The sequence below is a fragment of the Oryctolagus cuniculus genome, chromosome 5, assembly GCF_051225735.1.
Source record: "Oryctolagus cuniculus isolate XC-2025 breed Fujian yellow rabbit chromosome 5, ASM5122573v1, whole genome shotgun sequence".
Lineage (NCBI taxonomy): Eukaryota > Metazoa > Chordata > Mammalia > Lagomorpha > Leporidae > Oryctolagus > Oryctolagus cuniculus.
Window position 1 is genome coordinate 102315680 of NC_142871.1, and position 112372 is coordinate 102428051.

Consider the following 112372-nt stretch of genomic DNA (forward strand, 5'->3'; position numbering starts at 1 on the left):
AAGATGTGGTAATGACATGCCTCCTGGTTCATGTCTGCATTTCTTCCCAGGAGAATTCAAAACCTCCAAAATAAGAGTAAATAATACAACAGGTTGCTCTTGCATCACAAGCTATTTAGAAAAGTATGCCTAGATTGCTGACTCAGACTAGGTGTGCACCCAACCATGGGCAAGGGCTGGTAGGCAGGCCTCTCCCAGCCTTTTTCCAATATATTAAATAACCCTGTAGCGTGAGCAGTGCTAGAGGCTTGCCATGGTGAACCTCCCACTGCTTCTGCTATGGGACCAGGCCTGCCTTACCAACCCTCTGTCTTCATGTCATTGACCCCTAGCTCCTTGTTTTGGTCAAAGGTATGCTTGGTGCTTACACTTTCTACAAATAGCTGTTTCCTGTTGGATCACTCATAGTGAAGTGGGCTTTCATGTTGCCCTCCATGATCTGGCCCAACTTCTGGCTAATCTCCTGCAGTTCCTCCACCTGGCCAGGACTGGCACTGTCGCCCAGGGTAAAAGGGTTCTTGGTTACCAGTTCCTGCACGTCTTTCTGGGGAGCATGTGCGTTTTCCACAAAGCTGTTCCCTGAAGGATCATCAATGATGAAAGTGGATGGGGAAGCCATCTGGATTTAGCTCCTTCTCTTTGACACTGAATTCATTGATTCTTTTGGCTATGGGCATTCATTTGCCCTTCGGGTGGGTTATTCCTGCTCCAGGCCAGAGATAGCTAGGTTGACCAATCCTTCACACCACCCAGTGTGGTGAGAATTCCCTTCTGGCTGAAGGCAGCAATTTCAAAACTTAGCTCAAGGATCCTTGTGATAGCAGGGTTCTTCTTCCCCACTTTTCTGCTCCTGTTCTCCAGAGACTTGAAGACCAAGGCATGAAGTACTCCCTGGTGCTGGATCCTGCCTGCCGACTGGATCTCCCTGCTGCTTCAGCCACAGAGCTCACAGGAAAAGGCGCGCACCGTGATTTCTCCTAAGGGGGGGTAGGGATCTTGGTAAGCAGGAGGTGTGCCATGCTGCTAGGCTAACAGTTCATGCATAGAAACTTCATCTCTGTGGGCTGCTGCTCCTTGTCCTCCCCGCTGTTGGGCAGGACAGGTGCCCTGTGGGGGTGGCAGAGTCTCAGTGCCCCGCAGGGATGAGGCCCCACAGCCCCGCTGCCTGACACCACCACCACTGCCCGGCTCCTCCAGGTACTGCTTTAAACTTCAGTGTAAATCTTGTAGTATACTTATAAGGGAATGCTTCTATTATTTTTATAGCCAGGAAACTGAGGCAGTGAGATGAATTGCCTTTCTATTTTCTTCTAGCTAGAAAGTGGCAGAGCTGAGATTTGAACCTGAGCAGTCTGGCTGCCGAGCCCATGCTCTTAACCTTGGGTTTGGTTCTGTTTCCTTTTGAGGCTCCGATTGGTGGTGGTTAGTGAGGACAGAGTAAATGGCTTACCTATGTGGGCAGTTAATTTTAAGTGTTCATTTAGTGTCTTTCTTCAATGGGCTTTTATGAACAATCAGAGTGCTTTGTATTTGTACATTTATTCTGAGAGCAACCCTGAAACAAAATCAATTATAATAATTTATACATACAGAAGAAGACCAAGATGGAATATTTGCATAAAATCGAAGTTTAATACTTGAAGACTGTAAATCAAATTCCAGTTTGTCTTTAGCATAGGTTTCAAATTTCGGGGTCACACTGCCATCTAGTGCAGAGCAAATGCATGCAGTATTCCATAGGATGCAACAAAAGTGTATATTTAAGGTTTCTGTCTTTAAAAAATTACTTTTGGAATCATCTTGATAAAGGTTTACATGCAATTCAGGAATATACTTTTATTAGTATTGTTTATTGTTAAGTTGATAGGAAGAAGGTTTTCTATATATTTTGCCAAGTACATTTCCTTAAGAGGTGTTCAATATGGAAATAAGCATAATTTTCTTCTCACAAGCCTGAATGTTCTTGGAAGGTCCCATGAGTTCAACTCAAAGTTACTTTGTACAAACTAAAAAAAAAATTTTTTCTATTCTACTTGAAAGGCAGTGTGAGAGAGTCCATTTGCTATTTCTCTGACTGCTGGTTCACTCCCCAGATCTTCACTACAGCCAAAGCTGAGCCAGACTGAAGGCAGGAGCCCAGAACTCGAATCCTGTTCTTCCACTTGGGTGTCAGGGACTCAAGTACTTGAATCATCACCTGCTTCCCTGGTTTTACTTAGCAGAAAACTGGACAAGGAGTGGAGTGGCTTGGCTTCACTCAAGGTGTCCCAAGCTGCAATTTAATTCCTGTGCTAAATATTAAATTCGGTCAGAAAATATGATATCCCTAAGGGTTACAAGTCAGCACCAGTTGTAACAGAGGAGAGGCAGCTTGAACACAGCTGAAAACATGATCTGCATGAGCAGCAGTTCCCAGCGGACCAGCAACCCCCATCACCTGGGAGCTTGTTAAAAATGCAAACATTTTGGACCCACCTTAAACTCCTGAATCGGAAACATTGAGGGGTAGAGGCAAGAGTCTGCTTTTAACAAGCCATCGGGTGATTCTGGTGTAGCTTTGGGAGCCACTGTTAGAAAAGAAGCATTGACAGTCGGCGGGGTAACCCGCTGATGGGCCAGCATGTGTGGTTTATTGGAAGGAGTTGAATGAGGTTTAAGAGGAATCAGCTGCTAGAAACTTGCAGCCCAGCAAGGCAGCAAATGTAGCAATAGCTCCTGGAAGCACGCATGCTTGGGGGGAAGGCGGGTTGATTTTTCTCTTTGGAGAAATGGAAATGCTCATATTTTAGAGAAAGCGTAAGTAATATGCCGAAAGGCTTGGGTGTGAGGTAGCTTATGTGAAGTCACGAGTTTTTGTATTAATGCTTCATAGAACACATTTATTTGTGAGTGGTTTCAGAGAAAATGGCTCTCACTATGGGGCTCCATTTGCCTGCCATGGGTGACTAGGCTACAATTACAAGTATCAAATCAAAAATAAGCAGATTTAAAAAATAGATCTTTGTGAAATTTCTTTACAATAAAACTGAACTTGGTGCAAAATTGTGGGAGTCCTAGTTTTAGCAACTGTCTGATTGTTAATCAGCCTCTCAGCCAGAGATTTTGATAAATTTCAGGCCCTAGCTGTGGCTAATTTGCAGCATCTCCACACATTTGATAAGCAACTCTAGGCATTTTGAGTCTTATTTTAAAGTAAAGATAGAATGCAGCTTAAAACTAGAGACTATTAGGAAGCTAGCATTTAAAATGCCTGTTCTTTTATTCTTATCTATAAAATAATTAAATACAAGGGTCATGACAGATTAAATTATCAGCTTATGGCTACCTAAAAGGAACATTTGAAAAATACGGTTGTGTTAAAACTAAGAAACTTGTTCTAGTATTTTATGAGTTTCATAGGGCATCCTAACTATTGTTCCCATACCGGGAAACAAGAGGGAAGATATCTCTTGGCATTTTTAGTGCTTACTTTATTATAATTCAATGTTTCTCAAATCATGGGTAGCAACCCATTAGCTGATCCTGAAGTCAGTTTACTGTTAGTTACCAACACTAAGAAATGAAATGGAATAAAGCAAATAGAGTGTATTCCCTTCATGTGGTTAAGTGTTTTCTGACAGTTTTGTTGCAATAAAGTGTATGTAAACATATTGGTCAAATCCATTCTATCGGCTGGTGCCGTGGCTCACTTGACTAATCTTCCACCTGCGGCGCTGGCACCCTGGGTTCCAGTCCCAGTTGGGGCACCAGGTACTAATCCGGGTTGCTCCTCTTCCAGTCCAGCTCTCTGCTGTGGCCCGGGAGGGCAGTGGAGGATGGCCCAAGTGCTTGGGGTCCCTGAACCCGCATGGGAGAGCGGGAGGAAGCATCTGGCTCCTAGCTTCGGATTGGCGCAGCGACCCCGTAGTGGCCATTAGGGGAGTGAACCAGCAGAAGGAAGACCTTTCTCTCTCTCTCTCACTGTCTATAACTCTATCTCTGTCTCTCTCTCTCACTGTTTAACTCTTCCTGGCATAAAATTAAAAAGACATCCATTCTATCTCCAAGAAACACCAGAACCATCTTTCTAAAGACACTCCTAAACAAGTCGGTTTTGGCTTCAAACTTTTCTCCAGGTTCCTATCACAGGCAGAATAAAGTCCTAATTTCTTCAGTGTTGTTTCAGATCCCCTACCCAGCAGCTCCTCATGGTACTCCTAATTGTCAGAAAGTGACATCTCCATCTGCTCTGTGCTCAAGCTCAAACCCATGCAGTTCTTGCAGGCTACTCCTTTCCCAATCCACCTTCAGTTCTTGCCTCTTACCTGATCTGTATTAAAATTCATGACTTCAGAGCAGCCTTTTCTAGCCCCTCAGTCTAGATCAGCCTCTAAATCCACTGCTAAAAGCCCTAAACAGCACTCTGGCCTCAGAATCAGCCCTTAAGGCATGCGGATCCGGCTGAAAAGCCCATAAGAGTATTTCAGGCATGGAAAGCCAAGACACTCTGGCAAAAAATAACCTAAATGAAAGATATCTGTGAGTGAGATCCCAGTGGAAAGAATGGGCCATCAAAGAAGGTACCTTTCTCTGAAGGGAGGAGAGAACTTTACTTTAATTATGGCTTTGTCTAAATAAGGTCAGAGTTTGAACTCAAGAGGCTTCCATAGCCTTGGCAGATCAGGACAAGAGCCTCAAGTGATTATTGACATCATAAATAAGAGTGTCAATTGTTAACAACAGGAGTCACTGTGCACCTGCTCCCCATGTAGGATCTCTGTCCTTAATGTGTTGTACTTTGTGAATTAACAGTATAACTAGTACTCAAACAGTACTTTATACTTTGTTTTTGTGTGGGTGCAATCTGTTGAAGTCTTAGTGTATACTAAGTTGATCTTCCGCATATAAAGATAATTAAAAATGAATCTTAATGAAGAATGGGATGGGAGAGGGAGTAGAAGATGGGATGGTTTGTGGGTGGGAGGGTGGTTATGCGGGGAAAACTGCTAATCCAAAAACTGTATTTTTGAAATTTATATTTAGTAAATAAAAGTTTTCTTTAAATCTGCTAGTACACATTGCCCCTTTTATATTTTTGACGGTCCAACTGGAGTTCTTTATTTTTGCAAATGTGCCTAGTATGTGTCTCATCAGCCTGTGTATGAGCTCCACTGGGGGTAGGGGGCAGAAACCGGGACCCAGTCATTGTCTGCAATATCACTGCGGTTCTGGGATGTGCTGAAATAGGCAACAGTAATTGTCAGCAGAGTTCTTGAACTAAACTTTGTTGTTTCCCTAATGGTTGCTTCTACCTTTTTGTCATGCTATCTGCCTTTTTATTCTCTGCCTAAAATAAATTGATCAAAAAATCTCTTCGGAAGATTTTTCATAAAGGGACTGAAATCTTAATGCCCTTGACCTAAGTTCATACCATAGCCTTTTTTTTAAAAGATTTTTTAGTGATTTGAAAGACAGTTATAGAGAGGTAGAGACAGCAAGGTCTTCCATCTGCTGGTTCACTCCCCAGATGGCCTCAATGGCCGGAGTTGTTCCGATCAGGAGCCAGGAGCAGCTTCTGGGTTTCCCACGAGAGTGCAGGGGCCCAAGGACTTGGGCCAGGCCATAGCAGAGAGCTGGATTGGAAGAGGAGCGGCTGGGACTAGAACCCGCGCCCATATGAAATTCTGGCGCTTCAGGCCAGGGCTTTAACTCGCTGTGCCACAGCGCTGGCCTCACCACAGCCTATTTATTCACAGTATTGTAGTAACTTCTATTGCCTGTTAGAATATGAACCTCCTCAGGGCAAGAATGTACTTATGCTTTTTGTCTCCTCAACTCCTAACACATACTAGGTATATATAGTTATCCATAAATGCTTGTTAAATGATTGAATAAACAAAAGAAAATAGATCAAGTAAGATGATTGTGATTAAATTGAGAGTAAATAACATTGTCAATTTATTGGAGCAGATAATTACAGTGCATGTATGATTTTTAGAACAGTGTGCATGTGGGGTGGGGATAAAAGTATAATTATTCAGTTTAAAATACTTCAATTTCTAAATGGATCATTTTGAATATCAAGCTGTCAGTGCATTTAGTTATAATGGATCATATTTCATTTCCAAGTGACTTCTTCAGAGGAGAATTTTCAGGAAAAGTAGAACAGTGTTAAAAGTGAATAAATGTAGATGCCAATGACTTTGGGGGGACCACATGACAGAATGGCATGGGGTTTGCATTTCTTTATGTGAGACATGAATGTATATATATCATGTTTCCCTCTGGATTCATAAATACATGATTTATTTTTTAATAAGTCTCCTCACTTTTTGTTACCTTAAATCACCAAACTGGAAGGAAGCCAAATGAATTAGAAACAAAGCTTCAAAAAATTCTTGGAAAATTCAACTGAGGGGTGTTTGTTTTGGCACAGCTTTTAAAACTCAATTTTTTTTTCATAATATACATTTTCCATGAACCATTTGAAGACTTCTTGTGTGCATGGATTCTGAAAATGTTTGTACCAAAATAAGCACTTTTTAATGCCATTTCTATGAATTTCTTGAAGTACTGTCATATTTTCCTATCTATCTTTTCATCTTTTATTAAAAGGCCCTTTCATCTATTAGCAGAACTTAGCTGTAGGGGGTTTTTAACCTGGGGAGAGGCAAATGCAGAGAAGAGGTCTCTGAATCACTTAACTGCCACTTTCTTATCAGAGTGTGATAGGAGAAGAAAATGTGGATCTAGGTTAGCTTATCTCACCTGATTTCAGAATGTCAGGAAGATTCTCTGTTGCACAATCTCTCCTCTGAGGTAAATAAACTTCTCCTTTCACATAAGCCCTGACTTAAACACAAAAACTAGGCTCTGACCATTTGTGTTCCTGTCATTGCATCAGGATGGATGTCCTAAGGATTGGAAGTCTATTAAAAACTTATTCATTTGCAAAGTAGAGTTAGAGAGAAAAGTGCTGGTTCACTCCCCAGATGATGGAAGAAGCCTGGAGCCTAGAGCTCCATTGGGTTTCCCACATGGGTGGTCGGGTCCCAGGTACTTGGGTCCATCTTGCTGTTTTCCCAGTATGTTATCAGGGAGCTGGATTGGAAGTTGAGCATCCAGGACTTGAACTGGTGCTCATATGGGATGCCAGCATTGTAGGTGGCCAGTTAAAGTGCTGTACTGCACTACTGGCCCCTTGAGTGGGAACCTTGGTAGAAGACGAATGACAGGGCTTTGTAGACAACCTCAAGCAGTATGAGGAAATGGGTGTTCCTCTGTGATGGGATGCTCTGTTCCTTGGCGACCAAGACAGACCAAGAGGTGGGCAGTGAGTAGAAAAAGATTGGGAAAGGGTGTGGATATCCATGTTTGTCTAGTTAAGGTCACCTGAATGAACTCTCCAGTGATCTAATGGAGGTGAAAGGGGATAGACTTATTTTCAAATGAAAAATAAGCAATGATGTTTGTTTATAATTCAATAAATCAAACTACAGAAATTTTAGGGAAACAAAGCTACCTCAAAAGTAGTCTGTGCTGGACACCACACTGAGATCAGTGAATCTTCTGTCCCGGAGAATCTGCTTTCTGGACAGACGCTGGTGTCCCTAAGATAGGGCCAGAAGGAGGCTATTCTAAGTGGGTGGCTGGTGGTGGTAGCTGTGGGGCTTCATGGGCCTTCTCCCAAGATGCCCAGGTTTTGGAGGGAGAGCGCTGGCACGTCTGACTGTTGTGCTCTCCAGTTCTGTGATTCTTGTGACTTGCTCTCAATTTGTATATGACGACAGTCTAAGAAGAAACAAGAACTAGGGGTCTTGCTATTATGTTTTATCAAGATCTTCAGACATTGAGAGAGCTTTTCAGTGTCTCGGTTTTTTAAATCTGGTGGATAAGGATAATTTTAGTCTTATGATGTTGCTGCAAGAATTAAATGTCACCAGGCATCAAGCATTTTCAACAGAGGGAGGTACATAATGAAATAGTAGCTAGGACAAAGACTGACAATGACAAATGACTGTTGGGTGTGAGACTGTTTAAGCCACCTGGTTTAATTCTCAAAACCATTGTTTTTTATGTAAGTACTTTGAACCTGTTTTACTCGAAGTCAACCGAGTTACCAAAGACATACAAGTAGCCAACTCCAGAGCAAATGGAGATTCAAACGTGGGATAGTTGGGCACCAAGGCTCCCCTGAGTTTGCCCACCTTTGAAGTCCCATGCGCATTTCTTAACTGGACTCTCTAAAAGCTTTGACTGTTGTATTCCTAGAGCGGTTCTGAAAGCTCCCACTATATTCCTATCGCAGCTTGCCTGGAGCTTTCTTGAGAATTTTCCCACATCCCGATTTTATTATTTTTTTTTTCTTTCAGCAAACGTTCCCCTGTCAATCCCTCCTTCAGTGTAACCTTGTTAGCTTTGAGGACACACCCCTGGCTAGGCCTGGCTTACAGAGCTGTGTCTCTCCGCCCCTTTCCTCTACTTTGGTTTAAAGTGTCACCAGATGCCTCTGGCACTCTCCCTTTGCATTTAGCCCTCTCAGGGGCAGGAGGAACGAAGGCTGGACCCAGAACTCGTAGTCCTAGGGTGATAGTGAAGGGGTCCTGGGGAGCAGTGACTCCCCTCCCACCCCATTTTCCACTGGCGCCTGAAGAAAACCAGCTGGGAAAATGAAGAACTGCTGGTAAGACCATGATGTTGGGAAGAGTGGTGGGGAGATAAGGCTGTGGTCTATCAGAACCAAAGTTCTGTGTTTTTTGCAGAGGTGAGGAGAGAAGTGACAAACGGTGAGAGCAGGGAAAGAAAGAGATGAGAGAGCAGGACAAGAGAGTATGTGTGAGAGACAGAAAAAGCAGTGATGGAGACAGCCATAGGAAGAGAAAGGCAGAAAATCTAAGATAAAACAGATAAGGAATTAAGTACAAAAACAATGAGGTAGGTAATGTGAAAGGGAAGTTGATAATCTATTAGATAACGGAAATGGGTAAATTCATTAAACATCTCAGGCTTCAAAGTCAAAATAAAGACGATATTGGGATTTGAACACCTAAATTAATAAGGTTTATCAGGCTTAAAAATATGAAGGCAGCTCCTATCTGAGGAACTCCTTTTTGAATCATGTTTGCTTCTGTCCTCTTCAGGAAAATTCCAGCTTTCTTCTTCATCTGCAGTTTCCTGGGACCCTGGGCATCTGCAGCAGTCAAGCGTCGCCCAAGTAAGAGCTATAATTTCTGGATTCTGAAATAATTCCTTGTTTCCAGAAATGACCAGATAGGGCTGTGGCTAAGTGAAGACTAAATGGGGTTCACTTTTCATTCCTGCCTTGAGCCGTGGGCATACCCCAGTGAATGGTTTTCTGAGGCCAATGTTGGCTATGGGAAGGAAGTCCTGGTTGTGATGACTGTTAGCAGAAAGACTGATCTGTTTGTTCCAGTGCTTAGCACAGTGGCTGGTTCCTATGGTGACTGGCTTCCTATAATGATTGATTCCTATAGTGATCCAAATGTTGGATGGATAGATGGATAGATGGACGGACTCCAAAAATCTGGAGTTAGGGGAGGTGAAGAGTATATATCACAATGACTAGGCCAAATCATGTAACTGGAAAATGCTTTTTCTGAAACTTAGGAAGTCTTTAACATTAGGTGAGTCTCAGAAAAGCACTGAGTTTGGACAGTTACAAGAAGCCTTCTTTGGTGGTGAAGAATGGTTTCTTCCCTACAAGCTGCCATGTATAAGGAGCTCCCAATCCTAGCAAAGATTTCTCATACTGAGGGTTTATTTCTTTTTATGATTATTTTCTTCTCATTACTCTTCTAAATTCTATGGTTCTAGCAGTAATCTAAATGGAACCTTTATTCTCTTAAAATGAATTAATAAACTTAAATGAATTCTTTCTATTTTAACTAGTGTTAGTTGAATCCAAAGATTTCCCCAGCCACCTCCTGTATTTGCAAATAGACCCAAGAACTTTACTCTCCAGAAGCCCCATTGAATTGGTTCAAAGTTGGCTCTGGACTTGTGGTGTTTGAGGAATATTTTCTCGCCCAAACCATGAGAAGTTTTCCAGACAGGCTTCTAACCCTGTGCCATTCAGGACATTGTACAATTCTGGTTCCAAAAGGAACAGATTCTTGATCTCTCAAGTGAGTATTTTCCCAGCACACAGTATAAAAGCAATTTTGTGCCTTGTATCTATTGCAGGATGATTTGAAGATGAAAGAAAGAAACATAATTTTAGAGGAACAGAATTAAATCCAAATATACTACTGATAAGCAGTCTGGTATAATCCCATATTGTAAATAGTTACTCAGTTGTTATTGGTATATCTTGCCATCTCTGTACTAGCATGAAGTAGGATGACATGCTATCTCTTTTGCAGGATTTCCTGTCAATTCAAATTCTAATGGTGGAAATGAACTCTGTCCAAAAGTCAGGATTGGTCAAGATGATTTACCTGGCAAGTAGCAAGTATCATATTGAAAATGCATGCTTTTTATAACCTGATGTATTTTTCACAACTTTCCCAAATAAAAGAATATAACCAATCTCATTTTCGGACTTTTCACTTGTATTCCCTTTCAATAGGGTTTGACCTGATTTCTCAGTTCCAGATAGATAAAGCAGCATCTCAAAGAGCTATCCAGAGAGTAGAGGGATCAACTACATTACAAGTGGCTTACAAGTTGGGAAGTAATGTAGACTTCAGGATTCCAACCAGGTAATATACTTCAAAAGCATTTTTTATAATGGATAATTATCCAGGATTAGGAAATTGTCTCATGCTCAGTGTTTCTTGGCTTGTGATTTTATTTAAAGATGAAGGAATTTATTCACTTACCTACTGCTCTTTATGTTTTCAACATGTAATTTACTTTCCATTGCAGTTTTTTTTTTTTTTAAAAAAACATTACTGAGACTATTATACATTGATTCAGGATATGTTCTTACTGCTTGCTTTCTGTTTTCCTATAATTTGTCTGGTTTTGACTGAAAGGACCCTCTGTGAAAAATACCAGAGGTTAAGCATAAATTTAACTAGGAGCCACAGAGTGGTTAAAAGACTCACAATGGTGCTGTTCAAGTACTCTGGTGCTGAAACAGAAATAGACATCCAGTGCTTGGCTCCTGGCAGACACAGAATAAAAGCAAAGCTAAAATTGTGATAACAGAAAAAAAATGAGTAATAATAATTACCCCAACCACTTTACTGTTCTCCTTCTTGGAAGCTAAGCCTTTAATTCCTTAGATTATTTACAACTGAGGTACATTATGTGTAAATATTAAGTCGTGCTATCATCATGAATGAGCTTCAGTGGTTTAGTATTTCTATCACCTTCATGCCTTATTTGTGTCTTCTGATTATTTCATTTTACCATACCAAAAAACAAACAGTTCAGCCTCCTTTGATAAACAAGAAAATTAGGACTAGGATAGAAATTAAGGTAAAAAAAGTAAAGAATAATTAATGTTCTCATAATCTCAATAAAAGAATATTATAGAAACCTAAACTTCCATAAAAGAATTTTAATCAAATTAGAATCTGCTATAATATAGTGCCATAGTGTAGACAGAAATAAATATTTTGAATGTACTATATATTAATACATTGTTTTTATGAGTTTACTAATATAAATCTCATTATTATAACCCTGTGATATAGGGAAATTATTAACCTTATTTTTGGGCAATAAATCAGACATATAAAATGCTTAATTTACTTGCATAAGATCACAGGGTTGGGATGTGAATTGAATTCCAGGTAGAATGGTCTCAGAAGTTGTGCTTCTAACAACTACTTGATACTGGGAATACTACTTGATTTCTGGGAAAACCATTAACATTTTGCAAGAATAAGGGCATGAAAATGGCTATAATGACTTTATTTCTTATTGTTTCTTATGTACAGAAGTTCTAGTTGTGCTTTTAAATAAGCTTTACAATTTTTGTTTTTTTACTTTAATAAAATTATTAAAATTAGAACCCCAGTGGTGATATAATTTTCTGATTGAGGGACCATCAGGACTGTCAATTTTAAGTTTACAGATTGACCAACTTAAGGCCTAACAATCTCATCTTTGGTTTTTCTCTAAGTATCTAGGGCTATCACTAAGTACTATGCAAAGGCAATAAAACTAATGTCTCATAGTCACTATATTTGACTACCTGGTCCCATGAAGATCAGAACTCAAGTTTTCTTGTCTAAATTTATCAAAAGATGAGGGAAGAAGAATAAAAGAATTAGGAAAAATGAGAAAGAAATAAAAAGAGGGGGAAGGAGAGGGCATTTGACCTAGCAGTTAAGGTGCTGGTTAAGACACCTATGTCCCACATGGGAGTTCCTGGATTTGATTCCCAGCCCTGGCTACTAGATTATTGCTAATGCATACCTGGGAAATGGCAGGTAATGGCTCAAGTGCCTGAGTCCCTGCCACACATGTGGAAGACTTGTTTTGAATTGCTGGCTCTTGACTTCAGCCCAGCCCAGTCATAGCTACTATAGGCGTTTGGGGAACGAATCAACAGATGGCAGATGCTTTGCCTTTCCCCATCTCTGTTTCTCAGCGTCTCTCTGTCTCTGTCTCTTTCTAATTATTTCAAGAGGTAGATAGGAGGAGAAGGAGGAGAGTTAGAAGGCTGAGATACATAAAATACCAAATGGATTGTAAAGTCTATTCTTGGGAAAGTTACTTAAGCCATCTTTGCTTCACTTCTCAGTTTAAGATTAGAGGTGATAGAAACAATGGAGTCACTGTTAATAAGTGAAGAGTATTCAAATGTAGTCTTGCATACAGTGGTGTTCAGTGATGACTACCTATGTTAGAGAGCACCAGATAGGAGCATGTACACGAACGAGTCTTTTTCCTTAGTGGATCCTTTACTTTCAGGGGTTGTCCAAGCAGAGAGTTAGGGATTGGAATTGTTCTCAGGCCATACATGGAGTAGACAACTGTCATTCTAAAAGACCTCCTAAGGCTCTAAGACAGTAGGAGAAAAAAAAAAACTAATAACAGGAGTCCCTCACGAGAAAGAAGACCCATGGTATAGGAAACCAATGTGATAGTCAAAATTTATTACTTACCTTTTCAATCTTTTTCTGATACCTTATTTTTTCATGTTGCTGCATTTTAGTACAAATTGAATCTATGAACAGATTCAATACAGTTCATAGATAGAATTCTAAGAATATAATGATATTCCCTTCCTGTCTCTGACATCTCATTCCTCTCCCTTTCTTTCAATTTTAATTTTTTTTAAAATTGAGTTTTTTGTTAGTTTGTTTTTACAGTTTTTTTTGTTTAGGCACAATGGTTTCACCTTCTTAGCCACTTAAAACATGTTAAGTTTGTTTGTCAAAAAAAGCCCCTAACTTTGTTTGTGTTAAGTTCATTAGGAAACCTTTCAAAGTCCAAGGACTTCTAAAGCTTTTATTCAAACCCTGTTGCTCTCCATTTTAGGTACTCTGTGCAGATTTTAATATAATGAAATAAATCATTCATAGATCCAACTTTTAAATCGTGTATGCTGTCAAGTTTACTTACAGTGTGCATAGCATATTTGCAAGAACAGAATTTCAAGTGTTCAAAACAGACCATGAGGCTGCCTGTACTATAAATTGGAGTTGTGAAAGTGTTACATGACTCTAGGGATACACAAATACATGTGTTTTATTAATGCAGACAACAAAATGAATTTTCTGCTTTTACATATTGACATGCTGTGCTAACCTAATTTGAAAGGTGAATATGATTATGATCATGTGTGTATAAACATATGTACACACATACTTGCAGAAATACTTGGAAAATTTTATGGGAAATGTCATTAAAGGTAAATTTATTTTGAAATTACATAAAATTTTAAAACCATGCAGAGTTTTTTCATAATATGCATTTTAATGCACTTTTTGAAGACCACTTTTGTACATGGATTTTCAAAATTTTTTTGCACTTAATCCAATTCTATAAATTTTTTAAGTATTCATATATTCAAAAGGTTCATGGAAAGTAAGTGTGTGTGTGTGTGTGTGTGTGTGTATAATCTTTATCTTTACGAAGAGATGGACAGATATTCTTGGCTTAACAATATGACTATAGACGAGATTCTTTTAGTAACCCCACATGCGTCACTGTCTTTAACTTTCATATTTTTAGTTTTTGGCATTACATACTGTAAATCAGAGGTAAATGGAGATATGTTCTATTTTTTTAAAGATTTTATTTATTTATTGGACAGGTAGAGTTACAGACAGTGAGACAGAGAAAGGTCTTCCTTCCATTGGTTCACTCCCCAAATGGCCGCTATGGCTGGTGCTGTGCTGATCAGGAGCCAGGTGCTGCTTCCTGGTCTCCCATGTGGGTGCAGGGGCCCACGCACTTGGGCCATCTTCTACTGCTATCTGAGGCCATAGCAGAGAGCTGGATTGGAAGAGGAGCAGCTGAGACTAGAACCAGCACCCATATGGGGTGCCGGCACCGCAGGCGGAGGATTAACCCAGTGCACCACGGCGCCGGCCCTGATATGATCTATTCTGCCTTCAACATATTGCCTCAATTCATTGAGTCAGTTGGACGAAGCATAGAGTGGGATGTATCTACATAGGTGTCACCTAAGCATGGTACTGGGACTTCTGTAATAAAGACAGAAAATAGATTTTTTTAAAGATTTGAGAGGCAGAGTTACAGATAGAGAGGCAGAGAAGTCCCCAAATGGCTGCAGTTGGTGGGGCTAAGCCGATCTGAATCCAGGAGCTTCTTTCAGGTCTCCTACATGAGTGAAGAGGCCCAAACACTTGGGCCATCTTCTCCTTTCCAAGGCCATTAGCAAGGGACTGGATTGGAAGTGGAGTAGCTGGGACTCAAACAGGAACCCATACTGGATGCTGGTGCTGCAGGTGGAGGTTTAACTTATTATGCCACAGTGTTGGCCCTGTTCTTTATTTTTATTTTTTTAATGGACTGAACAAATTCTATGATTTTATTCAGTATATCTGTAGATACACAGGTAAGAAACAGACATTTTTTAAGTCTAGAAAAATAATTCTTAAACTTCATATTTTACCTTCATCTTCCTTTCACAAAAACTTCATGCCTCAAAAACACTGATCATGAATAAAGGCAAATCCACATCATTATTTAAAAGAATGAACAAAAGAACCTATTTATAATTTAAATGGATACTTGCTGAATATTATCTTTGAGTAAAGCTTCAAAAACTTATCTCCTAGTTCCAAATTTTTTGAAGTCAGTTAAATGAGATGTATAAACTTTCTTAAGGCTTTACAATTATGCAATAGGCAGTATATTGTCAATAGGAAATCTTAGTTGTTTTTCCCTAGAGTTATGGAATGGCAATGATTTAGAAAAAGTCAAAGGAAATATGACAAAGCAATAGAAAAACAGAATATATATTAATAAGTACTTGGAGCTATGTGGCAGACAGTTATATTCTTGAAAACAGGACAGTAGGTGGTTCTTCAACTCTAAACAATATTTTTAAAAGTACATGTTTAAACTTCTGGCACATTTGACAGATATTAGTGAACTGAAAAATTTGCAGTAAGAATAATGCATATCATCAGTTATATGATCCAGTACCAAAAATACAAACCAAAATGTTCTATAATAGTGACAAAGTAGGACTTGGATGATCAGAGTACTGATAAAAGGTTTCACATTTTTGTTACCTTTACAAAATCAACAAAACAGTGAAATTTGTTGAAATGATTGACCCCAATTTATTGAAAGTCTATGAAAACAGTTGCAGAAAAATAAAACTTTATCAGTTTATAAAGTTTCAATAGCAAAGTAAAGATAGAATATCTTAGTAAATTGAGTAGTTGCATTCATTGCTACATATCCTTGGAACTCAACAGTTTTCTGGTGTGGGAAGTCTTGAACCCAACAATATATGTAACTGGCAAAAACATGTATGCCAATACAACATATTTGTATATTTTTTTAAAGAATTATTTATTTGAAAGGCAGAGGTACAGAGGGAGAAGGAGAGACAGAGATAGAAAGGGAAAGAGAAATCTTCCATCTGTTGGTTCACTACCCAAATAGCCACGACATTTGGGGCTGGGCCAGGCCAAAGCCAGGAGCCCAGACCTCCTTTCAAGTTACCCATGTCAGCGTAGAGGCCCAAGTACTTGAGGCCATATTCTGCTGCTTTTCCAGGTGTGTAACAGGGAGCGTAATTGGAAGTGGAGCTGCCAGATTTCAAATTGGTGTCCATATGGGATGCCAAAATTGCAGGTGGAGGCTTACCCTGCTATGCCACAACACCTACCCCATATTATTTTTAGTTTGTAACAAATTAAATCAACACAGTTTTAATTTAGATATTCTTCTTGCCTTTCTCTTAACTCATGAGAAAGGGGCTGCGGGACGAGTTTAACCTGGAGGAAGATTATTTGGGACTCCAACTGTCCTGGTCTATAACTGTTTTTAGGAAGATAAAATTTTACTATTTAGCAAGCACAATTCTTTTTTTTAACTTTTATTTAATGAATATAAATTTCCAAAGTATAGCTTATGGATTACAATGGCTTCCCCCCCATAACTTCCCTCCCACCTGCAGCCCTTCCCTTTCCTGCTCCCTCTCCCCTTCAATTCACATCAAGATTCATTTTCATTTCTCTTTATATACAGAAGATCAGTTTAATATATATTAAGTAAAGATTTTAACAGTTTGCACCCACATAGAAACACAAAGTGAAAAATACTGTTTGAATACTAGTTATAGCATTAAATCAATGTACAGCACATTAAGGACAGAGATCCTACATGAGGAGTAAGTGCACAGTGACTCCTGTTGTTGACTTAACCAATTGACACTCTTGTTTATGACATCAGTAATCACCCTAGGCTCTTGTCATGAGTTGCCAAGGCTATGGAAGCCTTTTGAGTTCACTGACTCTGATCATATTTAGACAAGTCGTAATCAGAGTGGAAGTTCTCTCCTCCCTTCAGAGAAAGGTACCTCCTTCTTTGATGACCTGCAAACACAATTCTTGGCATTTAGTTTTCCTAGCCTCCTTGGTCAGGAATTTTTCTATACTTAGGAGGAAAAAGGGATAAGTAGAAAATCTTCAAGTCTTTGAAAGGTGGTGCTTACATTTAAAAGGCCTCAAATTAAAAAAAAAAAACTCAGTATTCAGCTTTTAGCAACTTACTGTCAACAGAAGATCCAGGTAGCTGGTACAGCTCCAGGTTAGGATTTACAGACAGGCGATGCCTTAGGAACACTACTTGGCCTAACACTACCATTTAAGGGAGGTAGAAATGATGCAGCCTTAGTTGGCAGATTGAAGAATAACTGAGTTGGAGTAGTGAAGTAAGAATTGATCACTTTTCCCTAGTTACAATCCAGTGACAAGCAAATGGATGCCATTTTAGCATCATGCCTTAACTCCCCAGAAAAGGCAAACATCTTCGGTCTGAATAAGTTTCTAAATAGTCAGCATAGCTAGTGATTCTCAAAGTATGTATGTGGGCCTGAGATATAGTCATAGAAGGAAATACCCCAGCAATCATGGGAGTAAGAAATATTCTATTAAAATTAAAAAGTAAAAATAGTTTCATAAACGAGTAGAGTTTATTTGGATTCCAGATGATCTCCTGTCTTCCTTGTGAATGAGATGCTGCCAAGGCCTTTGCAGGAATGTGTCTTTTGGCTGAGAGGGAATTGCTGAACAGTAGCTCTTTGGGGAGCATAAATAGTAACACTGATGGGATTATGCGGCCTTGGGAGTCTTCCTTACCTATGAGGGAGGAGTTTTAAAAATATGTATTTGAACACAGGGCATTAATGTACGTGAATGAACTATGAAGGTCTGTATGAAGTCATGAAAGAACAAACAGTACACAGTTTTTCACACTGTAGCCTCTCTGTAGGTCTGGAATCTAAAATAGCATGATGGGGAAAAGGGTAAGTAAATGTGCATGAATACAGAAAACAAGATTTCCATTCATTCTTTCTACCCAGGCATTTATATCCCAGCGGACTGCCTGAAGAATACTCCTTTCTAACTACTTTCCGGATGACTGGAAGCACACTTGAAAAGAACTGGAGCATTTGGCAGATTCAGGATTCCTCAGGGAAGGAGCAAGTTGGTGTGAAGATTAATGGCCAAACCAAATCGGTTGCATTTTCATACAAGGGACTGGATGGAAGCCTCCAAACTGCAGCTTTTTCAAATTTGCCCTCCTTGTTCGATTCTCAGTGGCATAAGATCATGATTGGCGTGGAAAGGAGTAGTGCTACTCTTTTTGTTGACTGTGTCAAAATTGAATCCTTACCCATTAAACCAAGAGGCCAAATTGATGTCGATGGCTTTGCTGTGCTGGGAAAACTTGCAGATAATCCTCAAGTTTCTGTTCCAGTAAGTATAAAACCACACATGATGGCATAGAACAAAACCAGATTCCTAAAAATCAAACATCTTTGATTACTAACAAGTTACTCATTTAAAAAATTTACTCACTATTCAAAATGATTTCAGTTCTATTTTGGACATGACGTGTACCAAATGGAATGTGAAATTAGAGGAAGGTAAGCAGATAGCCCCCAGTCTTGGAACTTAATGGGTATTTCTCATTTCCCCTTGTTATGCTTCTTAGATTCTAAATCCAGCACCCATTTGAGGCAACTTAAAAAGAAACCTATTCTGATGTGGCACATATCCTGTATGTGTAGGTAATCATAATAGTCCAAGGTTAAGAAGAGTGGTGGATTCTGTTAGTGAAGAACTCCATGCTTCTTGGAAGCATTGAACTTTGATGTGCAAGGATTTTCATTTGCAAAAGAGGAGGAGAAAGTGTATTCTAACCAAAGGAAAGATCATTAAGGGAAAAAGGATGGAATAAGTAGGCCACATTCAAAATTCCTGAGATGGGCTGATTTGGATGATTAATGTTTATGCAAATCTGACTGTGGAAGGGAGTGAGGGATACTAAGAGCATAGTGGTACTAGATGAGATTAGGAAGCCATATGATACCTGATCAATAAGAATGAAAATTGTATACGTAACATAGCGCTTATTTCTTTAAAAGTACATGACTCAGAGTAAAGGATTTTAAAGCTCTGTTCATGATTTTACTACAGGGATCCGTGGAAACAAAGGTAAGGAGTTATATTTAACACAATGATTTCCAACTTGTACCATACAGTTCATTCATTTTGATTTGATGCACTCTAAATAATCCTTTAAAAAGATTTATATATATATCAATATATAAATAACAGCAATTAAAAATATACAGTAGGGGACAAATGTTATTTTGGGAAAACCAAAGAACTTAAAGTTCAATAAGCAAGCCAGATGCCAACTATCTTCTCTCTCTCCTCTTGTTCTTTTTTTCTTTGTCATACTAGTATGGAGTTGTTAAATTCTAGTCACAGAATCCCTATCATGGAGTGTAGCCAAGGCAATACAATGACTTTGAATTCTTTCTGTGCTCTTCTCCAAATAAAAAGGTTATTGGGGATCTCAGTAATGGAATTGTTCAAATAACTTGTTTTCAAGGGAAGAATTGTGATTGGTGTGAAGGGTAGTGTGAAATTTCTATATTCTGTGATGGACAGGAAGCAATTTGTAACTGCTACGTTATTTTTCTGGCTTGTAGACTCTTGAGAAAGCATTTCTCCATCTAATAACTTATCACACCTCAAGTGGCTGGGTTAGAAAGCTGATGGGACTACTGTTGTGCCATCTTGAAATTTTGTACAGTAAGATCTTGGCAGTGACACTGGAGAAGTTTTCAGACAACACTGAAGTTCTGTAAACTTATGTCATTTCTGGTTCATGGGTGAATGGAAAGACACTAGGTTACCTCTTCAAATTGATCAATATCAGTAAAATATTTTAAAAATTATTGATTCATGGAACTTAAGACATTTAAAGTCTTTATGTTCTGGGTTCTGGGTGCTACTAAGTTGTCTGATTGCCAGAGTGGTGAACTAAAGTCTCAATATTGGTTCACTATATTATCATCTTACCAGTATTGTTATGGCTGATTATCGGTTTTCTGTAAGTCTAGTCTTACATCGTAATGGAAATAAGTTTGTACCAATGATCTTCTATTTTATTCTGCCATGTGCAGGAATACAACTAGAACCTGGAAGCTGGTTATCTTTTCTAAGTTGATAAACCATAGCCAATGTTAAGAGTATTTAAAATAGGCATGTACAGATTTGTTACACAGACTGAATTTTGACTCTTGAACCAAGAAACAGAGATACTTGAGCATAAAACTCTATTAAAGTTCCATATAACGTGATGGTGGTGGTAGTGACTATGATAACTAAATTAGATCAAGATCATAGACCAGGCCGGTGCCATGGTTCACTAGGCTAATCCTCTGCCTGTGGCACCAGCACCCCAGGTTCTAGTCCTGGTTGGGGCGATGGATTCTGTCCTGGTTGCTCCTCTTCCAGTCCAGCTCTCCATTGTGGCCTGGCAAGGCAGTGGAGGATGGTCCAAGTGATTGGGCCCTGCACCCGCATGGGAGACCAGGAGGAGGCACCTGGCTCCTGGTTTCGGATCGGTGCAGCCCACCGGCTGTAGCAGCCATTTGGGGGGTGAACCAATGGAAGGAAGACCTTTCTCTCTGTCTCTGTCTCTCACTGTCTAACTCTGCCTGTCCAAAAAAAAAAAAAAAAATCATAGACCAAAGACTATCTACATTCAAAGACTAGAAGTGAAAGTGACCACGTCAGACTCAAATTCTCTCCAAAATACATTTATCAATCTTCACCTTATTTCAAACAAAGAAGTAGAAAACTGTAAGAAGGGCCTATTTAGTTTTTTTTTTAAATCACCTTGATACCTTTAATATATCAATTTAAAGTTTTCAAAATTATTTCATTCCCATTAGCTTGTTTGATCCTTGCAAAACTTTTATTATATAGCAATTACAGATAGCATTGTCTCCATTTCTCAGCTCAAGAAGTGACCACGGCGAGTCTATTGGCCTGTAAGAAACAATGTTAGGCGTACGATTTCTACTCTATTTTCTGCTATGCTAACTAGCTTTCCTTTAAGGAAAAGAAAAATGAATGTCATTATGTATCTTTCCTTATAAGCATCTCAATATTCTTACTTTGTAAGGCATTTGGATTTGCTTAGATTTTTCAGGATCTGTTTTACAGTACAAATTAGTGTTATGAAAAATTGTCCAGTGTAAACTTAGTCTGTAATCCTACTTGTTTTTCATTTAGCATACTCTCATTGTGTGCCTGTATACTAGGTATACAAAGGCAGATAAATCTATGACTTGGTCTTCTGTCTACTGAAAATGAGGACTTCAGTAAACAGTCACAATATAGCATGATAAGGACCATAACTGAAAAATGCTGAGTGTCAGAGAGGTACCTAGAAAGGCTCCTTTCTCAGGGCAAGGCAGCATGGGAGTGGAGGTCAAGGATGTTTCATGTAGAAGGTGCTGTCTGAGAGGAATGCTGGGTAGGTGCAAGTTATCCAGAAGACAAGGCCTGGTGTTCCAGGCAGAGGTGTCTGCTTTGCAAATTCCCATGGGTGTGAGGGATCTTCAGAAAGTTCAGGGAAGATGCACATTATGAGAAAGCTGCATGGATTTGAAAATACTTTTGCACCAAAATTAACTTACCTTTTATTTTTACTTTCCATGAACTTTTTGAAGTCCCTGCAATCCAATTCTTTTCATGCTTTGTCTTTCCATGGTGCTCTACACTTTTCTCTTTTTAAATGACAATTTCTTTTTTGAAAACTCTTTAGTAGAGAGCGAGCGAGTGCCAGCCAAAGAGAGGCTGGTGCTGTGGTATAGTAGGCTAAGCCTCTGCCTGTGGCCCCCCGGCATCCCACATGGGCGCTGGTTCCTGTCCTGGCTGCTCCCCTTCTTATCCAGCTCTCTGCTATGATGCTATGGCCTGGGAAAGCAGCAGAAGATGGCCCAAGTGCTTGGGCTCCTTAACCTGTGTAGGAGACCTGGAAGAAGCTCCTGGCTTCTGATTGGCCCAGCTCCTGCCGTTGCAGCCATTTGGGAAGTGAACCAGTGGATGGAAGACCTTTCTTGTTGTCTCTCCCTCTCTCTGTAACCCTACCTCTCAAATCTTTTCTTTTTTAAAGATTTACTTATTTGAAAATTTGTTATGCAGAGAGAGAGAGAGAGAGAGAGAGAGAGAGAGGTCTTCCATGTGCTGATTCACTTCCCAGTTGGCCACAATGGCCAGAACTATGCTGGTCCAGAGCCAAGAGTGAGGAGCTTCCTCCAGGTCTCCCATGCAGGTGCAGGGGCCCAAGTGCTTGCTCCATCTTCTGCTTTCCCAGACCATAGCAGAGAGCTGGATCAGAAGAGGAGCAGCCAGGACTCGAACCAACGCCCATATGGGATGCCTGCACTGCAGGCAGCAGCTTTACTTGCTATACCACAGTGCCGTACCCTCAAATAAATCTTTAAAAAAAAAAAAGTGCAAAGACAGAACGCCCATTAGCTGATTCACTTCCTCAAATGCTCACTATGTTTGGTCAGGGCTGAAGCCAGGAGCCAGAAACTTGATTCAGGTCTGCCATGTGGATGACAGGGACCCACGTGTTTGAGTCATTACCTGCTATTTCCTAGGGTCTGCGTTGGTAGGAAGGTGGAATTGGAAGCTGGAGCCAGGAATTGAATCCAAGCAATGTTAATATGGAACATGGGCGACTTAACTGGCATTTTTACTGTAGGCTAATTGCTTGAACTCTTTCTCACTTTTCCAGACTAAAGGTAGTCAAATACACAAACAAGTCCATGAGTCCAAGTGTCCACACCTTGTGCCTAGGATCTAGTTTTGACTTTCATAGCCTATAATCTTGGTCACCTCACAAATTTGGCTGAAATCTGAAACTGTTGACAATTACTTAAAAGCAGTGATGATTTCCTGGCCCTAGAGGTCTTAGTGGAGAGTAGTGACATGCACATTCAGGTAGGTCACAGTTCTCTTAATTTGGAAACTGCAGTTTTTCACCTGTTACTGTGTAAGAAATGTCAATTAAAATGAAATTGCGGTGTGGGCATTTGGTGTGGAGGTTACATTGTCACTTGGGATGCCAGCATCCCATATCAAAGTCCCTGAGTTCAAATCCTGGCTCCATGTCTGACTCTGGCTTCTTGCTTTAAAAAAATAAAAACAAAAAAGCAAACAAAACAAACAACAAAAAACCACACTGGAAGGCAGGAGGTTCTGATTTTTTTTTTAAGATTTATTTATTTGAAAGTCAGAGTTACACAGAGAGAAGGAGAGGCAGACAGAGAGAGAGGTCTTCCATCTGATTGTTCACTCCCCAACTGGTTGCAATGGCCGAGCTGCGCCAATCCAAAGCCAGGAGCCAGGAGCTTCTTCCAGGTCTCCCACATGAGTGCAGGGGCCCAAGGACTTGGGCCATGTTCTACTGCTTTCCCAGGCCATAGCAGAGAGCTGCATTAGAAGTGGAGCAATGGGACTCGAACCAGTACCCATATGGGATGCTGGCACTGCAGGCAGCGGCTTTACCCACTACACCACAGCTCTGGCCCGCAGGTTCTGATTTAAATGCTTTGATCCCTGTCACACATATGGGAAACCTGGACTCAGTTCCTGACTTCTGGTTTCTGCCTGGTCCAGCCCTGGCTCTTGGGAGCATTTGGGGAGTGAATCAATGGGTGGACCATCTCTCTGTGTCTCTATCTCTCCCTCTCTATCTTTTAGATAAAACAAATACAAGTGAGAAAACATGAAAAATAGTACAAAGGTTAAGGAATAGTCTATTTGTCAATTTTTCTTTATGCAATTGTATTTATCCTAATCTTTCACATACTACATTAATTGAATATTTTTAAAAATAATTATTTTATTTTTTTGAAAGAGTTACAGAGAGAAGGAGAGGGGGAGGGGGGAAATGGGGAGAAGGTACAGAGGAGGAGGAGGGGAGGGGAGGAGGGGTGAGATCTTCCATCCACTTGTTCACTCCCCAGTTGGCTGCAATGGCTGGAGATGCACCGATCTGGAGCCAGGAACCAGGAGCTTCTTCCGGGTCTCCCACATGGGTGCAGGGACCCAAGGACTTAGGTCGTCATCTACTGCTTTCCCAGGCCATAGCAGAGAGCTGGATTGGAAGTGGAGCAGCCAGGTCTTGAACCGATGTCCATATGGGATGCTGGCGCTTTAGGCCAGGGCATTAACCCACTGAGCCACAGTGCTGGCCCCAAAATTGAATACATTTAAAAGGCTAACTCTTGGTGTTCTTCAGTAAATCATCAAAAGCAAAAGTACCTTCTGAAGGTGTAAAAAGGTAGCCCTAGGAACTGCATGATTTAAAAAAAAAGCAATTAAAAACAACATTTGATGGATCACTAATGCTAAAACACTTACTTATAGCATAGTTGTTTGACTTTCCCCTGTTTATCCAATTTTTTTGTCCCTCTCTTTTCTAAATTGAAAAAGGAAGCTAATTTCAAGAGGTTTTCATAAGGCTTGTGATATAGCTGCTTGTCGGACTGCAACTCAAAAAGCTCCTCATCATTCATGGTTATTTAGTGGGCTCAGAGCATTTTATATTTTTTCCCAATGTACTGCTGTAATACATTGTAAGTTTGATTTTTAAAGCAATAAATCCCAAATTTCCCATTCTTCTTTGTTCCTCTATTTTAGGATGGTGCCATTTATCCCACTGCAAAGCTTGGCTTGCTGGCAGCATACCATAAAAACATGTTATTTTATGACAGATTCTTTATTGTTTGTTGTCAGCATGATTGCCTAGGAGAGTTATTTGGTACAGCTCTATTAGAAAACAAAGTTAACCTTTCTCCCTTTTCAGGGATGTGCACTAGCAGTTTGAGCTTGGTTGAGGGGGTGGATAAAAGTTTATATTGCTTTGCAAATAAATAGTTCAACTCGTTTTCTCTTAACCTATGATATGTCAAGACCAACATGGAACACGACTAATCAGAGTTAATGCTTTCAGAGGTATATTTCAAACGGGCTCAGCTTATTTTCATTCGATTCAGAGAAAATGTGGAAACTGGCAAAATTGTTCATGGAAAAGTTAACTGTCCTTTACTCTAGAGAACGGAATCAAACTAGCCTCAAAGTGTTAAAACAATGAAAGTTCCATGAGTGATAATATAGGAAAAATAAGTTATGAGGTTGTGATACTATTATTCCAGATACTTGAGAAACATTATAGGAATGTTTTTAGTGATTTAAGAAATGTATTTCTACCATGCATGATAACTAATCTATTGTCTGCTAGGTTTAAAAGGTATAACTTTTACTAATGGTTTCCCCCCAAGGTATTAAACTAATACTAAGAAATTGTATAACCATAGAAAATACTTTATTTGAGAGGCATAGTTACAGGAAGAGAGAGAGTAAGTGAGCTAGAACTCACTCCCTTAATGCCTGCAACTGCTGGAGCTGGGGTGATCTGAAGCCAGGAGGCAGGAGCCTCCTCAGGGTTTTCCACATGGGTGCAGGTACCCAAGCACTTGGGACATCTTCCGCCGGTTTCCTAGGAGTGTTTGCAGGGAGCTGAATTGGAAGTGGAGCAGCCAGGACTTGAACTGGTGCCCATATGGGATGCTGGAGTTGCAGGTGATGGCTTTAACTGCTATGCCACACAAATATTTTTTTTAGAATTTATCTATTTGAAAGGCAGGGTGGGGTGACAAAGAGATAGATGATATATACTTAGGAATCTTCCGTTAACTTGTTCACTCCCTAAATGTCAGCAATGACTGGAGCCGCACCAGGATAAAGCTAGGAACCTGGGTTTCCTAGGTTGATGGCAGGCACCCAACACTTGAACTGTCACTGCTGCTTCTCTGGGCCAGAATTAACACAACTCTAGAGTCAGGAACCTGGACTTGAAAGCAGCTACTTCGATACATCCCAATGGGAGGTTTAACTGTTCGACCAAACGCCTACCCATAGAGGGATTATTTAAAATGGTGGAAAAATTAGAAGTTAATGCTTCAGTATAGCTTACATCCTGGATAGGAAAGTTAGACACAATGAATAATTAGATAAACGTATTCCTGGTGGTCATAAATGCTATAGGGGTGGGGGAATGAAGCTAGAAATTGGAGTGCCTGGAGACAGGGCCTCATTGAGAAGAAGAAAACATCTTAGTAAAAGCCTGAAGGAGTTGAGGGAATTTGTGGGTATCTGAGGGAGGAGGATTCCAGTGAGAGGGAACATTGATGAAAAGGGATTAATGTGGGTGTTGTCTGCTGTTTGAAGACTTCTGGGAAATCAGTGTGGCTGGAATGAGACTGAGAGAAGTAGACAATGAGGATAGAGATGGTGTGGGGAAATTGTACTAATGCTTTGGCTTTCTTTTAAAGTTCATTTATCACTATTAGACATCTAAGTAAAGATGCCGAGTAGAGAGCTATATGCTCTGGAGTCCAAGTGATGGTCCCAGCTGAGACTAGAATTCTGGAGGTTATCAATGCATTTCTGGTATGTAAGGACATGAAATCACCAAGAGATGAGTGTAATAGAAAAGTGCTAGTACTGAGTTCTGAAATAACCAACACATACGGGTTGCTGAGGTGAGAAAGTCTATCCAAAGAGAGGAAGTGGGTCAGGGGCTGGGATGCAGGAGAGGGCCAGAAAGTCAAGGGCACGCAGCATTTCAAAGAACATGGTCTCAGGAACAGATTCAAATACTGTGGAAAGATCAAATAAGATGAGGACAAAGAGCTGCCCATTGGATTTAAAAACCAATGAAGGTGACCTTGAGAAAAGACCCATGGGCATTTGGAGATTCAAAACTCAGTGGTAAAAGGTTTGAGAGAAAAAGGGGAGGAGAAGAATTGGAAACAATGAATACAGACCACTCTTAAGTTTTGCATAAAGGGGAACATAAAATAGCCGGGGAGCTGAAGGTTAATGTGAGGGAGAGGATTTTTTTTAAGGTCTTATTTATTTGAGGGGTAGAGTTAGAGGTCTTCCATATGCTGGTTCACTCTCCAAACGGCCACAATGGCCAGACCTGGGCTGATGCAGAGCCAGGAGCTTCTTCTGGGTCTCCTATGCAGGCGCAGGGGCCCAATCAATTGGGCCATCTTCTACTGCTATCCCAGGCCATAGCAGAGAGCTGGATCAGAAAAAGAGCAGCTGAGACATGAACCAGTGCTCAAATGGGATGCAGGCATCACAAGTGGTGGCTTAGCCTACTCTGCCACAGTGTGGACCCCAAGGATTTTTTTTTTAGTTGGCAGATAAGGCAGGAGGACTCGCTGTGGCTCAGAGGAAAACACTTCTTGGTGCTTTATCACAGTGGCCTCCTCTGCCTTAGAGGTCAGCCATATGTGCCCAAATGAATCTCCTTGAAATGCCCTTCAGAGTCTAAACTTTCCCCATCTCTTCCCATTGCAGAAAAATATTTGATGACAATCCAGTAATATCCCCTAAACAACATTCAACTTCCTTGGCTTAGGAATCCAAGGAGGAAAAAAAAAATGTGATGCCTGCTTTTGTTCCTGTGAGTCTGGTCTCTTCTCTGCATACCTCTTCCATTCTTGCTTTTTAATTTAAAGACTTATTAATTATTTGAAAGTCAAACTGCAGTGAGAGAAGGGGAGACAGATCTTCCACCTACTGGTTCACTACCCAGATGGCCACAATAGCCAGCACTGGGCCAGGCTGGAGTCAGGAGCTTCATCTGGATCTCCCACCTGGGTGGCAGGGACCTAAGTACTTGAGCCATCTTCTCCTGCTGTTCCCCGGTCATGGGAAAGGAGCTGGATTGGAAGTGGAGCATCCAGGACACAAAGATTGTGCCCAAATGGGATTCAGGTATTGCAGGTGACAGTTTTTATTTGCTACATCACATCACATCACCAGCTCCCTCATTCTTGTGTCTTACTGTCATCATCCGCAGTCCAAAACCCTAATCTTTATGCTCCCCTTCTCTGCCTATGGAAATATATTGTTCTTCAGGGCCCCACTCACCTCTTAAGTGTGATACAATTCCTTCACTGATGACTTTGCACAAAAATGTTTGTCATATCAACTGTGATAATATTGTCAAAAGTATATTTTTGTCTTACCATCTTGCTGTACGTGCTAGGCATTTTTGTGTCTTCCATAGGATCTACAACATGACTGTGTTATCTGAAGGCATGTTGAATAAGATGTGATTACATCTCAGATCTGCTAACCCTAGGTCCTTTGCACCATTCTGCCTCAGGCTTTGGTATGACCCAGAGGAGTACTTCCTACTCATGTTTATCTATTTCTAGCATTCTGTACCTGAATACCTTGTCCACACAGATAATTTGCTGATATTGAGGCAGCTCTGAGCCTACCTGTTCAGTAACCAGGAAGCATCATTTGGAGGAGGTCTTGCCTGATGGTAGAAACCAACATTTTGTCAAAAACTGAAAGGAAGAGATCTGAGCAAGTAGTTCTTTACATCTTTGTTGCTACTGAGTAAGATAATAACCTAATGACACATCTGTCCTGTTTAAAAAAGATAACCTTTGGAGAGCTGGGTTTTAGGTGTTTTATATTCATACAATTAATCATAATTCAGTTAGCAAAAATCAAGGCATGTGCCATTGCCCTTGATATTGAGCCAAGTTCCATAGCTTGTTACCAAGTTTCTCTTGGTTGTCTGGTTAGTTTTTTAGTTCTAATGGAGGGCTTAAATACTTCACTACTTGCATTCTTCTCAATTCTTAAAAATTGTTGATCTTTCTTGAAAACTTAGCAAAATAAATGAAAATCAATACCCCTATTAAAAGTGTATGGAGGAGGCTGGTGTTATGGTGTATTGTGTAAAAATACTGCCTGCGACATGGGCATCCCATATGGGTGTGGGTTTGTTTCCCGACAGCTCCACTTCCAGTCCAGCTTTCTGCTGATGTGCCTGGGAAAGCAGTAGAGCATGGCCCAAATACTTGGGCCCCAGCACTCCCATGGGAGACCCAGATGATGCCCCTGGCTTTGACCTGACCCAGCCCTGGCTGTTGTAGTCATTTGGGAAGTGAACCAGCCAGTGGACATTCTGTTTCTGTCTCTCCCTTTCTCTAACTCTGCCTTTCAAATCTTTTTTTTTTTAAACAAACAGATTTAAACTCAATTACTTGCTTAAATATGTAATTCAAGAGTGTAATTATACTGTAGTATTCAATAGAAAAAAATTGGATAATGACAAATCTGGGCAGATGGGAGGCATCTTACATCACTTAGTTTTCCTTGAGAAAATAGAGAAGTATTTAAGTCAAGAAGACTGGAGTTTTGCTAGTGCATTTTGTATTTTGCTTAGTATATTAAACTGATTTTTCTATTTGTATTTTCAGTTCTTACAAATGAGAAACTTCTGTAGGGAAGGGATATCCTTGGTTTAATTAGGATGTTTCTTTAGTCCTGCTTTATACTGGGAGTTCAGAAGTTTTAACTGGGGTAGGTGTTTTTGCTCAGTGGGTTAGTGGGTTGGTCACTGCTTGGGACAACTGCCTTCCATATCAGAATGCCTGGGACAGAGTCGCACCTCAGCCTGTAATCCAGCTTCTACTAATGTGCACCCTGGGAGGCAGCACATGGTGGACCAAGTAGGTGGCCCCCTGCCACCCACATGGGAGACCAGGATGGAGCTCCTGGTTCCTAGTTTTAGCCTGGCTCAGCTTTGGATATTTTGGATATTTGGGAGTGAACCTGCAGATGGAAGCTCATTTGCTTGCTCACTAGCACTCTCTCTCTCTCTGCCTTTTAAATAGATAATTAAGTTTAAAAATATTGACTGAAGGACTAAATTAAAATTGTTGCCTCATCTTTTGTCAATGAATATTCAAAGAGAAGCATGATTCTAGGTCTAAAAATGAGAAACATGTGGAAATCAGAATTTTAGATATATAATGAAAGTGACTTTTACCAAGGCACTCTGCCAATATTCCTTCAAAATAATTAGCAGGCAAATTGGATTTCATATTGCATGCCAAAAATGGTTGCTGTATAGATGATTATTAGTGCGTAGGTGGTGTTTATGTGGATGCACAGATGTGTTCAGAAACCCTTGATCTATGTGGCCCTGTGAACAACCCAGCCTGTATTCACAGCTGAATTACATTTCATTGCTCCATTATCCTGTGCCACAACTGCAGCTCTCCTTTTTGAACAGGTGTACCAATTTATCCAGAGAAAATTATCTTTTTGAGAAAACAGCTTAATGAATTATTTAACATTTGCAATCAGTAACCTCAATGAACTTTTTAAACAGAGGATATAGATTTCCTGGTTAGCCATGAAATTAAAATTTCACGAGGTGATTAAGGTATGAATTATTTTTGAAAATGAAGAGCTCAGAGATACAATGCCTTTCTAGTTTGAGTTACCAATCACAAAGGACTTAGTGAATAAAATTATGCGAGTGATTTTTTTTGTTTTGAGAAATGGGGAAGAGGAGAGAGATCATTTTTTTCATCTGGCAAAGTTCTTAACCAGTCACTGAATGAATAGAACTATGATTCTCTTTCCTGTGTGATACTTTGTTATACACATGAAAATAACTGCATATAGGCATAACTGTCAATTTTTAGAGGAATGCTAGTAATTTTCCTTCTGGATGTATTTCTATAACAAGCAGAAAAATGAGGAAAGGTCTGAATTCTTATGAAAGTTTCTGAGTTTAATGTGGATGTCTTCTAATAGATGTTGGAAATCTAAATCTTTCTTCTTTTTTATTCATCTTAAATACGAACACTATCACCAAATGTCTTGGTTACCTGTTTAGAAAACAAGGTTCATTGTGGAGACAGTAGTTATTCTTCAGGGAGACTGAATGGGGGTAGTAGTAAAAAACCCTTGATTTAATGTCAAGGAAGTTTGGACTGCCAGCTCCATCATTTTCTAGCTATGTGAACTGTGGCAAATAAACTAATCTCTCTGTCCCACTTTACCCATCTGGAAACTGCCTCAAATGCCAGGTATTTAATAGGAAGGAAAAGTTCATTCCATTCTAGCTTTCTTTTTCCTTTTCAGATTTTAACTGTAGTTTAGAACAAAACACAAACAAGATTCCTCTCAAGTAAAGAAGGTCACTTGATTTCCTTAACTCCAAGGTATCTGTAGTTGGGGAATAGTTCTTCTGCAGAGAGTTAGTATATTGCTGTTAAATAAGTCACACCATGGATGCACAGATGGGCAGAATTCTCGTGTAATTTACAGATAAGTTTCCACCTAAAATGAATCTTGATTTAGCTGCTCACTTTTCTTTTACCCCATTTAACTCATTAACCCAGATGGTCACATTATCAGTAGAAAAGGGATGGTAGGGTTGAGACAAGAATCATAGAGCATGAAGAAAACTTCAGGACAGTCAGAATCCTGTGGCGAGGGGTGCCTCTGCAGGGATATGAAAGCGTAACACTTTCATTACCTCTTTATAAAGTGGAAAGCTTCCTTTTACTTATCTTTCTCTTCCTTTATGGGTAGAAGGGAAGGACTTCACCTTTCACTGCCTCTAATTTTAGTCTTCCATCTGATCATTTCAACTTTGGGTATTTCTGCTGCAGTGGAAGAAATATATCTAACTTCATTCTAGGTCCAGCAGGTCTAGCATCCATTTGGCAGGTGTAGTGGAATGGAAATCACTATTGGATGAAAGAAAAGAGATAATGTTTGGACATGGGCCTTGGACAGTAACCAGGCATTGGCATGATGCCACTAGAGCTACTGACCAAGAGCAGGGATCCAATTTGAAATGCCTAGCAAGAAACCTCCCCACTTAAGAGGGGCCAGCATGACAGATGGCTGCAGGCTTCCTGTGGGATATGACTTTTTTTTTCCTTGTCACCTGAGGCTCTTTTCAGATTGAGACTTGGCAATGACTCCTTTTCTCTGTTTCTTTCCTGTTACCCTCCTCTTCCTTCCTTAACACTTGCTTAACATGTTAGAAGTTGTCAGGGCACTTTAGATTTAAAGTGTCTAGAAATTTGTATTTCTTCAACCAATGAGTAAGATTATGCAAAATCAATATATTTTAATAATTTTCTTCAAAATCTTAGATCTCTTTTTCACTCCCTTCACTTTCAGACTTCATCATTTTTTTCTTGAATTCTTTTTTTCCCTTTCTTTAAACAAATTTAAGGTATACAAATTTCATGTATGTCCTATAAATGGATTCAAGAACACAGTGATGCTTTCCACCCTACCCCCTCTCCTCCCTACACTCCCACCCTTCTTCCTCGTCCCTCTCCTGTTCCCATTCTTAACTTTTACAAAGGTCTCTTTTCAGTTAACTTTATACTTAAAAGATTAATCCTACACTAAGTAAAGAGTTCAACAAAAAGTGTGAAGAAAAAACACTGTTCCTCAACAGTCAGAACAAGTGCTATAAACAAACATTGAATCTCAAAATCTCAATTTCACTCCTATAGATTACCTTTTAGGTACTCTATTAGTTACCACAGGTCAGGGGAAACATATGGTATCTTTTTGAGACTGGCTTATCTCACTAAGTATAATGGTTTACAATTGCATCCATGTTGTTATCTGCAATCACTTTATGGAGTATGTCTTATATACAAATTTTCCTCCAGACCTGGATTTTCTTTTTTTTTAAAGTACTTATTTACTTATTTGAAAAGCAGAGATACGGGGTGGGAGGAAGAGGAAGAGGAAGAGGGAGATGGAGAGGGAGTGGGGGAAGGAGATACCTTCTATTCACTGCTTTGCTTTTCAAACCACTGCAATGGCTGGGGCTGGGTTAGGCTGAAGCCAGAAGCTTCATCCAGTTCTCCCATGTGGGTGCAGAGTCCCAAGGACTTGAGCCATGCTAGCTGCGTTCCCAGGTATATTAGCAGGGAGCTGGAACAGCCAAGACTGGAACTGGCACCCATGTGGAACACCAGCATTGCAGACAGAGGCTCAACCTTCTGTGCTGCAGAGATGGCACTTGGATTTTCTTTCTTTCTTGTCCTCCTGTCACCTCTTTGCTATCTCTGTCTCCACGTTCCTGTCTAAAATCTGAGAGCATGTATTTCTTGTGAAGTACAATAGGCCTGAGTTCCAATCCAGACTGACATGTCCTGGCTCGTGACTTACACAGTTCCTTTTGCTCTCCCAACCTCATTTTACTAGACTCTACCTCTTGAGTTTGTGATGGGAACAGAAATAAGCTAGTGATCTGATTCCTGGCGAGGGTCATGCTGGAGTAAATTGGAGATCAAGACAAATACATTCCATGATTGGAGAAACTTGGGAAGGCCTTCCAGTCTTAGAGCATTTGTATTCAAGGAGAACAAGAGTGGTAGTCCTGCTGAGTTTAACACATTTAAGTTAGGGTCCCGACACTTAATGATGAGACTACACTTGCACACATCTCTCTCTTAAAAAACGTGCTCTGTCTTCCAAAGCAATATTAATCGGCGGCTGCTTTTTTCCAGTTTGAACTTCAGTGGATGCTGATTCATTGTGACCCCCTGCGGCCCAGGAGAGAAACTTGCCATGAGCTGCCAGTGAGAATAACGGTGAGACTCTTGCCCACCTGCTAAAGCAGTTTCACCCCCGCTCACCAATCCCGCCCTCGCCTCCCCCCCTTACTTTCTTTAAAGAGTCTGTGCATGGACCAAACAACTACAAGTCTTGCTCAAAGCAGGGGTGGCTGTGTCAAAGCCCCCTGTAGTGTCTGGTGCTCCCAAACACTGCATGTTCACTGTCCAGAGGTGACAGGCCACCTGGGAGGCTCCGAGGTCAGCCACAGGCTGAGCTGGTGGCCTGCAGGGAGAGAGCCGCACACTCAGGTCTGGCTGTGTAGCCGCAGGGAAAGGGTTAAGGGGACTGTTGTCATTCTATCCGTCCTTGCTGCCCTGCTAGCTCTCCTCCAATCCCCAGGACCCTCTCCAGGGCCATTCATAAAGGGCTGGAACACACTGCCCCAGCATCTTTACAACCGCTACTCCTGGGGACGCATTATTTTCCGGGGGCAAAGCGCCACGGATGCGAGTGGCGGTCCGGGCTCGCAGGTTGCAGAGCCAGGTGGGGCAATAGCAGAGGGCTGCGAGCATGGCCTGGACGGCTCGCGGCCACGGGGCCCTCGGGCTGCAGCTGCTGCTCTCAGGGCTCTGCTTGTGCGCAGCGCAAGTAAGTTGTGTGCGAGGGTACAGGTGGGTGCCTTCTCACTCTATCCCCATCTTTTCTTCTCCAGCCCAGCCAGACCACTGAAGAGGTAAGCTAGGGGCGAGAAATGTTTGCATTTTTCAAGCGCACAACAGGAAAGTTGGGGGTGCTGTGATGGGGTTGCCTTGCTGGAGGCGTGGAGTGTCCCCAGGGCCCTTGCCCCCGGGCTCCCTTCTGCCTTGAGCGGCACCTGTGGTGAGCGCCCTCTGAGTCTAGTCGGGGGCCCCAGGTGACCTCTGGGTCCGGGAGAGAGCACCTTCACCTCCCTTCTCCCTCTTCCCGACCATCGCCTGCCAGGAGCCTCAACACTGTAGGGTCAGGCACCGAAGGTGAGCAGGTTTTAAGTTTTTGGTCTCCATTTCTCCTCCACCTCTTCGGGCCCCATTCTGGTAGTGATCAGGAGCAGGCCTTGCTTGGAGCAGATGGGGATTCAGCAAGCGCCCTTTCTCGCGCCTCCAGCCCCAGGTCCTGCTAGCGTGCAATGGCTCCGGAGTGGACGCAAGCGACCCTAGGTCCCATCGCCAGTACAACAGCTCCTCTAAGGCTCTGGCGTCTTTCCCCCTCCCGCGCCGGAGAGCCCCAGACGGGGGCAGACAAGCCCAACCCAGGTTTGAGGTTTCTCTACAAAGACCCTATTGTAAACCTGTCTGGTCACTGGAGTTCAGAAAAACACAGTTCTCCTTGATGAAAGAGGCTTTCTTCTTTAAAATTCAGAAGCAGGGGGAGAAATTTGCCCAAGCAATCCGTTCATCCTGTGTCAGATGCCAGGGTTCCCCCTCCCAGTGCCATCAAAACGGAGCTGTTTGCCAGCAATAAAAGGGGTCATACCTTAGGGTCAGTCTGAAATCTGGAGGCATTTGGAAGCCAGGCGAAGAGACCTTCTTTTGAGAAAGCGGCCCTGCAGGTACAATGGAAAGGAGATCAGCCTCTCTCTCTGGGTTTCACAAAGAGAGAGTGACAATGTCCTGCTGTCATCTGTCTGGCCTGGGGCTTCTCTTGGCAACTCTGTTCTAGCCCAGACCCCGACCTGCACTTACTGATTACATGGAAGTAGCTAACGGAATCCCTTCCAGGCCCACCCTCCTCTACAGCGCCCCCTCGGGTGGACGCACTGAGTGAGTCTAGGCGAGAACTCCACCGTTTACCTCCTTGGGAATGAGACAGAGACCGCACCGGCTTTGGCGTTTGAAACTCATTTATTTTATCCTATCTTTTAACTATTGGGTTTTAAAAACTCGACCTCCACAGAGAGGGGCTCCATCCCCGTGCTCCACTAACCCGTGTACTGTTTTTGACAGCGAGGTCCCCCAGGTGAGCAGGGGCCTCCTGGGCCTCCGGGGCCCCCTGGAGTTCCTGGCATCGATGGCATCGACGTAAGTTCCTGTTTCCAGGCCCTGGGTTCTGCATCCCAGCCCTTTCCAGCCCTTTGCCAGGAGGCTTCCTTGAGTCTTTAGAGGGTCAGGTGCCCTCCATTCTCCCGCACCCCTGCACGGGTTGGGGTGGCGTTGGATCCCAGGAGCCAGGGGATTTTCCAAGAGGGGAGGTAGTCGTGTTCCCGTTTTTCCCAATCCCAATCTGCCTTTCACCCCCTGTTGCACGTGTGGGGTTGTTCCAGTTTCTCCCCCTCACCACTGCCTTCTCTTCTCCCCTTCCAGGGTGACAGAGGTCCCAAGGGTCCCCCGGGCCCCCCGGTGAGTAGATTGGCACAGTCATGCCCCACTTCTTTCCTTTGCAGCCACCCGTGTCCTAAGGGTCTCAACTTTGCACCTTTTCCTCTCCTTGCTCAGGGTCCAGTTGGAGAACCAGGAAAGCCAGGAGCTCCAGGCAAGCCCGGCACGCCTGGTGCCGATGTGAGTAGGTGGGGAGGGCTGTGAAGAGCTGGCTGGCAGTGGGTGTGTGGGGTGTGGGGTGTGGGGTGTGTGTGTGAGAGAGAGAGAGAGAGAGAGATACCAAGCGACTGACTGACCTTGGCTGGGGAGTGTAGCTAGAGATGGAGACAGAAGCAGAGAGATAGTGACAGAGAGAGACAGAGACACAACAGCAGTACCAGCAGAGAGACAGAGACAGTGACAGAGCAAGCCAAGTACTCTGGCCCTGCCCTGAACTTGGCCTTGTGCCACTGTCTGGTCATGGAGCTAGCTGCTTCTGCAGAGGGGCGTGGGAAGGTGGAGGTGCCTCTTAGCTTCCATGGGATGGGGTGGGGTGGGGAAAGAGCATGCAGTGCTACCTTTCCTTGGAAACAGTGGGGAACTGGCTGCTGCCTTAACAGTGAGCGCCCTGCTGGCTCAGCCTGGATGTGGGCACAGCCTGCGGCTGTGGCTCCTAGCAGATGGTCTTCATCCTTGCCTGAACCTGAATGCAGACATAGGGACAGAGCCCTCCTAAATCCTGTGGAATATGAAAAAGAAAGATGTGCTTGGGGTATGTGTGTTGATGGGGGAGAGGTCTTGGAATGAATAGGGGTATGTAGGGATGGTGCAGGGACACCAGAATGCTCACCACACATCAAAGAGGAAATGCAAAATTAGCTTAGCAAAGTGGTTTTCTGGTTGGCATCCCTGATAGCGTTGAGCTGACCAGGATTGCTTGAACCCTAGGATTGGGACTTAGCAACCCTTCCATCTTAAAGTCCCTAGTTTGAACTTGGTCTGTATGTCAAATAGCAGTTCATTTAGCACCAGGGGACTGATACTTGGATAGTACAAACTGAAAACCAAAGTAATATTTGGATAATACAAATTGAAATGATACCTGTTGGCTAGCAACCTCTTCTTTGGAGCATCATGTCACACTGTCCTAAAAATATCTAAATAGAATAGCCTAGTACAAGTTGAATTTATTTCTATATTCTTTGGAAACTTCAGCCAGCCTTTGTTTTGGATGAAAAGAAAATTTCTGATTAAATTAAACATTTTTCTTTTTTCTGTTTGCCAATTGAAGCATAAACCCGCCTCTGAAGTTTGCTTTGGTATTGAACAGCAATATAATTGCAGAGAGATACTTTTTCTGTCTCTCAGATTAATAGTGTTTTTGTAGTTTGCCTAACAAATTCTTCTTTATACCATAATGTCATAAGGACAGTCCCTGGTTTTGCTCTGTAATTTCCCCACCTTGACAGAAATTTTGGGTAAACAAAGTACTTTGGAATATTTAGAAGTAAATCGTAAAAAACATTTTCAAGTAATTTTTTTCTTTGTCTATATTTGCAGTTGTTTAGTACAAAAACAAGCCAGGTTTCAAATATTACAAGTTGTGGAAGAGTAAGGCTTCGTAGATCATTCAACTTTGACACCAGAATGTTCTCGAGGGAAAATGGATGATGAGGGCTTGTGTCAGCCTCTAGGGTCAAAGAAGGAAAGCAAAAAAGAGAGGGAAGGAGAAAACAAGGACTCATGCATGTGCCAATATTTTAGACATTTCTTAGCTCTAAAGGAAAAAATATTTGCATTTGTGTAGAGCTTTTCATTCAAACACTGTCACGTTATTTCCTTTAACCCTAAAATAATGTGGAAAGTAAGTTGTCTAATATTTTCCATGGATAAGGGAAGCGAATAACTACGAGGACAAATGGTTTCTTCAGGGATGCAGAGTTATTTAGTGATTAAGATGACAAATCCATAATTTTTAAAATTTTAAATTTTTTTATACGCCTCAGGCTTGCCTTATACAGATGCAACATGATTTTTTTTAAAAAATATTTTTCTTTTAAAGATTTATTTATTTGAATGCAGCATTGAAGAGAAGGAGACATAGAGAGGTACTTCCTATCTGTTGACTTACTCCCTAAATGGCCATAATAGCCCAGGCTGGGCCGGGCCAAAGCCATGAGCTTCATCCTGGGTGCAGGGTCCAACAAGCACTTGTGCCATCCTCGCTCCCTTCCTAGGCTACCAACAGGGAGCTGGATCAGAAGTGGAGAAGCTGGGGTGCGAACTGGCACCTGTATGGGATGCCAGTGTCACAGGCAGTGGCCCAACCTGCTGTACCACAATGCTGGCCCCAGTAAGGTTCTTAATGAAGAACTGGGGGAGAATAGAGAGGAAAAGTGACGGTGGATTATTACTACCTAAGTTCCCAACCAAGAATGATATGAAGAATTAAATGGTTAATAAATTAATTTATAGTTAATATTTTATTATTTATAAAATTGCTGTATTTTATGTCATCAAACTTTTGGAGAGACTTTGGAATTGGAGTTTTGTTACTCCACTCTTAGGTTGATTTGACATTAAAAAAAAAAAAAAAACTTTCACCGTAAATTGAGAATGAACAGCTTTGAGAATAATGAAGCATAATGACTAGATCAGGGTTTTCTGTCTCTGGCCACTGGGGAGCTAAGTCAATAGGAAAACTTCTACAGTCCTTTCTTGGCAATGAATCTGAGTGTGGTGATAGGAACTTAAACCTTTGTCTTTACTTCTTGGTTTTATTTTAAAGCTAAATTTTTTATAATATTAACAAAATGGTTTAATTGAATGATACTCTCAAAGGAACAGTTTGAAGTTTCTTTTCCTGTGTTGAGTGGCTGGGTTAGCAGAACAGGTGAAAAAGTCATAGCAGCTGTGCTTGTCGACTCTTAGCTGCTGAACTGTTGGAATGCTGGCAGGAAATCGCCACTGAGGACGGATATTATCTGCCAAACAGTGGCATGAAGTTCACAGCCAGCTTCAGTATCACCCAGGATAGAACTTTGCATAAACGTTCATATGAAGGCAATTGTTTATACCACTAGTACTATTTTCTTCTAAGGCTTAGAGTTTTATTACGAATTGGGTTTTGAAAATTGTATAGATGTGATGTGTGTATATATATATATATATCTAGATATATATATATCTAGAGAGACTCATATATATTCCAAGTATCTCCTTTTTTTTTCTTGAAGATCGATTTATTTATTTGAAAGTCAGAGTTACACAGAGAAGGAGAGGCAGAGAGAGAGAGAGAAAAAAAAGAGAGAAAGAGAGAGAGACCACAGAGACAAGTCTTCCATCCTCTGGTTCACTTCCCAATTGGCCACAATGGCTAGAACTGTGCCGATCCGAAGCCAGGAGCTTCTTCCAGGTCTCCCGCGCAGGTGCAGGGGCCCAAGGACTTGGGCGATCTTCTACTGCTTTCCCAGGCCATAGCAGAGAGCTAGATTGGAAGTGGAGCAGCCGGGTTTCAAACCGGTGCCCATGTGGGATGCCAACTCTGCAGGTGGTGGCTTAACCTGCTACACAACAGCACTGGCCCCAGTATTTGCTTTCTTAGGTTGAATTTAATTCTTCTTTTCCCATATGAACATATGAAAATCAAGAAGTCAGACCTTGGTTAGAATCCTGCACCCAAAGGCCAGCTGTGTTATTATCAATAATATCAAGAGATACCTTTTTATTTTAATTTTTTAAAAATATTTTAGTTATAAGGCAGAGTTACAAAGTAAGAGAGGCAGAGAGAAAGAGATCTTCCATTCACTAGTTGACTCCCCAAATGGCTGCAATGGTCAGGGCTGGGCCAGGCTGAAGCCGGCAGCCTGGAGCTTCTTTTGGTTCTCCCTTATGGGTGCAGGGGGTGCAAGCAGTTGAGCCATCTTCCACTGCTTTCCCAGGTGCATTAGCTGGGAGCTGGATCTGAAGTAGGGAAGCTGGGTCTCAAACTGGCGCCTGTCTGGGATGATGGCATAGTAGGCAGAGGCTTAACCTGCTACACTACAGCACTGGCCCCTAGAGACATTCTTGTAGGTCATATTTGTTGTGACATGCTCAAAGAGCTTGTGGAACAGTATCTTATTCTTTCTTACAGTGTCCACTTGAAATAGGCAGAGGTGAATTAGGGTTAAGTATGGGAATTATAGTTAAACCATGACACTTTTTACAGGCAAGATATTACATGCACGATATCCTTTAAATGTATACAATTATGAACCCCAGAAGCTGTTTTATGAGTTGGATAGTGTGTCAAGAAATTATTCTGAAAGGTCAATTAAGGTACAAATGGTGAGGCATTAAAAGAAAGGTGAAAAGGCCAAGAAGTACAGTGCTGAGGTTAATATCGAATTGTTTTTTGTTTTGTAATACCCTTTTTGAATGGGGAACAGCATCTAGAACACTGCGTAGTTAAGCCACTTGCCTATGACTGCCCATTTACTAAGTGGCAGAGTCCGTAGTTGAGCCAAAAATAAAGAAAATGTGGAGTGATAGGTGTAATGTCCTTCCACCTAAAAGGCTAAGCTGAATAATTTGATACTCACGTGTTGAGTGTGTCTAAGATGCTAGGGGCCATGTGCAAGAACTCAGGGAGCTTACATTTTCCTATATAGCTATTTCACACTAGACTTTGTTGTAATACCTGACACCAGAATCCATGTTCAATTTTATGCAAAGAATTTCCCTGCGAGAGATGGAATTTATCTTTATCTTATGGCAGATACTTAAAAAAAGTGTCTCAAACAGGATGTGCAGCCGTTTACTGGGTTCTGCCTTACGGTATTGCAGCTGAAATTTGAGCATATATAGCAGATAGTATTCTCAAATCTTGCCAGTTATTCCAGGTACAAGATTGAAGAAGGTGAGATGGTCATGTGCATGAAAATTGACCAGGATTGGTTTTAGAGGGTATATGTGTTAAGTGGGAGTTAGGGATCCATTAGTTAAATATGCAATGAGTTTTGTAAAATTTATGTGCTATTTGTGCTTCCGGTGGTACTCAACAGCTAATCATGCTGGGGCTTGCTGTCGTCCTGCAGTTGGTCTAGGGCAACTGGAAATTCAAACAGACTGTCAAAAGTTCTTTTACGTGTGCTTAATGTTTTTCTTTAAGATTTATTTATTTGAAAGTCAGAGTTATAGAGAAGGAGAGGCACAGAGAGAGAGAGAGAGGTCTTCCATCCAGCAATTCACTCCCCAAATGACTGCAACGGCCGGAGCCATGCTGATCCGAAGCCAGGAGATTCTCTGGGTCTCCCACATGGGTACAGGGGCCCAAGGACTTGAGCCACCTTCCACTGCTTTCCCAGGCCATAGCAGAGAGCTGGATTGGAAATGGAGCAGCTGAGACTCAAACCAGCACCCATGTGGGATGCTGGCACCGCAGGCAGTGGCTTTACCTGCTATGCTGCAGTGCTGGCCCCAGCTTAATGCTTTTTTATTTTGGTAATTTTCCAGTGATTTAACATTTTTGAAATTTTTTTCTACTTCCTTTGATTGATTCTATAGAATCAAGCAAAGGAAGACCTTTCTCTCTGTCTCTCTCTCTCACTGTCCACTCTGCCTGTCAAAAAAAAAAAAAAAAGACTTCCACATTCTCAACAGATTATTCCCTTAATTAGTATTCACATCTTTTAAGAAATGTTGATAATTTTTATCAGATATTTATGCATACATGTGCATATATGTATATGCACAGACATAAACATAAACATTTATATTTGGGAAGATATAATTGCAAGATTATATTGAGAATGACGAGATTTGAAAGTGTCAGCAAATTTTTAAAATGAAAGTTCATGTTCGACTGTGGAAGTTCAGGTGTACATGTATGTAATATTGTCATGTATTAATATCTATATTGAGGATGATAACAAAATAAGTACTAGAAGAAACACAGGGGATGTTTAAAAGATTTATTTAGTAACTGCTTTAGTGTTAGGTATGATAATTTTAAATGCATTTCATAATTGGCTTAAATTGTTCATAACAAGAGGACACACATGAACATATAGACTTAAATATAAACATTTTTGCTAAGGAAGATAATGTAAAAACATGCATGCCTTCAAATATCTGAACTTTAAGAGTTGATATTGTTCCATAAGCAATTTGCATTGCTAGAAGATGACTAGAGGGCTTTTAGTGGTTATAAGGCAGTAATGAGATTATTTGTGTTTCATTCCTATCAAGGAAACATTATATTAATGATTAAGACATGATTGTATGTAGTTGGAGAGACACCTGGTATTTTTATTTCATAGTAAAATAAAGGAGGTACATAAACTTATGTAAATGGCAGAGTCAAGACTCACCAGACTTGACTGTCAGAACGCTATATTTGTTATATTGCATTTTTTCAAAGCAGTGACATTAAAACACCACAGTAAGCCATGCATTTAGTGGGCAGTTAGTAATACAAAATTTAGCAACAGAAAACAACTAGCAAGCAAATCTCATGCTAAACATTAGCTTCGAGTAAGACATAAGCATCCAGCAGTTAATAAATGAGATGAAAATTTTTCACCTAGTGGTTTGCCTAAAGATATTACTTCTAATATCACTATCTTTCTTTCTTAGGGTTTAACAGGACCTGATGGATCTCCTGGCTCTGTTGGACCAAGGGGACAAAAAGTAAGTTAGCTAACAGTATTAGCTGCTGATATTAATCAAATGCTGAAGTATAATTTTACTGTATTTGCAAATCAGCTGAGAAATTATTATACAGAAGCTGAAATACACTTGTTCAGGTAAAACTGTTTGAAAACACCAGGATAGAGTGGTTTAATGATCTCAGTGTTTGCATAGTTTGCATACTTGCATATTCATGCTACCAAAAGCCCAGTACGATAAAGCTATGTTTGTTTTTAGGGAGAACCTGGTGTGCCTGGATCTCGTGGATTTCCAGTAAGTAGTTGCGTAGCAAAAGAATTGAAAGTATCCTAATATTTTAGGTAGAATTCTGCCGTTGTGAAATTTTTAAAATGCAGTTCTCTGCATACCATACATGCCAAAGAGTTTGATTTATTTGGTATGGTAAACATTCCTGCTGTGAATAGAAAAATTTTAGAGAAACTTGAATGTTCAGTATAGAATACATGTCTACTTGCAGGTGTATTTGTCAGTAGGCAACTCTTCCTTTACCTCATTGATAGAAAACATATCTTGTACACAACAGCAGATCTAAGTATTCAATGTGTAACCCTTTCATCATATCATTTTCTTCACAGCTGGTTTTATCTTGAAATATCAACTAATCAGATATTATCACCTGCCTGATTCCCTGCTAATCTTTTATATTGCACAATCCAGCAGATTTATGTCTCCTGTATGTATGAGGACTATATTCTCATCAGCCCTTTCTATTTTGTTCTTCAATCTTGTTTTTTTTTTTTTTTTTTTTTTTTTTTTTTTTTTTTTTTTTTTTTTTAAGATTTATGTATTTGAAAAGCCGAGTTTACTGGGGAGGGTGAGGGAAGAATCTTCCATTTGTTGGTTTACTCCCCAAATGGTTGCAACCAGAGATAGGCTGATCTGAGGGTGGGAGCCAGGAGATTCATCAAGTACTTGGGCCATCTTCTGCTTTGCCAGGCACATTATAAAGGAGCTGATCAGAAGTGGAGTAGCTGGGACTAGAACCAGTGCCCGAAGGGGATCCTGACATCACAGGCAGTGGCTTTACGTGCTATGCCACAGTGCTGGCCCCATCTTTGGTTCTGTTTTGATCTTTTCTTAATCTGTATTTTTCTTCCTTTTTCCCCATTTCTACTATTTTCTTTGCTATAATTCAGCATCTGTCAACTTTTCCATTATAAACCCATTTTCAGAAGTGAATATTGGAGCTGGCGCTGTGGCGTAGCAGGTAAAGCTGCCGCCTGCAGTGCTGGTATCCCATATTTACGCCAGTTCAAGTTCCAGCTACTCAACTTCCAATCCAGCTCTGTGCTGTGGCCTGAGAAAGCAGTAGAATTTGGCCTGAGTCCTTGGGCCCCTCCAGTGGTGTGGGAAACATAGAAGCTCCTGGCTCCTGGCTTCAGATTGGCACAGCTCTGTCCGTTGTGGCCGTCTGGGGAGTGAACCAGTGGATGGAGACCTCTCTTTTTGCCTCTGCTTTCTGCCTCTCTGTAACTCTGCCTTTCAAATAAATAAATCTTAAAGTGAACAGACTTTGTCCCATGTTTTTTGAACTCGGATCTCAAAATCTTAGAAAGATTTCTTTTTAAATATTTAGGGACATTGGTCAAACATCTAGGTCTCTCATAATGAAGTAACTAATTGATTACTTTGGAATTTCCAAAGTAATCTTTCCTAAATTGATTTGTTATTAAAATGTTCAAATAGGAGAAATTTTTTCCAAAAATGCTTGTAAAAAGTCTCACTTATTATTAAAACATACTGCCTGTGTGAAGCTGTTGCTTGTTTGACTGCCTAAATAACTAGAAATAATAGTATAATTATGGGAGAATATGCATTGATTTTATTTGGGGTGCTTTATATAGGATTATTTTAGGAAAGCACGTCTGGAGTAAAAAGCTAACATAAATATGGCATCACAGGCAGCTGTGAACACAAGCTATCCAAGACTAAGCAGGAGAGAAAAGATGAAATCCCCAGGGGAAAAATTGAAGTTAGAAAGTAAAAAAGAATATGGAATTTCAGAAATATAAGTTTCAACAAGCATATTGGTTAGTTTATTATATGCTAGGCCCTGAGTTAGGAATTGGAGGAAGGTGAATAAGATACATTTCAAACCTTGATCGTATCGCTTTAGCACACTAAATTACATACAAAGTGTGAAGAGGGAGGTGGGAAGACTAGCTTTAAAACTGAATTCCGTGTATTCAATTAGAATCGCATTTTGGGTTACTTCAGGAGTGACACTATTTCATTGACAATGCCTCCTAGACTTAGTATCAGGAAACATAGGAAATTCTATTGTAAACTGTATAACTATATTGCCTTTGATAAAGATTTCATATGAAATACTTTATAAAATCTTGAAGTGGTCCAAATGTGATACACCTTTTTGTGAGCACCTTTTTGTAAGTTCTCCTGAGGACAGGCATGGATAGATTCTTTACTTTTGTTTTTATTAAAAGAGAAGTATTGGAACAATTATTTCTGGTTAACTCAGAGAGCGAAGAAATGTTTGAAGAGCTGAAACAAGTTTCTCCTTGCTTTAGAAACCCTCGTGTTTGCGTTTCTTTAGAATGAACATCATATGTTTGTTTATTGATAGTTTATGGCATGTGACTTATACCATAAAACCATAAACATTTTCATTTTAATCTTTTAGGGCCGTGGTATTCCTGGACCCCCTGTAAGTATGGCCTGTTTCACAAATCTTGACGATACTCCAAGCTAACACCTGCTCCAGTGGTGTTTCTCGTGCCTCTGCCTACCTGATCTTAGGTGGCTACCAATGCCAATGCTGCTATTCTGCTAAACGAAAGATTTTTTAATTTAGGAAACTTCTATCTCACTCCAAGTAATTAAAGTTAGGTCAAATGAGTTATTGTCTCATTGGGGAAAAAAAGCTAGCAGAGAAACAAATTTCTAAGTCTGGTAATTGATCATATTTGGCATTATTGATGTTATAAAATTATCCATAATTACAATATTGTTTTGGTTTACTGACTTCAGGGTCCTCCTGGGACAGCAGGACTCCCTGGAGAGCTTGGCCGAGTAGGACCCATTGTGAGTACCTCAGTGCATTTTAATAGACATTTGCTGATTTCATAGATGGTTTTATTAGGGAATAAAAATTATGCTATATGTTTCTCCCTAAAAATCCAAAAATGGTAGATGAAGTTCATTTCATAATATTGATGTGGACACTTTTGTAGACTGATTCTTTGAATTTATTTTTTTCTCTGAAGTTTTCGGCTCAACTTCTCTATCTAGCTTCCAGATTCCACATAATGGAATGCCACCTGTACTTAACAGACTGTGAACCAGGACTGGGGTCTAGTGGCTTTTGTATTGGACTCTGTACATGAAATTTTTAAAAAAATGAATAGCTTAGAATTATTACCATGTATATTTATGTTAACAGCATTAAATTATAATCAAACCAACAGCACTTGGACATTAAAGGGCTGAACTTCATAGAACAAATAGCTGATAAAAAGTGCATGTGTTGGTAATTCAGGAAATATTTTAAAAAGGTTGAAGGAGTGATGTTATATTAAGGCAGATATCTGTAAACTCATTAAGGGAAAGAACCACGTGTTAGTTCTTCTCCACATGTGCTTACTGTTTCCAAATTTATTAACTGAACAAATGAATGTATTTGAAATAATTATAATTTTAATCAACAATAAGATGCTTTTGATTTCTGTTGGAATAACCTTAAGGAAAACATCTCAAGAGTAACCACTGAATGTTAAGACTAATTGGAACCCATTTGCACCTGAATGGCTTATTTGAATTTAGCCATCTTGAATTTTCTGTACCATTGCAAGTGAGTGCATGACAGGCCAAGTGATAGACGTGGGTGAACAGCATCAGCCAGGGGGTGGGCATTGCCGAGACAAGCCTTCCATTTCACAGCCTCAGCCACTGAAGCCTGCTTCCTCTCATTAGCTGGCTGGCACTGGCAGTATTGACAGCTCTGGTTTCTCTGTAAATTAACTAGAAAAAAATGTTTCCAGCTTGTTTCCCAAGTAGATAAGCGATCCTCCTAACCTTAAGAACTGGGTTTGTTTCTTTCCCTGTCTCCTTCAGTAAGATTGGAACACCTTTATGATTCTGGTTTTATAGAACTAATTAGATTATGGGCCACCCATCGATTCGGATGGCAAGTCTATGCGTGGCTGGACCCTGTAGGGGTTTCTGGTAATATCATTCTCTGATGCCTTGCCAGTTTTTTTGTGCTGTATTTGACACATGTATAACCACTGTGCCACCATTTTCATATAACTTAGGGAGACCCTGGGAGAAGAGGACCACCTGGCCCCCCTGGACCCCCAGGGCCCACTGTAAGTTATTAGCAGCTTGAAATTTTCTTTGCATTTGAGAGGGAGGACTGAAGACATCTAAGAACCAAAAATGGAAGTGTTTGTTAATTGAGTCATTGTTCCAAACTTCCAAAATGGCTACCAGTGCTTTCACTCACTCCAAGCATAGTTCTCTTTAGGCCAAGAAGTGGAGGAATCACAGTAATCTAAAAGGTGGCTTTCTCAGTACAAGTCTTACTCTTTACATTTGAAGTGCTTTGAACTTGTGATTTCCCAAATGCACAAAGCTTTGATACATAAAAGGACAATTTTCAAATGATCTATTTTTTTACAAAGATTTTCACAGTAAGAAATTGAAGAAATAGAAGTTTAGGTAGGAAAGAATTTGTGTTTTTAATTTGTGATTTAGAGCACTCTTTATTTCCTCTTCTGCCTCATTTCATTTCCCTTCAATTTCCTGAAAGAAATAATCTATTGCTGTTTAGGGTTCTCTGGAATGTTCCTTTAGGATTATGCCCATGAGTGAAGTTTTTAGAATATTAGTATATTATATCCTACTATTTGTTTCTTATATTTTATTAAACCAACATACTTCTTATGTTTTTGTCCAACAAACATTCTCTTATTAGTAACTTTGAATTAATTTAATTATATTCTTTAAAATTTCATTTATTCTAGGGAGCAATCGGCTTTCATGATGGAGATCCACTGGTAAGACGCTTTCCTTGGAATAAAATGTAGCTTTAATTCAAAGGCCATGGAGTCCTCAGCTGAGTTTTCTTTAAAATTCTCTCCGGGATCTACTGGCCTTCTATGTTTTCCTTTAACTCAGATGGCTGAGCCATCTGTAGCACTGGCGCACTGGTGGTTTGTGTGTACCCAAACTCTGACAGGTTTTCATTATGGAAGTATTTTTGTTTTTCTGTAATTTTTTTTCACTTGATGACTAAGGCATACTTTTCACCAGAACACTTTGATTTTAGAAGCCAGAAACAAATAAGTCCTCCTAAACCTTGTCTTATATGCAGATTAATAGCTGGATGATGGTGATAAAAGGGCACTAGATGCAATGCTAGCCCATTTGACAAGGGGATGTAAACCTTAGGGTAGAGCTGTTCCTGTGTATGTGGGGGAAGCAAATGGGGTCGTGATATGAAAGATTGTACACATTTTATTTCTTTAATAAATTAGATCTGAAATAAGTATGGCACAATAGTAAATATTTATTAAATCCGGATGGTGGATACAGGAGGTTATTTGTTACATTTTCTATATGTTTTTGTATATAGAAATATTTCTGAGCTATAAATGAAATGATAGGAAAGAAATGGTTATTTCATGGTTATTATTGCATTGAATTTCTGTTGCTGAAGCCACTAAAAAATAAAAGAAACCACATACTTTGTCACTGTGTGGGGCTCTAGCTTATACTCTGTCTTTTCTCCCCTCTCTCTGGCAGTGTCCCAATTCCTGTCCACCAGGTCGCTCAGGATATCCAGGCCTACCAGGCATGAGGGTAAGAGAATAATTTCTCTGTTTGCTTTTCAAGATATTATCCAAAGACGAAATGGAGCCTTTATTTTAAGCACTAGTCTTTCTGGTGTGTAGACCCCTCTTGGATGAATTAGTCAAATCCATTTGCTTATCCTCTGGTGCTCCAACTGATATACAGGTGACTAATTATATGATGCCTCTGCCAGGCAGAAAAGATGTGCCCATAAGATACACCAGATTGAGAGACTCCAGAACCCCAAAGCAAGTTTCATAAGTTACTCTCCTATGGCAGAAGATGGTGGTGCAACTGACAGACTGGGCACACTGTATATTTGAAACTGTTTTAGCTTTTTACAAAATTGGAAAAATGGTGCAAAACAGACAAGGAGAGAAACTTTCCCAAAGGGTTTTTACTCACTCATCACAATTACTTTCACATTTTTCCATGAAAATTAAAAAGTAGACACTAAATGTTGGGACCAAGGGTTTCTTCTTTGTAGTTTCTGAGTCTGAACTCATTTTGAGATCTTTGATACTAATGGAGTTTGCTAGGGTCCAAAGGGTCCTAAGGCACTGGTTTTCCCTGAGGTTTTCTCCAAGTGAGTTCCCTCTACTGTGAAAGTTTGGGCCTGTTGATATCTTATTTTGCAAAAAAACCTTCCGACAGGTGGAAGTTTTGACAAACTTAACTTTACGTAGTTTGCCTCAAGAACAGTGGCCTGACAAGAAAAGACAGGCATCTTGATTTTTCACGCTGTGCAGCTTTTATTGCCTTCCCTTTGCAGGTAAGATTGCATTCAGGAAGGGGCACATCTGGGAAGTCTCCTTCTTATACCGCCCCTTCCCCTCTCCAGAGACAGGGGTGGTAATAGAGAAAGCTAAAGTTTTTCAGAGAAGCCTCCAGAGAGCTGGCCAGTTGAAGTGGATCAGGGTTGTCACTTCCAAAAAGTTATCAATGCTGAGGATTTAATGCTCTTAGCCCAAATGCAAGAAGAAGATGGTGAAACAGGATCTAGGGAACAACAGGAACTATCAATGAGTCATGTTGCTGAACTAGATAAAGGAATGCATGTTATTCTAGAATAGTGTTTTTCTGTTAACAGAAACATTATATACCTCAGTCATGTAATACACATGATCTGTTCGGGCCATTTAAAGCATTATTTTTATTTGTCAGATCATCTTTTCTTGGTAGTACATTGACACAGATTTAGGGAAGAAGGATCACCCTGTGAACTTCTTGTTTTCTGTGCCAAGTGTGATAAAATTCTATTTATATATTTACATATGTATTTATTTTTTATTTTTTAGGGCCATAAAGGGGCAAAGGGAGAAATTGGTGAACCAGGAAGACAAGGACACAAGGTAAGGAAAATGAACACAGTATTTAGTGGACAGAATTGGTGAGGAGGTACTGATTACTTTCATTATTAGAAAGTATAACAAAGTATGATATTTTATCTTTATTTTCCAATTAGTGATAAGTTCTCAGTAGATGCATCAATATTCTATAAATAAGACCAAGTGTCTGGTAATAACAAAATAACAATAGATAGAATTAAAAAGGAGAAAATGTTCCACAGCAGACTCAGAGAATGACAAATGCCCTAAACAGCACTCTGATCTCAGAATCAGCCCTTAAGGCATTTGGATCTGGCTGAAAAGCCTATGAGAGCATTTCAGGCATGGAAAGCCAAGACACTGTGGCAAAAAATGATCTACACAAAGGATCTCTGTAAGTGAGACCCCAGTGGTAATAAGGGGCCATCAAAGAATGATGTACTTTTCTCTGAAGGGATGAGAGAACTTCCACTTTGCTTATGGCCCTGTCTAAATACCAACAGAATTTGTGGACTCAAAAGGCTTCCATAGCTTAGGCAGATCATGTCAAGAGCCTTGGGTGATCACTGACATCATAAATAAGAGTGTCAATTGTTAAATCAACAACATGAATCACTATGAACTTACTCCCCATTTAGGACCTCTGTCCTTAATGAGTTGTACTATGAGAATTAACTGTAAAACTTGTTTTCAAACAGTACTTTATACTGTGTGTGTGTGTGTGCGCGCACAGGTGTAAATTGTGGAAATCTTGGAGTTGGTCTTCTGTATATAAAGTTAATTAAAAAATGAATGTTAATGAAGAATAGGGTGGGAGAGGGAGTAGGAGGTGGGATGGGAGTGGGGGTGGTAGGGTGGATATGGGGGGAAGAATCACTATATTCCTAAAGCTGTACCTATGAAAATTGTATTCATTAAATAAAAGCTTTCTTAAAAAAAGAATAGTATTCTAAAGTTATTCAGTTACAAAAAGCAAGGCATCATACATTTCAATATTTTACTGTGTTGACTGCCTTGCCTTTTACTTTCCTTCTCAAATCAATCACACTCACTTTTTTCCCTTAATGTTTACAATAGGCAAACATTGTTTGACTCCAGAAAACATAATTTTGTTATTTATAAAATTTTATATCAAGTGTTTTTGAGACAAGCAAATAAAGAAGCTGGTATTTTGGCTTGTAGCTTCTCAGCTCAAGTTCTGAAATAATTTGTTTATCTCTGACCTGATGTCAACATATCCTAGATTTCAAGTAAGCTAGGAGTGAGTGATAACCTATGTTATTATCTGGATAGAAGCATGGAATCTCGTACAACTTGCAATGGCACAGGCAAGCCTTGCAGAAAAACCAAAGCTGAGATTTAAAGCAAGGAAACCTATATGCTCTTTTGTCATCTACTGGACTGAATAATCTAAGTATCTACAAATTTGAGTTTGTGCATGGTAGAATTTTTGTCCTGGAAAGTGTGATAGTGTTTTACAAAGTCACTGTTATCACACAGGTCCTCTACACTTTAATGACTGTGTTCTGCATTGTTATAGGCTTTCTGGCAGATTAGTCTTTTTTTTCAGAAGTCAAGTGCTGGAGAGGCCATTTATTAATGTCTTCAATCATTAATATCTTTGAACTCCTTAGCTAAAGATCAGCCTGGCTGACTAAGCTTACATAATCAGAATAAATAGGCCAATTTTCTGTACTCTATTACAGTTGGAGTATGTATTTTCAAAGGAATTTTATTTATCTGGAATGTGATGTCTGGGTTCCTGATGCCAAACTGGATAAAATAAGAAAAAAAAATCATGTATTATGGAAATGTCTGTGTGTGTTCATTCCTTCACTGAATCATGAAATTTATAATTTAAAAATTCAACAAATATTTATTAAGTACCTGCTATGTGCTGGGGTTTCTTCTAAATGCTGAAGGCAGAGAAGTGAACAAAATATGTCCAAGTTACAGGGGGTTGACTAAATTAAGCATGACACATTCAGATGGTAAAATATTAGCTAACCCCCAAAGAACAGATAAGCAAGAATATTAAATTACCTCAAAAGATACTCATGAGGAAGTAAGTGTAGGGAAGGAGATTGAGTGGGTTTTCATTGCTTTTGATTCCCTGCCTCCCTCTCTCCTCCTTTTGGTCACCCTTTCTTCCAGAGAGCCTTCACTCCCCAGCCCCCCAAAACTTTGGTGATGGAGCTGTCAGTCGGGGTGTTTTTCCACTTTCCCCCTGAGATTCGTATTTCTGCTGCTCATACACATTAGCTATTTGGACTGTCAAATTTAGTTTGATCTTCAGTGGGAAACCTACAAGTTGTTTTTTGGTGTGTCAGGAAATTCACCGAAATTTTCTTTGGAAGTCATTGAAAATCCCTTTAATGTATTTTACATTTCTGTATCATTTCAAACTTTAAGTAGTATCTTTAACAATTCGCATAAGACGGTTGGATGGCATTAGTTCACTGAAGAATGAACCTTGAAAAAGCTCACAGATGGACTGAACCTAAACTGAAAGCAGATGATAAAGACGTGCCTGAAGTTTGCATTCAGATACAAAATTTTGCGTTGAATGTACTCTGTGAATTAGTTAAAACTTTTAGCAGTTTTTTTAAAATATAGGAATGAATAATAAAAATTTAGATTTCTTTTTATATACATTTAATTTTTGTAAAGTTATTTCCAAAACAATTTTAAAGATTTATTAATTTGAAAGAGGAGAGGCAGAAGTAGAGAGATCTTCCATCCGCTGATTCATTCCCCAAATGGCCACAATGGCCAGGACTGAGCCAGTCTGAAACCAGGAGCTTCATTCAGGTTTCCCAGATGAGGGGCAGGGCCAAAATTTGTGGGCCACCTTCCAGTGTTTTTCCCAGGCAATTAGCAGGGAACTGGGCTGGAAGCGGAGCAGCTAGAATACAAACTTGCACCCATATGGGATGCCAGCATTGCAGACAGTGGCTTTACCCACCATGCTACAACGCCGGCCCCCAAATTTAACCTTCCTTTATGGTGACAACATCCAAAATCCTGTCTCCCTGTTGTTTTACTGGAGAAGTATTCATTATATTAACATTATTTATAGTTTCCCTATTGTGCATCGAACCCCAGAACTTCTTACTCCTATCCAGCTATAATCTAATATCCATTAATCAACCTTTACCCATACTTCTTTCTCTCTTCCCTCCTAAGCCTCTGGTAACCACCATTATACTTTTAACTTCTATGAACTCAGCTTGCTTTTTTTTTTTTTTAGGACTCCACCTATGACTGGTATCACATATTACTTGTCTTTCTGTGCTTGGTTTATTTTACTTGACATAATGACCTCCAATTCTATCCTTGTCACTGCAAATGACAAAATTTCATCCATTTTAATGGCTGAGTAATATTCTGTTCTGCTTTTTTAATCAATGGATAGACACTTAGGTAGCTTCTGTTTCTTGGCTAGTGAGAACAATGCTGCCATGAATATGGGAATGCAGATGTCTCTTCCACAGATTGGTTTCATTTCCCTTGGCCATAATACCCCATAGTAGGATTACTAGATCATATGGTAGTTCTATTTTTAGTTTTTTGAGGAAACTCCATACTGTGTTCCACATGATAAACTATTTACATTCCCACCAATAGTGTGGAATGTAACATTTCTGTCTTTTTGATAATTGCCAATGTAATTATAGTGAGTTGATATCTCATTGTTTTAGTTTATATTTACCCAATGATTGGTGATATTGAGCATTTTTCTTTCTGAATATTGACTATTTGTATGACCTTCATTAAGAAATATATATTTAGATCTACTGCTCATTGTTGAATTATTTGTTTTGTTTTCCATTCAATTGTTTGAGTTCCTTATATACTGTGGATATTAACTTATCAGCTGCAGGGCTTGCAAATATTTTCTCCCATTCTATAGGTTGTTCCTTCATTCTGTTGATTGTTTCCTTTGCTGTTCAAACACTCTGTACTTCGGGCCGGCGCCGCAGCTCACTAGGCTAATGCTCCGCCTTGCGGCGCAGGCACACCAGGTTCTAGTCCTGTTCGGGGCACCGGATTCTGTCCCGGTTGCCCCTCTTCCAGGCCAGCTCTCTGCTGTGGCCAGGGAATGCAGTGGAGGATGGCCCAAGTGCTTGGGCCCTGCACCCCATGGGAGACCAGGAGAAGCACCTGGCTCCTGCCATCGGATCAGCGTGATGCACCGGCTGCAGCGCGGCAGCCGCGGCGGCCATTGGAGGGTGAACCAACGGCAAAGGAAGACCTTTCTCTCTGTCTCTCTCTCTCTCACTGTCCACTCTGCCTGTCAAAAAAAATTAAAATAAAATAAAATAAAAAATAAACAAAAGCTCTGTACTTCGACAAAACCTCATTTGTCTATTTTTGCTTTAGTTTTCTGTGCTTTTCGGGTCTGATCTAGAAAATCCTTACCCATTTCAATGATCTAGTGTGTTTTCTCTGTTTTCTTTTAGTAGTTTCAGAGTTTCAGGTATTACATTAAACATATCCATTTTGAGTGGATTTTTTTTTAACATGGTAAGAGATAGGAGTCTAATGTCATTCTTATACATATGGTGAATTCTCAGTTTTCCTAGCAACATCTATTGAAGACTATTCTTTTTTCCAGTGTGTGTTCGTAGCACCTTTGTCAAATATCAGTTGACAGTAGATGTGTGAGTTTACTTACAGGGTTTCTAGTCTGTTCCATTGGTCTACAGATCTCTTTTTAGGCCACTATGATGCTGTTTTAATTTCTGTAGGTTTATAATATATTTTAAAGTCAGGCAGTGTAATACCTTCTGCTGCATTCTTTTTACTCAAGATTGCTTTGGTTATTGGAGTCTTTTGTGGTTCCATACAAATTTTAGTGGTGTGTTTTCTAGTTCTGTATGTTTGGAAAATGTCATTGGAATTTTGAAGGGATTTCATTGTATCTATAAATTACTTTGGGTATATGTACATCTTAATTATATTGAATCCTCCAACACATAAACATGATGTGCTTTTCCATTTCTTTCTGTCTTCAATTTTTCTATCAATGATTTAAAATTTAAATTGTAGAGACATTTTACCTCTTTGGTTAAATTAATTCCTAGATATTTTTTGTTACCTATTAAAAAGATACCTTGCTATCTTTTTTGGATGATTCACTATTGACATATAATAACACTACTGATTTTTACACATTGATTTTGTATTTCAATAGTTAAAATGTGTCAGCAGCAGCATGCAGCATGTCACTATTCATTCAAATATCTTTCAGTAAAATGACAATAAATTGCTACTCCTGAATTTCTTATTAAATATTTTAGCTATTGACTAGTTATGTGGTTTTCATTAGCAGGTGAAATATTTAATTCAAATACATTACTCCAAAATTTATGGAGAATTTTTGGAAAAAGCCCTGTACCCTGTTAGAGAAAGATTGCAATGGGTAGTACAATCATGGATGCTTTATCAATTTTAGAGCTCTGTAGGGAAATACAAGTAGCACTTGACTATATACATCTGGTAATCACTCACTCAATGAGCTCGCTGTTTCACTGGCTTTCGTATTGAGAGTATTTCATTCCACTGTGAATTGTAAGTTCTAATGAGACTAAAACTGACATCTGAGAATCTCATAATTTACTTTAAAACTAAGTTTAAATGATTTAGGCACAAACTAGTTCTTTGCATTATATGTCTAAATGTTCTGTATTAATGTTGTATAGTATATCAATTATAAAAAAATAAAACCCTTGTCAAAAAGAGACTAACTTTTTTAAGGGACTATAATTTTTTTTCTAAGAGATGAGTTTGACTTTTTAAATTTAAATATTGAAAGTTGATTAGAAGTTATAGAATTAATAGCAAAAAGTCAAACCAATAATTAGTAGAGTGTAAAATAGAAAGTCTCATTGTCAACAGCAACCAAAATACCTCGAAACTAACAAAGAACATTCCAGCCAGAGAGATATATTGAGTTTTATTTTTGAAAGATTTATTTGAAAGTCAAAGTTAAACAGAGATCTTCTAACCACTGGTTCACTCCCTGATTGGCTGTAATGGCTAGGGCTGGGCCAGGCCCTGAAAGCAGGGGACAGGAGCTTCACCCTGATTGGCAGGGACTTAAGTACCAAGGTCATCTGCTGCTTTTCGGAAGCCATTAGCATGGAGCTGGATTAGAAGTAGAGTAGCTGGGACACAAACTGGTGCCTGTGTGGGATGCTAGTATCAAAGTATCAGATTTATCCGCCACACTACAGTGCCAGGACCCAATATATTGAGTATTAAGATAGATTCAAAGCCGGCGCCGCGGCTCACTAGGCTAATCCTCTGCCTTGCTGCGCCGGCACACAGGGTTCTAGTCCCGGTCGGGGCGCCGGATTCTGTCCCGGTTGCCCCTCTTCCAGGCCAGCTCTCTGCTGTGGCCCGGGAGTGCAGTGGAGGATGGCCCAAGTCCTTGGGCCCTGCACCCCATGGGAGACCAGGAGAAGCACCTGGCTCCTGCCATCGGATCAGCGCGGTGTGCCGGCCGCAGCGCGCTGGCCACGGCGGCCATTGGAGGATGAACCAACGGCAAAAGGAAGACCTTTCTCTCTCACTGTCCACTCTGCCTGTCAAAAAAAAAAAAAAAAAAAAGATTCTAATTCTCATCATATTAATCTATTGATTTGATATAGTCCTAATACTAAGTAAGGAATACTTTTGTTAAGATCTTCTCAGCAATTCTAATGTTCATCTAGAAGAGTACACGTATAGGAAGATCTAAAAGAAATAAGAGAAACTACAGAAGCAGGCATCTGGCCTATTGGTTAAGATGCCACATCCATATCAGAGTGCAGTGCCTGGTTTGAGTCTTGGCCTCTCTGCTTCTGATCCAGCTTCCTGTTAATGTGCATCCTGGGAGAAGCAGATGATGGCTCAAGTATTTGGGTTCCTTCTTCTCATGTGGGAGATCCATATTGTTATAAGTTCTTGCCCTGATTGTTTAAGGCATTTGGGGAGTGAAGCAACATACAGAAGATAAATCTCTTTCTCTGCCTTTCAGATAAAATCTAAATAAATAAAAATGAAAGAAAGATTAACCAGTGAAACATATGTAAAATATAAAATGCAGTAAGGAAATTCTTAACTGAGGTTAAAGTGTATCGTAAAATTTTAATTAAAATATGTGCTATTGGCAACACAGCAGGTCAGAAGAGTAGAATAGAAGTCTAACACCAAGTATATGTAACAATTTAGTATACATAGAGAGTATCTATTATTCAATAAATGATACTGGAACAAGTGGCAGAATGTATGCAGAAAATAAAGTATGCAGAAAATAAAACAAGTATGCAGAAAAATAAATATTTCTTCATTAAATTTTAGATTAAATTACTGATAATTCAAGATTTCCATGAAAGATATTTTAAGCTATTAATTACTTGAAGAGAAATATATGGATATTTCTGTATTTTGAGAGTAGAAAAACGCTTTTCTATGGGTATAACCCATTGAAGAAAAGACTGATTCAAATACATTAAAAGTTGTGTATAGCACAAAAATTATAAGGAGAGCTAAGATGCAAATCATGATTTAGAAATACTGTAGCCTATGGAAGTTTCTATGCTATCACATTTTCCTAATAAGACATTCCCCCATATACACAGACATATACACACAGACTTGCAACAAGAATACAGGTTTCTCCCCTTTTGTTGTCCCTCCCTACTTCCCTCTAGAAAAATTGTGCAAGTATAACATCTGATTTGTTACTAGTATTTATAGTTGAATGGTGGGGATTTGAGTGGTTTTATTTTATTTGTTTAGTTCTCTGTATTTTGTGAATATTTTACAATGAACATGGATCACCTCCATAAAATGGGAAACTACAGCAGAATAATTCAGGGGATGTCAAATGAATTTAAAATGTGCTGAATTAGACTGAGTCTATTTTATGTTCATTTGCTAGAATAACATGTGGTGTGCTTTTCTTTGTTGTTTTTTAGGGTGAAGAGGGTGACCAAGGAGAACTGGGAGAAGTTGGAGCTCAAGGACCTCCAGTAAAGTATTTTTAAAAATATTTAGCTTGAATATGCAAATACTTTAAATAACTCGGGATATTTCTGTTTAGTGTTTGGATTAATAGCATTGCATTAAAGTCATGCTCTCTGTTTTTAAATCAGGCCAACAATAGGACCTAGCCACTTTATTAAAATAAGAAAAGGTCTTCTTTGTGCAGTTAGGCACTTTTCTAACAGAGAAATTCTACATATAATTACATACATTCATTTAAGGGCCAGCAACAGAAAGCAAATATTGAGCACAAGTGGATGATATAGTTTTTACATTCTATGGTTCTATCACCTGATATAATGAGAAAATTTTGTGTACCCTGAATGTAGTAAGTGTATAAGCCACTAGATTAATGTGGCTTAATGCAGCATGTAATCATTGTAATTAGAACATTCTTAATTGCTCATAATCACATCTTTTAATAAAGAGCTGGCCCCTTGTGCTTTGGCAGATTGCTACAATAATAGGTAATATAATTTGGAGGCATTAACATACTTCAATTTTGCAACTTTTATTAAATCAATTTATATTACTTTTGTACTATATGGAAGTGGAATTGTTATACTTTTTTTCTTATCAAAATGTGTATTATCAATTAAGGATATAATAATCGCAGAATATTCATTGGACAAGACAGCCAAGCAAGGCACAGACAATGTAAAGGACAAGCACAGGTAGTATTCTCAGAGACTAGAGTTAGGGAAGACTAACACAGGGACACCCGTCACCTATTCTACCCTTCTCCACTGAGTTGGCCTTTAAAAGAAGGTTCACGGAGTTGTGTAGTTTGGCTTTGAACCTAGAATGTAAAGCAAATGAGTCAGAATTTGGAAGGAATGATCTCTGTTTGCACATCAAGTGAGAATCTTAAGGGAATCTGGAGGAGACTAAGTATTTGTTCCATAAGCTTAACATCCCTGATTCTTTGATATAAGTTGGTCAGGAGCTGGACTCTCACAAGTTGAAGATAGTGATAAATAGTGTGAGTGACATAGCCATTTCTTTCTTTCTTTCTTTCTTTTTTTTTTTTTTTGTCTAATGAAAAACTTGTAGGCATTTAAAAATACTTTTTTTAAAAAAAAGATTTATTTGTTTGAAAGAGTGACAGAGAGACAGAGACAGAGAGCAAGCGAGGGAGAGAGAGGGAGAGAGAGAGGTCTTTCATCCACTAGTTCACTCCCCAAGTGGCAGCAATGGCTGAAGCTGGGCCGGAGTTGAGCCGGTCCAAAGCCAGAGACAGGAGCTTCTACCAGGTCTTCCACGTGGGTGCAGAGGCCCAAGGACTTGGGCCATCCTCAACTGCTTTCCCAGGTGAATTAGCAGGGAGCTGGGTTGGAAGTGTAGCAGGTGGGACTCCAATCAGCACCCATATGGGATGCTGGTGCTGCAGTCCAGGGCTTTAACCCCCTGAGTCACAGCACCAGCCCTAAAGATAGTTTTAAAACCTGAAAAGTGTTTTTATGGATATATGATCTATATTGGGTGTTGCATGGGACAAGTGATTTATTGGGGGAATATCATGGGTGCTTTTGACCTACTGGTGTCTGAAAGGCGTGTGATGTGAATGGAAGGGGAGAGGGAGTGGGAAAGGGGAGGGTTGTGGGTGGGAGGGACGGTATGGGGGGGAAGCCATTGTAATCCATTATTCGTACTTTGGAAACTTATATTCATTAAATAAAAAAAAATAAAAAAAAATGTGTCTATAGAATTCACACGTTTTCACTTTTTAAAATATACACATAGAAACATAAAATAGTGCATAGATTTTCATCTTTATTTTTTAAATATTTGTTCATTTGAAAGGCAGAATTTAGAGAGGGAGAAAAACATGGAAATAGTGAGCTAGAGAGAGAGAGAGAGAGAGAGAGAGGGAGGGAGAAATATGGTTCTTCCCAAAATGTCCACAATGCAGGGGATGGGCCAGGCTAAAGCCAGGAGTTTGTTCTGGGTCTCCCACCCTGGAACGCAGCTGGTGATGGCTCAATTACTTGAGTCCCTATCACCCATGGGACAGACCTGGATAGAGTCTGTGCTTTTGGTTTTGACTTGGCCCAGCCTTGATTGTAGCAGAAATTTGGAGAGTAAACTAGTAGATGGAAGCTCTCTGTATATCTCTCTGTTTCTCTGATTTTCAAATGAAAATAAATAATAAAAGTTAGTTAAAACAACAAATATGATAATTCCTCTTACACTAATGCTTATTGTTGTCGTCAGTAATTGTGCCAACCCCCAGTGATGTCACTGTTTATGGTAGCTTGGGTCATAATGACATCCTTCTTTTGGAGAAGCTTTTGTGATGAGACTGAGAAACCTTCATGTTTCCACTAAAATAATTCCCTTTTCCTTTTTTCACTTCTAGGGAGCTCAAGGTTTGAGGGGCATCACTGGCGTAGTTGGAGACAAGGGGGAAAAAGTAAGATGATGATAATGATATCAAAATGTATTAAATACTTAAAAGTTTGGAAATTTAAAAGTAACTTGTCTTAAGCAGCACCACTTTTTACTTGATGCTTTGTAGATGTGGGTTAGGTTCTCAATTCTGTTGTAAGCGCAGGTGACAGAAAAGAGCAGTATGCATAATACTTGTCATGTACCCTTGTCTCTTGGTGTCCAAGAGGAATTGGTTATAGGACTCTCCCCATAGATATCAACATTTCTGGTTGCTCAACTCCCTTATATCAAATGGCATAGTATTTGTATATAATCTACAAACATCTCGCTATATACTTTAAATCATCTCTATTATTACTATTAAATACCTAATAAAACTGTACATGTTTCAATACAGATACAATTAAAAATAGTTTCTCTCTGCAGTTGGTTGAATCCATAGATACAGAACTCATGGATATGCAGAGCCACCTGGGTTAGATATTTTAAATTACTTGTGTAAGTTAAAGTGGAGTTGCTGCATTTTCTCTCTGTCATTGTCAGTACTTAGTGGAGATAACACTGACACATTGCCTGAGTGCTTCTGGCCAAGCAAAGCCAAGAAAGGGCAGGCCAGAGAGAGAGGTGACAGAAGGCAGGATATCCCCAAGGACACTAGGACCCTTTAACAGGAGTCCCCCACTGGTGGCTGGAGCCCGGCAACCTACTCTTAGCACAGTCTCAGAAACCAGTCTCTTGGCATTTCCATCGCAAGGCACTTTGCAACTTCTGGGAAGATTGGAAGCACAATAAGGTCTTCAAGGAGTACATTGTTTTTTTTGGGAGAGACATTTAAGTAGATAGCTCAATGTAATAAAAGCAACCGAGACTCAGAGTCCATCTGAGGGCAAATGGTATGAGGGAGTGCAAATGAAGCAGTAGCTCACTTGGATGGGGAACTTGGAGGGCCCATGTAGGAGGTGGCATTAGAAGGATGCTGGGTCTGGAAAGGTGACATGTTGCCACTGGTGATGGAAGCAGGGCAGCCAATGCTTGGCAGAGTGAATACCCTAAGGAAAGAGTGGAAACCTGAACATTCATAATATACTTAGAACTTTTCTTTTGGTGTGTATATATGTACGAGTGTGTCTAGGTTCTTTATCAGGTTTTAAGAAAAATGGTTACTAGTTCATAGAAAACATTGTTAGGCAAGGCCAATTTGTAAGCCCTGAAAAAAACCCCAAAAACGTCTTTGTCCACCCTGACTTCTGCCTGGCCTCCATGTAAGACGCTCAATGGCTGACTGTCAGTTCCATGCGTCAGCACTGAGCCTTTTATCACCAATGAAATAACAGTAAATTGCACATTGTTGATGCTCAATGAGTGGAATTAAAGTTTGTTTTCTTTTTACAAAAGATGCGCATTTTGGATTGTGCATCTCCCTTTCAATTTCACATTTTTTTCAGGCTCTTTGTCTCATTTAGGTGTTTTGATTCTGCCTGCCTTTCTCTTCCATCTCCTTTACTATATTTTTCTTGAAATACATGGTATTCTTATAAACATATTAAAGGATTGTGTACTTCTGTATTTATGTTACCATGTGTATATCTTCTTGTATTAAGTATTGAAGCCAATTTATTTTGAAGCTGCTGATATTTAGGCATTCACTTTTTCTGGATTTAAATCATCCCGCAAATGTGTGACCCCTCTCTTTGAAACCAATTGCTATTAATGATATGCTCTTATTTAAAGGTATTTTTTATTTCATATTTTTCCAAATTTCTCATTTCTTTTGATTTCTGTCAAATTGCTTTTTTTAAAAAAGCTCTTCTTGTGAACTCAGACCGATGGAGTGGTTACCTAGTAACAGCAGTTTGGGCCTGAGCTCACGCTGAACAGCAATAAGAGAGACAGAGAGCGAGTGCATCAAAGCCATTTCTATAATGCAAAGGCCAGGCTCTGCTCTGGTAATGCAAGGTGAATGATGAATTCAAGGTCTTTTTCAGGTCTTCCAAATCCTTTCTTCCATGGTGAATGTAGATGCCTTCTGCTCTGTTCTCGTTTTTAAGGATCAAAGAATTTCAAGGCTTTATGGTCCCTCTGCTTCCATTGTCTTTTTTTCTTTGATTTATACCTACGTCTGAACCTTCTACGACCTTCTGTGAAAGGTTTTCTAATTTTTAATTCTTACTGCAGACACTGTCCACCTGGTTTTTTTGGCCTGACATCCATCCAATTGTCATCCAATGCTTTTGACAGTTCTCCATTTATTTTATCATCTCTCCATCTCAACCTGGTTCATGAGGAAACTGCCTGTTCACCCAGTTGTCCTTTACCTTTTCACTTAATAGTCGAGAACAAGATTTAAAGAAAGGGGTAGTGTTTCGTCAGGCAACATGTTGAGAGCACTAAAAAACACTGTATTTTGTTTTAAAATCACATTTTAATTCTTAAAATGAAAATAAGGAGATCTACATAGCACCTAGGCAAGTCAGGACTCATTCCAAGATGATTAGGTTTATAAAACCTTGGGGGGTAGTTCTTTTTTTTTTTTTTTTTTTTTTTTTTTTTGACAGGCAGAGTGGACAGTGAGACAGAGAGAGAGAAAGGTCTTCATTTTGTCGTTGGTTCACCCTCCAATGGCCACCACGGCCGGCGTGCTGTGCTGATCGGAAGCCAGGAGCCAGGTGCTTCTCCTGGTCTCCCATGGGGTGCAGGGCCCAAGGACTTGGGCCATTCTCCACTGCACTCCCGGGCCACAGCAGAGAGCTGGCCTGGAAGAGGGGCAACCAGGACAGAATCCGGCGCCCCATCCGGGACTAGAACTCGGTGCGCCGATGCCTCAGGTGGAGGATTAGCCCATTGAGCCGCGGTGCCGGCTGGGGGTAGTCCTTATGTCTCACTTGGTAGGATGGACCTGTTGTTGAGAAAATATGAGAGCTATTTTTCTTTATAAATGGAACCAAACATGTACCCAGACTGGGAGAGAGTATGCTCAGGTCCTTCTACTGTTCGGTCCTGAAATCTCAAGCCTGGACATTTAAGTCTAGATCTTTGTGGGTGATTTAAAGTCCCAGAGGTCCCTACCACAACTGTGGCAGCACAGAGTCCATGGCAGCTATTTGTAGTATGGGACCATGGCCTTCACAAATGAGAACCCTCAAAGGTGCTGGACATCTGATCTAGAACAAGTATTGTTATCTCAAGACAGCAGATAACAATGGATGCCATGTTAAAATATCTAGTGTGGTATCAAAGATTGGATTTAAGATTGTGATGAGTGGTTGTAAACTAGTACTTGCATAACTGAGATGTCTGGTTAAATATGCTCCAAATAAAAAAAGCCTCTTGTAATCTGTCTGCTGTATTTCCTTAGACAGGTGTGCTGTTTAATATCCATGACTTATTTCCATTTCATTTTTATTTTATTTTATTTTTTTTTTTGCAGGGTGCTCGCGGCTTAGATGGAGAACCTGGACCTCAGGGTCTTCCTGGTGCACCTGTAAGTGATCTTTCTTACACAAAACTCAATGGGATATTTTAGGCAATGATCTTTTTTTTTTTTGCTGTACATTATATATTTACATGTTTGCAAATATCATGTACATGTGAATAAATGAAAACATGGATGTAAGTTTTTATTTAAAAATTGCTAAGTAAGCCAATCATCACTTGCAGACAGAGGGTTGATATGTTTCTCTGTGAGTTAAATTGGTAAATATTTATATTTGCCTTTTGCTTTGGTTGTCAGGATGCTTAGAGTCACAGTGACTGTCTCCTGCACAGACTTTGGATAATTCTACCCTTTTTATTCCCTATAGTTTATGCTTCACTTTTCTATATTTTGATTATCAGAGTTATGGGTGTCATTGTTACAGGCTACTATAAGCCTTTTTTGAAGGTAAACAGGCAAAGAAGCCATCCATCACCTATATCACATAAACATTGAAAAGGTACAAGTAAAAAAGAGTTTCTAGTTATCAAGTTCCTATGAATGAGTGGTAAAACAGAATATAGCTCAGTGATAATCTATAGGGTCTAGAAAGTACTAGAGGTAACCCGTGCAAGGGGACCTTAGAGGAAGGCTGACCTGGAAAGCCATCCCGGGTATGCTGTAAGAGGGACCCTGTCTGTGGTGGTAGGGGTGTGTGTGCAGTCATAGAGGCTGTCACTGTGTTTGTGTTGGAGATTGAATAAAGTAGAGCCACAATTTGGGGAACACGTAATGCCAATATGAGCAATCAGTACTGATCTAGTGGCCATTGGGAGCTATTTGAGCTTTCAAAGTAGGTAAGCAATTCAACAAAAGCTGTTTTTACAAAGACGTGTCCTCTCCTCTATGACTACCTAAGCCATCCAGCAATGTTAGCTGGAAAATTTTGGCAGACACTTTTTGACTGAGGAATGAAATAAAAATGGAGAAAAGATTGGCAAATCATCTAAACCTCAAGCCACCCAAATAGTCAATGAGATTAACTGATGTTTAGATGTAGTAGTTACTGATGTCATTGCTTGTACTATGGACCAAATGTTGTTATACATGTACATCCAAAGAGTATGGTAACATTATATATTTAAAATGAAAGCAAAAGACCTGCAGGTCTCAGTTGTACAAATGGCTGCCTCAATTTTTTAGACAAAATGATTTTTATAAAAACTGTTTTTGAGGTAGGTATCTAGGATAGATAGACCAAAGCCATTGTGGTGTCTGAACAATAGTTAAATAATGTGGATGATTTCCAGTTTTAAAAAGTCTATGAATGAATAACCTTGGATTATATTAACGAAATTCTATTTTCATATAGGGTGATCAAGGACAGCGAGGACCTCCTGGAGAAGCAGGTCCCAAGGGAGATAGAGTGAGTTCCCTACAAGCATCCTGCTTTTCAGTGTCTTCTGTTGTTTATGCTTATCTATTTGACTTGTCCTAAGTATTGTGATTACTGAACATGTCCTATTCTTTCTCTTCTATTCTACAGGGGGCTCAAGGTTTGAGAGGAATCCCTGGCCCCCCTGGACCCAAAGGAGATGCGGTATGTACTGAGCTGTAGTCGTCAAACTAGATTTTTTTCAAAGTGATTACTGACTTGTGCTAAAACTTTAGAAAATAGTAAGAAGAATGTGACTGTTTTAAAGAAACTATTTTTCTGTGTATGTCCTTAGGGCTTGCCAGGTGTGGATGGCCGTGATGGAATACCTGGAATGCCTGGAACAAAGGTAGCTGTGTGGTTTGGTACAAGAGTGAATGGGGCTGCTTTGGTCTTGGCTGACTGGCTTCAGCATTTCCATTACCACATCTCCAGGAAATTTATTTAGCCAGCTTTGGCTTTTTTCTTCCTCTTAATTTTAAAATCAAGTTTCAAATCCAAAACGTACTAGAATAGCATCTTTATTTGCTTGTTTTTAGGAATTCAGTAAAAGTGCCCCATTAGTGAAAGTAGACTGAGGAAAATAGTGTTTTAGCTTGAATTTATGTACCGTGTCCTGCGCTACCCTTGCCCTGGATTAAGTCACGTTGTAAAAGTGCATATAAGGACAGCTAATGGAATAATCCTTTTACTTTGGTCTGTGCCCTCATTTTCTTAGAACAAATAGTGGTACAATAATTCATCTGGGTTCAGTGATACGATCACATTTTTTTTTTCTTCAGGGTGAACCAGGGAAACCTGGACCTCCTGGTGATGCGGGACTACAGGGATTACCGGTAGGTATTTGATTCTTCACATGTTTATTAGTTTCCATGCATGTTTTAAAGATCTGACCTTTGGGAACAGATGTATAATTTGATAAATTCTAGGAAAGGTATAGAGTTTTACTTTTACATTTACAATCAATATTTTTGAGCTTTTTCTCTGAGTAACTAGTGATGCCTCTATTAACTATGTAAAGTAACTCTTAATTTTATGTTTTGGATCCCTTTTCTTTGATTAGTTGACTATGTTGTCTTTGTTTATTTTTACTGACCCTGAGCTGTGGGCCAGTATCAGATACTTTGTCCTCTTTTTCACCAGTTTTGGAGGTCTTGTTAGCAGTCCTGAGCCACAGAGGGTTGAGAGTATTTTTAGGGCACAGTGTGAAATATGATTTTTGGATTATGTACTATTTGATGTGCTAAAATAAATGTTTCCCTGAATTGATGTGGTTGGACCCTCAAGTGAATTGTACCACATGTGTTCTTGGCTCTTGAAAGGCAAATGTCTCAAGCTAGCAGGATGTCTGGATCATATGGTAGGTCTGTTTTCAGATTTCTGAGCAATCTCCATACTGTCTACCATATGGTTGTACGAGTTTATATTTCTACCAACAGTGTATTAGGGTACCTTGTTCTCCACAGCCTCGGCAGCATTTGTTATTTTTGCATGACAACCATTCTAACTAGGGTGAGGTGAAACCTGGTTGTGGTTTTTATTTGAAAATGCAGGCATCTTAACTGTTGTTTTAACCACAAGCCTAAATACCCATACCTGCCCAGAGTCTTTGATAGGACCTCACTTTATTATTCTGTACATGAAGTCATGTCTTTTTTTTTTTTTTTTTGGACAGGCAGAGTGGACAGTGAGAGAGAGAGATACAGAGAGAAAGGTCTTCCTTTGCTGTTGGTTCACCCTCCAATGGCCGCGCTGATCCCAAGGCAGGAGCCAGGTGCTTCTCCTGGTCTCCCATGGGGTGCAGCGCCCAAGCACTTGGGCCATCCTCCACTGCACTCCCTGGCCACAGCAGAGAGCTGGCCTGGAAGAGGGGCAACCGGGACAGAATCCGGCGCCCCAACCGGGACTAGAACCTGGGGTGCTGGCGCCGCAGGCGGAGGATTAGCCTATTGAGCCGTGGAGCCGGCCTGAAGTCATGTCTTACCCTATAAGGATTAATTTGCAAGAGCTCCTGTTGATGTGAAAATGGTACCAAATTCTAATTTGAAAATTCATCTTTGAGGAAAAAAATCCCTTTAGTTGAGGGTAGGATTTCCCTTATGGTGTTCAGCCTTACTAAGCCAGATACAGCAGTGTAATGCCATCCTACACGCTGGGTAGTTCTAGAACTGATTTGCAGAGTTTGGGATCTAGGCGGCGTCTCTCCCACACTAAGCTTCGAGATTGTCATGATTCCTTCAGCCTCTCAGCAGTGTGTGGCAGGCTTGGCATCTCACGGATTCCCAGATGAGGTGATTAAACCCAGATTCTTGTGTGCCTGCTTTCAGGGTATACCTGGACTTCCTGGTGCAAAGGGTGTTGCCGGTGAAAAGGTAAAACATTCAAACCTTTACATTAACATTTTTCTTTATTTCTTTGTTCTTTTATTAACATATTTTCTTTATCTTTTTGATATTTCCAACCTGCCTTTTATTTTGTATTTAACCCTATGGAGAAATTAAAAAGCTTTATATCTTCAAATGCTAATCTTTTCCTATCTGCAGAAAGAAGACTTTGATCAAGTGTTGCTGACTAGACTTCCTTTATAAGAATGTCATGCTTTGCCCGTATAAAACACAGAAAGTTTTGTTTCTGATCACTTAAAATAAGGAAGATACTAAGCCATTGAACTTGTCAGAGTGTTGGGATAAACTATCTTAGAATATATTGCATTTTGTTCCTGTACTGATAAACTGATGCTTATATTCTATACACAGAATTACAGCACAAGCAATTAAAAATAATAGATGAAAGAAAAAATGTAAGAGATAAAATATAGCTTGGCTTTGGGATCAAACAGATCAAGTGTGACTAATGTAGAACTTGATCATTATTAGATTATATGACTAGAGCCCTCCCATCATAGTCTTCTGCATTGTCTTGAACAGAAATGGTCCCCAACAAGCAGATGGTGAGGGACTGATGTGGAGATGGAGTCTCCACACATATGCTTTTTTTTTTTTTTGACAGGCAGAGTGGACAGTGAGAGAGAGAGACAGAGAGAAAGGTCTTCCTTTGCCGTTGGTTCACCCTCCAATGGCCGCCATGGCCGGCACACCACGCTGATCCGAAGGCAGGATCCAGGTGCTTTTCCTGGTCTCCCATGGGGTGCAGGGCCCAAGCACCTGGGCCATCCTCCACTGCACTCCCTGGCCACAGCAGAGAGCTGGCCTGGAAGAGGGGCAACCGGGACAGAATCCGGTGCCCCGACCAGGACTAGAACCCGGTGTGCCGGCACCGCAAGGCGGAGGATTAGCCTAGTCAGCCGCGGTGCCAGCCTCCTTGAGTCTTAATCATTTTAATAGTGTCATTGTGAGGCAAGAGGGCCCAAAGAAGTATATTGGTGGTGGGAATGGTAAAGACATATATAATTAATTTTATGAAGAAAAAATCCTCAAATGGAAGGAAATTCTTTTATTTTTAAAAAGACTGTTATTATTTAAAAAAATTTAAATTTATTTTTATTTCAGAGGGCCTCCATCTGCTAATTCATCCCCTAAATGCCTGCAACATTTGGGGGTGGGGCAGGTCAGAGCTACAATCTGGGAACTCAGTGGAGGTCTCCCATGCGGGTGGCAGGGATTCAACTCCTTGAGCCATCAGGTGCAGCCTCCCAATGTGTGCATGAGCAGGAAGCTGGATCAGGAGCTGAGCAGGGACTTGAACCTAGGCACTCTGATTTGGGGTGCAGGTATCTCAAGTGACATATTGATTGCTACACCAAATACCCTGGGAATCCCTTTAAATGAAGGCTAAAGACCTTCATTTTCTGATATTTAAATTTAATATACTTCTGGGACTAAAAGATAGTATCCTAAATCTAAAGGACTTTGATATACCCACTATTTAAAAGATTCTACATACTCATAAATTCTCAAAGAACATCAGAAAATGAATAATACTTAAATGTAAGAAATACCTAATTTGAATAAGACAGTTTTTTAAAAAGATTTATTTATTTATTTAAAAGGTAGAGTTAGAGTTAGAGAGAGACAGAAATCTTACATCCACTGGTTCACCCTGCAATGGTGGCAATGACCAGGGCTGGGACAGGCTGTTGCCAGGAGATCCCTTTGGGTCTCCCGTGTGGGTCCAGGGATGCAGCTGCTTGAGCCATCTTCTTCTGCTTTCTCAGGAGTATCAATAAGTGGCTAGATTGGAAGTAGAACAGCCTGGACTTGAACTGGCACCCATATGGGATGCTGGCACTGCAGGCCATGGCTTAACCAATTGTGCCACAGTGCTGGTTGAATAAGACAGCTGGATGATCATGCTTATGTACAGGACAAATTAACTTTGCATGTTGTATTTTGCCTCTAGGGTAACACAGGTGCTCCAGGAAAGCCTGGTCAACTGGGAAATTCGGGCAAACCGGTAAGATGCTGTCTGACCCCTCATAAGTTAAAACCTGTTGTGATCATGAAGCAAAGGATTAGTGGTTTTTTAACATTTTCTCCACCTGCCTTCCTCAAAACAGGGCCAACAAGGGCCTCCAGGAGAGGTGGGACCCCGAGGACCCCGGGGGCTTCCTGTGAGTACTCATTTTTCTACAGTGCCTTTCCAAAATGCCTTCTCAGGATTTTGGTGGACCTCCCTCCACTCATCCATTCATCCATCCATCCATCCATCCATCCACCCAACCACCCACCCATCCATCCATCCATCCATCCATGAATGCCTTCTCATGTTTGAGCATGTGCTGGTGCAGATAAACAACAAAATGGGGATGCTATTTAGATATACACTATGTCTTCTTTCTGAAAATAATAACAAAAATGAAGTATTTAAAAGAACCATGATGACATTTCCTGTTCTCATCCTATATTGAAAGATATATTTTAGTAAGGTTTAAAAAATCTTTTTACTGAGATATAACTCACATACATGTAATTTGTCCATTGAATGTGTACACATTTTAGTGTAGTCATATAATTAACCATCATGACAGACAATTTTAGAACACATTTATCACTCAAAAAAGAAACCCTGGGCCCATCTGCAATTATTCAGCATTTCCTCCCAATTCCTGCAGCTCTAGGCAAACACTAATCCATTTTCTGTATCTATAGATTTGCTGATCCTGGAAATTTTACAAAAATAGAATCATACGTGGATTTAAAAAAAAATAATTTGTGTCTCTCAGCATAATGTTTCAAGGTTTATCTATGCTGTAGCATATATAAATACTTCATTTCTTTGTATGGCTGAATAATATTTAATTGAATGGGATATTTGGATATGCCACATTTGATCAGATCATTTGGTGAGAGATGTTTTGATTTTTTTTCCTTTTTTTGGCCATTATGAACAATGCTGCTATGAACATTTGTATACAAGTTTTTGTGCAGATATGTTTTAATCTATCTAATGTATATAATTAAAAGTGAAATTTCTGGGCCACGTGGTAAATCTATTTAATCTTTTGAGGAACTTCTAGACTTCTTTTACTGTGAGTGTACCGTGTAGCAGGTATAGCAGTGTATATCTTTTTTTTTTTTTTTTTTTTTTTAAATTTTTGACAGGCAGAGTGGACAGTGAGAGAGAGAGACAGAGAGAGAAAGGTCTTCCTTTGCCGTTGGTTCACCCTCCAATGGCCGCCGCTGCAGCCGGCGCACCGCGCTGATCCGATGGCAGGAGCCAGGATCCAGGTGCTTTTTTCCTGGTCTCCCATGGGGTGCAGGGCCCAAGCACCTGGGCCATCCTCCACTGCACTCCCTGGCCATAGCAGAGAGCTGGCCTGGAAGAGGGGCAACCGGGACAGAATCCGGCGCCCCAACCGGGACTAGAACCCGGTGTGCCGGCGCCGCAAGGTGGAGGATTAGCCTATTGAGCCATGGCGCCGGCTCTAGCAGTGTATATCTTCTCACAAGATACAGTCAAACCCTTAGAGAGAAAGTAAATAAGAAATTAAATTTCATGTACTTGTATTTGACTTAAAAATTCTCTCTGGCCTTCAGTTCCACTTTTTATTTCAAAGTCTGATGACAAAAATGACAACACAATTCCCAAGACCCTGAGGAATGGTGGTGCCCCTGGTCTGCGCCCATCATCATATGGTGTTTCCCACTTAATTGTCAGTGGATTTCTACAGACAGTAGAAATCCTAGTTTTCCTTATTTCTACCTGGTTCAGATCCTGTGTTCAAGTCAGGCTGTGCTCCATGCTAATTCCCAATTACTCAGCATTCCCAGCCTGCCTGTTTGCTTTTATGTTAGACCCTGCATTGAGATGGCTCATTTTCCCATTTCCGATTGAACACTCCATGTACCCTCCTAGGTATAATGAGATGTTAATTCTACAATGAACACATCTCTGATTATACCTTAACCCCATAGAGAATTAATCTCTTTATTCTGAATGCTGTAATCCTTAATTCTTTTGTACCCCATCCTGTGGTGACTGCAGGAAGGCGGGGACACATCTGGGTCACCTCTGTGTTCCCTGCATCTCTTTAGCCAGGGCCTACCAGAAGGCAGTGCTCAATAAATATTTCCTGAAATGAACTTACTTGGAGGCATAATAAATCATACTATGTTGCTTTTGTTGGTAATAATTGCTTTCTCACCTGCTATAAATTTTTCAGAAAAATGTTATGATAGGTCGTAAATATTGTAATTCTGGGGTGGAGTTTTAACACCAAATCTACTTACTTAAAGATACATTTGTTCTTTCACTTTACGTCATTAAGTTGAGGTTTATAGATAAGTTCACACATTTTCAACTACGCCTCACAAGTTTGATGAGCTTCTCCTGCTAATCTCAAGTCAAGCTGAGTAGAAGGAATGAGCACATAATTCCAACGTGTCCTAGGAGCACATCTTCAAAATTAAGTGATATTTCCATCAACATTTGTGAATATCACTGCAACAATATTATTTCTTTGGCACTCCAGTGATTTGGTACAAGCACCTTATCTCTAGCACTTAGGCTACACTTTGTCCAGCACGCTCTGCTTGTTTTGTACTTGGTCTGAGTGGCTCCTGGTTGAGAGAAGACAGATTCTACCATGCAGCGGCTACTGGTCCATCTCTGTCTTCCAGGCTTTTCAGAACTTGAGGGAGCTTTTGCTGAGTGTATGGTTTGTTCTGTTCTCTTCCTTCAGACTGGGGTGAATGCCAGGCTGATCTGTGGTCTGAGTTCTGAAGATCACATGTTCCTGGGGTGCAGAAGCCTGTCTCACTTCTCTTATTTGTTTTTTTAAAGATTCATTTATTTATTTGAAAGTCAGAGTTACACCAAGAGAGGAGAGGCAGAGGGAGAAATCTTCCATCCACTGGTCCACTCCCCAGATGGCTGCAACGGCCGGAGCTGAGCTGTTCCGAAGCCAGGAGCCAGGAGCTTCTTCCAGGTCTCCCACATAGGTGCAGGGGCCCAAGCATCTTCTACTGCTTTCCCAGGCCATAGCAAAGAACTGCATCGGAAGTGGAGCAACCGGGTCTCGAACCAGTGCCCATATGGGATGTTGGCACTTCAGGCCAGGGAGTTAACCTGCTGCGCCACAGTGCTGACCCCCTTACTTCTCCTATAATCTCTTGCTTCATCCCAACACCAACAACCTCAAGCACAGAAGCCCCACAGAGGGTGTGGTTAGACACATTGGCTGCCCTCCCATCATACCTAGGACCTGATGGGCTACTTCTGTTGATAATTCATGAAGCTGCTGTGTGTTACAGTTATATTTTAGATGTATTTCTTTTTCCTTTTTTAAAGAAAGATTTATCTTTAAAGGTTTATTTATTTATTTGAAAGTCAGAGTTACATAGAAAATGAGAGGCAGAGAGAGGGAGAGAGGGAGGTCTTCAATCCACTGGTTCATTCCCCAATTGACCACAATGGCTGGAGCTGTGGGAGCTCCGTGAATCCGAAGCCACTAAGCCAGGAGCTTCTTCTAGTTTTCCCACATGGGTGCAGGGGCCCAAGGACTTGGACCATCTTCTACTGCTTTCCCAGGCCATAGCAGAGAGCTGGATCGAAAGTGGAGCAGCCCAGTCTCGAACCAGCGCCCATATGGGGTACCTGCACTAGAGGTGGCAGCTTTACCCACTATGCCGCAATGCTGGCTTCAAAAGATTTATTTATTTGAAGGGCAGGGTGACCCAGCAAGGCAAAGACACAGAAAGGGAACTTCCATCTGTTGGCTCCCTCCTCAAATGACTACAACAGCTAGGGCTGGGGCAGGCTGAAGCCAGGAGCCTGGAACTCCATCCAGATCTCCCATTTGAGGTCCAAGTTCTGGGGCCATCTTCCACTACCTTCCCAGGCACGTTTGCAGGAAGCTATGTCAGAAGCAGAACAGCCAGGACTTGAACAAGCACTTCTATATGGTATTCCAGTGTTGCAAGCAACAGCTTAACCCTCTGCACCACAATGCTGGCCCCCTACATGTATTTCTTGTGTGTCTCTATGTGAAGGAATATTTAAACCTACACAGGAAATGAAACGCAAACTATGTAATGTTGCAAAACTGGATTTAAAAATTACTTTTGTGACAAATCTAAAAGTTATCATTATAGAGTTACTATTAGAATCATCCAAGGCTGATGTGAAAGTGGGTTTGTAGAAGTTATAACTTATCTCTTGAGTTATCAGCATTCCTCTTGCCACAGAGAGGCACTTAATACATGGTACAGACTAGGTATAGTTACTTATAATTTCCTACTTCTAAAATTGATAGGCTATGAAGACAGGGTTCATTCTGCAGCTAGTTGACATTTTGGGTAATTGGAGAAATACAACAGCCATTGCAAGCTAGGGCACAGTGAAATAAAATCCATTTTTTTGGGAAGGTAGAATTAATTTACTCAAATTTAATTATTTTATGTGATCATTTAAAAGTCACTTAGTTTTGTTTTGAAAGGGAAACATTGTATATATTTATGGAGATGATTTTTACAGAGCAGTACCCAGGACTTGTGTGTAACAAAGGTGTCTACTGGGTGATCAATGTATTGAAGAGATAAGAAATAGGAATTTTTTTTTTAAAAAAAAGCACAAATTGTGCTTTTAAACAGAGATGGGTGATTCAAAAGGCAAACATTTAATTAGACATTTAATTGTAGCAAATAATTTTGAATGACGTCTTTAGTAATTATCTCAGTTAAAAATAAAAACTAACACTACTGGAGTGCTTACTATGAGCCAGGCACTGTTCTATGAGATTTACGTGTCATTACTTATTCAGTCTTCACAAAACTGCTATGAAGTCTGTCCTGTTTTAATCTCTATTTTATCAATAAGAAAACTTAGACGCAGAGAGTTTAGATTTCTTGCCTGAAAGTTATCAGCTGGTACGTGATAAACGCAGCTTGATCCCTGACAATGGGGCTCTGTGTCCACATGTGGGCTCTGTGTCTTTGTCATGCCTCAGCAGCTCAAGTTGTAGGTCTGCAAGCTGTGTTTCATTTGAAGGTTGATTGCCAAATTCTGATGGTACAAGACATTCAGCACATTGTAAATTTAGTATTTGTGGAACTTGAGTGGTGAGCATTTAACAGCGTCTAAGCAAAGCTCCTAAAGACAAACAAATATGACAGAAACCCAAAGAGATTCCTGGGCCTTTCTCCAAAGGGAGAGAGGGGGTTGACTAAAGATAGTGAATGAGGAGACGAGGTGGTGGAAGACACACAGTATATACTCCTGTTTCTAAGAAAAGGGATTCTTATACCCGACCATAGTTGGTGATCATGATAGAGGCTCTGCATTATGGTTTCCCCCCAGAAACCTTTTAAGGTATATATACTTCATTTATTTTATAAATACAAATTGAGGAGCATAGTGATTCTTCCCATCCTACCCTCCCTCCCACCTGTACCATGACCCTTCTTTCTCTTTCCTCTCCTATTACAATTCTTATTTTTTACTAAGATCTATTTTCTATTAACTTTATACAGATAATACTGATCCTACACTAAGTACAGAGTTCAGCAAACAGTATAACAAAAAACTGCATCATTTTTAAAACTTTGATTGGCTTGCTGCATGGGGATGAATTGGCAGATGTGTCTGAACATGTTGGAAATGTGTGTGGCAGACCAGTGCCTCCAAGAAAAGCATAAAGCCTTTTATTATAGTCTAATATTTCAAAAATTCTATTTCTCTTCATGAAGTGCTTTACAAAAATTGTTGATTTATTAGAGACAAGGGTGGTAGGAGCAGGGAGGGAGAGAGACTCCTAGTTACTGGTGCACTGCCAAAATGATTCCAACAGTCAGGACTGGGCCAGGATGAAACTGATAGCCAAGAACTCAACCTAGGTTTCCCGGTGGCTGACTAAGACCCAACTACCTGAGCCGTCATCTGCTGCTGCCTCCTAGTGTCAGCTTAGCAGAAAGCTGGAGTCAGGAGTTGGAGGTAGGTCTCGAACCATGTACTCTGATATGGGATGCAGGAGTCTTAACCACTATGCCAGATGCCCATCCCTGTTCTCACATTTTTGATGGTGGGATTTTGCCTTTATTCTGGCTTCTTCTGGTCCTCTTGTTAACTCAAGACAACATGAGTATTGAGTTTTTTCTTTCCCACTGGGAAGAATAGCTGCTTCCCTAGCAGCCTCCCTGACCCACATTCAAGGATGTGGTTGTCACTATTGCTGCTGAAGTGTAAGTTTATCATTTATTGAGCATACTTGTGGTTACTAAGGCCATGACTAATGACTCTCTGCAGAATGTATTTATGTTTTTAGAGATTATTATTTGTATTTTGATTACTCATGTAAGTCTTGGTTTATTTGGTGAAATTCCAGGATTTAGAGAAGGTGTATGCATGTTTTTAGAACACACAGAAATCCCAAGAATGGCTGCCAGAACTCTTGTCCCAATATCTTGTTTGTAACTGTTTGGTAACTGTTGTGAGGATAAAAATTACTGGTTTTCATAGAGTAGAAATAGCTACAAGTAGAACTGCTGAGGATTTAAAGGAGAGGAGTGAAATAAAAATGAGGAATCACATTGCTATTTGTGCAGTAACAGAAGAGTAAATGCCAATAATTTCTTTGCTTCTTCTCCCAGTCCTACACGTGTTGGACTCCAGTGGGTTCACAAATTCAGCAGAGCAGTCTCTGTATATGCTGTGGCTCTGAGCCATTCATATGTATTACCAAGGACCTGCTAGTGGTGGGAAAGAACCTATGAACTAAATAATAAGAATTTATGAAAGGCAGATAAAATAAGATTCTAGCAGAGAAAATTTTTGTCTTTGGCTTAGGGGATAATTAATCCTTACAAAATTAAATCAAAGATTATAACAGTCCTTTATTTTATCCTGTTGGTTTATGGAAGAGAAAGAAAGTACATTAATCATCTTTATTTTGGATGAGATAGCATAATGCTAATTTAGTTAGGAGTGAAGACTTACAATTGTGTGAAGCACTGAGCTTTCCCCTTTGGATATTACTAATTTGTTCTTCTACCAATGACTAGTGGATTAAACTCATATTAGCCAAATAATATTTAGGGTCTCAATCATGATACAGTTGAGAAATTACTTGAAAATGCCATTAGAGCATATATACTGAAGGAAACCTGTCTTGAACTTTGAAGTTCTGAGCTAAATTAATGGGCTGAAACCCAATCTTGTTATTTATAGATGGATTGAGGGATCTCACTGTGATTGGTTTTCATCTAGACTTACGTCTTTACAGCATCAATGCTCACAGGGCACTGTCTCTGGTTCCTAAGCTGTTTTAAGGGCTCAGCACCAGTATTTCAAACTTACATATCAGACAAGTTGTTAATACAAAAATTGCTGAAATGTATTTAAGAGCATTTAGTTTAAATTATCTATAAATCACATGAAATGATTATCATGAAATTAGCACTTACTGCTAGAGCTATAATTACAATTTGGCAAACATTTCTTAATCCTTTAGAGAAATTGAAAATTCAAAATGTTTATAGATGTTGACACCTTCTTCAACTTAGATGAATGAAGAGAATATGAGTCAGAACAGTATAATCTTATTAGAAGCTTTTATAAATAATAAGCATTAATAAAGAATTATGCTATTTTAAAGAAAAACAACTCAAGGGACTCTTTTAATATCATTATTTAATAACTTGGGTTCAGCTTAGTTGAATGTATGTTGTAAATAAGCTTTTATCAGAACACATAAAATTGTATGAAGTCCTGGGGGAAATAAACTGAACAGTTCCTGTAAATTCTTTTCTCAAAAGTTTCAGAAAACTTAGATTTTAAATAAAAATTTGAATACTTAGTTTCAAAAAAATTGAAATTGACTTACAAAATCAATGTTGCTTTTAGTATATCCTCATTATGACTTGACTTTTCAAAGTCTAGTCTTTTAAGACATATTTAGAGCAAGAATGAATAGAACAAAGAATTTTTTTATTTCAATTACTTTGTAAATGTCTACTGTCTGTGTCTTGAGATTACAATAGTAATTTAAAGACAGACATCCATCTTCCACATTTCTCTTCTCACTCTTTTGAGGTCTTAGATAATTTGCATGATGTTGCTTTAAAAGTTTGTGTCCTGAACATTTACTTCTTATTCTAGACACTGTGTAGAAAGTCAAAGTTGATATGCCTGAGGAACATATAGTCCAAGTGAGAGGATAAAATATGTACACAAATACCCACACTATAAATTAGAATCTGATGTAGATGCTTAAAGTTACTAATTGCTATTTCTTATACATGTATCAGATATTAATTTTAAAAGTCTATAATCTCAACTAGAACGTTCAATGAAAGATATTGTAGGTACCTTATATGATGGACAGATACTTTGGAGACCTTAGTTAAAGCTCAAGCATATACATAGGAATTAAGCATGTGAATTTTAGCAAAATATCCAGTTGACAATGATGTTTGGTTTTTACAGGGCAGTAGAGGAGAAGTAGGACCAGTCGGAGCCCCAGGCATACCAGGCAAATTGGTAAGTGATGCTTCCATTCCTCAGATGTTTGCTTTCTACAAAACACATTCTTACAAATGAGCAAGGAGAAAAAACCAATTACAGAAGGCCACTTAATCAGCTGTACTTGATGTCTGTGGTATGAATGTGTGAAAATATAGGTGTGTAATTTCAAATTATTTCTAGGTAAAATTTAACCCATGTGGGTTTTGCAGTACAGGGAAATATTGCTAGAGGCATTTTGGCCTCTGGTTGTTCCTGGAATTGAGGAAGTCCGCAGGTGAATGGTGAATGCTGCCTTTGACTTCTTGCACAGTCTTGTTTACACAGAAGGAGCAGCATCTGTGCTCTTGCAGGAGCTTGGCTGAAAGAGCCCACTGTTGCGCAGGAGTGCACAGCGATGTAGGGCCTTCAGGGTGGGATGGAGAACAGGAGGGCACAGGCCCTTCTGAGAATGTGGGAGAAGAGGCAAACGCCAGGAGCAGAGTTAAACCAACCACAGCACACTTATTTTAGACATGAGTCAGTATACGCAAGGTTGTGTCTGGCTCGTGTGTCTCCGGTACTGCTGTGACAGTGACTCTGGGGACTTTGTTTATTTTCCAGGGTTCTGTTGGCAGCCCTGGCCTCCCTGGCTTGCCTGGCCCTCCTGGACTTCCTGGAATGAAAGGTGACAGGGTAAGCTTTTCAGCAATCCACACAATTCTTTTTTTAGAAGGGTGATTTCTACTATGTCAAGAAGTCAAACTTTCTTTTGACCCAATGGAGAATTTTTCTAGAATTTATCATAGAAATCTATCAAGAAAGGTATTTTAAATCACTCAGAGTTGAGAGTACGAATCAAAATTATTAATGTAATAATTCATCAGATAGAAAAAACTGAAATAAGTTCGATTTTTATTTTTTTTAATTTTTTTTTTTTTACTTTTTGACAGGCAGAGTGGACAGTGAGAGAGAGAGAGACAGAAAGGTCTTCCTTTGCCGTTGGTTCATCCTCCAATGGCTGCGCGCACCACGCTGATCCGATGGCAGGAGCCAGGTACTTATCCTGGTCTCCCATGGGGTGCAGGGCCCAAGGACTTGGGCCATCCTCCACTGCACTCCCTGGCCACAGCAGAGAGCTGGCCTGGAAAAGGGGCAACCGGGACAGAATCCAGTGCCCCAACTGGGACTAGAACCCGGTGTGCTGGCGCTGCAAGGCGGAGGATTAGCCTAGTGAGCCACGGCGCCGGCTAGCATTTTAGTTTTAATCATGTGTTCTATTCATTCTAAATTTGTATTCCTGTATGCTAAGTCTTTCATGGCTGTAATCAGAGGATGCCCCAAATTACCAGCAATTCTGTCAACTGTCAGTTTCTCCAGATCTTCTTGCTTCTTGTTATATTAGGTGGGGAGGAGTGGGGAAGTTCTCTCTAATCACATTATCCATATTTATACCATCCACCAGCAAAATAAGGGAGGTTGATTCATTTGAAATTCTATAAACACCTCAAAATACTGAAAAATGTATTTTATTCTTTGCAGGGAGCAGTTGGTGAAGCTGGGCCAAAGGGCGAACAGGTAGGTTCTATTATTTGATTAGTGTGAAATGCAGTATTTGATACACACAACTTCAGGGCAGTGGCAGGTAGAGGGTATGATGAAAATGATGAAGGTCAGCAGTTTTTCTCAACATGTTTAATAAGGAGTGAAACCCAGCTCTGAGTTTAGTTTGTGGCCTTATCTACTGTTTTAATAAGCTGGAGCTAATGATGGCTCTCTTACTAGGATTGCACAGTCTTTCCTTCCAAAAGGGTGGCCTTGTCTCTTTGGTTCACTAAATTGGTTTACTAATGTCTGATGGAGCCTTCCATTGTCGCATCATAATATTTTAAGTTTCTCTTGGCCCAGAGCTTAGCACATAAATTGTACATATGAATTAGAATGCATTAGATGCATTCCTTTCCTTGAGTTCCTTTTTCTACTGTAAGAGCCTTGTTTCAGGGATTAACTATTAAAATCATCACGTATGGTCATTAATCCTTACCTTTAGCTGAAACTCAGCCACACCCTCTGGCTTCTCAGGTTACTCACTGAGTTGGACTAGCCATAGACCTGTAGATGGGAAAGCCATTGAAAGCATATTTCTGTATGATCCTAGGACTTTATCAATATGAACTAGTTAAAGTTGAACCATTGGTAGAAACTCAAAACTATAATCTTTCATTTGCAGGGTGCCTCGGGTGAAGAAGGCGAAGCAGGAGAAAGGGGTGAACTTGTAAGATATTTTCCTTCATAATTTTGAAACCTTTGTAATTTTGATGCAGTAATACATATAGATTTTTTCCCCTGAAACTGTTGTCCTCACTACTTTCTTAAAGGCTAAGATGTTCTTTCTATGAGCTAACAAAAGATTCCAAAGATGATGGCCAAGATTAAGAAAAACTTAGCTGTAATTTATGGGAACCTGAAGTGTTTTTTATAGATGAGTAATTCTCTTGTGGATTTACATCTAGACATTCTGGGTGATCTTTTAGGACTATAGAAAGTCCATGAACAATGCCTATCGTGGAAATAAAATCAAAGTTTTACTGAAGTTGGCTGTGGCTTACACATCTGACTGAGGACATTCTCTCTAGTCTGAAGTCCTCAAAAAACTGACCTGTGTTTCCAGAGGATGCCACTGCTAAGTCTTTAGGACGGCAAGGAAAGCAAGAACAAGCTCTCTTTACTGGGAGAGCTGTTGGCTCATCCTTGTGGTTTCGACACAAACCAACATAACCTCATCCACTGTGGAGACTTGTGTTTTGGTCCTTAGAGGTCAAGGTAATAAATTACTAATCAAATAGCTTTAGGGAGCTTTTAGTGCAGGAAAAATTCTGGTAACTTTTTTTTATAAAGATTCTCAGGATTTAGAGTTAATAGAAATATAACATCTGAATTAAGCAACATTTCCTATCGATTAAGTAATTTCAAAAGAGGGTCATTCCATTTTATTTTCTATTAAAGTTGCATATTTAATGGGCTAAGAGTATAGTTTACATCATTGTGTTTTTGAGTGGAGATTAACTGATGTATTAACACTTGAACTGAATTTGTATACAGAATTAGTAATGGGAGATTTTCAGTATTTTTTAAGCCTAAAAGCATTTATATTTGGTTTGACAGACTTTTTGAGATGAATTAAAAATACTGTTGCAGTTATAAACATGAACTTTTTTTAAAGAAAGATTTATTTTAAAGGCAGAGTTACATAGAGGTAGAGAGAGAGGTCTTCCATCAGCTGGTTCACTACTCAGATGGCCGCAATGGCCAGAGCTGTGCCCATCTGAAGCGAGAAGCCAGGAGCTTCTTCTGGGTCTCCCACGTGGGTACAGGGGTCCAAGGACTTGGACCATCTTCTATTGCTTTTCCAGGCCATAGCAGAGAGCTGGATAGGAAGTGGAGCAGCTGGGACTCAAACCGGTGCCCATATGGGATGCCGGCACTCCAGGCAGTGGCTTTACCCGCTATGCCACAGCACAGGTCCCCAATGTGAACTTTTAATAGATGAGCTTAAATAATTTATTGTTTACGACAGAATGTTTTTGAATTGCTTTTGCTTTATGCATTTTAATTCTTAATGCCTAACATTTGAGACCTGGGTAGAACCTTGGTGAGCTCTGATTCAATCCTGTTGCTTAATAGAGAAGTTCGTCAAAGGCTGGGAAGGTATCTAGCTCATACAGAATCACAGAGCAAAGGAGCAGAACTGAGACTAGAGTCCACATTTTGAGTCCACTATTTTCTTTCTTTTTTTTTTTTTTTTTGGAGTGCCAGGGTTAATTTGTTCATAGTTTTCAATATTTGAGCAGCACAACAACCTTTTCAATGTTTTTCAGAAACTATCAAATGTGAATACATTGTTCTAATATAATTTTGTTTTATTGATCTAGGGAGATATAGGATTACCTGGCCCGAAGGGATCTGTAAGTATAATCAACACTAATGCTATACAAGTTTAAAATATCAATAATGCTGTGGAAAATGTCATGCTTTGCTTTATGAAATCATCCTATAAAAGTCAATTCTTAAAAGACCTGCCTTTAAGGAAATAAATGTCTAAATTTATCCCTTAGGTAATGGATTAATACAATAGGAAACAAACCTGTGTAAATAGATTTACCTTTTGAACTAACCACTCCAAAGGAAGTTTTTATTTCATATTAAAAATGGCCCAATGAGTATTACATGATAATTCTCTAATTTTGTCCCCAAATGGGTCATTTTTTTTTTAGTTAACTGATTTGTGTTTCGTGATGAAGTGAATGTAATTGAATTTTGTTGGCAGTTATACCCTTGCAAAATATGTCAGTAATCTCCCTAATATCTTGTGTGTCCCAGTAGGGGAAGTAATGGAGTCATAATGGGTAAAAAATGTGGTAGAGAACTATTAGAACTAGAAAGTGTTCATCTTGTTCAATTTTATCTTTTACAGAAACTAAAATGATAGCCTTAGAGATTAGATGTATTTAAGATTATAGAACCAATTAATAGGATACCTGAGATGATTTGGTACTTAGAAGGGAATGTGTATCAAATACAATTAGAAACTCAAAGCCTAAGGAGAAAAGATGGCACTCAGACCTCAATCTCAAATGCCACAACCACCAGTTTTCAGTTGCTTTCCAACTTCTATTTCTAGAACCTCTCCCACTCCTTAGTCTCTGCCAGATATCTATCCTCATGGTGACCATGTAATAAGTAAAATTAGAATGCTCTAGTATCCCTCCTCTGCTTAAAACCCCTCAAGAATAATTTGGTATAGAACAAATTCAGATTCTCAGAAAGGTTTCCAGAGGCTTTAGGGAAATGTGCTTTGTTTCCCAGTCTCATCTCCTATGTTCTGGAACTGCACCCATTTCCGGTTCTTACATCCTGTGCCCTTTAGTTTCCTAGTGTGTAACACTCTTCCTCTTTCCTTAGGATAGTGACCTTCTACTTAAGCACTGATTAAAAAAAAAACTTATTCAACTTTTTGAATATTATATAGTACCTATACATTTTATGGTGCACAGAGCAATATTTCAATACATAAATAGTGTGTAACCAATCAAACCAGGCATCTAGCCTTGCTAATTCCTTATCTTTTTTAAAAAAAGATTTTACTTATTTGAGAGGTAGAGTTATAGACAAAGCAGAGAGACAGAGAGAAAGGTCTTTTATCTGCTGGTTCACTCCCCAAATGGCCATAATGACTGGAGATGGGCTGATCCGAAAGCCAGGAACTTATTTCGGGTCTTCTACATGGGTGCAGGGGCCCAAGCGCTTGGGCCATCTTCTGCTTTCCCAGGCCATTGAAGAGAGCCGGATTGGAAGAGGAACAGCCAGGACTAGAACCAGTGCTTATATGTGATGCTAGCTGCCGCAGGTGGAGGATTAACCTACTGTGCCACAGCATTGGTCTCTCCTTATCTTTTCTTATTGTTTGGAGCCTACCAGCTCCTCTCTTCCAGTTATTTATCCAGAATATAATATATTATTGTGAACTATACACACCCTTCTATGCTGCAGAACACTAGCCTTGCTAGTTTTGACTGTGTTTTGGTAGCTATTATCAAGCTCCCGGAGTCTTCCTCCACTCATCCCTTCCCAGCTTCTCATACTCAGTGTTCTAAGTTTAAATGTACTTTTTTTTAAAACTTCCACATTATGAAGAGAATGTATGGTAGTCTTCTTTCCAGGTCTGACTTATTTCACTTTACATAATGACCTCTAATTCCATCCATTTTGCTGCAAATGGCAGGGGTTCATACTTTTTATGGCAGAACAATCTTCTATGTGTGTGTGTATACACACATAGATTATACACAAATACGTTATATATACACACATGTGCATATATACACATACACATACACACACACACAATTACTATCTCACATTCTCTTTATCCATTCATCCATTGATGGATACCTAGGTTGATTCCCTATCTTGGCTATTATAATGAGTTCTGCAATGGACATGCAAGTATCTCATAGGCTGATTTCATTTCTTTTAATATATGCTCAAAAGTAGGGTAGCTGAATCATACAAAAGACCTATTAGTTTTTTGAGGAACTTCATACTCATCTCCATAATGGCTGCACTTATTTGCATTCCCACCAACATTATAGGAGGGTTACCATTTTCCCACATCCTTTGTAGCATTTGTTACTTTTCTTTAATCTTTTTAATAATAGCCCTTCTAACTGGAGATGAGAATCCACTGTGTTTTGATTTGCGTTTCCCTGATGGCTAGTGATAGCAATATTTTTTTGTCATTTGTATTTCTTCTTTTAGGAAATATCCATTCAGATTCTTTGCCCATTGCTTAACTGAATTATTTTTTGTTTCTCTTTTTGAGTTTCTTATATATTCTGGATATTAATCCTTTGTCAGATAAATAGTTTGAAGATATTTTCTTCCATTGTGTCAGTTGTCTCTTCACTCTGTTTCCTTTTCTATTCTGAAATTTCTTAGTTTGATATAATCCTGCTTACCTAGTTTTGCTTCTATTGCCTGTGCTTTTGAGGTCTTATAAAAAATTGTTGCTATACCAATGTCTTGAAATGTTTTCCCTGTTTTATTAGGTAGTTTGAAAGTTTCAGGTCTAAGTTTAGGTCTTTGATCCATCTTTTGGTTTTTGTATAGGGTGAGAGGGAGGGGTCATTTCATTCTTTGGCTGGATATTCATGCAGTTTCCAGTACCATTTATGGAAGATGCTGTTATTTCTCCAATGTATATTTTTGGCACCACTGTCAAGAATCAGCCAATTGTATATGCATAGACTAATACTGAGATGTCTGCTCGCTCCATTGGTGTGTGTGCTATTTTTCTGATGGTACCATCCTTTTTTAGTTATAATAACTCAGTAGTATATATCTTGAAATCAGTAATTGTGATGCTCCTAGCTTTGTTCTTTTTGTCTGAGATTGCTTTGATTAATCAGGATCTGTTGTGTTTTTGTGTGAATTTTAAGATTTTTCCCCCTACTTCTATGAAGAATGCCGTTGTGTTTAATCTGTAAAATTACTTTGGGTAGTATGAACATTTTTTTTTTATTTTTTTATTTTTTTTTAACTTTTATTTAATGAATGTAAATTTCCAAAGTACGACTTATGGATTACAATGGCTTCCCCCCCATACCGTCCCTCCCACCCACAACCCTCCCCTTTCCCACTCCCTCTCCCCTTCCATTCACATCAAGATTCATTTTCGATTATCTTAATATACAGAAGATCAGCTTAGCATACATTAAGTAAAGGTTTCAACAGTTTGCTCCCACACAGAAACATAAAGTGAAAAATAATAGATGATTTTTTTTAAATGATGATGAAATCAGATCAGACCTATTGTCATGTTTAATCCCAGTGAGAGTCAAGTTGGGAATTGAAATGAACATTTTAATAATACCAACTGTTCCAATCATTTAACATGAGAGATCTTTCCATTTTTTTGTCTTTATTATATAAATATTTCACAGTTTTTATTGTAGAGGTCTTTTACTCCTTAGTTAAATTTATTCCAAGGTATTTTTTGTCAGTTCTGTGAATGGGATTGTCCTTTTAATTTCTTAGTAAATTCATTATTGTTGTATAAAATTGTTATTGATTTTTTTGTGTGTGTTGATTTTGTTATACTGTAGCTTTACTGAATTCATATATCAATTCCAGAAGAATCTTGGTGGAGTATTTAGCATTCTCTATGTATAAAATCACAATAATAACAAGTGGAGATACTTTGACTTGGTTCTTTCCTATCTGTATACCTTTTCTTGCCTAAAGGCTCTAGTAAAACATCTAGTGCTATATTGCACAATAGTGATAAGAGTAAATATCCTTCCTTAGGTCCAGATATTCAAAAAAATGCTTTCAGTTTTTTTCCCCTTTCAATAGAATGTTGACTGTGGATTTGTTGGATAAACTGTTAATTTTTAGTTGAGGTATGCTCATGCACACCTAGGTTTTTTTATTTTTTTAAATCATGAATGAATGTTGACTTTCATTAAATTTTTTTCTACATTTTTGAGACGATCTGATGATTTTTATGCTCCATTCTATTGATGGAACATATTATGTTTATTGATTTGCATACATTGAACCATCTTGCATCCTAGGGATAAGTCTGAATTGGTCATGATGGATAATTTTTTATGTGTTGTTGGATTTGATTTGCTAGTATTTTGTTGAGAATCTTTGCATCCATGTTGTATACTTCTTTTATTGTTGTATCTTTGTCATTCTATAAGGTAATTCTGTTAATGCATTCTACAAGGTAATAGTTCAAGATCATGGTGGCCTTATATAAGGCCATTTCAGTTTTTTGGAAGAGTTTGAGAAGAATTGGTGTTAGTTTTATTTAAAAAAATTTTGTAGGGAATAAGCTTTTAACCTAGTGATTAATATGCCCATATCACATGTCAGAGTACCTGGGATCATTTCCAGTTCTGACTCATGACCCCCGTTGGCTATTGCAAAACCTCAGAGGTAGCAATGATGGCCCAAGTAGTTTGATTCCTTCAACCCATGTGGGACACCTGGATTGTGTCCCTGGATCATGGATTTGGCTCTGACACAGCATTAGCCATTGTGTGCTTTAGAGAAATGAAATAGTGGATGGGAACTCTTTGTCTCTGTCTCTGCCACTTTAATTAAAGAAAAAGTTAGAATTAAAAAAAAAAGTTAGATTTGTTAGAATTCATCAATGAAACTGTGTGGTCCTAGGCTTTTCTTGATCAAGAAACTTTTCATTACTGATTCAACCTCATTACTCCTTATTGGTGTGTTCAAGTTTTCAATCTAGTATTTAGGGTTCATTTTTTTTTTGATAATTTATAATGTATCCAGGGGTTTATCCATTCCTTCTAGGTTTTCAACTTGCTGAAGCAGAGTTGCTCATAACCTTCCCTAATGCTGTTTTGTATTTCTATGGCATCAATTATAAAGGTTTCTTTTAATCTCTGATTTTTGTAAGTCTTTTTCTTAGTGTAGCTTGGGGTTTTTTGATTTTATCTTTTCAAAAAGTCAATTCTTCATTTCATTATTCTTTGGTATTATTTTTAAAATTTGTATTTCACTTATCTTTATTCTAATCTCTATTACTTATTTCATTGTCTTAGTTTAGACTTTGGCTTGTTCTTTTTTGGTAGGTCCTTGAGATGCATAATTAGCGTGCCTATTTGATATCTTCCAATTTTTTTATTTAGTTGCTTATTTCTGTAAACTTCCTTCTTAATATTGATTTTGCGGTATCTTATAAGTTTCAGAATGTTGTGTTTTTATTTTCTTTAGTTTCAAGGAGTTTTTAAATTTCCGTTTTGGTTTCTTCAATGACCCATTGTCCATTCAGAAGTATGCTCAGTATGAATTTATTTGTATAATTTCTAAAATGACTTGTTGTTGATTTCTAGTTTATTCTATGTGGCTAGAAATGATACCTGACATGATTTTTATCTTTTAAAATACATTGAAGCTTGCTTTATGGTCTGATATATAGTCTATTTTAGAGAGTGTTCCATGCAATTATGAAAAGAATGAATTTTCTGTGGACGTTGGATGGAGAGCTCTGTAAATGTTTGTTAGTTCCATTTGGTATATACTGTAGTTTAACCCAGATGTTTCTGTGTTTTTTTGGTCTAGATGATCCATCTATTGATGAAAGTGGATTTTTGAAGTCCTATACAATTAATGTTTTGGTGATTATTTCTCCATTTAGATCTAATGATGTATGCTTTATTAAATTGGATGCTCCAGAATTAGAAGCACGTACATTTATAGTTGTTTTATAGGGAATAGACTCTTAACCTAGTGATTAATATTCCCATATCAGGTCATCTTGTTGACCTGATCCTTGATTGTTGTATAGTGACCTTATTTTTCTCTTTTTAGTTTTTGTCTTTCATTCTGTTTTGTTTGCTATTAAATATAGCTATTTCTTATCATTTTTTTGAGTTTGTTTTCATAGGATATTTTCCTATCCTTTTACTTTCAGTTTGGGGCTTTAGGGGCCTCCTGAAGTTGTATGTCCATATCTCTCTCCAGCTTGGATGTTCCCCAGTATTATTTCACTGAATATATTCTCTATGCTTCTGTTCCTCTTTTTCCACAGGAATTCCTCAAATTTGAATGTTTGTTCATTTGCTGATGTCTCACAGGTTTCAGAAACTGTCTTCATGATTTTTGCTCTCACTGGGATATTTCAAAAGATCTATTTTCAAGTGTACACACTATTTTCTTTGCTTGATCTAGTCTGTTGATGAAGATTTCAACTATATTTTTTATCATTCATCTTTACCCTGGCCCTTGCAAGGGGGAATTCCCCACGCCTTGGGGCTGACGTCCTGATTGCTGATGCACTTTGCTCCTCTCTTTAATCCTGCTGTCCCAGGTATCTGTGTCCTGTGAAATTCCCAGATCTCCCTTGATGAGTTCTAGCACTTATCCTGAAATGTAATTATTTACTTGTTGTTTTTATTTTGGTAGATTGTGGAGATGGGGATGAATGCCAGGCATATTTATTTGGCCATTCATTGAATCTGTAGTTAAGCATTTATACCGCCCCTCAGCCCAACTTTCTCCAGGAGGACCCACTCAGACTTGTTACAGGGCTCAGCCTAGGGCTTGTGGATATTATTACATTGTGTTAACTTACCTGTCTCCAAACACCATAGGTTAAGTTTCAAGTGACATTTTATGCATCTTTGATAGGAATGGTTTATGATTGAGCAAAATGTAAACTATAAACCTTGGTAGAGTTTGTTAATAAAAAATCCTACTTCACTATTAATAATACTCAATGAAATGAATTCAAACCATAAAAGAAATGAATAAGCAGTGCAGCTATCAAAGTAAGTTAATTGCATTCAAATTTGGATATAATATTAGAAATGAATCTTTGCTTCCTCATCTTATTGCTTACCTCTTTCTTAGCTTACACTGCCAAGGTAATACAAAATTGAAGTGTACTCTGCCAGTTTCAGAGGAAGTCCTTACTAACACAAAGTTCTTTAGTTACACTGAAACCAATGGGCCAAGTAAGCTTGTCAAGTAGATGTCTGTACCCTGATTTCTACAACTGCGTATTACTCCTCAACAGAGGGATTCTTCCCCAAAGATTCCAGGCTCTTAGGACATCCAGGCATATTGGTTTTTGATCTCTTCATCTAGCAGTATTTCACTCATTGCCAGAAAGATAATACCCTCAAGTGTAGTCTTTAGTGCTTTTCTTAACTTGATATTTGGTTTCCATTCTGGGAAGTCTTATATGTTATGCTTTTACACTGTGTAACTGACAGTTCTGCAGCCTTTCATTGCATATAGCTCTTCTTGCCAATACTGTCTTTCAGGAAGTCTTTTAAGCCATAATTTCTTGATAGAAGCAATGTTGGCAAGTTGACTTAATGAATATAAATTTTTTTGAATGAAGAGAGATTGAAAAAAGGTATAGTTGCTGAGCTTTGAGTCAGAAGCATTTCTTCATTGCGTTCTTCCCTTCAGTTCAAGACATTTGGAAAGAAAGAGTCAGCTCTTTCAAGATAAATGTTGTCTGTAAAACAGAAGCAGGATCAAGTTGCTTTATGAACATTCATATCTTGAACACTTGCATTCTCTTGCGGCCTCCTGTTCTTTTATTTTTCTCATTCTTATTCTAAGAAACAGTACATTATAACTTCTCTGCCACAAATTCTACCAAAGGGATTTAACAAAACTGTAACTTAACAAAAAGTGAATTAATTTTGACTCTTTTTTAAAAGTTATTTATTTATTTGAAAGTCAGAGTTACACAGAGAAGGAGAGGCAGATAGAGAGGTCTTCCATCCACTGGTTTACTCCCAATTGGCCCCAACGGCTGGAGCTGTGCTGATCCGGAGCCAGGGTCTCCTGGGTCTGTCACGTGGGTGCAGAGGTCCAAGGACTTGGGCCACCTTCTACTGCTTTCCCAGGCCATAGCAAAGTGCTGAATCGGAAGTGGAGCAGCTGGGACTCGAAGCAGCGCCCATATGGGATGCTGGCACTGCAGGCAGGGGCTTTACCCTCTACGCTACAACGCCAGCCCCGATTTTGATTCTTTTAAAAGTAATTATTGTAGGTGAGGATTCTTTTGATTTTATTAGTCTTCCCTCATACCCCCTCCCAAAAAATTAATTTGTATATGCTTTTGTTCTAAGGAAACGAATGATCTATTTTTAACTTCTGTAATATTTAGATTTTTAAGTTCCTTAAAGTTAGGGTTTTTGATCACAACTGAGAACGACAACCTAGGCCATGCTGAGCAAACAAAGTTTTATTAGGGTGAAGAACTGCCAGGAGCAGCCTCAGAGGGAGAGGAGCTCGAGGCTCAAGTGTAGGGCTAGAGCTTTATAGAGAATTTGTGTCAAGGGAGGAGGAAGATAGGTGGGAGGTGAGCTGGAGCGGCCACACAGGGATGTGAGATGCCGGCTGGAGCCGCTGCAAAGGATACCAGATAACATCGTGAGACAGGGTGTCCCTGAAACAGGGAGTGTCCGGGGCTGCCTGACTCATAGCTGGGGCAATGACAGGGACTGGGAGGCACAGGATGTTTCCCCAAGTTGCAGTTGGGACAAATTGTGAGAACAGTGAGGCTCTGCAGGTGCATGGTATCTCTGTGTTTTTGTTTTCCTGATGCTAGGAAACAGTGGAAGAGATGTTTCAGACCCGAGTGGATTCAGGACTCTCAGACTTAACACTCACCTGAATTGTTAACATACTTTGCTTGTCCAGTTTTTCAATTTCTTTTTATTTTTAAAGATTTATTTATTTTAAAGGCAGAGAGAGGGGGGAGTGACAGGGGGTGGGAGAAAGAAATAGATCTTCCATCCACTAGTTTACTCCTCAAATGGCAACAACTGAGGGGGCTGGGCCAAGGCTGAAGCCAGGAGCTTCATCCAGGTCTCCCTTGTGGGTGCAGGGGTCCAAAAACTTGGGCCATCCTCTGCTGCTTCCCAGGCACATTAGCAGGGAGCTGGATTGCAAGTGGAGCAGCCATAACTCAAATCAGAGCCTATATGGGATGCCAACACTGGAGGTAAAGGGTTAACCTTTTTATGCCACAGTGCTGGTCCCTGGTCCAATATATATATATATTTTTGACAGGCAGAGTGGACAGTAAGAGAGACAGAGAAAGGTCCTCCTTTTCTGTTGGTTCGCTCCGCAATGGCCGCTGCGGCTGGTGTGCTGCAGCCGGCGCACTGTGCTGATCCAAAGCCAGGAGCCAGGTGCTTCTCCTGGTCTCCCAATGGGGTGCAGGGTCAAGGACTTGGGCCATCTTCCACTGCACTCCCTCCTGGGCCACAGCAGAGAGCTGGACTAGAAGAGGAACAACTGGGACAGAATCTGGCGCCCCCACTGGGACTAGAACCTGGGCTACCGGCGCCGCGGCGGAGGATTAGCCTATTGAGCTGCGGCGCCAGCCTGGTCCAGTATTTTAAATACAGCATCTTAAATGTGGTATTTTGAATGCATCAATTTAGTTTTTGCTACTATTTCGTAATTCCTGGATACATGTACTGTCTTCAAATTCTCTATAAAGTTATAAAGGCTAAGTAACTTTTTCTTGGAAATATCTTTATTTTATGCTTGCTTTATTGGTGCTATACAAAGTAACATCTTATAAGAACTCAGTGGCTGTGCTGTGGCCAGCAACTGTTAGGAAGCCTTATTATAAGCAAACTTGCTCTTCTTGGGAAGTAACTTAAGGTATGGAGAGTATTTTTTTAAAACATGTTAGTCTCATGAACATTTTAAAATAACAACTGTACCAAAAAAATTTTTTTTGAATCTGCTTGAACAAGAAATCTAAGAATCTGTTGAGTTGTGTGGCATTTTGAATCCTCATCTTGCAGTACAAGTAAATGTAAAGTATTTGTAACCTCTGAATGAACGCCTCTCAGGAGACAGCGTAGAAAACCCCAAATTTCACCTGTTTGCGTTAATAATAAATAGGCTTATTATTTGTATTTAGCCCGGGTTTTAGTGTGTGCTACTTTCTTTCAGGTGGGTAATCCTGGGGAGCCAGGCTTGAGAGGGCCTGAAGGAAGTCGGGGGCTTCCTGGAGTTGAGGGGCCCAGAGGACCACCTGGACCCCGAGGTGTGCAAGGAGAACAGGGTGCCACAGGCCTGCCTGGCATCCAGGGCCCTCCGGTGAGTGGTGTGTGTTCCCATGCTTCCCCATTGGAGGCTCCAACCCACAGCAGCGAGTTCTGTGGTAAAATCCAGCCACCTGGCTGCTTGCGGAGTCTATCAGTTTGGAATTTAACAGTGCTCTCTTTATGGTTCTGGGTATAAACTGCCTTTTTGTTTTTTTCTGCCTGTCCCAGGGTAGAGCACCGACAGACCAGCACATTAAGCAGGTTTGCATGAGAGTCATACAAGGTAAACAAATCACAGTGGTTCGACTTTTTCCACCATAAACTTTCTTCTTGAGGTTTTATTCTTTAGGTTTGCAAGGGTGAATAACTGACTCTGTGAACGCTTTAAACATGGGAGATTTTGCATAATATTAATGCCAACTGTCTTATCCATGGATACCATTCACCGTAGCTTGTAGCCTAAAAGTAAATTAACACCTTTGTTTGCTAGCATGCTTTTTCTTCTTTTGCTGAGGGGGTTAATTTGTAAGAAAGCACAGACACATAGGAATAGTCACACAGAGTTTTTCCTTTGGAACACACACTTTCCCCTCCTTCTCCCTAAGCACTGCCTCAGCTCTCTTCAGATGACGGGAGAAGCAATGACAGGCTCTGTGCCTGTAAGCAGCACAGACTACCTCCACGCATGTTCCACTTATGTAAAAACTCAACTATAGCATTGTGCCAAAATGGTGAAATATTTTTAATGTTTGTTAACCTTCATCTAAATTCATCTATAGCTATGGCAATTGTTAATTTTTTCAGAATCGGTCTAGTTTTGAAACCTCACAGAAAATGAAGATGGGTGCCAACACTCTAAAGCTGACAAGATCACTTAACATTGAGACCTTCTCACATAATGTTCTTACTGTGTTGTAACCAGTCCTGCCATGATGACATGCTTCTCTCTCGTGTGTTCACCAGGCAGTCTAGTTTGTCTGATGGAGATGTACGGTTTTCCAGAGTCAGGCTGGAATGAAGTTATCACTTCTTTTTTTGAAAATCATTGTCACTCTCTTCATTTCTAGCATTTTTATCTGAAAGTGTATTTCAGTTATAAATAATGCATAGCTAGAAAATTATGATTTTTATCCTAACTTCCTTAAGTAAAGCAAATTTAGAATACTTACATTTAAACAGTTTTAAAATGTCAGCTGGAAATTTATTTCCAATTAATATTTGCTTTCAAACTCCAAAGCTTTAAAAAATGCAATAGGATATTTCCCTAGAATATTTTAATGAGGAAATTTTTTTTGTATTCTATGGCTTCAGTGGGTGGTTCTCATTCAATTCACTGGTTCCTGAAAATGTCTACATGGTTATTAATTTTTAAGACTGTGACCATTCCCAGGAAATGAGTTATTTTTAAATGTTGGTTGTTTATTCCAAGCATGAAATTGGAGAGGGAGAATTTAGAAGAAGCCACGAATCCCCCCGGATATTTCAGTTTATGCAATATCTTCAAACTAAAAAAACCTTTTAGCTTTGAGACTAAGTCTCAAATGGCATCCGAGTACAAATTCTGGACAATGTCCTTGGCTTTTAAAGAGCTTGTGCACATCCACTTCTGCTCATGTTCAGAAACCAATTTCTCTTCCCATCCTGGGTTTTCAGATACCCAGCCACGAATCCCGCAACATACGCATCCTTCCAGAATATCCCTCCGCCCAAAGCCCTGCAGTTTACTTTATTTTTATTTTTATTTTTTGGTCCTGTCACCTCCTGCTCTTTGACCCGGAAGAGCAGGACCAAATATACCCAGGGAGAGTTGAATGAAGCAGCACCTGTGAAGCTTCCTGGTAGAAAGCCCATGGAAATGTTACCCAACTGGAGTCATTGCTCACCCCCGGTTTTGAAGTCCTGATGACTCATTTAGAGAAAATGGCCTTTGGAATACCTCTCTTCATTGGGATCGCTTTCATGTTTCTGACTTTGCTGGGTTGTTTCCTTTATTGCCTTTTAGAACATTTTGCTGAGATGGCTGCTAGTCTCAAACGTCCGGACTCAGGTGCCTCGGGCCTCCCTGGAAGACCTGGCCCCCCTGGCCCCCCTGGTCCTCCTGGAGAGAATGGTTTCCCCGGCCAGATGGGAATTCGTGGCCTCCCAGGCATTAAAGGCCCCCCTGGTGCTCTTGGTTTGAGGGGACCTAAGGGTAAGTCATTGCGCCCAGCAACATGTGCTGTCCTTTTTGGGGTATGTAATCCATGTGTGAGCTCAAGGGTTCATGTTTTACCAATTACAAATGTCCATTGAGATAAGAAGTGAGGACAAAGATTCAAAAACTATTATGTGATATTCCCTTGATCCTGCTGTACCATGAACAGTAGACCAAATGCTAGAATTAAGGTCCCCCGACTTCTAGTGTACTGATCTTTCTTATTTGCTCTCAGCTTTAATTGTGGCTTCAAATAAACTTCACAAGATCTGGTAAAGGATCATTCAGCTACTTTTTTTTTTTTTTTTGAGAACTTAAAGTCATTGTAGAACTTTTCTAATGTGTTACCCATTCTTAAGGTTGTATTTATCTGCTACCTACACTTAACAAAATTTTAAGCAGCAAATAAGAAAAAAAATATATGTTGAATTGGAGCTTCCTTGCACTTCCTTTAAAAAGCGGTTTTGCATATTTAGTCCTGATGATTTACGTTTTCAACTCTAAAGGACAATCTAACTTGATTCCTTGTTAAATGTGGGAGAGAGTTGTATTATCCACTTTTCTGCAGAGCCAGTGGGGCCCTGGCATCCAGTATTTTGCAGAGAAGCAGGGCTGTGAGTGTGAGGTGGGTATTCAGCAGGACTGCTTGTGTCAGATGGTGCTTGCTGGTTGAGGGGAATATTGCAGCTCAGGATGTGTATGGCCTCACTAGTTTATAGAGATGATCAAATCATGTGAGGAGTTTCTCTATTGTGATGAGTTACTGACAGCTCTTAGGAAACTTCAGAAAAATATGCCACCAAAAACAAGAGAGGGATTTTTCTTTAATACGATGGTGTTCCAATTAAGAATAAATGTTTTGGTGTGAATGGTCAGAGGGCGAGCAAGCTGTCTTTTTGGATCTACAAATGAATTGCTGATGTAGTTGGCTAACACTACCCTCAGCTGGAACAATTTATTTGATTACTTGAATTTTTTTTTTTTTTTTTTTTTTGGCATTTACAGAGCTGCATGTTAAAAAAAATGAGCTCTAATTGGAGCCTCTTGTGAGGCTGGCCCAATTTCAAAGCTTTCAGAGGCTGGACAAATTAGAGAGCATCAAGTAGAGTTCCTCTTAATGAGAACTGGTAGTTTTTTCTGAAGAAATCATGGATCTATTCATCTTTGACCTGCTTTTAGTGACTAGTTGAGGGACTTGGGTGTAGGTGCTATCTCCATGGTTAGGCCTAGTTTGCTCTGGAGACCATTTCTAAGAAACTCTGCTGTTTGGGATAACTGTTGACTTGGGTGGATCTGTGGATGTTGATTCTGTCTTTGCTGAGGTTCACGTAGAGGAGTGGTAATGAAAGAGAAGTGCCTGGAATATCAGCATCTCCAGGGACCTAGAGCTGAGTATGAATCCTCCACGTGCTCCAGACCCACTGATTCAAACTCTGCAAGTGGGGTCAAGCACTCTGGTTTAACAAGCCCTCCTGGTGATCCTGAACGCTGCTGCTGTATTGGTGTAATAATGCAGTTGCCCATTTTCCTACTGAAAAGAAGTACCTTGTAGGGGCTACAAAAATCGCAGCTCTATTTCTTTGGGTGCAAGGAAGTCCTTGCATTTGGGGCAGAGCTTAACTTTAAGAAATGAAAATGTCTGTTTCTTGCTATGTTGGGAGAGTGCTTCACTCTCTCTTTCTCAGCCCTTGACTGCACACTGGAATCACTAGGGTAGTGGTCCCATTCCAGAGATTCTGACTTAATGGGTCTGGGTATTGGAAGCAAATGATGTTCCCCAGATGGTTTTAATGTGAAGCCAGCGCTGAGAACCAATGGACACAAAATAGAGTTATTCAGACAGCTTTCTGGGAAGCTCTTAGCAACGCTGAATTGTACTTAGCTCGAGCAGTGTTGACTTGATGGCAGGAAACTCGTTTTGAAAGGAAGACAAGTATATTTCTATTCTTGCAGCCAAGAAATTTGCTCTAGCACTAAATTCATTCACCAAACAATCGTTGATTATATGAGGTATTTCCTTCTAATTTTCTCTTGTTCTAGATAGTCTATAATCTGAAGTGATATAATTGTTTTAAATGATTTTTTTTCTCTCCTCCCTCCTCTAACTCTTTCTTGTCTTGGATTCCTCTAAATCAGTATCTACTCTTAGTTTGACATCTGAGGATTTGGGATGGAGGCTATGAGAGGTACTCAGATTGTGTTTATCAATCAATACTTTCACACTTCAGGAATATGTGATGCTGGGTAACTGGATTTGACCTTTCTTGTCCTGTCACACACATGAACAGTAGTATTTAATGGAAATCATATAGTTTCCTACTAACCAAGTGTCTGTAGCTCAAATTTTCCCTGATAATTAACACTCCACCATTTTGAAACTTAAATTTTCAGCCAGTTTACTGAAGATATGTATTTTAGTATTGCATGTTCCTTTCTTCCCATCCCTAGAAAAGAAGGGAGAGGATGAGGCTTGCTTTTAAGTCACTTTCAGAGTCTTTTTCTAGAGAAATTGTGACATAAATAACCAAGTTTTATTCTTAATGTTTTTAGCAGTTCAGGCTATGTCTTAGTCACTCTTTTCATTCTAAAAAAAAACACTGAAAAACACAGTGGGTTTTTTTTCAATAGGAGCTTATAGAAATATACCTCAAATCACATAGATTAGATCTAATTTTTCTTCATTTTTCATTGACCTGTTTTATATCACACAAACATGGGAGCGCCAATGCCCATGCTGCATGTCTATTTTCTGTATATACTCAGGCAGAAACATCACAGACAGCTGACTGGTTTTCTGTCGTTTTTGTTAAGCATTACATCAGTTTTTTATGTCATATTTTAAGAAATATTCATGATTTGGATTAATTTTAGATTCATTTGGGTTAGGCTGTGTATTTTTAGATATTTTAGTGTGAGTCAAACAGATGTGTCAATATGTAAATGAAGACTTGAGAAAATGCATGTTATAACCGTGACTCACATTTCTTTCAGTTTTAGTCTGCTCCCATGGAGACTGTCAATTATAGCTTGTGAATAAATGCAATAAAAAGCATCTATAGTGCCATGAGGATTTTTGTTCTGTTCATAATAAACTGGATTTTTTCCCTCAAACTGTGTATTTTCCCTCATCCCTTATTTTGCAAGGATTTTTTTTTTTAGCTGAAAGGGCTAAAAAAGGTGGATTTTTCATTACCTGAGCCAGTTTTGATACCTCTTAAAAGCAGACATGACCAGGGTTGGGAGGAGGTGATTAACCCTGGTGATGGACAGAACCAGCCTCCGGGCACGGTTTGCTGTGGGGCAGCCATTTGCACAGAGTGGTTCTGTCTTTCAGTGCCCATCTACAATTTGCTTTTCTGTGATTGATGACCAAAAGTATCACAACTGCGACATCAGTGTTATTCCTTGCAGTGAACATTTTAATGCTGTGGCATCGTGCTAGCATGTGTAAATAAGTTTCTTTCACTACCAGTGAGAAAACTACATTTTAATTTATAGTGTGCTTCTCCTGTCTTCAGAAAATAAAGCACACTTAGAGATTCTTTTCTCATCACCAGTCTTCAGAATTACAGTGATATGACATTTAGATTGCTAAGTTAACAAGAATGCTTAAGCTGTTAGTTTTTAAAACACTAATTGTCACAACATCCTGATATAGTAAGGCCACACTGATGATGAATATACTAAAAACAAAGCCCCAGCCAACAAAACCGAAACTAGCTAATTTGAATATGAATTCAACCTATGTCATTAGGAAGTATTTAAATAAATTTCAATTATCTTGAAATGTATTGATTCATCTTAAACATTCACAGTTAATATCAAAAAATGGTGTCTATTTAAACATTCATTTCATAGAAATTTTTGTTGACTAAGGTGCATATTGCGTGTACAAATAATTTTTCCATTTTTGTGCACATGGCTATTAAATTATAATAAACTTGACTCAGTATAGAAGTGAGGCTCATATAGATGTTTTGGACAAATGCTTATATACAGAGCTGTTGTAAAATGCTATTACCTCTTTTAATAGTGTGGTGGAATAATAATATACTACTATACCAATGGGATAGTAGAATGATGTCTTTCTCTAAGAAGTCATTTAGGACCAAGTTAGCTAAGATATTAATGCACTTTGTTAATGGGGCCAAGTTTCACGGGTTTGGTCTCTGCAGGAGTCAGTATAATTAGTGCAGGTTTGTTCTGTGGCTGCTAAATCCCAAATTTAATCAACTGTCTTTTAAATATCCTGAAAATACATTTGGTCGCAATCCAAAGTAGAGTCCATAAAAATAATGAGTCAATAGTGATACTTTTGACAGCATACTTTTAATTTTTAAAGTTCATTAATTTATTTTTGGTAGTAGTAAATTTACATTGTTCAAAAAATTTTAAATGTCTAGGAGGTATTTAATGAAGACATTCTTTCCCACCCCTGTATCCCATCTGCTTAGTTCCCTATACCCTTCACATTAGATAATTGCTGTTTTTAGTTTCTTATGTATCCCTTCAAGTAATGCTATTTAAGGATATATAAATATGTATTTTCCCTATATTCTTTAATCCTTAAATCCTAATAGAAAGACCAACTTGAATCTGATGTTCTATAAAATCATTCTTTGTTTTCTTCTCTTTCTTAAATTGATCTTTTTATCATTTCTTGTTATTATACTTTAATTCACGTAAGCTAGTTTTGCTGATACAGTGGAAAAAAATAAATCTTTTGGAACATGAAAACCTAGAATCAATTCCCAACCTTTTAAATTTCTGGTTATAATATCTATGTGAAGTTCTTATATTTCATATATAAGTATATGATTTGTAATTTTTCCTGGAATATGGTGTGAGGTACAGTTCTTTTTCTTGCAGTTGACTACTCACTTTTTCCAACATCATGTATTGAATTGTTCAACAATTTCCCATTTTAAGATGCTACTTTATTATAAACCAAATTTCTGTATGTAGTGAAACTTGTTTTGGGGGGTTTTCTATCCTGTTTCAGGAGTCTGTGGACTGGTACCATACCACTTAAACTTGTTTTGGGGGGTTTTCTATCCTGTTTGTGGACTGGTACCAGGCCACTTAAACTGTGTTATATTTGGGATTAATTCCTTTCATGCTGCTTTTCTTCTCTTTCTTTCTCTCTCTCTCTCTCTTTTTTTTTGTTGGGTGGCTATTCTGGCTTAATATGTTTTTAAGATTTTATTTATTTGAGAGGTAAAGGTACAGTGAGATGGAGAGATAGAGAAAGGTCTTCCATCCACTGGTTCACTCCCCAAATGGCTGCAATGGCAGGAGCTGGGCTGATCTGAAGTCAGGAGCCAGGAGCTTCTTCTGGATCTTCCATGTGGGTGCAGGTGCCCAAGTGGTTGGGTCATGTTCTACTAGTTTCCTAGGCCATAGCAGAGAGCTGAATTGGAATAGGTGCAGCAGGGACTAGGACTAGCACCCATATGGGATGCTGGTGCTGCAGGCGGAGGATTAATCTACTGTGCCACAGCACTGTCCCCTTATATGTGTGTGTGTGTGTGTGTTTATTTTTATACAAACTTCAGAATTGCCTCTTTTGATTAAAAACTTGTGTTTGCATTTTTATTGATCATGATGAAAATACAACTGAGGGAGAACTAACAACTTTTTATCATGACATCATTCCATTTAAGAACATTTTTCAAGTCATCTTCTATACTTTAGACTTGTTAAAAATTGTTTTCATATTAGACATGATTATTTTGGATTAAATTCATTCCTAGTTATTTAATAATTTAATGGCCATTGTCTATCTGTTTTACTATGTCTTATTACAGGTTGCTTGTGTATTGTCTTTGTATTTTGCTAGCTTAATGGATTCTCATTTTTTTTTTTTTTTTTGACAGGCAGAGTGGACAGTTAGAGAGAGAGACAGACAGAAAGGTCTTCCTTTGCCGTTGGTTCACCCTCCAATGGCCGCCGCGGCCGGCGCACCGCGCTGATCCAAAGGCAGGAGCCAGGTACTTATCCTGGTCTCCCAAAGGGTGCAGGGCCCAAGCACCTGGGCCATCCTCCACTGCACTCCCTGGCCACAGCAGAGAGCTGGCCTGGAAGAGGGGCAACCGGGACAGAATCCGGCGCCCCGACCGGGACTAGAACCCAGTGTGCTGGCGCCGCAAGGCGGAGGATTAGCCTAGTGAGCCGCGGCGCCGGCCTGGATTCTCATATTGTTTGTAGTATATTTTGAGTTTATTTTCTAGAGATTCAGGGTATATACTAGGGATTTTTTTTACTCCTCAAACCAAATTATATGATGAAGATAATGTTGGAATCTGTGTTCACACGGTAGTAGAACTGATTCTTGTGTTTCCCATTATGTATTTCACTAGATTTGGTTGAGATGTATCTTATATTAAGGAAGTAGTCAATGATTCTTTATTGAATTTTAAGTTTTGAATTCTGTCAAATATCTTTTTAGTGTCTATAGATATGATTTGATTTTCCCCCTACTATGATCTATTACTAATATGACCTTGACTTTTGACTTGCTGTATACTTACAGTCTTGTCTGTGACAACTTCGTGAAATTTTGGTTTCCTAATTTTGGCTTTGTCTAAAGTTTAAAAATGCAGATGTTTATTTCTATAGACTAATATAAAAATAACATTTCTCTAATGAAATGCAGGTGACTTGGGAGAAAAGGGGGAGCCTGGTCCTCCAGGAAGAGGTCCCAAAGGTTTGCCTGGAGCTACAGGTCTCCCAGGTAAGTGTCTTATGTGGCAGGGCCAAGTAGAGAAATTGATGGCAAGTGAACAGTGTGAATTGAATAACGTTTTAAAAGAGTTACCATTGGATTACTTATCAAGTGATCATTATGGCTGGCATAGATTTATCAAGACCAGCCAAAAGGAAAAATTAAATGACCTATAAATCATATCATATTCTTTGTGAGAAAACAGGATCAACACTTGAAATATTAATTTCTTAAATAGATGCTTTAAGAAGACTAGTGTCCAGTTCCAGACACAGCACACTTATAAAATTCTGGATGAATGGGTCCTTTCCATTTCTAGCCCAAGTGATAGTTTCCTGCTTTTCATTTTTTTAAATTAAAAAGCCAGAGTAGTAGGAAAAGTAATCTAAGTTATCAGCTACAACTGAAATTTTATTTTAACAGCTACTCTTTCAAATATCCAAACTCTCCCAAACCTCATATCCAAGCCCCATCCCTCGAAACCTGAACATTCCTACTCGGTTACAAAGAGCCACACACAAGCCACCTCCCCAGCTGTGTGGACAGAGGCGACAGAGCAGCCTCTGTGAAGAGCCAGCTCCTCTCACTGGCCTTCTGTTCTCTCTCTACACACTGGCTGCTCTGTCACCAGGGCCCTGGCTGGAGCACGCTCTACTGGGAAATGACTTAAAAACACAACCACAGAAGCAGCATAGCCGGGCTAAAAGCCAGTTCAGTTTGAAGGTGTGAATGACGTGCAGGCTTCCAGAGCGCACTCTCTCTTAACAGTGGCTGAGGCAACGGTGCCAGACCCCTTGGTGTCTGTTGCTGGAGATAGCAGAGGTGAGAGAGCTGCTCAGAGAGAAAGAAGTGAAATGGTACTTGCTGCCATAATTGATTTGGAAAAGTTGGTTTAGGGAAATTTAGAAAAAGAAGTTATCGTTTTCTGATTCTGCCAGAAGCTTACATATTTAATCACAGCTATAATTATGGCTCAAAACATCATTTCTTTCCAATTATGCATTTTATTGCTCCTGTGATTGCTTTCTCATTAAAAAAAATTTTTTTTTAAATGAGTACATTTAAAGATAGCTCAAACACTGCCTTTCTCAAACTGAATCATGGGCCTGTCGAGAAGTTTTTGCGAATGAATAAATTGTTGTGATTGGAAAAGGAAGATTTTTGTGATTGAAAAAGGCTAGACAATCTATCTGGAACTAAATGGGATTGAGAGAAGATTTCAGTGTACGATTAAGTCTGGATTCATTGATGGATGCTTAGAAGAGAGAAAAAGGAAATAGGATTTACTAAGAGAGCTTTTCCTTTACTGGTAGTAGTGATAGGAGGTTTTAGAACTGATGAAATATCATTATCACAATTTAATTAGTTGCCTATATAGGGCAGCTAACAAGTTCTACTCTCGCTTTTTTGGACACATCATTCAGCAGTTGGAACCAATGACTTGACCCCTGGCCACATTTCTCTTTAAGAGCTCATGGTTTCTGGTGATTGTTCCTCACAAGACTATGTTGGTGAACTCTATTTTACCTTTAAAAAAGGGAAGAGGGATGAAAACCAGCTGACAGCTCAGTGTTCCTGACTGCGAAGAGAGAACACATTCCCCACACTCAGGGCGGAGGAGCAGAATCTGATGGGACAGGTAGACGAGGCTTTGCTGACTGTCTTTTCAGTAGCTGAGACCCTCCATGGATAGATAACATGGCGAGGTGGGACCAGTGCATCGTTTGCAACCCCCCCGACCCTTGTCTTTTCTCCTATATGGAGAAAAAAAATTAGATTTATTGTAGCTGGCCTTGGATTGAATACTTACATCTGATTAGTTAACACATTTATTCTGTGGCTACCCTGCCTAGGATCTTGAGACCTGCTCATTTTCTTCCTGCCTTCGGCCAGTCCTCTCCCCTCCCTTCAAGGACCCACCTCCAGACTCACCCTCCTCCTTTAGGCTCTTCCTCTCCCCCTCCCCCAGGCATGCAGGCACACATGTGCTCACACACATACACACACACTCACACTCTTCTTGTTTCCCCAACCTCTGAGTCTTTCTTTCCAGGGGCTTTAGTTACTTGTTTAATGGAGAGGGTATCTGACATTATTTAGCCAAAAATCCAAGTTCTAGGTCAATTTTCAAAAACAGAGGCTACTGTTGAAGGCCAGATGCTGGCAGTGCAGGGGTCTGTCCTTATCGTCCTCATAGCAGGGCCAGCCAGGGAGTGGAGCTTCTAGGCCAGCTCCCTGTCCATATGCTCAGCTTAGAATTTCTCAAGTTCATCAAGTCCCTGACAAGAGCGTTTTAGGCCCTTCGCCTACTAAAGCTGGTGCTCTGAAAGTTGGCTGTGCAGAGTGTGGGCTCCTTGATGCAGGCATCCTGGGTTCAGACCTTGACTCTGTCACTCACTCACTTGATGACATTGGCCAAGTCACTGATCCATGCCTCAGTTTCTCCATTAATAAAATAATGAAAAGAGACATTGAGTGTGAATCTGAGAATAAATAGAACTCGATCCATATCATGTGCTTACAATAGTTTAGACCACAGTAGGTGCTCAAGACATGTTGATTATTAGTACTAGTAACATAACATATACATTTTGCTTTTTGAGATGAGTGAAGAGGAGCTGTGGGCAAAGTTGGACCCCAGTTAAACTTTCAGCTTTTGTTCTTGACCACCAGGAATGTTTCTCTTTTCTCTGGACACCATGGCTCCTCAGACCTTCCCTCAGTGAAAATCTCCTTCAGGTCCAAATTGTGAGTGCAAAGCACTGGTTTGCAGCATACCATTTTGCTGGGTAATTGTCCATTGAGAAGTTGGACCATTTTTGTTTCCTGGTAGACCCTGGGATGTGGTCTCTCTGAAACACCATAGTAAGGGATTTAGGACCTGGAGGAGCCCTCAGTGGGGCTCTGTGGAGAGTCTGGAACCTTCTGGGCAAACACATATCCTACCTAGATGAAATAGAAGAGCGGCAAATTCTGCGACCTTCCTTGTTGTCCCTACTTGTGGAATTTGGGCGTCAGATCTTCCTAAATGCTGGAAAGATTTCATAATCATTCTTTGTGCTAACATATCTAACACATGTGAAAAAAATCTATTGAAGACTTTCATTATCAGTTACTAGAATTCCTTTATTCTTTCTGGACAGTATTAGTTTTCTGTCTCTCCTCCACAGTGGTATGTCTCTCAGTTGTCCCTTGTCGAGTGTTACATGCCCTTTGGGATCATAATGCCACGTTGACTGTTAGAGACCATAGGCCATTATGATAACCATTTCACGGACTATGGCTTTGGCGCTTTATTGTTTAAAATGTGCACACACATGTTATCTAGTTTGTTTCTGGCAGCCAGAACAGCAGGCAGGGCAGATACCTAGGAAATGTGGACTTTGCCAGGCTGTGAGGTTCACATGCTGCTCTTCCACTCACTTTAAGCGACTTCCTGCTGGTGCTTCATTTTCCTCTTCTGCAGAATGGGGCCAATAACCACATCTCCTTAGAGAGTAATTTAGGGGATTGTGCACATGTTAATGTATTTGCAGAACCACGAAGAGCACCCAGCACCAGGCAAACACTGCAAATTCAGCTGTTCTTGTTATTGGTCTTCCTCTTTTTATATTTGAGGAAATAGACACTCACAGAGGTCCTCCGCCCTCACGAGTCTTGTATGAAGTAAATAGTCAACAGAGATATCCGTTTCCTGAGTCCAGATCCACACAGTGGACACAATGATGGGCTGGCTGTCCAAGAAGATGATTCATTTGGGTCTGCCCCTTGAATCATGTGACATGGGTGTGCCCCCTAACCACTTTGACAACTTAGGGTCTTGCTTCCTTTTCCACCCATCTCCCAAGGCTCTACAGGTCCCATAAGCATAGACTCCATCTACATCAGAGGCCAGTTAGTATTATTGCTTAGTTAAGTTGACTCATTCAGAGCAAATCTGTACCTGTTGACAGTGAACTTATTTGGGACTACTTCCTTGGCTCTCTGAGGATTTTAAGGAGAAACGCTTGTTCTGTGCATTCAAGCTTGCTAGAGAGAGAGAAATTCAGCGATGAATCCTGTGTATGTGGTCACTGGGAATGTGACCTATGAGCTGAGATGCTTTACCTTCTTGGATGTGAAGATATGGCTGGCTTTGTGCTGGACCACACCAGGTTCCAAGTCTGTTTGGTTTTCTTGGGCAAGGTTTGCAGACAGATGAGCTTTGCCTGTGAATAGTGACTGAAAAACAAATGCTCATCTTGGACTTAAGTTTTGTAGTAGCCATTTATGCTATGATCATTGCTACAGTTATTGAATTTGGAGGTCTTACATAAACCAACTTAAACAAATTCCTTAGATATGTTTGTCAGACACCACAAAAGTAAGCTTAACGTAAGAAATGTAAGTTTGTGTACATACAAGTTTGCATAATCACTGGATTAACTATCAAATGCTGTAATGCTGAAAATTATTTGTAGTTTTGTTGTTGCGCCACAGCATTTTGAGGGAAGAGACTGCCTCTAGAGGTTCTAGCCAGGATGGGCCTTCATCAGTGTAACATGACTACCCTCTAGTGTTCGCAAAGAGAATGACACATACTCATTTTTAAAAATCTTGAATTGTTCCACAATGACATTTATAGGTACTTTACATTTTAGAAAACCATGCAATCATTAGGCAGTTAGTGTAGCGAACACACCCATGAGACAAGCAAAGCAGAATAAAAAGTTAAGATCCATCATTTCTTTTCTGAAAAGTTGCATAGTAGTTTATGGATATTCTTTAATGCAGCTTTTGAGCCAGACATTTATGGCCATTTTGTGGGCGATTATAGTGAATTTGTACTGCTTTTTGAACGACTTGGTTTGTGACATGGTGTCACCAAGATATGAGGTTCCCACACAGCAAGTTTAGGACATCCTTGAGAACAAATGCTCTCTGGTCAGGGCTCGCTAGAAACTGACAATCTGTCATGGTGAGGTTGGTTTCTTTACAGAGACAAACCACATACAGTTCTCAATTTCTTCTAAAGTTCTGGAAAAATCAGTGCTGTATGTAATTGTGTGGTCAACTCGGGCCCAGTGAGACACACATCTGCAGAGTTAGAACATTAATAGGCATGGAGATACAGCTGGTAACGTCAGAGTAGTGGTTATGCGCCCTTGTGTCTAATTCCAGCACTTTCTAACGAGATCACTAGGGACAACGATTTATCAACCTTCCTCTCAGGAAAATGGGCTCAGTCATGAGCATAGGCATGTCACGTGGAGGGAAAGCATAGCTTTATGTGTTAGTGATGATGGAAATGATGTCATCCAAGGCCCCCAAAGGCAAATGGCTGCATTTGTCAAAGGCAGAATTGGACTCTGATTTTCATAAAATAAATTGCAAGTAGACAGAATGTCTTATCAACTATTAAAGTATAAGCAGGAATTTGGAACAAATTAAGTTACTAAAACTCCTGGAATGTGTTGAAATGGACAGCTAAACATGAAAACCAAGTTTTCCTTCTATTACTTAATGTTACTTGTGTGATACTACTTCAAAAAAGCTCGTGGAAAATGCACTTTATGAAAAAAAGTGGATTTCCAATTACTTTTGCATTCAAATACACTTAACCCTTTAATTACGTTTTTTCCACTAACTTTTTGAAGTACTCTTGGATCTTAGAGGAGGAAATTTCTTCAATTTAAGGTTTTAGGCAGGATTCTAGCTCTATAAATGTTAAAGGCAAATTTGAATTGATTACTAATGTTTAAAAGTTGAGAGATTTCAACCCAACTCCTGGCTTCTCTTGAAAATTAAAAGTTCTGAAAACACCAGGGCATATTCCACCATAGCAGCTGTACATAGGCTGGAGCATGGCTGTTGCCAGCATCTACACCCCAGGTCACCACAGTCCTTACTCCTCCATGCTGATGTGGTATATCATTTTCTGTTTTCCATATTTGTATTGCATGTTTTCACATAGTAAGGGTAGCAACAAATTCTTGATTCATGTTCATTATATTTTATAATACTACTAATTAGCAAATTTTTTTGTACAGTAGATTTTTTGGCCTTGTGAGGATCACAGGTGGTGTATGTTCTCTGTTGCAGTTAATCATCTTTGCCCTTGTGGTGCAAAAGCAGCCCAGATTAAATATAAACCCATGGCCATGGTTGTGCATGTGCTAATAAAACCACAAGGGCACTTCAAAAAATTCGTGGAAAAAAATAGCACATACTTTCCATGAACTTTTTGAAGATCCGCCTATTTACAAAATCAGGGTTTGGCATATGGGCTGGAGCTTGTCTATGCCTGATCTATATTAGCTACCTAGCCCCTTTGGCCATTTGGCTTTTGAATCTCTCCTTCAGGCATTTTCTCCTCCTAATACTGACTTGATTTTGTCAAGGCGGATCCGGCATATCTCAACGGGGATGTTTGTACTGATAAGGTGCATGAAAATTAACTTATATACATTTAGATCTGGGCCATCTTTTTTTTTAAACCTTGTAAGCTATCACTTAACCTTTCACTGTGCCTGGTGTGAGGGGATGTGAATGGACCCTGCTAAGGGCACCCTGTGCTCCAGCCTTATCTAGAGATGCTGGCCATGTAATCTCTCGGGAGCCTCGCCATCAGAAGCAAACGTAATCACCTACTTCATCACAATGTAATATAGCTGAATGAAAACCTATGGGATAAATTAGAGGAATTACTGACATCTCTCCTTGTCTACAGCCAGGAGATGGATAAATTCCAAGTTAATTATTCTCTTTGAACTTGTTAGTGTTTTGCCCTGTGACCTTGCTTTGTATGAATTTGATTGTAAGCACATGAGGAAGGATGAGATGTGAGATGTGAAATAGGTCTCCAGCCTACCTTCCTCCTAAAAGTCTGTGAGGATTATATAATAAGATCGGGCTGCTACAGATGGATAAGCCATATGTAATAAGGTCACTAAGATGGAAAAAGTGGAGAAAGGAGGAAAGCAATTAAATGTAAGCAAATGTGTCATTGAATAGGAACATTTGGCTTTCAGCATTTTGGCTGAATGGCCAAGAGGGCAGAGAATGGAAGGTGAATCTCACAACGACTACATTATCATAGCATATATAACTCATTTTATACTTAATATAACCACTTTTGCAGTAACATTGTAAAGTCCTGCCAGTGCAATGGGGTGTTTTGTTATGGGGTGCCAGGCCTCTGAGAATGTGCCTCATTGGGTGAAAAATACAACCTTCGAACATGATAAAAGGAAGACGTGTCCCCCAAGGAAGTTGCTATTATGAAGCTTTATGTTGGGGTAAGCCCCTGATAAGAAGAATATGTTGGAATTTTGTAGGGTGCATGGCAGACTTCTAAAAGACAGTCTTCATCTTACTAATTGTAATAGTCTCCATTTATCAGGTGCTTTCAGTCACAGCATGTCATTATATGGAAGGCATTTTCCCATATTATAGATAAAGGAGAGGAGACTGACTTGCTAATGTCATAAAATGGCAGAGTTAGAACTTTAAGCCATTTGCCCCCAACATGTGTTTTTAACTCCTGAGCTTCACTTCTCACTTCGTGAATATTGATCACTTAATAGAAATAAGGGAAGATGCCGCTGCAGCACTGTCGAAAACAAAATAACATGAACCACAGTATGAATTGCATGTAATCTTTTTTTTTTTTTTTTTTTGGACAGGCAGAGTGGATAGTGAGCGAGAGAGACAGAGAGAAAGGTCTTCCTTTTTTGCCATTGGTTCACCCTCCTATGGCCGCCGCGGCCGGTGCACTGCGACCGGCACATCGCGCTGATCCAAAGCCAGGAGCCAGGTGCTTCCCCTGGTCTCCCATGGGGTGCAGGGCCCAAAGACTTGGGCCATCCTCCACTGCACTGCACTCCCGGGCCATAGCAGAGAGCTGGCCTGGAAGAGGGGCAACCGGGAGAGAATCCGGCACCCCGACCGGGACTAGAACCCGGTGTGCCAGCGCCGCAAGGCGGAGAATTAGCATATTGAGCCGCGGCGCAGGCCATGTAATCTTAAATCTTCTGGTAGCCAATTTAAAAAGGAAAAAAGAATTCAGGTGAAATTAATTTTAACAATTTAAATGGTCTCAGATTTACAGTGGTTCAATTAGGATGTTACAGCTTTATGTGAAAGAAATACACATGCAGTAAGAAACCACAGATTTGAATTTTGAATTTTGATCCTTTCCTGGGCTAGTGACACATGATTATCTTGCATGATGCTGGGCAGCAGAAGGGAACTAAATAACACATGCTCTACAGCGTGCTGTATTGCTAAGCTAGCTTGTTCAGTAGGTTCCATTTATTGAATGCATTTTCAACTTACGGGGTTATTGGGATATAACCCTATCATAAATTGAGAAACATCTGTATATGGGTGCTTCAAAAATTTCATGGAGAATGGAATTAAAAATAAGTTTTTATTGTGGTACAAAAAATATTTGAAGTCCGTGAATGGCTTTTTTTCTTATCAGATCTCCATGAACTTTTCGAAGACCCCTCTATCCATGGATTTCAATTTTTTTTCTCCAAAGTAAACTTTAATTCCACTTTTCTACACACTTTTTGAAGTTCTCTCAAGCAGTTTAAACTGCTGGGTATGAAATGTTATTTCATCATATAAAATAGAAATGATTATTAATTAAATATTCTACATCTTTATACTATTTTCAATATCCAGGTGTGTTTTATATACTCACAGTTCATCTCAATTTGGCCTGGCTACATTGTAATGCTCAATACATACATGGCTACAGGTTACCATATTGGACATTACCACTTAATTGATGGGAATACTCAAGTCTTTTTTACACACTGAAGTCTTTTTCTACTTTTAATTTATATGAAACCCAAGCCCAGTGAAGAAATTTTATATTTTTGTCCTTCATAATAACCAAGCATCATCATTTATCATTTATCTGCCCCTGCTGGGTGTGAGTCTAGTGCCTCCCACCAGTTTGCAGCTGCGGCGATTCTCTTGTTCATTTGTGTCATCTTTTGTGTGTTTCAGGTGACCCAGGCCCTGCCAGCTACGGGAGAAATGGCCGGGATGGCGAGCGAGGACCGCCAGGGGTGGCAGGAATTCCTGGTGTGCCTGGCCCTCCAGGTCCTCCTGGCCCTCCTGGTTTCTGTGAGCCAGCTTCTTGCACCTTGCAGGCGGGTCAGCGGGCATTTAGTAAAGGGCCTGATCAGTGAGGGGCTTAGTACCATGCGGCCGTTTGCAGAATCCACACTTGGTGAAGGAACTTGGCAGAGGACCACCCCCAAGCCCCCAGAGCTGGGGCAAAGATGACAGTGTATTATGTTCAATGTGATTACGGAAGTCCTACAATCATATCTAGAACAATGGTGCTATTCAACAAGTCCTCTTTCCTTTCTCTTGGGAAGAAGATAGAAGATTCTTTTTTTTAAGTGAAAGCAAAACCAAAAACCTCCCTTTAGATAAATGATAAATTTACAATCCTCTTCCTAAGGTCTTGAACTTTAGTGTGCTATATACATATGTGATTTATAGTGGGCCACTGTGCCAATAAACAAAAATAACTGTTTGGTTTACCTCAGTTGCAGTAGTTATTTTAATTTTCACTTGGATGATGTTCTCAGATTATTTCAGTTATATGGAGGCTTACTAGACTGGTTATAAAGAAACCCCACTGTGTACAAGAGAATGGTGCTTAACATCCCCATCAATGTGCTCTCAAGAGTGGCAATAAAGAGCTGTGTCACCCAGAATGATTTCCTTATATCTCATGTTGGTTTTCATCTTGAGCCTGAATTTTTGTTGAACTGTATGTACTGTACTCCAAACTTGTTAATATCTTGAGCTCTTCTCTGTGAAAGTAAAGAAGAAATTTTAATATCCTGGCAATCGTAAGTTTTATTGATGAGTTTATTTATTTTTAAAGGGTTGAGGTAACATCGCTGGTTGTACCAAAGAAAAAATAAATATGGTTTCTTAATATCTTGGATGTTCTCTTATAATTAAGGTGTTCAATGAAAAGAAGTCACTGAGCTTATTTACATACAATAAAATTTGTAATTGCTGGTATTTCCATAGGTAAAATTTTTTAATATATTATTTATTTATTTGAAAGGCAGAGTTACAGAGGGGAGAGAAATGGATCTTTGACTTGCTGGCTCACTCTCCAGAAGGCTACAATAGCCAGAGCTGGGCCAATCTGAAGCCAGGATCCAGGATCTTCTACCAGGTCTCCCATGCAAGTTCAGGGGCCCAAGCACCTACCTGGGCATCCTCTGCTACTTTGCTAGACACATGAGCAGGGAGCTGGATCAGCAGTGCAGCAACTGGGACCGGAAGCAGCACCTATATGAGATGCAGGCACAGCAGACGGTGGCTTTACCCAGTATGCCACAGCACTGGCCCCAAGATTTTTAATATTAATGCTTTCTTCTACACAAAGAAATTAAGTTTTTTAAAAAAGCCCTTTACTCTTCTATGGAGGGTGTTCCACTGTGACAGATAGTGTGTGCTTTAGTGTGCACGTGTGTTTTGGGAGAGGCTAGCTTAATGGACCTTCATGAAATTCTAATGAAAACTATGGAACCATCTCCCATATTATGCAGATTGCATTGCATAGTGTTGGAGATTTTGTAGACTTGTAAGTCCAGCCTCAGTTGGTCTCTAGGTTAAGAACCACAATGTCTTCATTTCAGCAGTTTGTAAGCTCCATTTACCAGAACTTTATGAATGAAGAAATAATTTGTTTCAGCATTCTTAGAAATTTTATAAGGCAACTCAGTTAAAATAGTGTATTCTTAACAATAAGATTGGATATTTCCTGACATTTCCAGTACTTTATTACTCTTTGTATAGTCACATTGGATTGCTGTTTGATCAACATCACTTTATGTCACTGTGTCTATGAATGACCTGTACCAGGGAATAGAACACAAGCTCAAAATAGTCAATATGTTCATTTAGTTTATGGCTCTCAGTTCCCTAAAGGGATTTTTAAAATATGAATTTCTTCTCCCATGTGTACTTTCATGCATTTTAAAATTCTAGTCCTGGTTGTTTGCTTAAATCAATCATGGTGCAATCCACATTTGAGTTTCTTGAAAAACTGCTTACACCATCCAATATTATGCCTCTAGCATGAATTGTTCTTAAGAAGCAAGATTCTGATCTGTGCCTTTTCCATAGACGGAAAAGATGTTATTCCTCCCACTTGGAAGAACAGTTTTGGAAACAGAGGCGTCTGCTTGCAATGTTTTGCATATTTGTCCTCTAGAGGTTTGTTTCTGCAAGCTTGGTCTCCAGTGTGGTGATCTGAGGTGGTGGAACTGTTCAGAGGTGGGGCATCTAGAAGGTGAGTAGGTCCTGGAGTAACCACTCTTTTTCCTGTTCTGTGTTTTTAAAAATTGATTTAACATACATGAATTTCATGCATTTCCCATATACAGATTCAGGAACATAGTGATACTTTCCACCCTCCACTCCCTCCTGTCCACACTCCTACCCTTCCTCCTCCTCCTTCCCCTACTGCCACTCTTAATTTTTACAACTATCTACTTTCAGATTACTTCATACTCCTAAGATTAACCCTACACTAAGAGTTCAACAA

At 39.7% G+C, this 112372-nt stretch overlaps 1 protein-coding gene and 1 pseudogene across 3 annotated transcripts; one reads left to right on the top strand and one right to left on the bottom strand.

Moving 5' to 3' along the window:
- Positions 1–373: 373 nt before the first annotated feature.
- LOC103349842 (zinc finger protein ZPR1 pseudogene) lies at positions 374–8206 on the bottom strand (annotated as a pseudogene).
- Positions 8207–8497: 291 nt separating this feature from the next.
- On the top strand, positions 8498–110834 carry COL9A1 (collagen type IX alpha 1 chain). 3 transcript variants are annotated; one of them, XM_008263089.5, is made up of 38 exons: positions 8517–8662; positions 9120–9193; positions 10362–10439; positions 10568–10700; positions 17969–18365; positions 33374–33457; positions 34135–34155; positions 35405–35479; positions 35762–35797; positions 35894–35956; positions 42374–42427; positions 42665–42700; positions 45090–45113; positions 45437–45490; positions 46720–46773; positions 47431–47463; positions 48212–48268; positions 49558–49611; positions 57555–57608; positions 59981–60034; positions 63440–63493; positions 64797–64850; positions 64971–65024; positions 65155–65208; positions 65642–65695; positions 67187–67231; positions 69219–69272; positions 69376–69429; positions 77739–77792; positions 78378–78449; positions 79296–79331; positions 79984–80028; positions 81686–81718; positions 91785–91931; positions 92108–92162; positions 93882–94070; positions 100729–100806; positions 109798–110742. In XM_008263089.5, the coding sequence occupies exons 1-38, from the start codon at positions 8649–8651 to the stop codon at positions 109980–109982; spliced, it is 2766 nt and encodes a 921-aa protein (XP_008261311.2). In that variant the 5' UTR covers positions 8517–8648; the 3' UTR covers positions 109983–110742. The 3 variants fall into 3 exon arrangements, with proteins under 3 accessions (XP_089189158.1, XP_008261311.2, XP_089189160.1); XM_089333032.1 differs by lacking the exon at positions 34135–34155 and having other exon boundaries at positions 8498–8662; positions 109798–110834; XM_089333034.1 differs by lacking the exons at positions 8517–8662; positions 9120–9193; positions 10362–10439; ... (2 more) ...; positions 33374–33457; positions 34135–34155 and adding an exon at positions 33867–34070.
- Positions 110835–112372: the final 1538 nt, after the last annotated feature.

Excerpts from the sequence above, each read along its gene's own strand:
- COL9A1 (XM_008263089.5), top strand. Across the intron at positions 34,156-35,404 it reads CCAGCCAGACCACTGAAGAG|CGAGGTCCCCCAGGTGAGCA; the intron begins GTAAGCTAGGGG and ends TGTTTTTGACAG. Across the intron at positions 35,480-35,761 it reads CTGGCATCGATGGCATCGAC|GGTGACAGAGGTCCCAAGGG; the intron begins GTAAGTTCCTGT and ends CTCCCCTTCCAG.